The sequence below is a fragment of the Hippocampus guttulatus genome, chromosome 17 (genome assembly GCF_054856545.1).
Source record: "Hippocampus guttulatus isolate MCC_2025c chromosome 17, RoL_Hgut_1.0, whole genome shotgun sequence".
NCBI lineage: Eukaryota > Metazoa > Chordata > Actinopteri > Syngnathiformes > Syngnathidae > Hippocampus > Hippocampus guttulatus.
Window position 1 is genome coordinate 9957976 of NC_141277.1, and position 119525 is coordinate 10077500.

The 119525-nt window shown below is 42.3% G+C and overlaps 3 protein-coding genes across 5 annotated transcripts; 2 read left to right on the forward strand and 1 right to left on the reverse strand.

Moving 5' to 3' along the window:
* The first annotated feature begins 3972 nt into the window (after nt 1-3972).
* Nucleotides 3973-67429, forward strand: epha5 (EPH receptor A5). Its single transcript, XM_086134283.1, has 19 exons — nt 3973-4466; nt 9802-9866; nt 18582-19296; nt 37155-37310; nt 37912-38250; nt 43830-43954; nt 44598-44687; nt 46054-46123; nt 46315-46417; nt 49904-49971; nt 50889-51014; nt 51538-51723; nt 52006-52067; nt 53288-53355; nt 53460-53601; nt 55560-55709; nt 59180-59373; nt 61478-61642; nt 61871-67429. The coding sequence occupies exons 1-19, from the start codon at nt 4376-4378 to the stop codon at nt 61980-61982; spliced, it is 3027 nt and encodes a 1008-aa protein (XP_085990409.1). The 5' UTR covers nt 3973-4375; the 3' UTR covers nt 61983-67429.
* A 15575-nt stretch (nt 67430-83004) lies between these two features.
* LOC147192078 (N-acetyllactosaminide beta-1,3-N-acetylglucosaminyltransferase 2) lies at nt 83005-84967 on the reverse strand. Its single transcript, XM_086135224.1, has 2 exons — nt 84902-84967; nt 83005-84374 (listed from the first exon to the last, which is right to left on the reverse strand). Exon 2 carries the CDS (start codon nt 84346-84348, stop codon nt 83005-83007), a length of 1344 nt encoding a protein of 447 aa, XP_085991350.1. The 5' UTR covers nt 84349-84374; nt 84902-84967.
* A 587-nt stretch (nt 84968-85554) lies between these two features.
* On the forward strand, nt 85555-100130 carry smad2 (SMAD family member 2). Of its 3 annotated transcripts, none has more exons than XM_086134542.1 (11): nt 85555-85700; nt 88405-88931; nt 91421-91510; nt 91777-91970; nt 92172-92306; nt 92758-92832; nt 92911-92964; nt 93261-93473; nt 93696-93833; nt 95266-95410; nt 97031-100130. In XM_086134542.1, exons 2-11 carry the CDS (start codon nt 88675-88677, stop codon nt 97152-97154), a joined length of 1425 nt encoding a protein of 474 aa, XP_085990668.1. In that variant the 5' UTR covers nt 85555-85700; nt 88405-88674; the 3' UTR covers nt 97155-100130. The 3 variants fall into 3 exon arrangements, with proteins under 3 accessions (XP_085990668.1, XP_085990669.1, XP_085990670.1); XM_086134543.1 differs by having other exon boundaries at nt 88628-88931; XM_086134544.1 differs by lacking the exon at nt 91421-91510.
* Nucleotides 100131-119525: the final 19395 nt, after the last annotated feature.

Genomic DNA, 119525 nt, shown 5'->3' on the forward strand with positions numbered 1-119525 from the left:
GGCTGTCTTAAATTCTTGGGCAGCCTGCTACCAAAACAACATCTGCTATCTCGACCTTCCCCTGATGAAAATATGCACGGAAGCTAGTCCCCCACCATCACCCCCTCCCTCATACATTCCCTTGATTCACCGTCTTCATTGTTTATGTCTTGTGACCTGTTGTAACTGTCATATGCTTGTGCAGGAGTTTTTTTGCCTCACTCAAATTATCCTCAAAATGAGGGTAGTTCGAGCGTGGGTTTTTTTCTCCCTCTCTCCCCTGTGGTTTCTTTCTGACCTTCGGGTTGAGTGAACGCTGGCGCGTTTTGGCTGCCGCTGCTCAACCCGTATTGTTTTGTGTTTTTTGTTATTGTAAAGTGTCCTTGGGTGTCTTGAAAGGCGCTTATAAATAAAATGTATTATTATTATTATTATTATAAGGGCAATATAATGGACCAACTTTAAGAATGTGGTGTAAATACGCAATCAAGTTGTGGTTTTGAAGATGAAAGGATTTCGCCCGCGAGCAATGATTATGCTTACACCCATTGGTCTCTATGAATTCTGCTCAAGTGAAAATCTACATTCGCTACGAATATACTGCAGATCAATTGCGTTCATTAACCCTTTCATGCACCCTGTAACCTGATGACATAATAAGCGGTTCACTGTAAAACCGCTGTCCCTAAAACGGTTCATTTAGCATTGTTGTTTAAAACATTGCTTTACAATGAGAAACTGTCCCGATAGCGGAAGCCATACCGCATGTTGTGTTCCATGGACGACATTTCAAACAGAATAGTGTTATTTCACTTACGGTAATAAAATGATCATAAGCTGCATTTAGTTGAAATGAGAACACTTTGTCTTTGAGGGTTTATGCGAAGGCTTGTCATGCATTTCCAGGCTTTTCTTTTTTTTTTCTTCTTCTTTAAGGATTGCACTTAGAATTAAGTTATTCCCGTGGCCCTCTGCACACACCCCTTCTCACATGAAGTATATATTCTGTAAGTACTGAGTTGGGTGATAAAATGTGTGAAAGAAGAGCAGCAGGATTTGGAGCAGTATGCAGAGGGTGTGCAGTCAAAATGGGGCGAGAATATCAGCAGCCATGCCTGCCAGACTCACTGAGCTGCTAAGCAGGGCTTAACGATGCCCAAGGGTGTGTGTGTCGTGTGTGTGTGTGTGTGTGTGTGTGTGTGTGTGTGTGTGTGTGTGTGTGTGTGTGTGTGTGTGTGTGTGCGCGTGTGTGTGCAAGTGTGTATTTTGGGGAGCTTTCCTTCTTGATAAGCCCCAAAAACATGAGTTCCATGTTTCGGGTTCAACTAGAGGCCAAAGAGTCAGAAGAGCAGAACTTTGTTTGAAGGTTGACAACTTTGTTCGTTAAGTGTCGCTATGAGTAACTCGAAGTTCCTAGATGGGCATCTTTTCGCACATGCTAAAATGAAAAACGTGGCACATGAGTGAAAAATGTGACGAAACAGCTCTCATGATGATTTTGTGCTGTTTTGCACCACTAGGCAACCATATTTTTGAATTACCGTATCGTTTTTTTTGCATTGAAATAAGGCCGAAAAAGTGGGGGTCGTCTTATATTCAGGGTCTAGACATTATACCTATTCACGACACTAGATATAATTGAAGCGAATGCTGAACTTGACTCCCCAGGCCAAAGTGAACCCCTGTTACGAAGAATAAAAATAAAAATAGCCGTAGCACGAAGAAAAAAAACTAAAAAATCACGGTAAGAAAGAAAAAGAGAAGAAAATAATAGAAGAGATAACAGAAAATGGAGGAACGTGGGTCGAGTTATGATGTCATTTACATTTCAAAAATCAGAAGCCATTCATTTACGAATGTGATTGCACTTTAGTTTACATATTTAAATGTTCAGATATTAAGATTTGAATGAGGAAAAATAACATACTTTTTCTCTCAAATATATTGTTATAATCATTTGTTTCAGATGTACTGTCATTATTTTCTGTATAAAAATTAATTTGGTGTTCAAAAATACTTTTTTTCAAACTTTCCCAGGAGAGGGGGTCGTCTTTTATTCAGGGCCGTCTTATATTCAGGCCAGTACGGTAATTCGGTTCTGGCTGTGTTAATGAAAATTAAGGCTCATTAAAGGAGGACAGTTTGCTCCTCCTTTTTGGGTCTCCTTACATTTTAAAAGTGGTCATAATGTTGTCCAGTTTCGATTGGGCCTCACGGTTGACCTTCCTGCCTCCTTGGCTGGCACAAAACAACAGTTGATCATTGAGCCCACAAGGGTACCATCACCTCTCATTGCACCCAATCAGCGCGTTTGGAGAATAAAACACTGCCGCCAGTTGCTGCACTCCTTCTGAAAAACTGTGAAAAACGGCTCACATGTTGAAGGGCATGGCCTAGTTCGACACCACGTCGCTGCTTTGCCACTAAATAAAGGCTTTAAAATGGCTTCACGAGACGCTTGAATTACAGCTTCTTTTTTTTTCGATCATTAAAAAAAACAAAAAACATGGGTCTTATGTTTACTTGCTTGCCTGTTTTGTGTTTTCACTTTGTGTGCAATTGTGTGCAATGAGTGCCCTGTAATCGATAGCACGCAAACATATTTTGGGGTGCTTTTTAAAAAGCTTTGTTTAATAATCCCTAACAGTAACAGTCATTTTCCTCAGACTGCAACATTTTGCAATATTCACAAAATTAATCATAATAACCACTTTCAATGATTCTAGATTGATACACTATACACAGAACGCCACAGGGAAATAAAAAGAACAATAAATTACACAATCAAATCGTCACCTTCATCATTGTTAACTGAGAATGTGCTTTTGGAGACTTGAAGTTGTTTTCTGTCTGGCATTCTTCTCCACAAACATTGTGGAGGATTCAGCAACACTTTCAGAAAGCCACACTTTCCTGGCACCACCTCCACACCCGCTGTCAAACACACACACACAACACCCTGATACTACACCTACGATGCTCATCGTTTACATGACGAAGATGCATGAATTGTTTGAGATTCTATTTTTTGCTCCGAAAGGTGAGAATGTTTAGGAGGTTATGCCATAATCTGGAATGTAGCTTCCCACATTTTTCGCAGTAAGTGCACACAAAGTGCAGCAATAGTGAAATACGGTAGCGCACTATTTTTGACACTAACCGGACTAAAATGTCATAAAATATCTGTTGAAAGACTTGAATCGTGATCAATGAAACTTTAAATAAACCGTACAAGAGCTGTGTGAGTGGGGAAAGTGTTCTTAGAGTTGAGAATGCTCAGTTTTGACTGACACTTTCTGCGAGGCTAAAGCATTGTTACATACAATAGATGAAACATTTGAACCATGTGTTTCGCATTGTAGTGTTTGCACTTGTGTAGACCCACATTGCTTGTATATGTACTGTATTAGAAATACAAAATGACATTTACATGATTCTTGTTAAAAAAAAGAAAGAAAGAAAAATAAATAAAAGTGTTTAGTATCTGGTTGTCTTCTGCAGTTAGACTTTGCTACTTAGCTGTTTAATCAATCACCCCATATGTCACCATATGGAAGGCAGGCATAAAAGAAATCACGAAAATGAACAGGCCTACAGTGTAGTTAACAACAGACCTCAGAGTAGGAGTGCAGTAACACTTGCCAGTGAGTCACCATTGCAAAAGTTTACACCACAGATTCGCACCTCAGTTAGCTGTCGCCTGAAGCTGTCTGGGGGGAAAAAATAACACATCGGCTCAATGGAGAAGGCAACAAACTGCAGAAAGTGATCAAATAAAATGAGGAACTCAAGTGTTGTGTTTCTTCAGTCGATCTATCAACTATGGACATGACTCTCATTAAATCCTTATTTAAAATTACCGGTAGTTTTCAGTAGGTTTTGAAACTTTTCTCTTCTCTCTCTCTCTCTCTCTCTCTCTCTCTCTCTCTCTCATTGTCTCCCTGCCCCTGTACTTTTGTATGCAAGCGATGATTGTCGTGAAGAACGTGGAGTTGACTCGAGAGCCCCATCTGGGTGCGTCGCATCCACTTAAATGGTCACACTTGCGCAAGAAACGCATCAAGTGATTACCGCGACGAGGAATTTGGTGCCCTTTGGGCCAAGACAATCCTGCGGTGTGACTTTACCTGCTCGCGCTCCGTGATTGGAGAACTTGGGTTCTTAGCCCCGCCCACCACCGACGGGCCGCCGGTCTCTCCAGCTGGTGAGCTCACAGTCGCTTTCAGCAAGCAGTCCGCCGCACAACATGAGCCCTACCTCGCCCCACTGAACGGACACCCCGCCGTCACGTCACTCATGCTTTCACCACGCCGCTGCTGAGGCAACGTGCGACTCGGAATCGGCTTTTCTCTTCTTTGTTGTTTTTTTTTTTTTTTTTTTAATTTTTGGATGCGCCATGAAAGCGCGTCGGAGGAGTTGCGGCGCGGGGCTGGTGGCGTGGACGTGGGGGCTTTGGAGCGTGGCGTGGTGCATCCCGGCAAATGAAGGTAAGCTGTGAGTCTGTCAGCCTCGCTTTAGGAGCTTGACTTGTCACTGACAAGAGTTTAATCACTTGAGTGGACCACCTCGCGCGTGGCTCTCCGCCTCCTTCTGACATGTCAGGCGGAAAAAAAAAGACCATTTGTACAGAACATGCACCTTGACAGATAACCCGTCACTTGAAGACTAGCGTGGACTGACACGCACTGCGCGATGTCAACACTTGGGAGAAAACACACGAAGGTGGTCATATTAATGTGTTCGTTTCCTCTTTTTGTTGTTCGACTACCGTTGCCTTTCCTTGTCAGAAGTTGAAGTCATCAGCTTTGTTGATCGCATGGCTTGAGTCAAGATAAATAAAAGGCGATGACTTGTTCCGATCGTTTCATCAGCTCGTGCAAACATGACATAAGTCACTTCACATGAACTGCTTCGCTACAGTCGACATCTACTCGGGTTGATGTCACGACATCATGGAACGGAGTGGCAGGTTGTGTTCCCACGCTATTGTCTGCACACTGTGCAGAATTCTAATCGTGTGAGATGAAAGCTATTGTCGAGGCTGTTAGTTGGCATTATCCCGGGGAAAAGAGCACATTCTTCAACCTGCTTATTCTTCACATGATAGATTTATTTGGGGAAAAAAAAGTTTAGGCTGCGCAAAAGTGTTTGTTCATTGTGTGGCCGCAGAGTGGATCACTCCTGTTGTTTGTTGTGCACGGCAGCCTTCATTTAAGAAGTTGGAATCCACCTGATACATCATGCTGGGTTGATATCCCGTCCAACACACTGCCAAAGACTCAAACAATGGGATTTGACGAATCTGCGCAAATGTTCTGAATTGAAAGCAGCACATGGCTCCATCTTTGCTGTTATGCGTATTTTAATTGGAGGATCGCAGTCTTTATAATTTGTCAAACGCATGTTGGTACGATTGATGAGGAAGGAAAAAGTGATGATGACTGAAAGGGACCAATGACTGACAGGCTGTTTGAGATAATGAAACATTCATTTTAAGTGCTGGGGTCCAAAGCCCACCCCCCCCCCCCACGGGACCCCAAATACTTGGCGTCAAAAGACCCCCTACAGAAGAACATTTACTTCCTGTTTTGATTTCATCTGCAGCCTGCTTAGGCAACAAACTAGTTGAGTCTCAGTTTACATGCGAGCACGGCTCAGTGCTGCCCAAGAGTGAAATCCTCAAATTTCTCGATTATTATTTTGATGGCTACAAAATACAGTATATTGATATAAATATGAAATTTATATGATTGACCAAAAGTATAATGATCAATAATGAACAGAATTCTGCCATATAAACAATTCTGTCTTATTTTCATGAACGTATATATATCTTTTTCTATCCTATCATGCTCTTCAGTATAATTGGTTATTTCCATCAGTCGAACAGCGATAGACAAATGCAATTTTCTTTCTCTTGTTTGCGAGGCACCTGATTAATTGGAGGAGGAAACTGCGAATGCCAACGACCTTAATGGCTGCTTTAATATTTAAATATCAGCTCCAGGAGTGACAAAACTTCTCATTGAGTCTAATAACATCGCCGACGAGCCACTTCGGAGGGAAAACAGTTCCAATTTGATTAGTGTCCTCTTTTGGAGCGAGTCCACGCTCATTTTAATTGATGGCTTTCTCCAAACATTGTCCATTCACCGCAAGATGCTCACGCATCTGTTTTTGAGATGAACACCGGGGCCCTATTAAGAATAATAATATCTGACTAATGAGGATGGTAACCGGTATACGAGGGTGCACGTTAGCGAGGGCCAAACTCATCACACTTAACAGTGTCGATAGGAAGGGGGTGGATTTGCTACGTTTGGCAAAATGACATGAAATGAATTAATGAAAGTGGCTGCGAGCCTAATTCCATGAGTGAAGTTAAGCCATTCACCCTTTGAGGGACAGCGGTTACTACAGTGGACAGCTTATCATGTTATCAGGTTACAGGGGGCATGAAAGGGTTCAAATCAAACCGGAACGATTTAAGCTAACATCACCGACCTTGCATGAAGGCAATTCTGCAGAGAAAAGAGTCGATATCTGTACGATAGCATGAGGTCACAAAAGTGTTAAGCACCTCTCAGTGCAGCTGCTTTGGCCTTTTTATTTTAACAGGACTCCCCAAACTAAAAAAATAAAAAAAGCCTATGCGCTCCTCAGAGAATATCTTTCAATTAATAGCAGCGCAACACTGAAAGGCCCCTCCGTCACTGAGTAGTGACGAGTCTTCCGAATGCCTCCAGTAGATCATTGTCACGAGTTAGGTGGTTGAAGGTAGAGTGAAAGCAGACACGTATCCCATATGATCTAGTTCAGCATCACTTATCTCTTCTTTATGGCCTAATTAGTTGTCTAATCGGTGCCAAAGGACATCTTTTATTATTCCAGGCAGAGCGGGTGGAGACTTTAAGACGAGCGGATTGTGTAGGGGAAGGGTTGGAGAAGGGAGCGAGTCTTAGACACAGAACATGGTTTGCCCCAGACATACTCTGCCCACAGACAAAAACCTTTTCGATGGTTTTGGATGAACATCATGCCTTTTTTTTTTTAAATTTAAATATTGCGTCATTGCATTCCCCTCACCGATTATTCTCTCTCAGAATGAAATAAAGTGCATAACTGCACATAAACAAACATGACCAGAAAAACAAAGGATCCTTCATTTTGGACTTTCACTTTTATTACGTGAGTGCACACGGTGTACCATGGAACAAGTTCAACATTATCACCGATGAGATAAAGTCAAGTGAACGTTGCCCACGTGACTCTTCTGCTTTTGTCGTAATAGTGATGCATCAGCTCAATCTCCGTTTTCAATCATGTTAACTCATTCAGTACCAGCCAATTCTGGACCAAGTCTGAAAAGACGTTTAAAAACGTCTTTGGGAGTGAATGAGTTAATTACTGTTCCCGATGTTGAATGCAATGTGGAAATTCCCTTTGTGCACCGTTTTCATTTCTCACGAACCAACATTCCACCCGCTCAAAAGCAAAATATTTAGAACTCAATAGGAAATGACACAAAACATTGCATTTTGGTCAAACTGAAAAGTGTTTTTTCAGCAATGCGAGTGCCGCCGACAACAGCAGTGCCAGGTTTAACATTTATGGGCTAGAATGACCGCTTTAAATGTAAAAGTGACATATGTTGCCACAAAAAAACCCATTTATTTTGTCATAATCTTGAAAGTTGTTACGTTAATTAAATTATGCAGATTTAAAGTAACAAAAAAAAAAAGACAAGAAAAAAATGGAAATGTAATCCAGGGTCAAATTGGGATTGCCATTGTAAAACGGGCAATGAAGCCCAGCGACCTGGCTCAATTTGGAGTATGAAAAGCTGAATGTAGTTTGAAATTCCTCATTCCTATTCGTAATAGTGAAAAATCTAAATCAAAAATCATGAAAGTGAAAAATCCATATTGTTTTTATTTTTATTTTTATTTTTTAAATAACAAATGTGTGGAGCACTCCATGGTCATGATACAACTTTCTACTGTTCTGGAATAAATCTGAAACAGCTCCTGACAACCGTAGAAAACGAATTAAACAAATTAAAAAACTGGTTCGACAGAAATAAATTGTCACTTAACCTGAAAAAATCGAAGTTAATTGTTTTTGGCACAAGACCAACCAAACACCAAGCTAAAATTATGGTAAACTCAATTGATATAGAAAGAGCGTATGAAACCAAGTTTCTCGGATTAGTAATAGACTCAAAACTATGTTGGAAGCCACATATCGATAACGTAAAAAGAAAAATAGCCAAAACCGTAGGGATCCTCTACAAAACCAAGGAAGTGCTAAATAAGAGATCTTTGTACACATTATACACTTCATTATTATTACCATATATGACCTACTGTGTGGAAATATGGGGAAATGCCTGCAAAACAAACACACTCCCTATTCTCAACCTACAAAAAAAAGCAATTCGAATTATTAATAGATCAAAATATACGGAACCCACAAATCCACTATTTATCAAATTAAATACGATGAAATTTTATGACCTGGTTGACTTTAAAATCGCCCAATTAATGTACAAAGCACACAATAACCTGCTCTGCCAAAACATTCAGAAGTTTTTCGAAATTCGAGAAAGCAGCTATGATTTAAGAGGTACCAACTTATTCAAAAAACTCAAAACAAGAACAAACATCAAGCAAAGAAGTGTATCTATCAAAGGTGTTAATCTGTGGAATAATCTCGAAACGGACCTGAAAATGAGTAAATCGCTTGCTGAGTTCAAAAACTAATTCAAAAAAATAGTACAAACAACCTACATCAATCAGAGTTAAAATGATAAATTCAAAACATTAAATATAATGATAAATCAGAACTAAGTTGATAAATAGAGAAAGGTATATAAATATCCATTATGAATACAAGAGAAAATTGACACAAGAGTGTCAGGGTGTGGAAGTATATAATCCCGATACAAACCAAAAGTTGTAAAAATATCACGGTTAAGGGTAAAGTATGAGCCTTAATGGAGACTTCTTTCTTCTTACTTTTTTCTTTTCTGATTGATATAAAAATGATTCATTAGATACAATCACATAACGGGGTAGGACTAGATAAGTTTTTTACTTCTTCCTACTCCCTTGAACATAACTGTGTTGAATGAAGATTGATTTCTTTCTTTTTACTTTTTTTTATCTACCTTATTTTCTGTCAAATTATAACTGTATATATGTTTTATGTTCAATAAACAAACAAACAAACAAATGTCATGCATGTAAGCAATGTCAACGCTTGAGTTTGTGTGCAAACCTGGAAGCGTAATTTTCTGAAAATGTTGCTGAGATTCAAAAGTCTCCACCGCTGGGGATTTCTTTTCCTTTTAATCGCAAATTGTTATAGCCAAACTACGTATAATATGGAAGCGACCATGTGCCACCATCCCACCTTGCTAATTGTCAGCATTTTCTGTAGATATGCAAGAGAGAGTCACCACATCAAGTAAAAATGTGATTCCAGATGTGCTCACAACTCCCGTTGCCACTGTTATTGGAATTATTATTTATCGGCAGAAAAATTTAATGGGAATTCTGAGTAATGTGGACTGTGCTATAGGGAGGGAGGGGGAGGCGGGATTGGAGGTCTGCTACCGATAGAGAAAGATTTTGACTAGGTCTGCGTGAGCCGAGTCATCGCCAGCCGCCTTAATGTATGTAAATTGATAGGTCATGTTAACGCGATCACGGTAGCATTTTGAACACCATGTGATGCCCAAAATCTCGGTCACCTCCTGTATATTTGATACCTTTCACGGTATGTCTTTCATTTTGACTGACTGCTATTTTCATTTCACAGTTAACCTGCTGGACTCTCGCTCTGTGATGGGAGACCTCGGATGGGTGTCATACCCGAAAAATGGGGTGAGTGAGCCTGAAATTGATCCATTCAGCATAAAGAAGCACACTACGAGTGACTGACGTATGTTAAAATGGCCAGCCAGATTTGTTTTAGGAATGGTAAAGGTCATTCAAGTTTCCAAGAACTCCAAGTTAATTATAAGTCAAGTCAAGTCAACCGTATTTAGGCTCGTTTGAATTCATGAATGAAACTATTGCAAGTCGTCATGGCCTATTTCATTCTCAGGCCAAGAATTGGATTTCCATAGCTCAGTCGAAGGGCAAGTTGAAGAAATACTGAGGGAATATTGAAAAATAGCCATTGAAAAATCAAATGGGCGCGTTTAAAATGTATTCCGGACTTTCAAGAACACCTCAGCACGTGATCAACGAGTGATCACAGCCAAACTCTTTCACCGCCCGCTCTTAAGTTAATGTGGACGGGCAATCTTCCTGCCCAATAAGGTGATGGTTTTCTCATGGAAAATCATCCATATTTAATGCTACTGTATATCAGCATATAAATATGCCCTAAGTATATCCAGCATGCTACTGCAAATGAGCAGAATAAATGACGGAATTAACCAATCATTTCAAAGAAGTTACATTGTGTGTAACTGGTAGTTATTTTAACTAATACAGCACATATGAAGAGATTTATTAATTAATATTCTTTAGTTAGCTACTTCTGTGGGCGTCGATTCACGACTTGATCGATCACAAATCCATCCTCAACTATTTTGATCATCATTCTGAGCCATTGTTTCACTTAAAATTGTCCAAATCCTCCGATTTCCGCCTTTAATGCTCTCCGACTTCTGTCGTGCTTTGCGAAAGCAGAGTGTCTTATCTTTTGTGTTTCTTCAAAATAAGACATCTGCTTTCACTTTGGGGGGGGGGGGGGGGGGGGCAGCTCAAAGTCTCCGGGTTGTAAATATTCAGGTATACCTGTCATGCTGACCAGAGCGATATGGCACTTTTTTTTTTTTTTTTGCCAGCCACATCTCCTCCAAGGCTGTTTTGTCGCTAGTTGGAAGAGATATGCTGAAATTGCAGACATAATCATATTCATCGAGTGTGATTATGCCTCATGGTTTGTTTTATCCAAGTCCGTATGGAACCATATTCATGGAAAATAGAGGTAAGTAAATAACTCCCTAACATTTTCACATAGTGTTTTTTTTTCATCCAGTGCAAGCTGGTATTTATTTTTTTTATTCCATTTGACATATTGCCTTGTGTGAAAATGATTTGTGGGAGGAACAAGAATGACTGTTGTTGGCTATTAGAATTCCTATTGTGGAAGCTGATTACAATGGAATCCAATCTGGAGCGCCTCGACTAGCTTGCTGTGCGCAAGTTGGCAGCGGCAGTCTACTACGGCTAAATAAGATGTTAAGCAGGGGGGGCTTTTTTGGGGGGGGGCTCATATTCCAGATGGTTTGTTTCATTCTCCTCCTCCACCATCCGCACTGATATCTTTTACATTGGCTTCTTCTATCTGTCGTGTTCGCCTCCCGTCTCTCCTCGTGTCCTTGATGCCATCTGCTTGTCTTTTTATCTCACCATCCTTCCTATTCTCCATTCTGTGCTCCCCACCAAATGCTTCTCTTTTGCTTTTGAACTAAAAGCTCATGGGAAGTGTGTTTAAGGACAGGCGTACTCTGTCCCATTATCTTTTTATTTTTTTTCAAGGAGCAATAAAAAAAAAAGCTTTAAACCAACATTCCATAAACTGTTTTGTTTGGACATTGACAATATGCTGTACATACAGAACAATACATATTAGGGATATTTTTTTTACAATATACGTATTCTAAAGCCCCCCACCCCCCATGCGGGCAAGGAGAGCCACAGTCACCAATGCCATTTCTTCAGACATTTATGGAAAGTGGGGAGAAGTGTGAAGCACATAAATTACAATTAACCCACTCATACAGAGACTTGGATTAATTTAAGTATGTTTAAAGCATGTGGGAGGGGTTAAACAATCAGTCTCAAAGTCAAGGCCCGGGGGCCAGATCTGGCCCTCCACACCATTTTATATGGCCCGCGAAAGCCAATCAAACATGGCAACTTCCATGAGGCTTGCTAAAATATGTATCAAATTTTCAAATTCTCATCTGAAATAAATAAGAGAGATATTGTAAAAATGTTCTTGCTGCCAAACACCCCATTGCAGTAACTTAAACAATACAGGGTGTCCATAGAGTCTCTTTACCATTTCAAAATGTTAAAAGTTTTTTTTATTACCTTTTAGGATTACTGATGCCATTGCCACAATTGATGAGGCTGTGCTACAGCGAACATGGCAAGAAATCGAGTACCGTCTTGATGTGCTTCGTGCAACTAATGGTGCCCATGTAGAAGTGTATTAAAAGAGGTAAAAAATAAAAAACCTTTAATAAACGCTGAATACAATAGAACAAATCTGAATAAAATATCTCATCAATTGCCTTTTTAATACATTTTTGAAATGGTAAAGAGACTTTATGGACACCCTGTAGTTCAATAAACCATTCTTCGTGACTTCTTTATATGATTTCAGTCATCATGGCCCTCCAGCAGAAATGGTTACTAAAATGTGGCCCGCGACGAAAATTGGTTTGATACCCCTGGGTTAAACTATGAAATAAAAATACTCTCCGATGGTCTCCCTATATTGCAGATGGACACAGATTGTGGATAGCTCTGGAATGTATCCCTCACATTAAACGGGGTTTAATGTACTCTCAATGCTCCATATGCTTCCAAAAATCATCCGAATCTGGAATTTTAAGCGTTTCATGTGGTTACCAACAGACTGATTGCCCCTACCATTGTCAAGGGAAGACAAAATGAACACAAAGTGGATATTTGGTGTTTCTGGATGGAAGTCAACCATGAAATATTTGCAAGTTACGGCCAGACTGCAAAGCAAGTCCTGGCAAGAACACTTAACTTTGGTCTTTGTTCCGTTGGGACCCTGCCTCCTCCATTTCGTCTCCCATATTGTGTCGGAGAGTGATGGCAGATTAGCTGAGCCGCTGCAGCTCGCATGCCATTTCGTACGGGCTTTTATCGACTGCATCTTCAAGTGAAAAAAAATAAAAAAGAAGGCACTATAAAAGGGATGGTTGTCACCATTAGGATTATTTTTCCATCAGCTCCATCCATGTCACCTGTCTCCATTGTACGCTGTTAATCTAACCAATTCCAGGCCCATTTTGATCTGTTATCTGGACCACATCTACTGGACTCTTCAAGAGCGTTGACAAAGGCTGACTGATGAAAACATTGGAGCTTTCAAAATTGAAGCTGAAAACACACACGACAACTGATTTGCCGGCTGCCAGCTGGCGTGAGATTGGAGGCAACCAAACAACTCTCAAACCGGACTCCAGCGACGACTCACTCTTTTCACACTTCAAAATCTGATTGGGCCTGGTGCACGCTTGTAATATGAACTGCCTTTCTGTGCATGCCTCACGGATGGATGATTTCAAATCAAATTCTTGCAAAAAAACAAAAACAAAAAAAAGGACGGAAAATGTTGTAGTGGTGGGGATATGATCAAGACACACACATTAAAGTGAAAATCTCCAATCTAGGGAAACCGCGGAAAATCACACCAACACTCTAAACACATTTCAATTGATCGAAACACACATTTCGATTGTTTTGTTTTGACATAAACAAATAAAAAATGGAAAAGCAAGTACAGGACATGAAGAAACTAGAATAGGTTTGTCGTGGTTATGTACATGCATGCGCCTTCAAAAGGGAACTAAACTCCCCATTTTTTTCAGCAACAAAATGTTTTATAAATTAGCCGAAACGCGTTATTCTGACGAATATCGGGTTTATGATATAAGAATTGAACGGATTTATTCATCCATCTCAGGAGGCGGCCGCGTTGGGCAGTATCGCCCTCTGCTGTCAACTGAAATTAATGTCACCACTGACATTGTGAACTTCACGTCACTAAACCTGGAAAACATCTTAATGGCGTATACTGCAAGAAGTCGAGATGGAACCTTTTCGGCATTTCTTGAAAACCCCCCCCCCCAAAAAAACACTTTGAGATTTATGATCTCCTCATACTAGTTTTCAGTTAAAAGCTTGACGACTGCACTTTCTGTTGACCAGAGAGACTTTTGCCCCTTGCACCACTCATGCTTGTTTTATATGAAATCTTAAGGGCTCAGTTTTCATCCTTGGACAAAGAGCACATCTATCTGGCAGTCTGACAGCGTGTTCTACTTCACTTTTCTGAGGTCTTGATTCAAACCATTTGTACCTAAGCTTACGTGTGATCGCTATTCAGCTGAAGTTGAAGACTGGATCAACCGGCTGCCTATCCGCCACAATCAAATTCTCCCCTAAGAGCTCATCTATGGAAGCGCATTGGAGCAGTGACTGATTCACCCGCCTGAGCGAATAGTCCGGCATGCATGGACTGTCTTGCTGATTCAGCACGAGAAGCCCGGGATAAGGGCAGACGAGTGACAAAAGTGCTGAGCACACACGTACGCATTCACAAAAATGGCTGATGGTTAGGCATCAATGCTCAATGGCAGCCGACCAGCGAGAATCTGGAGCAGTTCTCAAAAATAAGGACAATGGAGGAGTAAAGTGAAAGGGGTTAAAGAATAATCACCCTCACTTACGATCCATTATTGTCGATTTTTCTTTGGAATGAGTCAATTTTGCATGCCCGTGTGGACAAAATTGTTGGCGCCCTTTCGTGAAGGAAATGAATAATGTAAGACGCAATGGTGAATGAGATCCAATTACGGGCTTTGTGGAAAGACAACTTGCAGAAATTGGAAAGCAGAACGCAGAGCGTGTGGCCCGAAAGTGTCGCTATGTATTTGACCGTGTGGTGAAAGCAATAATAGAGGACACGCAGTAGGAAAATGATTATAGTGATGGACGGAGCCATGCCAGCTGGGTGCAAAAGTCGAAAAAAAAAGTGGGAGGGTGTTACCGGTGTTGGTGATCATGCTGGTGTTTCTTTCATGGATAAAGAGCGGGGACCGCTGTTCTTATTACAGTGTCGTGGCGGTCAGCTGTAATAGGCGGCAATAATAAGTTGGAGACAGCTTTGCAGTGCCGGGAGGCCACTCAACAGAGCGGCGGGGGGTCCGCTGACTGATGTGACAAACACAGACACAAACAGGCGTGCACATAACTGTCAGCAAAACAAACACACACCCTAATGAGGAGCTGGAGGGGGATGCCGACAGGGACTCTCGAGTGTTTGCATGCGAGTGATAAGGATGGCTAGTGGAGCAACACGCAGAGGTGAAATAGAGGCTGAACGGATCAACCTGCAGTGATCAAACCTTGGCGTTATTTTCCCACCGCTTCAGAACAATGCTGCAATTCATGTGGATTATTTTGCCGCATTTCTCCAACAGAGAAGATAAATCTTTTCTCTTGATGTCTTGAGGGAGTTCATTGAACCACATCCGAGGGGAAGTTGGGACAGTGAGGTTAAGTTTATTTTATTCCAGATATTATATTTATTTTTTTATTGTACTTGAAGTATATTTTTCTGCAACCTACTTCGTGCTGCGTGTATTTTTATTTTTTTTTGGTGGACACCACACAGAGATCCAGCTCACACACATGGCAGGCATTCAAAAAGAGAGTACGAGGGAGGTTTGATGCCTTGCTCCAGGGCACCTCAACAGTCGTCAGGGAGAAGATTACCATCTCTCAAATGAATAAATATTGGTTTCCCTGCAACAACCGTGAGCCTTCAAAAATGGAATGAAATAAGCCATTGATGCTCAGTCATTTATTTTTTTCTGTCCGCAAAAGTTGAAAACACACTCATGATCACACAACTTAAAACACAACCCTATCATCAGTGCCTTTCATCCAAGTGCGCTGAGGAGGTGCGGCACAGTTTGAAAGGCTACAGTGGCTGCGCAGCATTTCTGGGTGGGGGCTGCTACATTTTGCCCTCTCCTGATGCCCCCTCCCCTCCCAAATCTCTTATTCCTGTGGCTGTTGCAGAGGTTCTTTCCAAGCCCACACTGTGCCCTCCCCTTATTGGAGCACAGTTTGAGACTTGTTCCTCCCACTTCCCATGTTTTTCTTTTTTCATCAGTCGGTGCTCACTGGTCACCATACCTTAATGCCTAACGCTCATTCACTTTGTCTGTGTGTGTGTGTGTGTGTGTATGTCCTCGCTTTGTAGGCCTTTTTTAGCTTGGTCCTCACTGTGCCACAAGTACAGGAATGTGTGTGTGCTCGGTTTTTTGTGTGTGTGTGTGTGTGTGTTTGTGTGTGTGCCTGCTCAGCTGTGAGAAGCTCAGTGAAGGCAACAGAATCTGTGTGATCTAACCAGTAAGAAGCTTAATGTCTCAGAGTATGCTGCAGTCTAAGACATAACTGTAGCGGTACATGCACCCAACACATGCACGTGCGTGTACTGTATGTTGCTGCACTCATAAAGTGATGTATGCATAGAAGCATCATGTCTGGAAATAGCCCCAGTTTATAATCGCCTTGCAATCCCATGAAACTCAACCCCCGCCTCCCCATCAACAAAAATGCGAATAAATTTAACCACGCTGTGAACGATGCTGAAATGGCTCCGTAACGTAGATGAGTACAGTACAACCTAAAAAAACCCCAGAAAGGTGGGGAGGAATGAAAAGAAGAAGACTAAAGTAGAGGGGCACATGGTTGTGTACAGCAACTGTGGAAAGGATGATTAATATGGGCTATTAAGCTATAACACCAGATCATAGTCTGGTCCCTCTGGCCATATTACGCTGACATGATAAAGCACCTGTTTTAACCAGGGGAGGGTGCTAGCGATGCAGATAATAGCCATGTCCCAGGAAAGTTGAAGAAGGAATTAATACTGCTGTCTGACACACACACACACACACACACACACACACACTGCCAATCATTTAAACTCTCTGAACACACACGTCAGGGAGGACTAGACTAACTTTTGTGCAGGTATGGCTCTACAAGACTCATAGATGAGCTAGCTCATCTACAAGTACACACTCAGTCTTTTTTTTTTTTTTTTTTTTGCTGACAAGAACTCCGCCCCTCATTTATGATAAATACCTCCACTCAGAACCCGCTCAAATCTTTTGGACCGAGGGGAAATGAGGTGGAAAGGATGAGGATTAGTTTGCCATCCGCATGAGCCACTCATAGCTCTTTATACATGTTGCCTGTTAAGCCTCACATAGGGCTTTGCTGTGCCTCATTTTGACTCGATTTTTCATGGTTCTTACTCTCTCCACCTGTGCATGGTGTGAAATCATTTAACTACATAAGTACCGCAAAGCACAGATGAACACTTGAATGGTTTCCAAACTAGCTGATCAGGGTATGGCATCTCTGTAAAGGTATCAATGATGAATTGTAATCTGAGGAGCTCTGGTGTCTCGGGCTTCTTATAAAATAGATATGATATGATTTAAAATCAATAAAGTGCTTGACACAGCCATTTTGAAGAAGATTGACTTCGAATGTTGACTGGGAGGGACAAAAAACAAGAAGATAGTAGATCACTCAAATGATGGGGGCTTCAGTTATACTAAATGATGTTTCTAGAAAGTACATTCTTATATTTGTGGAGTGTATTGGTTATTAGTTATTGTTTGATTTTCTTCTAGGTTAGAAACATTCGGCCAGCATTGGTACACCAAGTTTCACCATAACACGACCCCAAGAGACAAGATTGTGTTTGCAGTGTGGTGCGCGTAGGTGGGATGGCGATGGTTGTGACAGCTATGTTTTACGTAGTTACGTGCCTTTGAATTAAGCAGAGAAGATAAGTGTGACACATTTATTGTTTTTCATCATGTTCCAAGACGTTCCACTGTGTCCAATCAACAAACACCCGCATGTTAAGCATGTATTACTGTGACCAGAAAAACCGCAGGAATTGATTGGAGTGGGACAGTTCACATTTTTCACATGTTTATTATCTTTTACAACATTGATGACATCCTGGCCATTTTAGAAAGTGTAGTCAAGCTACACCTTGGAAGGGCAACTGATAGCAAGCGGCATGCATTTTTTATATATTTGCAATTGTAAAAAAAAAAAAAAAAGATAAACATTCAAAATACATTTTCCACAAAAAATAAAAAAATCTGCAAATATGCAGGGGTTGACTGTAGTTTTTAGTTGTAATATATGCAATCACCACTAGATGGCACACATTTCTGAGTAACGCTTTTACTGTGTCATACATGCTGAGTAGACTGAATTTTATTTATTTTTTTGTGGATTTGGAATAATATACAGGACAAGCAAAGTAACTCAATAATATAACAATTTTTAATTAAATTAAAAAAAATTGACATAATGTACAAAATTTTGCATTTAATTTTTTTTTTTTGCTCAGCAGGTTTGTGCAATACTTGAATTGGAGTTATTTATATATTTATTCATTCATTTATTTTTATGTAAGAGTGTCCTTTTGCACTGGGCAAAGCGATCACAGTATGTGGCTAGTTTGTTTTTTGCTTCAAATCCTTTTCCCATGCATTAAAAATATATATTATCAAACATGCAATACACAAAGTATGAAGAGCGCTTATTTTGCACATACGTTGTCCATACGGTAGTTAAAATAGCATTTTTGTCATGCATCTGGTTAGGAAGTGTGTTGTTCAGACTGCTCAAATTGAATTGTAGCTTCATAGAAACTGTGTTCATGGAGTCTGACGTGAGTTGTTTTTTTTTCTTTATCTCCTTTTCCTGCACCAGTGGGAAGAAATCGGGGAAGTAGATGAAGACTATGCCCCCATCCACACCTACCAAGTGTGTCGGGTCATGGAGCAGAACCAGAACAACTGGCTTCACACCAACTGGATATTGACAGAGGGAGCCCAGCGAGTTTACATAGAGCTCAAGTTCACCCTGAGAGACTGCAACAGCCTCCCCGGTGGTGTCGGAACTTGCAAGGAGACGTTCAATATGTACTACTATGAAACGGATGGGGGCGAATTGGAGGATGGAGAAATGGAGGACGGCGAGAGGATAACGGAAGAGGAAGACAGGGCCTTGAAGGAGAGCCAGTACATCAAAATCGACACCATAGCGGCTGACGAGAGCTTCACTGAGCTTGACCTCGGGGACCGGGTTATGAAGCTCAACACCGAAGTCCGCGATTTAGGCCCTTTGACCCGGAAGGGCTTCTACTTGGCTTTTCAGGATTTGGGAGCCTGCATCGCTCTGGTTTCGGTGCGAGTTTTCTACAAACGTTGCCCGCTTCTTGTGAAAAGCCTGGCCGAGTTCGCGGATACCATCCCGGGATCAGAGGCCTCGCAGTTGGTGGAGGTCGTGGGTCGCTGCGTCAACAATTCGCTGCCTTTATACGAGCCTCCCAGGATGCATTGCAGCTCTGAGGGAGAATGGCTGGTTCCCATCGGGAAGTGCGTGTGCAAGCCAGGATTTGAAGAAATCCTTGGATCCTGTCAAGGTGAGCACAAAAACTTTGCCTCACTTGTGATCGCATAGCCTGCGTTTGTTCATCTGGTGTCTTTATTTATCTGAGAGTGTTTTTTTTTTCTTCACTGAGTGCCTGTGCTGTTCCTTGGCTTAGTGGAGCCTCTCCCCCCCCCCGAGACTTGAAGCACTTTGCTGCTCTCGTACGGTCGCCTTTCTGCTAAGCCTAGAGCCCAAATATTCCCACCTCCGACGTCAACTGACATTCCCATGTGCGCGCTGTCCCCTCATGTTTTCTCTGCTGTTTATTTTCACAAGACCGTCTCTGCGCTGTCATAGCAATTGTGTGGCTGGCATTGTCATTCTCTCCATCTTAAGCAAAAGGTTTGACCATTCAAGCAAACGGAGAAAAAAAAAACTACACGAACCAGCAGCACCTTCAGATACTACCTGCAAAATTCTATGCTTATGTTCTTCAAACAGTACATCACATTTTAACTTGACCTTATGGTTGAAAATTATACCAGACTGAGCAATTTAATTGTTTTGAACACATAGAAAACTTTAAAGTGGAAAAGGAATCATCCCCCCTCCTTCCCAATTCCTTGTTTTGTTTTAGACATTGGCCCTCATTTAGTAACCATGCGTACGCACCAATCTGACAGCTGTTCTGTTGTTTTTTAATCTTTTGCAACTTTAGACCTCCATGCATTGGCTGAGATGTGTCAAATGAATCCCTTTTTTTTTTTGCGGGAAATGTGGGAAGGGCTTATGCAAATTCGTGCACCACGGGCACGCGACTGCCAGCTCGGATGAATTCTGATTCATCAAATTACGCACACAAACGCGAACAAAATGGGGTGGCACTCACAAGTCGTCAATCCTACAGGGATTTTGCGTCTACTTGTGTGCAGAGTACGAACATTCCTACAATGATACCCAACGTTGTTGTATTTGCTGAGTAAACTTAATTTGTGCATGCAATAACAATTTTATTTATTTATTTTGCTCATATAGTACTACCGGTAACTTTTGATGTATATTTTTCCATAAAATTGGGGTTGAAAGTGTACAACTTAATGTGCATCAAAGGTTGTCTAAATGTTCTTCAACTAGTCTCAGGTTAAGGATAAGTCTGCTTGAATAGTGGTAATATATACAGTGTGCAAAAACCCCCCCCAAAAACGCTAAATCCCTGCTGACAAGTTTCAAGATATGATTGATTGTGGGAGATTAAGAAAAAAAATGAGGCAAATTAGACGACCGAGATAGCAACAAGGGCATTTGGCCAATTTGACTCAAGGACCTTTTCCACCAAATGGTTCAACTTGTATCGGACTCCAACCGAGCAAATTTTCAGTAACCCTTCATCATGGTACCTTTTGAATTAATTGGCATTGGTACTCTTGCTGTGGGTGAAACAGCTACCAAGCTAATTGGCCAACAGTCAATTGTTCTTTCAAGTTACCAATAAAATAAATTGAATAGGAGCAAAACACAAATTGACGTTGTCAAGCTCAAGCTAGGTACTTCACCGCTGACAACATAAGGCAAAACGTTCATCCAATCACTTTTCAAGTATCTATCCTTTCCCAAACTGGTACTGGTCCTATGTGGCTCCAAGTAAGGAGATGAGTTTGCTCATTGACTCCCTACCAAAAATCGGTCATAAACACCTTTTGGTTGTCTCACAATTCCGGACCCTTTGCCGTATTTCACACACACATGTTCCTGCTCCATCGCACGCTTCAGTCATTTGGGGTTCAGTGTTGCTCAAGGACACGCAATAATATGAGCGATGGCCCTCAGCCAGGCTAGTGACCTTCTGATTACAAGACAGCCCATTCTACCCCCGCCACCACCACCAGCCCGTGCCCTGCCGGTCCACTTTGTTGTTTCATTGTCCCCAAGCAATGTGGAGTTAGCCGTGCACAAGGCGGCTTTATCAAGGACCATTTAGCACGTCTAGTTTTCCATTGTGCCATGGCCCCGGAAAGTCACAGGAATAAATATCATGTACGGTACCTTACTTCCCCCTGCTTTCTCTTCATCTTGTGATTAATTGCCACAGCCTCAGCCTAACTACCTTTAAAGCACATCTGAGGATAGGTACGTCGTCATAGGACCAAAAGGAGTTACTTGAGGAGACTTGTAGATTCAACATCTCCTAAAGCCGGTGTGAATATCAGTGTTTTAGATCTGACAGCAAGTGTCGACTCGGTTCTGTCTGAGCCTCAAGGAGAAGTTCTCCTTCTGGCATGAAAAGCACAAAATGAATTTGACTGTCAAAGTAAAATACAATGTGAGCATGTCTTTTAAAATCCAGTCCTTTGTCTTTGCTGCCTTTTGGGGGGGGGGGGGCGGGGGGTATATGAAGGTTACTTAATATAAGGTGCTGTTCATTTGAAGTCGTGTTAGTGTTTTTTGCTCCAAGCTCACATCTATCCATCTTCTAATCCGCTTTTTCTCACGAGGGTTGCAGGCGTCCTGCAGCCTATTGCAGGTGTCTCTGGGCAGTAGGCTGGGGACACCCTGAACTGGTTGCCAGCCAATCACAGGGCGCACATAGACAAACAACAATTCGCACTCACAATTCCACCTAGCGACAATTTCGAGTGTTCCATTAACCTGTCATGCATGTTTTTGGAATGTGGGGAAAAAAAACGCAGTACCCGGAGAAAACCCACACAGGCACAAGGAGAACATGCAAACTCCACACAGGAAGGTCAAAGCCAGAATCGAACCCTGCACTTCTGCACTGTGAGGCCAATTAGCGAACCAGTCATCCACCGTGCCACCCTCCAAGCAAAACGCTAATTATTACTTCTTGTTCACCATTCCTTTCCGGATAAAATGTCTCACTGCTCACCAGTAAACATGGCTCACATTGCCAATGGAGCAAAAAAAAAAAAAAAAACCGAATAAATGTGACTCCTCTCGTAATTAATGAAGCTACAGTCGTTTTTACACTCCTGCATGCAAATGAGGTTGTCACTCTGCCAGTCCTCTGAAAAGTTCGAATGACAAAACATATTTTCTCCCTTTTCAGCTTGGTGCTTTCGTAAACAATCTTGTGAGGACTTGAGAAAAATTTTAGGGACAGCGGGCTTAATGTAGATTTGATGTATTTGAGTTATATAAAGTACTTTGCTGTGTTTAAGAACCCATTGTATAGTTCTGTATTCACTTCATTGAGTCCTTCTTTGCTCTTGAAAAAGAGAAGCGCTGCTCTGAAAATAATACAATTGCACATTATTGCCACATTGGGACCATTCAGCACCTGTTTCAAGCACGCATGCCTCGCCGAGTGGGAATCGTTGCAGGTCAAAGTGCAACACAATCCGAGACAATGTTGCACGGCGCCTAGCCGAGCGTGATTTAACGCACTCTTTGTAAAATCTGGGACAGAACTGGTGGTGGGCAGCTCGTTCGCACCTCCTTTGTCTCCCCTTTTGTTTTTATTACCATACCTCATTCGCACGTCGTTATTTCACGGTCTCGTTTTTATCTTTATTTGACTTCCTCCAATCTCCCTCATGCTTGCATGTCTTTTCCATTCCATTTGCCTTTCTCTCTCGGTTTATCTCCATGTCACTGTCAATCATTTATTGTCTCCCAATTCCTCACCTCCTCCCTCTGCTTTTTCTTTCATGCAACCACCTACATTAGCACTCCGACGGCATAAGCAGCAGGATCCTGTTCCCTACATGATGTCTCTGTTTGTGCAAAACAATCACTTGAATTACAGAACGGTATAGCCGCTCGGCCTAAAGTGGTTTTTCACAGGGAGCATAGTAAAGTTTGCAACGAAGGCCATTGTCACGACACAGTACACACACATTTGCACGGAAATGCATAATTGCAAACATATGAATTTGCTGTATTCGTCCTCCCCCGAAAGTTGAAATTATTTCATTTTACCCAGCATACTTAGCAGGATAGACTGGTCACTTTAACTCATTCACTCCCAAAGACGTTTTTAAACGTCTTTTCAGACTTGGTTTAGAATTGGCTGGTACTGAATGAGTTAATATGGACAAATAGTGCCAACGTGATGTTTTACCAGTTGCCACTGAATCTTTATTTGTATGTTTTAATGTTTTGAGAGAACGCATGCCTCTCAATGAAGAACGCATTTCATTTTGAGGCCTGAGTCATAGGTTCCTTACTTACAATAACGCTGGGGAAGAATTTGTAAAAGAAAAAAAAATCTGTTTGAATTCGATTATCGTGTAGATCAAAACTAAGATTGAATCCAAAATGGCAGTCTATTTCTTTCTCGTGTGTCAAGATGATTTTTTTTTTCCCCTCTAGAGTTTAACCACCCAAAATTCCACTGATTAGCTGTTGTAAGGTTTGCCATCTTATGATGATTGGACTGATTGGATGATTGGATTTCTATAGCTACGGGGCAACTTGTTTGTGCAGTCAGAATTGACAAAGTGCGGTGAGAGGTTTGTGCAGCTCCCAATCGGTCAGGACTCTCAATATCTGCAAACAGAAAGCTAGCATAGTAGCATTTAAGAGGATTGCGACTGGCTTTTCTCTTAACCTTGTAACTCTGAGCATACCGTTCGACTTCATTTCATGCTGTTTTTTTTTTTTTTTTTTTTCAAAGATGGTAACTATTCCATCTTAGTGTTTTATTTACATCCATACACATTTATTACGTGTTTTTAAAGAAAACGGCAATGCTGCAGCTTAAAAACTTGTCATTCTAGCGAAAAACAGGCAGGACGGCGCCTGCGAGGACCGGAGCTAGACATACCTGATCTAAGATGTCCTCAGTTGGTTAATGTGACCAATTTATTTGAACTGCATCCATGCATCATTATTGCCATTAAATCAAGACTTTTGATTACTCATCAATTCAACAAGTTCAAACATCCCGAGGGGTGCTAACGCCTGATTTATGAAAGCCCCTGTAAAGATTTTTTTTAATTTGATACACCATCGACCAAGTTTTCTATTTTCTTTTCCAACACCAAAGTCTCTTCGCGCTTCCACAACCAAAGTGAATGATATTTGTTTGAAACAAATGGAATCAAATGTTGTTGTTTTTTTCCGTGAAGTCATTGAGTGCTGTGAAGACAATGGAATATTACATGTTGAATTTAAAAAAAAAAAAAAAGTGGTCGGCCCACAAAAGAAAAACAAAACAAAACTGAAAGATGTCGATCAAATTTCCAAGTTCCAAAAATAATCCATTTCAGCTCTTGCCATTGTAAAACCTTTATTCGCTGTCTTTTTTTATGGAACATTTAATCCTCTAAACAGCCATACCATTTGCGACTCTCTTCTCTCCATTCTCATTTTTTTTTCTCTTCACTTTAATGACAAATGTAGGGGGTCTCGTAAATGTTGCAGCTGTGCTTTTCATTCCAATTTTTTTTAAACCAAAATTGTCACACAAAAGTTGAAATTAAAGCAACGACTGTAAAAGATTCGGAATGATTTAATGTAACGCTTTGAAAACAAGTCTTGTCTGGCGCTGACATTAAAGCTGGAGTCTTCTTTACATTACTGCACAGGAAAAGAGGACAAGGAAGTCAATATATGTACATTTCAAACATGTTTTGATACTTCCTTGTTGTTGCACTGCCGTCACGTGGGGTAACAGCAGACGATACCGCACGTGCACATTTTGAAATGTATCATGTTGGCACAACTTTATCCAAGATAATTGGTCAGAGCCAGCGGCACTGTCAGCACAGCGAGACAAGTATGGGTGGGGGGTTGGGGCGGTTAGACTGCAAACAAGGGGTGGGATGGGGGGGTGCTATAGATGGACAGACAGATCCAAAAAAATGAGAGAAGTGATAGGACAGCAAATGGATGGAGGAAAAATGGAAGATTTCTCACCACAGGGTGTGAGCCCAAATAGACAAAGAGATGGATGAGCGTTATTTCTGGGGCGACGGCCACTGAGGACGGATAACTGAGGACAGAAGTGGGCAGATGGATGAAGAGAGAGATGAAGTATGGAGGCGTGGGTAGGACTTGGAGATTGAGTTTGCTCTCCCGGACTCAAGCAATGAATTTTGGCTGGAAGATGAGAGTAAAAACATGATTGAATTGAATTGAGGGAGCTCGTGGAGAAAGGGGAGAAACTTCAGTAAGACTTCAACAGTGTGTTGTATTGATTGCGGAGAAACTCGTTCTCATCTGGCACTTTCAGACCGCATGGTACCGCACTGCATGGTACCGCTATATTGAGACGTTTCCATTCGGAAAATCAGGTTTTACCGAGTGCTATTTTAGTACAGAGTCAGCCTGTATTCCAAGAATGCCAGAGCTGATACTATATGAGCAATAGTTGAGGCTCAAAATCCTGCGAGTGACTGGCCGTCAGTCCAAGGTGTACACTGCCACTCACCAAAAGCCAGTTGGGTTACGCTTCAGTTTAGCTGTGACCCTACTGAGGACCAACAATGACTGATGAGCAATCACTTTGCGGGGGGCCTACACACTGGCTCCTTTCAGGCTGCCGGCATTTATGATTCCAATCAGACTATTCCTCAAATTTGATTTTTAGGGCTGACTGTCCACACTGTGTCGGAATGGGATCTGGACCTGTTCAGACTGGACCACATTTATTGACCCATCTGACAGGTGGCTATAGCAACGAAGTCGGAACAGAGGCGTCATCCAGCACGCGCAGTGTTTAACTTGTCAGCTACGCATTTCGATTGGCAGTCTCTGGTACGGCGCATCGGGTCTCGCGAGTGACGTCACGGACAGTCGACACCGAGCTGGAGCTGTTCAGACCAAGACGCTGCCTGTTAAAATACGACATGAAACTACCTCCTGATTGTGTTTACAAATCGGTCTTGCAAAAATTTGATTTCTTGTGTTGAAAATTTCACTGGATCGCGATAACGGCCACGGTTATTGCTGAACAAAACTAGACTGTAAAATATATTTTACAACGGAGCCATGAACGTTAAAAATGTCAGCTAATGGCTGAGAGAACACATTTGACTCAACGGTTTTAGAGCTAAGACAACGAGTAAAGCTTATATGAATTTTATCATCAGTGAAAGAAAAGTCCAATTGGCATATTAAATGCACATACAGTAAGCTAAGGGCAATGTTGCAAATATTGATCTTAAGGGAGACCTGTTGTTAAGAATTAGGGAGCGCTCCATTTGAATACCGGAACACATTTGAAGGACTCAATTGAATTTGGAAATTAAGGTGGAATCCAGCGATTGACAGCTTTGCGCCCTTCACATTCGAACCAGGCTGACGAGAGATGAGATGCTTGAAGTTGTAAGATGGCCAGTGAAATTGAGCACAAGGATGATGGCGGGGGTGTCGAGGGGGGAAGTGAGAGTAAGCAAGAAAGATGAAACGGGAACCCAGTGGATAAAAAATACAAATGAAAATGAGGAAGACGCTTGGTATCATCAACGTCAAGAAATTCCTGGAATGAGAAAGCGCCGCAGAGAATTTTCCTTCTATTTATGTCATCTTAAGTGTGTCGTGGGAAATGCTGGATGTCCCTTTGCGATACTTTGCTCGAGAGGCCGGTCTCCCTTGATGTTCTTTTGTGTTTGCGCGCCTGTCAAATGTCACTGCGGCATATGTCAAACTTCATCCTGTCAACCGGTAGCGCTGCCGTCACAATCCGCCACTCTGGGATCATAAGTGGAGGAAGACTTCTTCAGTCTCCCTCTTGGGAACAATGCGATTGGCAACGAGGAATGGTTGATGTCGTGGTGTCGGGTATTACAGTCAAGAGGAAACCATTTAAAATGGAGTCGAGTCTAGAATGCTGAATGTAAAATACAAGCGAGTAGAAGTAAAAATGGGCTTTTGACAGAATCATTGTTTGAAGATATAATTGGTTGCTCGGTCTAGTATCACTTGTACAAAACATGTTTTGGTAAAAGAACACAAGGACATTGTCCTTTTACAGAATAGTCTCTGTTTTGAGTATGGCCTAAAAAAAACGATTTGCATCATCACTTTTAACAGAAAGCTGTGGCATTGATGTTTTTCAAAATAACAGCATTACACAAAAAATGTGTAATTGCTTGCTTGATTGATTTTAGTGTGTGTGTCATAAATTTAAAAAAAAGTCACTTTTTTTTTCAAACTGTCCCTATCGTCCATCTATTGTGGACAACCCTCGTTTAAAGACACAAACAGCAGAAAAAAAAGACAATTCCGTGAAAAACCTGAGCTCAGTTTTTCACAAAATGATCTTTTTCCGACCTATTACACATGTCTGGATCATCAAACCAATCATTTGTATTCTTTTTCCTATTTTGGACTGTTTCGTGTCATTGATGAAAATGCCATACAAATGTTGCTTGAACCTTCAGTTTCCCTTTCCCTCATGTCCCCTTTGACTAAAACACCTAGAAGTGAGCTTGAACAAAAATGGACAAGCCGTCATGCGGCACTAACAGAGACGCCTGGTGAATGATAGCATAGAAATCTGCAAGGGGCGGATGGAAGCCCTTTCCATCATCTCCTCAAGTATGAATTGAGTCAATTTGCTGCAAAAGAAAAAGAGCAGGCATTTATCATAATTTTAGATCCCTGCTCTTTTGGAAACAGACTGGCTGCTTCCATTGCATGCTCTCCCTCGGTCCCTTCCTCTATTTTCTATCCTTCCCTCCCTTTATCGCCTCATCATCCAAACATGGCGATGCTGTCATGACAACTAAAGTACTTCCTGAGTGCTTGTTGGGTAAACCAACTTCCCCACTAGGGCATCCTCTCGTTTAGCCTCCCTTGCTGCAAGCATCCACACACTTGCGCACGTTTCACTGCACATGTGAGACCAGTCACTAAGCTACAAATAGTCCCAGATCAAATTTAAATATGAGCCGTTTTATTTTTTAATTTTTAATTTTTCAAGGTTGGAATCACTTTCGAACAAGGTGCGCTTTTCGAAGTCTGTTTACGTGGATTTTATTTAGTTGGTGAAACATTGATTGAGCCGCACTTGCCGTCTCCGTCGGCCCAGCTGGTGGCGGCTCTTGCATATCTTTTTGTGTCTCTGACAACTCTTTGTATTTATGTATGACTTATCCAATTGTTTTTAAATAACTCAGGTTTGAAGTAAGAAGAACCGATTTTATTTTAGTTTGGTTCAAAATAAAGTGGCAGATCCAATCTGGGTTCTTTTTTTTTTTTTTCTCAATATTGCAAAGAGGGTATTGTTTGTTTAATTCCGCCGTGAGTCATGCATGTGATTAAATGACAACATTTAGGTAGCAGGTGTATACCTATTAAAGTTTTCAATTTGAAAGTTATCCAAATGGTGATTGTTCAGCTTTTGCTGCTCGACTGAGCACCATTTATAATGCACTCACCGATTCTGCTTTTCTCAGATTGTTCTTCAAACTGGACTAACATTCTAGCCCCATGATGATCCTCATCTTTTTTTTTTTTTTTTTTTGGAATATGTTGACAGCTGGTTGGCATAAATGGTCACCTCACGCGGGCCTTTTCACATGGGCTCGTTGTTTTGCTTGTACAATACTCTCCTAATAACACGTTTGCTTTGGGGGGGAAAAAAAATACGTCCATAAAAGCTTCCTCATTATCTCATTGTCCTCTCCGTGAGCCGTCACCTTACCGTGGTGGAGGGGTTTGTGTGTCCCAATGATCCTAGGAGCTAAGTTGTCTGGGGCTTTATGCCCCTGGCAGGGTCACCCATGGCAAACAGGTTCTAGGTGAGGGACCAGACAAAGCACGGCTCCAAGACCCCTTATGATAAAAAAAATTAAAGGATCTCAGTTTCCCTTGCCCGGACGCGGGTCACCGGGGCCCCCCTCTGGAGCCAGGCCTGGAGGTGGGGCTCGTTGGCGAGCGCCTGGTGGCCGGGCCTACACCCATGGGGCCCGGCCGGGCTCAGCCCGAAGAGGCAACGTGGGTCCCCCTTCTCATGGTCTCACCACCCGTGGGAGGGGTCAAAGGGGTCGGGTGCAATGCGAGCTGGGCGGCAGCCAAAGGCGGGGACCCTGGCGGTCCGATCCTCGGCTGCAGAAGCTAGCTCTTGGGACATGGAATGTCACCTCTCTGGCAGGGAAGGAGCCCGAGCTGGTGTGTGAGGTAGAGAAGTTCCGACTGGATATAGTCGGACTTGCCTCCACACACAGCCTGGGTTCTGGTACTAGTTCTCTCGAGAGGGGTTGGACTCTCTTCCACTCTGGAGTTGCTCATGGTGAGAGGCGCAGAGCAGGTGTGGGAATACTCATTGCCCCCCGGCTCAGTGCCTGTACATTGGGGTTCACACCGGTAGACGAGAGGGTTGCTTCCCTCCGCCTTCGGGTGGGGGGACGGGTCCTGACTGTTGTTTGTGCATATGCACCAAACGGCAGCTCAGCATACCCACCCTTTTTGGAGTCCTTGGAGGGTGTGCTGGAGAGTACTCCTGCTGGGGACTCCCTTGTTCTGCTGGGGGACTTCAATGCTCACGTGGGCAATGACAGTGAGACCTGGAGGGGCGTGATTGGGAGGAACGGCCCCCCCGATCAGAACTCGAGTGGTGTTTTATTATTGGACTTCTGTGCTCGCCACGGATTGTCCATAACGAACACCTTGTTCAAACATAAGGGTGTCCATATGTGCACTTGGCACCAGGACACCCTAGGCCGTAGTTCGATGATCGACCTTGTGGTTGTATCATCGGATTTGCGGCCGCATGTTTTGGACACTCGGGTGAAGAGAGGGGCGGAGCTGTCAACTGATCACCACCTGGTGGTGAGTAGGCTCCGATGGTGGGGGAAGATGCCGGTCCGTCCTGGCAGACCCAAACGTATTGTGAGGGTTTGTTGGGAGCGTCTGGCAGAATCCCCTGTCAGAAGGAGTTTCAACTCCCACCTCCGACAGAGCTTTTCCCATGTTCCGGGGGAGACGGGGGACATTGAGTCCGAGTGGACCATGTTCCGTGCCTCTATTGTTGAGGCGGCCAATCTGAGTTGTGGCCGTAAGGTGGTTGGTGCCTGTCGTGGCGGCAACCCTCGTACTCGCTGGTGGACACCAGCAGTAAGGGATGCCGTCAAGCTGAAGAAGGAGTCCTATCGAGCCTTTATGGCCTGTGGGACCCCAGAGGCAGCTGACGGGTATCGACTGGCCAAGCGGAACGCAGCTTCGGTGGTCGCCGAGGCAAAAACCCGAGCGTGGGAAGAGTTCGGTGAGGCCATGGAAGCCGACTTCCGGACGGCTTCGAGGAAATTCTGGTCCACCATCCGACGTCTCAGGAGGGGGAAGCAGTGCACCACTAACACTGTGTACAGTGGGGATGGGGCGCTGCTGACTTCGACTCGGGACGTTGTGAACCGGTGGGCAGAGTACTTCGAAGACCTCCTCAACTCCACCAACACGTCTTCCTTGGAGGAAGCAGAGTCTGAGGACCCTGAGGTGGGCTCTCCTATCTCTGTGGTTGAAGTCACCGATGTGGTTAAAAAGCTCCTCGGTGGCAGGGCCCCAGGGGTGGATGAGATCCGCCCGGAGTTCCTCAAGGCTCTGGATGTTGTGGGGCTGTCCTGGTTGACACGCCTCTGCAACATCGCGTGGTCAACGGGGAGAGTGCCTCTGGATTGGCAGACCGGGGTGGTAGTCCCTCTTTTTAAAAGGGGGGACCGGAGGGTGTGTTCCAACTACAGAGGGATCACACTCCTCAGCCTCCCTGGTAAGGTCTATTCAGGGGTGCTGGAGAGGAGGGTCCGTCAGGAAGTCGAGCCTCAGATTGAGGAGGAGCAGTGTGGTTTTCGTCCCGGCCGTGGAACAGTGGACCAGCTCTACACCCTTAGCAGGGTCCTCGAGGGTATGTGGGAATTCGCCCAACCAGTCTACATGTGTTTTGTGGACTTGGAGAAGGCGTTTGACCGTGTCCCTCGGGGAGTTCTGTGGGGGGTGCTTCGTGGGTATGGGGTACCGAACCCCCTGATACGGGCTATTCGGTCACTATACCACCGATGTCAGAGTTTGGTTCGCATTGCCGGCAGTAAGTCGGAATCGTTTCCAGTGAGGGTAGGACTCCGCCAAGGCTGCCCTTTGTCGCCGATTCTGTTCATAATCTTTATGGACAGAATTTCTAGGCGCAGCCGAAGCGTTGAGGGCGTCCGTTTTGGTGGCCTCAGTATTGCATCCCTGCTTTTTGCAGATGATGTGGTGCTGTTGGCTCCTTCAAACGGGGCTCTCCAACTCTCACTGGAGCGTTTCGCAGCTGAGTGTGAAGCGGTTGGGATGAAAATCAGCACCTCCAAATCTGAAACCATGGTCCTCAGTCGGAAAAGGGTGGAGTGCCCCCTCCGGGTCGGGGGAGAGATCTTGCCCCAAGTGGAGGAGTTTAAGTATCTTGGGGTCTTGTTCACGAGTGAGGGCAGGAGGGAGCGAGAGATCGACAGGCGGATCGGTGCAGCGTCTGCTGTGATGCGGACGTTGTATCGGTCTGTCGTGGTGAAGAAGGAGCTGAGCCAAAGGGCGAAGCTCTCAATTTACCGGTCGATCTACGTTCCAACCCTCATCTATGGTCACGAGCTATGGGTCGTGACCGAAAGAACGAGATCCCGGATACAAGCGGCCGAAATGAGTTTTCTCCGCAGGGTGTCCGGGCTCTCCCTTAGAGATAAGGTGAGAAGCTCGGTCATCCGGGAGGGGCTCAGAGTCGAGCCGCTTCTCCTCCACATCGAGAGGAGCCAGATGAGGTGGCTTGGGCATCTGATTCGGATGCCTCCTGAACGCCTCCCTGGTGAGGTGTTCCGGGCATGTCCCACCGGGAGGAGACCCCGGGGAAGACCCAGGACACGCTGGAGTGACTATGTCACCCAGCTGGCCTGGGAACGCCTCGGGATCCCCCGGGGAGAGCTGGAAGAAGTAGCTAGGGAGAGGGAAGTCTGGGCTTCCCTGCTAAAGCTGTTGCCCCCGCGACCCGGCCCCGGATAAGCGGTAGAAGATGGATGGATGGATGGATTATCTCATTGTATACCGAGTCAGAGTGCGTAATATATCAGCGTGCATGTTGTTAATGAGTTCCAGCTGTACGTGCAGCTGCAACACACCGACTGCATACTGACACAGGCGTGCTTTGGATGCACATTGTTGATTGTGAACAGTCCACATGTGAGGTGCCGAGGTGACGGCGTTGTTTTGTTTTTCCCTCTGTGAGATGATTTCTCTAGAGTACTGCGATAGCACCGAGGTCCTGACCCGAGTCCACCTCATTCCTGCTTTGCATTTAGTGGTCCTTTGAGAGCCATTATGTTTAGGGTTTTTTTTTTTTTTGCCCCCCTCCGGCTAAATGCTAGTAGGCATCCTATACATATTTTATCCAATGCCTATTTATATTTGCTTGATTTATTTTGTCCTTATACTTGGTCAGCCAGGAGCAGCGAGCTCGCTGATTTATGGACGCGATGTACTGCTAATGTCCAACCTTCCCCAGCAGAGCTTCACTGGTCCACTAAATTGGTTTTGCTTCAGAAGCAATTGTGACCTTTTTGCTTGGCCTTTGTAGTTTTTCTTGCTTGTTCACTGATTGTTGGGATCACAGAGAGGACCATTGCCCAGCATGAAAAGAAAGCCCCATTGACTCCACTGTATGTTACTACATTATCATCTGCCGTTGTTTGTGTTCACACGCTGCTCTTCGCAAATACGGACGCGCACCGGCACAAAGACACGCAATGTACACAAACAATAAATGAACAATCATACACAAAGCTACTCGATACATGCCCCATACACGCATATAAACATCCAAATGTGTTCATGTATTCTTTGTTGGTGTTTTTTTGGCTAGTATCTCGCTGTGGGACAAATACAGGAAGAGGATATTTACTTTGTTTCCTGATGTGGTTTATGGGTCCACAATCCTATCTGGTAACACACCAGCGTTGTATTAGGGATCAGCCGAATCAATTTTGCATCCGAGTTTACTTTGGTGCCCGTATGTCTACACAACATTTGGTAAACCCACAGAAATTCAATGAGTTCAAATAGAAACACTGGATGAGAAAAAAAAGGGGGGGCGGGGGGTTTGTCCCTCCCACGTTGTCCAATATTCTCACCAAAATATTCGCAACACCTCCTTGTCCCACCTCCAAGACATTTTGCGTACTTAAAAGTGATGTCTTCAAGTGAAGAGGATGCTCATTAAACGCCGTCATAGGACGCCAACGGATCCTTAATTGCCAGGGATGCCGTTGTGTGTGATGCATATTAATTGCATATTAGGCACACACATATACACACAAATGGCGCATTAGCGTGTATTGCATATTAATTACCTATTAGCCTTTGTTCGGTGCATTAAAAAGCTGTGTGGCATCAAAAAGGCATCTTGGCCAAGGCCAACGCACGCCCTCACACGCATGTGCTTGCCAAATGCACACACACACACACACACGCACGCACACACATGCAGGATACATTTTAGTCAACCCGCCATGACCATAAAAAGACTCACCATAGAAAACAGGTCGGTATGTGTGCGTGTGAGCTTCGGTATGAAAATCCATGCGTGAGGCTTTGTCCTTTAGTGTCAATGAGCAATTCAATTGTAGCGATCTATATGCTGATTGATTGGATCAAGGCGAGAAAAATCGTGAAATGACGATCACGTTATTATGTCACGCATGACATCGGCGTAGGGTCATCAGCATATGTTCTGCCGCATTTGACAAATCCTGCTTGTCGGTAATTATCCACTCATGATTGGCGTTCACTTTTCATGTGGCGCATGTGTGATAAATTGAACAGAAATGGAAATGAGCACGTAATGAATACCTCAACGTCAATAATGTTGGTTCCTGTGGGAGTTGCTCAACTTCATTAAAGCAACATGCAGGGGTTTTGTTCTTTTTTTTCTCTCTCTCTCATCTTCTGTCATTTGCAAGTTTTCTGGAGATAGTACTTGAGTATTTAGTATAATTGACTGTAGTCTTTTATGTCATGACATATGTCAAAATGGAATGAGATGGTAGTACTTGAGTATTTAGTATAATTGACTGTAGTCTTTTATGTCATGACATATGTCAAAATGGAATGAGATGGACTGACATTGACACGTTTAGAATTTTGTGTCATTTAATTTCCTTAGTTTGGATGATTTAAAAAAAATCATTCAAACATTTTAAATCTTCACTTGTCGTTGTGCTTTTTTTTTTGCTTCAATTTCGCATACGTCCATTACGATTTTCATGGGTTTTTTTCCGCCTTCAGATCGTGCTAGTGTGTGTCCTATGATGTTCTATTAATGCATGAAAAAATTTAACCACTTCCATTTTTGTCCAGAAATGTGCTATTATTGTTGGATTGGTTTGTGAGCCAAAGAACCAGGTCTCCTGGCTTGGCTTTGTACTACAAATGAACAGTTACTCCATTCTCTGTAATTTGTCTGTGGGGGAGGTGGAGGTGGAAGTCGAGGGGAGCTACCGGAGATGATGGTGGTGATAAATCTAGTGTGTGTGTGTGTGTGTGTTTTGAGGGGAGTATGTGTATCAGGAACAGATCAGGTGTCCAATTGTCCCTCCCACATCCTGGGATATGCACACAGAATGGAGTAGAACTTTACTGTGGTATTTCTAAAGTCTCAAGATGCAGTTTAGCAGCTCACTGGTTTGGACCGCAACTTCAGCTCCTCAGTGGAGTGTAGACGGTGACCACCGCCAAGGTCGTTAGCTGTTTACAAAAGAGTTTTCTTTGAATGTCGCAAACCCCCTTTGTGGAGGATGCCAGAAACTGACTGGAGTTCATCCATACCGTACACAAAGGGGAATGTGAGCCAAGTCGGGAAAACTGCCTATTATCACCTAAATCACATGTGACAAAGTCAAGGCCCAGGGGCCAGATCAGGCCCGTCACATCATTTTATGTGGCCCGCGAAAGCAAATCAAGCATGTCAAGTTCCTTGATGCTTGCTAAAGTCTTAACCAAAATTTATAATTGTCATATGTAATCCACAATACAATTCATTATTCTTGACTTCAGATTTTAAAACTAGTTTTTCATCAATTTGTTGTGCACTGTGTATGTAATATGCGGAGGTGATTAAACATTTATATGGTTTCCCAAAATTCATAACGGCCCTCCAAGGCAAACCGTACCTACAATGTGGCCCGTGACAAAAAATGAGTTTGACACCCCTGACCTAAATGAAATGAAAAAGAATGGATCTCAAATTAAACAAGTGAAAAAAAACATTTTTTTTAGTGATCAGGTCACTTTGCTTTCAACGATGGAGTCAAAGTTCCATTGTGGCTCAAAACAAAGGAACACACACTTTTTATCCAAAGCAAAAAACGCGATGGGTTCCACTGTACATGGTACTTGTGCGAGACCTCTACAAAGTTTTATGGAAAGGACCCAAGTCTGTATAAACTACTTTCAATCCGATTGTTGGGTTGCACTTAAGGATGGAGAATTGTTTTGTTTTGTTTTGTTTTTTTGTTTTTTTTGTGGAGTAATGGTGCCAAGGTGGAATTGGCAAAGCTGGGCGAGCTCATGTTCTTCATTAGACTAACAAACAAACTGAATCAACAGACCCGCTGCTGGTTGTAGACAAACAGTGCCCTCCCATTTGGCATCAGTTTGTGAAAGACACGATTAATAAACAATCAGTGACATTACGACGATGTTGTGGTCATTTAAATATTGCAATGTCGCGATATTGCCGTCATTGTTACATCCCTACATCCTCTCTGCTAAACGTGTGTGTGTGTGTGGAGGAAGGGGAGGGGGGGGGGGGGTGGGGGGATTGCCTGTCAGACGGCAAGGTCAGAGAGAGAATTTTTCAGGCCTAACGTTCCATGACAACTGGCCAAGGTTCCATCAAGGTGACTCACTGCCGCCCGGGACACACACACACAAATCTTGCCCATCTCTTTTGTCCCGCTTTTCGCTCTTTTCTATCCTCCTCCTTTATCTCCGTCCTTTCCCTTTTTTTTTTATACCTCTTCGGTTTTATCTGCGCTTAATGTAGTTATTAATCACAGTTGTGGTCTGAACGGACCACCAAAGCGCTCCAATAAGAAACAAAGGAGCGATGAAGCACAGATCCTTTAAGAGGACAAGGCTCCGCCTGTGGAAGCTCCATTATTCCACGCGCTATTTGTATCTGTCTGCGAACACCGGCAACACGAGGGAGAGGATGTTGCGGCGATAAGTCAGCGACTGGATAGCTGCGGGGACAGAAGTCGATGATGCATTCTCGCGTGTTAACATTCTGCGTGTGTCAACCCTCCCTGACACCCGTTTGTGTTTGGGAGATGACATCTGTTTTCTTGCATTCTGTCGTGTGACGTGTTGCCCGTATGAGATGCCGGTGAATACAAGTCGTGCAAAATCATAATTGCCGACAAATCAGCGCGAGCTGGAGACTGGCAGGCTGAGTAGCAGCGGCACCAGCAGTCGTTTGTACATAATCCATTCAAGTTGTGTGACAGTCACATTGTGACAGCTCACAGCCCCTTGCACAATCAATATATTGTGCAAAACCACAAAAGACTAATTGACTCGCTTAAAGGATGCTTGAATGTCAACATCTGAAGGGCCTTCTGTGTCCAGCACTTACAAAAAAGAAAGAAGGAAAGTCCCCAAATTGTACCTCGGTTGAAACATGAGGAGATCACAGTGATCCCTTGAGGGATGCTGACAGAACAGCAAATGTGTTTTTTTTTCTCTTTTATTGCTGCAACTGGTATCTGTGATCACATCAAATCTCTCCGGGAAAGCGTGATTGCCGCTGTGACCTCCTTTTTTTGTCAAAGCAGCAAACGGCATTGTCCTGTTTTCTCTTCTTCTCCCACTTCATTTAACCCCCCCCCCCCTACGACTCCCCTTTTCCACCTGTACATCTGCCATTATCATCTCATTTTTTTCACCTCCCCCCCCACCCCCTGTGACATCCACTCCCTTCCTGTCTTTCAGCCTGCAAAGTGGGGTTTTACCGCTCGCTGTTGGATTCCCTGCTCTGCAGTAAATGTCCACCCCACAGTGTGGCCCGGCACACTGGAGCGACTTTATGCAGCTGTGAAGAAGGATATTACAAGATTGACTCTGATCCTCCCAATATGGCCTGCACACGTAAGATTGAACTTCTGTGTTTGCATACATTTGGCACAGATTGACATTTGATTTGTCCCATTTAGAGAGACATTCAGGAAAAAAACATCAAGCATGCGTACGCTATTCAAAATGCTGAAAACTGTTTTTTTTTCTTTTTCACTAACAAATGGCCAAAAAGCGGACCATGGCACTTTTCGCCATCAATGAAAAAGAAAGGGAAAAAAATGTGTCTGGAAAAGCGTACCAGAACAACTGAGCTTTATTTGGGGTCAATCAGAAGCATTAAAAATGGTAGCAGGTATGTGCTGACTCACATTTAATATGTTTTAATGTGATGGGTTAATTTGGAACACATCTCCTTCCCAGTTCCAAGAATGTTTTCAGTGATTTATATTTAATCAGAAACATGGGAAAAAAAATCATTCAGTTTGGTTTCCAGTCCTCTTTGCAAGCACTGTGAAGAAGAACAAATAAGATGTCAAATTATGAATGAATGGACTAGCTCTTCATTGGTGCAGCTTTTTAAGTCCAACACACAATGCTTATTTCTAAAATTGTCATGACTGTAATTAAGTCAACAACAGTCATCAAACTTGCAACTTGCCCTTGTGACTCTTAGGGCCACCGTCCGCTCCGCGCAACGCCATCTCCAACGTCAACGAGACCAGTGTCTTCCTGGAGTGGTCTGTTCCCATGGAGTCCGGAGGCAGGAAGGATATCCGTTACAACGTCCTTTGCCAACAAGTCTTGCCGGGCGGAAGAGGCTTGGAAGAGTGCGGCCCAAACGTGCGCTTTCTGCCGCGTCAGGCGGGCCTATCCAACACCTCGGTGATGGTGGCCGACCTGCAATCGCACACCAACTACAGTTTCCTACTGGAGGCCGTCAATGGCGTGTCAGAGTTTGCCAAAGACCGCACGAAGCAGTATGTGTCACTCAACGTGACCACCAATCAAGCTGGTACATAATGGCTTTCTATTCCAAAGTTCACAAAGTCCTTTTGAATCTCTGTGCGTCCACTGGGACTGTTCTGGTAAATGGAACAAACGCCAGATGATCATGTTATCACAGTGTAGCTAAACCAGTCTGTCACTGTGCTTACTTGTACTTGTGCCCGAGTCTCCATTGAAATTCTTTCATTGAAACGACCATAAGGCGGCCCGGTGGTCCAGTGGTTAGTGCGTCGACCTCACAGAGGTCGTGGGTTCGATCCCAGCTGCGGCCTTCCTGTTTGGGGTTTGCATGTTCTCCCCGGGCCTGCGTGGGTTTTCTACGGGTACTCTGGTTTCCTTCCACATTCCAAAAACATGCGTGGTGGGCTGATTGAACACTCCAAATTGTCCCGAGGTGTGAGTGTGAGCACGGTCTGTTGTTCGTCTCCGTGTGCCCTGCGATTAGCTGGCAACCAGTTCAGGGTGTCCCCCGCCTATTGCCCGAAGACGGCTGGGATAGGCTCCAGCACCCCCCGCGACCCTTGTGAGGATAAAGCAGATCGGAAGACGGATGGATGGATGGATGGATGGATGGATAAACGACCACAATTCCTGGAAGCTGACACTCCGAGCAACATCATATGTATTACTGTTTGTGTAGAGATGGTCGTGTGTGGGCGGAGCAAACTCATTGAGACCAATTACGCTGATGACATGAATGTTGAGATGATGGTTGTTTTTGCTGTATTTTGTGTTGGAGTTGTGACATCTTGTTTGCGACAGCAATGACCGAGTAGACCATGACAGGTAACCCTTTCGGGGACAGCGGGTACTACAGTGGACAGTATACCATGTTATCAGGTTACAGGGTGCGTGAAAGGGTTAATACATTGAGACATTGAACCTCACCATAGTTGTCAATACCAAAACCTTTCTTGGATCCCCTTCAAATGGAGATTCAAATTCCGACAGCATCTTCTTAAATGGAATGAGATGAAAAAAATGTGTGTGTTCTTCTCTGAAATGCTTCCATTCAGGAGATAAATTGAAAAAGAAGCCTTTTAAAGAAATTTTGTAGTCCGGGTTATTGACAGACGCTCTGCATGCTTAAGTGGAAATAGCAGCGGACGGGTGTGGACGGCAGGGACGGTCACTCGGTCAGGGAGGGAAGAGACAGATGGTTGTCTGACAGTCAAGAGAACCGACAGACCTCTGACCCCGTTGTCACCGTGACTGTCAGCAGTCTGAGGGGATTACACCGGACTGCAGAGCTCACTTTGAGTTCATCGGAGTTGTAGCGGGATTAGAGTTAACCAATTGGAGATTAGGGATTACACGAGATTACATATGATAGGCAAAATCGCCGCTCCTCGACAATGGGTGCAATTGCATTGCTTAAATTACACTTGATCATTAACTTCGTAGCGTTGGAGGCAAGTACACATTAGCAAACAGTGAGTAAAAACTGTTTTGTGCCATAGACAGATTGGCTTTTGGATTTTGTTTTTCTCTCGCTAATGGCCGTCATCTATCATCATGCGTTGATCCATTTGGTTTAAAGTAAACCCCCTTTTTACCAAAACATCTACAATTTGGCGCAGGATTTGGGCATAATAATGGATTTTTGGATCATTACAATTATGCATCATTGTGTCAAATAGATCGGTGATTAATTGCCTCTTGAGGGGAATATGTGGTGCCCCTCTTTGGTTGCACCAGCAGTCATAGTTTAGTCTTAACTAGTTGCAAAATACAGAACGGCTACACAATGCCAGCGATGTTGGGTTACATTCATGGAAGCATCCATGATGGCACGAGGCCTCTGCAATGCCACATGAGAGCACATTAAAAGGACAAGTTGTCCATCCCTTTAAATAATTCAGAATTACTAAATCACATCATTGTTCATTCTATCCATGGCCATCTTGAATATTGTCATCTGGAAAGGGGTAATGGCCAAGCGGTTAATTGAGATTTAAAAATAAACACGTGCGCGCACACACACACACACGCACACACACACACACACAGTTTACGAATAATTCCTTTACTGCATACAGCAGATGGAGAGGAAGATTACTCCAAAGGTATGATCCTGTTATTTCGTGACAGCAGGTTGCTTACGGTCAATGAGGAAAGATACTAACTAGTATGCCCCCGCAGCACACAAAAATGTAGTCATTGCCATTCAATACAGTGCAATAATTTCCTGACAGAGTTGTGTTCAATGGCTTGATTAAGGCTGACAGCTCTGTTACTTACCAGAGCTGCAAAGCAGCTGCCACCTTTCCCAGATGTTCCCTCACAACACCCACCGGAACGAATGTTTCCTCCGCCGAGCCGAGCAGCATGGTTTCGATCCTATTTTCTGCCTCACCTTAAATCCTCAGTCCATTTTGTTCATTGCTACGCGCACCCCTTGTGATGGAATTGCTCCGCGATGACTGTGATCAGTGTCGCGCGGACGTGTGTTTTGATCCAGCAAAAGAAGGCAAGAGAGAAGGCCAACGGGAGCCGACCCCGACAGGCAGAGGAAGAGTAGATCTGCCGTGTGAAGTGTGGGAGGTGTCACACTTGATAAAGGGGGTCAGATAAATAGGTGGTTTCACGGTGTCCCTGTAAAGCCCTGCTGAATAACAAAAGTGTCGGCACGAGTGTGGAAGAGGCTGCTGGCAGTGAAGGGCAGGTGGGACACAGGAGATGCGGAAGGAGCATGGAGATCAGCCCAACGGGCAGATTAGACGCGATGGAGGAAAGTTATAGGCAGAGAAGGGACAAAACAAAGACAGCGACAGGAGGGAACAGAAGCAACAAAATGGAGCAAGCGAATGCAAGTTGCCAGTCATTTCATTTTGATCTTGATTCAATTGAAAATGAACTTTTGCAGAGCGTGTCACTTGCTGCATTCCATTCTCTGGCTTTGCTCATTCGTAACACTTACCGGTATATTTTTCATTGCTTTTATGAATATACCCTTGCGAATAGAGATGTTCGAGTGTCTTGTTTGTCTGGGAGGATTGCATCGCAGATGTTATCAAACACGAGATTGGTATGAAAGAGAGCAAGTTAACTTGCGAGAAAACAAGATGAAATCGGCTCTTGTGAAAGGTTAGCTCTCTTTCTCACACTTTTGTTCTACTCATCATGTTGATGACATTTCTCTCCGTGTACGTATAAACCGTAGTTAAATGTTCCGGGGTCTGAATAGATTTTTTTTTCTTTTCAAAAGCTGCAGAGCGAAAGTGGTTCTCTCTGTTTTATTTTCAGCGCCCATCACGCTGTAAGACGGAGGTACTTAAACGTGTCAAGTAGGCAGCTGTCGCCGTGTCTTTAGGCTTTTGGTAGCGGGTGGCTTGCAACTTGAGGAGAAGTTGAATTCCAAGAAATAGCCATCTTTAATCAGTCTATTCGAAACTACCAGATTTAAAATACCTGTTTGATTGGGTCCAAATTCCCCAATATGTGAGGTTGCTAGTTTGTCGCTTCGAATCAGAATCATCTTTATTGGCCAAAAATGTCCAAAATGTCAAAAGGAATGTTGTCTTGGGTACTATGAGCCACTCAAGTATTGCAGAACAAGCATTAATCAAACAATAAGAGCATTCAGTACGTGACGCATAAATAAAGAGGGTCTTTATGCTATTATACAAAGTCAGTGTGCCGTTAGCGCCGAACAACGACAGTGATGCGGAGAGTCATCAAGCAAAACCACAGTGAAAATAAATCAGCACTAGTGCAATAGTTATCGTCAGCTGCGCAGGGGAGAACCGGCGCACAGTTTGAGGTGATCAGTGGCGCAGTTATTATGATAAAATGACAAATGTGCAATGAAGTCCTTGAGCACGTAGTGTGTCCAGGCGCGTGGAATAGTGTATTAGTCAAAAACAGTTTTACAAATAAGTAGAGAGCTGAAGCTACAATAAACAATATTCCATTACTGTCACAAAAGAATGTGCAAAATCACCAAACCAGCACAACTAGAATTAGCGACTAAGGACTGTTTAGAAAGGCAAAAGGCTATTGTAATGTCTGCTGGGTTTTGTGTGCATACTTTGATAGTACCTACCTGAGGGAAGGAGCCGAAAGAGGTGGTGACCAGGATTTGGAGGGTCTGAGAGAATTTTCTCTCTCATTGTCATTATAATGTTTTAATTTTTTTGCGTGCAAGTCCCGAAGAGTGGTATGATATGCATATGCAATGCCTCCATTTTTGTCTTGTATGGATTTTTGTTGCATTATTCCCGGTTAATCTGCAGGATAAAATAAAGCCACTCTGTCATCATGACAGCCAAGCCTTCACTGTATTTAAAAACAAGAGCGTGTGCATGTGTGTTGGTTTTGGGTTTCAGGCTTTTAAGATGTTGCCGATAAGGACTTTTGTGAAGCCATCTACTCAGGATACAGTTACTGTGTTTGCAGCAATGGTTTATTCCCTGGAGAAGTGGACCGAGAATATTGAAACCTAAACGTTGTTTGGTGTCACAGACACACTCACACAGGCACACGGTCGCGCGCACACACACATGCACATGTTGCCAAAGGGAGCATTTTGCCCAGTTAAAAGCCTCTTGTGTCGTAGATTCTCCAACTGTCCCTTTGAGAGATGGGCCAGCAGTTCAGGTTACAACAGGATGGCTCAATGAGGGATGCAGACACATGCAAGCCAGCTCACTTGATTTGTGAATAAATTTCCTCATAGCCCGTGTGGAAATGGAAATTATTGCAAATCCACATGCAACTTGAGGCTATTCAAAGCATGTGCATGCATTCTTTTAGAATTTGTTGTAGGGATCTTTCTCACAGTTGGGTAGTGAGTTAAACTTGATATTGTGGATTCTCTGACATCGAACACAAACGGCATCCTTTAATTCACAACAAATGCATAACTGACGTTGTTCATGACAGCGGTTCAACTTCCAGTTTTGTGCAATTTCGCAGGCAAACGTTTCTCCTCATTTTTTGGCGTCAAATTCTCAACCGCTCAACTTTCGAAGTTCTTCCATCTCCCTACATAAACCAGGAAGTAGCCTGCTAGCGTTGCTCATAATATTTTGCAGTGTTGCGGTTCCCTCAGCTCTGCGACAGATTGACTGAGTCGCAGTTCAACTCGCCTTCTCCACTGCCAGCGCGTACTGAATTGCTGAAGATTTAACTGGATAGTTTAATTAGGCTCTCACGCATCTCAATGCCAAAATTGTAGCTGAGCTGCCTTGGACTAGAAATCCTCTCATTGGCTGGATGGGATGAAAACAATCAAGCATCCCCAAAGGAGTTTGAATACGAAAAGTGAGCGTGGGGGGGACACATGATGGATAAAATGAGTCAAATAGACATATACTCATAGTAATGCGGTACAAATGGTTGGAATGATCTTCACAGTCTTGAAATGATCTCAGCGTAGCCATGTTGGCCCTTTGCGGTATTTTCTACACCTAACATTAACGAAGGATGAGGTGCCATGACACATGGTTGCCAGATGTCAGCTCTGTGTTTGCCGGGTTTTAATTAACAGTGTGTGTGTGTGTGTGTGTGTGTGTGTGTGTGTGTGTGTGTGTGTGTGTGTGTGTGTGTGTGTGTGTGTGTGTGTGTGTGTATGTGTGCACGCAGCACCTTCCCCGGTGAGTATGGTGAGAAAAGGTCACGCTGGCAAGAGCAGCATCACACTTTCCTGGGCCGAACCGGACCGACCGAACGGCATCATCCTGGAATATGAAATCAAGTATTTTGAGAAGGTATTGCTAGCAAGCTAATGCTGTACGCATTTCTGTCCGCAATTTTGTCCAACGGTGGAGGCCTACCGATCATTTTGGGTGTATGTTTGTCATGCAACATGCTCTCACTGGCCACACGATAGCTGTCGACATATGGACACATAATTACATCCAGTTTTCTACAAAATGTCTTTTTCGTCCTTTGATATTTAGTCTATGCGCTGCCATTTGTACAGAACATAAACTGAAATGGCACCTTGTGAAAATAACGTTCACTTTCTCAAAGCTGTTTTTAAAGGTGGACATTGCTAAAGAGAGCAATTTGACGCCTCAGCTCAGTTCAGGGATCTTGCGCCCTTCCCCGTCTCTTCCTTTCATCCCTGTATGCATTCTTTTCTGGTAAGGTCATAATAAAAGTATACCAAAGAGAAAGAGAGAGAGGCAAGGTTTGTGGTCGTCGGTCAGCTAATGGTTTCTGGCTAATGGAGTGGGCATTTAGCCTTGTTTAAACCTGATGAGGTTACACTTGGGAAACTGATCCTTACACATGGGTGTAACACACACTCTAACAAAGCTTATGGAGTGCTCCAAAAAAAGGAAAGAAAAAAAAGTCATACAAGATAGATGTCTGAAATGTGCACAGTAACTCTTTCTCTCCCAACAGGAGCAGGACTCTAGCTACACGATAATAAAATCCCGGGAGACGGAGATGGCGGTGGAAAGTCTCAAACCCTCTTCAGTCTACATCTTCCAGGTTGGACACAGGCTTCGAAAATCCATAAAGACATCGATTAATGATAATGAGATGACACGAAAAAGAAACATGAGGGGAAAATACGCAAGGCGAATAAGCGCGAGCAAAGATTTAGCTTATTCGAAGTGACGTATAACTCAAACAAATCGTCCCTCAGAAATAATAATGTGCTGGACGAATAATATGAGCCAAAGATATTTGGAAAAGGGTTCAAGTCAGCATGTTCTCAGTAGAACTCAATAAAAGAAGCTGAAGTAGACAATCTGTTCCAGGAGGCTGATCAATTGGGTCACACTTCATATTAATCTTCCCCATGAGAAATAATTGAAAAAAAAAATCCCTTCTCAGGCTTTTTTTCTTTGTTGTAAAACTTTTAAATAAAGTTCAGGTAACATATCAGTATAATTATAGCACAATTAAATGATGTTATGTAAGGGCTAAAAGTGAGTGTTGATAGTGAAAATACACCGAAACACAGAATGTCCGATTTCTTTGAAGCTACTGTACGTTTCAAACAGGGTCCCCCTTTTTTTTTTTTTTTTTTTTTTTTTTTAAAGCTCATCTGCCTCACAATCCCAAAGTTCGCGGTTAAAATCTCTGATGTGTGTGGAATTCACATACTGTACGCTCTCCATGCTTCTGTTGGTTTTCTTTGGATACAGTCACAGTTGTATTTGGATTAAGTTCGGATCATCTCTGCTCTTTGTCGTGTCAAACTTCACTGCATCATACTTGAGAGATGTTTCTGTTTCCGTATCGTTACCTGATTTAGCTTCATGACAGGGTTAAGATATTAAAAAGCATTCTCCGGTGCAAATCAGCGTCATTTAACAACTTGAATATGATATTAATTTCACACTAAAATCAGCCACCAAAAAGCAGTCGGATTAAGAATGTCTTGATGTTTTGTCTTGGACGTTATTTTAGATGTGGACTCCACGTTCACCAGAAACCACCAAATAATAATTTTCCGTTCTTAGTTCCACTGGACAACCACAAAAAAAAGAATAAAAAAAAAAAAAAATTGGCACCGCATTAACTGCACTTTTTTTGAACCACAACTGACATGGCATGATCGGTTAACCAAGAAGCGGCTTGCCCTGGCCACTTGAGCTCTGAGAATACAAAGATAAGAAAAAAAAAGATAGGCAAGTGTTTATATTTCAGAGTCTATTGGCTCCGTTTGTTGACGGTGTGGTTGGATTTTGTTGGATTTCTCCACTGTTCGCGTTCTCGTACGCATGTACATGTTATGCTATGAATGTCAAAAAGTATTACATAAATCCTAATATCTACAGTTTGGTTTTGTGTCATGTATATTGCTTGAGAGAATCCAACATTGAGACCTGTGCCTTGTTTATTCCAGGTGCGAGCCAGGACGTCTGCAGGTTACGGTGCTTTTAGCCGGCGTTTTGAATTCCAGACGAGCCCTTACTGTGAGTTCACAGAGAACTGTTGGATGAGGGAGTGAGAGTGGAAGCTTGAGTGGGCAAGTGTGGCAATACAAAAAAAACTCACACCTGTACTTGACTGCACTCTGTTTTTGAAAGCGCTATCAGTAACGCGGTACAAGTGAATATGTTTGTATATCTAGTCCTGTTTTTTTTTTATCTCTTTCCATTGGCAGTGACAGCAACCAGCGAACGTGCCCAGGCTTCCATAGTAGCAGTGGCCATCACTTTGGCGCTTGTCCTGCTGGCAGCCGTGGCTGGATTTCTACTTAGCGGACGGTAAGGCAGCCAAAATGAAGTTGTAGTCTGAATACACACGGTTGGGACTGTTTGAATTTCCTATTACAGAGAAAAGGGAACAACAGTCCGTCGCCCGATCAATTTACTTTGACGGATAATCCGTTCACAAGCGACATATAAAGTTCTCTTTATTTTGTTTGAGCTGTTATAACGAAATGCAATCCTTGATTTTAAAACAGCCAAAGTATTGTTGTTACTTACTTGTACTTACGCAAAAAAAAAAAGTTGGAACTTTAAAATAATGATTTACCACAATGATGTGAGTTAGCATGACAAAGCAAGTAGGCTGTCTTTTCCAAAACAATTTGCCGAGTTGTTACATTTATCAGTCTGTACAAAGGGCAACAGTTCTGGAAGCTCTACTTTACTGTGAAATGCAGGAAAGACAATTTTGACAACAGCAAAACTTCAAATATTTACCGTATTTTCCCCACTATAAGGTGCATTCACTGTTCTCAAAAGCGGACAGTGCACCTTATATCGTACTGTAATGTATTGTATTGTCTTTTCTTTAGCGTAGCTCCATCTAGCTGATGTATAATACAACCACAGCCACTAATGTAGCTTCTATTTAATATGCCTTATGATGTGGTGCGCCCTATATATGAAAACAGTTTTACAATAGGCCATTCATTGACGGTGCACCTTATACTCCCAAGGAAAATACAGTCGTTGAATTGTGAAATTTAAAATTCGGTCATTTTGAGTTCACCCAACTTGGATTATTTAGTATTCTTTTGATGTTGTTGTTTCATTGCATAAAAACATTGCAGAAAGGATGAAACATTACCGCACTGTAACAAAAAAAAAATCTCAAAATTTCAAGGCAACACGTTTTGGAAATATTTTAAGTTGGGCAATTTTCAAAATATTTGGCGTTTTGCTCATGCAAAAAAATAGACTTTCCCGCATTTTTAACAAAGAAATAAGACAGAACCTTATCGTCCCTTGTATTGGTCCCCCAACTTGAATATATAAGTAACAATAACTCCGCACATTATTTTGGAGCAAAATACTTGTTTTCTTGTGTGAAGTAAAATATTTGCCATAAATGTCAATAATATATATTTTCAAGCTGTTCCAACTTTTTTTATGTTTAAGCCCACAAAAAAAATACAAGTTGTGTAGTGCACAGTGCGTTGTGACTATTACTCTCTCTCTTCATGTTATCTGCATAGGGTCCTTAAAATGGATTATTTGATTGAAGTCCTACTCCAGCAGGTAGTTAAAGGGTTAATCAAAGTAAAGCTTCCCCAGGGATTTGCCTGTCTTGTTGAGAGCTCAACTTCATGTGCTTGGATGGAAATCACTGATCTATGTTACGATTACAGTGAGGTCATTGTAGTCAGGCCCATTTGCGGCCCGAAGTTGTTATGACAACCTGTGTTTGTTGTTCTTTGACAAGTACGACAGTAGACCGAGGTTGCACATGTGCAGCACACGGACACTGCTGAGGCAGTCTTCATCTCAGTCGCTCTGAATTGGGGATTCGGATAGGAGTGGTAAACGTATGTTGTTTATTTAAAAAAAAGGGTCAGTGAAGAACAGCCGACACATCTATCAGTATCACGGCTACAACCTGCAGCCCTCAGCCGCATCCACCGTGGAGGTCAAGTCGAGCAGATGCTGTGGTCACAATGCTTTACTGTCACTGGACTCGTGAATATCATTGATTCTTGTTCTACAATATGCTGAGGTACACTCTCTTCTGCCACTGTGTTGTGTATCTGACAGCGTGGCTACCATACAGTACCTACCGGGGATGGGCATCGAAAAAAAAAAGACATTTTGGACCCATTCATGCCTTTATTTTGTAGATGTTGATCAATCACAGCATAATTAAGGCGTGTCAGGGATGTATTTTTGCTTACTTTTGTGAACACTGCCCACAGACTTCTTTACGTGAAATTTGTAGGTTGTTCATTTTGTGTGAATCTACGCATAGCCATATCGAATATGCGTCACTGCACATGGAAATAGACAGTCAAAAGAAATCAAACACAGGCATTAACTTCGAATTGGGTGCTTGAACCCACAGCATAAATTAAGCCTAGCCTTTTTTTACATGTTCACGTGCTTGCATTTGTCAACAGTTATCCAAAATTTAGGCTTTGCTAGAGTTTTAGGTCACGTATTCTTTCTCGTCCAACAATCCTGTATTAGAAATATTCATCTAAAAAAAATTCAGAACACCAGCTAATTCGCATATTTCTTTTCAAATGTCTATCCCAAGCATCAACACATTTAAACCCGTTTGTGTGGGCATGAAGACGTCCACCGTCCCACACAAAGTTATATTCAAAAACGTAATTTCCACTGAACCTGCATTATTTTACCAAAATATGCGTGAACTGTGCATGGAGCGGTGATCTGTAAGAAATAAAATCAAACGTGTTCAAGGATGGTGCATATGTGGCAAAGCGGAAAAGACGGAGACCGGATAAAATGTTCACTGTTGAATTTGGGCCACACATCCCCCATTCTACTGTAAGCCCCAGGCCATCCCTTCCCCATTTTAACTGTCCAGACTGCGAACTCACATCCGTTGACATAGAAACGGGACATATATGTGTAGACACACTTATACGCAGTGATGCATGTCCACAAGAGTTAACATGCATACACATACACCCGGACATCCCCATTCAGGAAGTCTGAAGGCCGAGTGGCCACTGGGCAGTGGGCATGCTCAAATCCCTTGACTCAACAGATCCGGAAAACTAGACACCCCCAGGCAGATACGAAACACACACGCATGCATGCACGCACGCACGCATGCACGCACGCACAAAATAGAAGTTTGAATGTTAATGGCAATCCAGTCTGTCTGCTAGTCAGTAGGCACCTTGGCTTGAATATGAACACATTAGCATACCAAAAGTGTCCATTTCTCTGGTTGCAATTTCAAAAGGACATTTGTGCTGATCACGTTTCTTAGCTGGAAACAAAATATCAGCTAACTCTTAGCTAACAACATAAACATTGACCCATGGTTAAATGTTTGTCTCTATGTGTGCCCTGTGACTGGCTGGCGATCAGTTCAGGGGTGAGGTCAGCTTTTCGCCCATAGTCAGCTGGGATAGGCTCCAGAACCCCCTATGCGACCCTGTTCAGGATGAGCGGTGTTGAAAATGGATGAATGGATGTTTGTATCTGATGGCTCGGATGTGTCACTATTGACACAGAGAAATTGTTTGGACTGGCACAAATGCGGACATATGGGGAGATTTTGGGATACACGGGAAAAATGAAGATGAGAGTAAATTGTTCATACATCCCATTTGCAATGAAAGCATTTGGTTACAACATCCAAACAAGACAATCCCAAAACCACCGCGCATCCCTTCAACCGACTGTATATTCAACCATTGAATGCACACCTTTAATAAATATTGAACTACACTTCGTTTCAGAAATGACAATATAAAGCAGAGTACGACAATTACGATGGCTTTTCTTTCCTAGGCGGTGTGGCTACAGCAAAGCAAAGCAAGATCCTGACGAGGAGAAAATGCACTTCCATAATGGACACAGTAAGGCCACCTTGCGTTTTGTCACTGTTCAAGAAAAAAAATATGTATCTCTGCAATTGAGACTTTTGAATTTCAATTAGTCATTGTTGGTTTTTGGTAAATAGAGATGAATAGGTTTCACTGGACACCAATTATTTTTGTATGTGTTTTCTGGATTTAGGGGTGAGATTATATGTCATCAACAGTTTACAGTGCAGGGTTGAAAGAGTGGCCATGTCAGTACGGTTTCATGAAGCCCTCAAGCCCTGCTCATGTGTTGTCTGTCTGACAGTCCACTCAAAGAACCCGAGGGCTTTTCATTGTTGGCATACTGGCCGAGTGCAAACATGGCGATGATCATTTGTCCGTCTTGACAGCTTCATATATTTGGCAACATGTTGGCGTTGTGTTCTGCAGCCCATCTGTTGCAATTAGGGATGACCGAGACTGCCGTGTCGGCTCGTAAGAAGCTCCATGATGCCAGTGTGTGTTGCTGTCACACTGAAAAACAAAAGTTTCATGATAGACCGACAGCATGCCAACCCTCGCTGTTGAAAGAAAAAAATCTCGATCGTAGACATCCTTCTAAAGTTCTTGTATAAGTGGTTTAAGACCATAAATTGACCCAAACTATGATCTAAAAACTTGGTCATATCATTTCAAATGCATCTTATGAAATTACCCTTAAAAATAAAAAGCTTACAGATGATTGGATTTCAAAATAAGTTCCAGAGATGCAAGGATGCCAATTATTACTACTTTCCTATTAGCTATCTGATGACATTCTTGACTTAGTGATACAAGCTTTACAGGATACCGGTTGATATTTTGATGTTAGAAACATATATATATATATATATATATATATATTCCGACCGACAGTTATCTTTGTTTCGGTTAAGCGTCATTTCGGTGTGTGTCTCAATGTGTGTCGACAGTTAAGTTCCCTGGAGTGCGTACCTACATTGACCCCCTCACCTATGAAGACCCGAACCAGGCAGTACATGAATTTGCCCAAGAGATTGACGTGTCATTCATCTCCATTGAAAGGATCATTGGCGCTGGTGAGTTGTATTTTTTATTTTATTTTTTATATGTCCAGACACTATTTTCGTGACGTGCAATACCCCATTGGGTATCCAATGAATAGCTTCATTTACTTTTGATCTCATAGTTTAAGGAATTACATTCTGCTTCTACTTCATTAAAACGACCAAACTCTTAAAAGGTTAGCAGCTTCTTCTTTTGACGGCCTGCAAATGTACTGTTATTTAGATTGATATGTCGGATAATGATAAAAAAAGTAATGGTGAAGTCATTTATAATCACTCCACACATATTCTGCATTTCAACCTATGGTGATTTGATGATGAAGTCATTATTTTCTGTTGGAAAGGTCATCATTCATGACAATGCGGCAGATGAGATTGAGGCATGTGTCGGTGGCTGCTTATTTTAGTTGCAAAAAAGATGTAAGAAAATGATTTTAAAAAATGGCAACTTTTTTAGCTTCTTGTATCTTTGAATACGACGTTTGCAGGTCAAGGTGGTCTGCCAATTTAAAGAAGCTCTGTCTGTGTGCTTCAGGGGAGTTTGGTGAGGTGTGCAGTGGACCACTGAGGTTGCCGGGGAAAAGGGAGATGCAAGTCGCCATCAAGACATTGAAAGCGGGATACACGGAGCATCAGAGACGTGACTTCCTGTGGGAGGCATCAATCATGGGGCAGTTTAACCACCCCAACATCATTCACCTGGAGGGCGTGGTCACCAAGAGTAAGTTTCTTCATATTCCCTAAAACATTTTTTTAATTATTTATGGTACCGATGGCACTAACAATTGATGAGTGATGGATTTGATAAATGCCTTAGGATTGACTTTTAATGAATTGTGTCGTGAAACCATCATTAAAATATTGTGCATTACTTCCACCAACCAGCAGAGGCACTGTTGATTCAGTCTCAAGTCATTTGCCGTCTCAAAAAATATAACACGACATCAGCTACAAGAAGTTACTGTAAGTAATTTGTTTTGTTGGTTTTTATTTTCCTTTCTAGGCAAACCGGTGATGATCATCACTGAATACATGGAAAATGGATCCCTGGACACATTCCTTAAGGTAAGAAAAAGACATTTGTGGGGAAAAAAAGGAAGAGATATGAACACAGAATAAAAAAATTAGCCAGGGGTAAATATGTCGCTAAATATAGGCAACGGGGAATTAATAATAAAAAGCGGACCAGGAATATTGCTACAACTGACTGAAAGTGTGAAGTAATCAGGAAATGGATCATGGTTGGCAAAGTGGGAAAGTGTTTACTCCTCTGGATGTAAAAAAATAAATAAATAATGGCCATATGAGTGGGATTTTGTTGAATGTTGCGCCACAGTTCTTGGCAAAGCGGATCAACCCGCAACGACAATACACCCAATTAGCTTATATTATTCCAGCTAAATGCCTCGTTAACTTCAGGCATTGAAACCGAAATGTACCCACTTGGTGCACACATGCTTCACATAATTGGCATGACTGTGAACTGGAATTATGTCCAATCTGTCTGCACATTCAGATGGGAATGTTCTCGATGCATGGTAGCTTTTTCATAGATACCAGTGGCACCTTGTTCAGTCAAGACCGTTCAGTTTTGAGCCCTATATACAGTATATATATATATTTTATTTTTTTTCCCCACGGTATATATATATAGATATATAGATATAGATAGATAGATATAGATATAGATATAGATATATAGATAGATAGATTTATATATACAGAATATATATCAGTGGAAAGTTGGAAAGTGCTTGCAGGATGGTCCTGAGTGCCAAAGTGCGGTGGAGTAGTAGGCAGACTCGTCAAAGCCCGTCAAGTACGTTATTACATGATTACATGGATGGCTGCCGTACTGGGGACAGTATTAATGACACCGCCGGATTCGTTGTTGCACCATTTTGACAATGCGGGACGTGATGCTCATACTCATATATCAGGCTTCACATCGAACTTATTTTGGAAGTCGGATGTTATTCTGATGATGTTTTTGTGGGAAAGTAGCCATAAATAAGCGATGGAAAATTAGACTGACACACTACATAGGAGCTATGGGTGGATGGATGGACAGATAGATACATAGATGGATAGATATGCACACACAGTTTCCCTCCTGTTGTTGGAAGGGGAGTTTGGTCGCGTAAATAGTCATGTAAGGAAGACACAAAATTTTGGTCATGAAGTAAAAAGATCACTGCAAGGTGTAGCAACACAAGTATGCTTAGTGTCACCATGATGATCATTTTACGCCCATACTAACATTCATTTTCCTGTGCCGACTCCAGAAAAATGATGGTCAGTTCACTGTTATCCAGCTGGTTGGTATGCTGCGTGGCATTGCATCTGGCATGAGGTGCCCGTGCACACACACACACATACACACCATCTTATATCGATAAGAAATTCCCATGGCTTCGTTCTAAAAGCCAGTGCTCTCCTTTTCACTGATGAATGCAGGTACTTGGCTGACATGGGCTATGTCCACCGCGATCTGGCAGCTCGCAACATCCTGGTCAACAGTAACCTTGTGTGCAAAGTGTCTGATTTTGGCCTCTCCCGCGTTCTGGAGGACGACCCTGAGGCTGCTTACACCACACGGGTGAGGCTGTGCATTTTGATTTGGAAAGCGAGTTTGCGTCTGGTAGTTTGTTTTCATTTTCACATAAAAGAAATTGCTTGTCCCAGAGCTCAAGGTGACATTTAAAAGTTGACCAGCTCCTCCGTTCACAATAAATAAAACAAAACACATATAAATCATAGCAATGAAATGCTGAGAGACGGACATTGTCTGCAGTTGAACGAGGAAGTGAAAAGGAGGGATATATTGATGATACAGCGGAATAAAGGTGAAACTCTGAAGTTGGAAATGGGCAAACATTTTAGGGAAAAACATGCCACAAAGCCCAGGAGCTCGATTGTCCATCATCACATACTAAGTCGCAAGAACTTAATTCGTCAAGTAGCAAAGAGTTAACCATGCACATTTGTTGACACTTATTCCGAGGACCAGCTTCAAAAAGAGGTGTTACAAAAAAGATGTAGAACATACCCCATTTGCCTCAGAACGGAAACTGCAACGCTCGAAGACCATGTCCATGTATCGATGACTTATTGTCAAATTTGTTCAAAATCTTAACTTTTATTGGGTGTTTGTTGTTGTTGTTGTTTTGTTTTGTTTTTATATTCATACTAGACACCAGTAGCAGTTCTGAATGTTAAAAATGTGATGCAAAACAACACATCTCATTTGTTTTCATTCTTGAAATGTTGCATCAAGCTGCCAAGGGACCGCAGATGGAAACTAGCCGATAGCTGTTCTTGCTCAGATTTACATTTTCATCTTCATTCATGCACTGCCCATCTCTAAATAAACACAAATTGCCTTCACTTTAAAATGAAGACTATTGTATTGTTTTTTTTCGGGTTTTATGGATTAACAGTGGTTTAATTTATTGTGACACTTATGACCGTTACAAAAGCTTAAATGTTGCCATTTTGTCAATCAAAAATGTAAACGGTACCCCAGTGTTTTATAACAAATCTGTGACACCACCCCACATCATTAGACGAGAATATTTTTATGTGGTTGTTCAATTCCGCACTTGTCACTTGGTGGGGAGGCTCTCCAATATGCAAGCCATTAAAAAGCCAATTTACCCAAATACAGGATGTCCACTTTAAAACAGTACCTGTTCAGTTCTCATCATGGAAACATCACAATGGGAAAAATAGTTCCGACGTACAGATGGTGTTTCGCCATATAGGTCGTGTGTTCATGATACTAAAGACTGTGTGATGTCAAAAACACACGAAGGGCCACGCAGCACTGACATCTTTTTTTTTTTTTTTTTAATGAACTCTGTGTCACAGACTGAGTGGCATCCTTTCGGGGGGGAATCTCCAACTTCCTGCAGACAGAGGGCCAATTAAGCACTCGCGCCGGCCTCTCCAACACTCAATTAGCACTGAACCTTGCTGCTATAGCACCAAATATTGCACATCTTGCTCTCCCCTCATTCGCGTTCACTCTCGCTTCCTCGGCTGAACTGAAAGAGTAACATCATCCACCACCCTTCAGATAATCACACCCGGAGATATCCTGCTGCTGTGTTCATCAATGCTGCATCAAGCTAATTTCACTTCTCATTGACTGAAAGCGCATTTGCCTCAGCAGTCATCACGGGAAATGTTCTATCTTTGCAATGAAAGCTCGATAATGAAGTCACCCGGGTTCGCGCGCACACACACACACACACACACAGACACACACAAACACAGCATATGGCTATCTGGAAAAGAATATCAACTTTGTTATCTGTGTTCCTAAATTAGTATTCACTCGTATTTGAGTGTGTTGTCAAGTCAGTTCTGAATAAGGGGTCCAAATATATGAGGTTTCGAGGTTATGAACGGACGCACATCAGCTGTTTCGGTTTGTTTTTTGGAGTATATTTTAAAGCTTTTGACCATAGAAATATAGAAAAAAATGCACTGGTGGATGAATCCTGCTAAAATGTGTGTGTATGTCGCATTTAATATTTTTTCATGGTGTCACAGGGCGGGAAAATTCCAATTCGCTGGACAGCTCCCGAGGCGATCGCCTACAGGAAGTTCACCTCGGCCAGTGACGTTTGGAGTTACGGCATCGTCATGTGGGAAGTGATGTCGTATGGGGAGCGTCCCTACTGGGAAATGTCCAATCAAGATGTAAGTAACTGAAATAAAATTCAAAAAAACATTTTCATTAATGAAATAAAATAAAAATTAAAACTATATTTTACCTTTACAAAAACAAAAACAAAATAATTATCGCAAAAATGTCCTTCGTTTTCCTCTTTTTTTGTTGAATTTAATACACGAACCTTTGGGGTTTATTTTAAATCTATTTATATTGATATTATTGCAAGGAATGTTGAAGTGTCGTCTGGGGGTTGTGGTCATTTTACTCCTTTTCGCCAAGAAGCAATGTAATACAGCGGCAGCCAATAAAAAAAAGCACCACCAGGTGACGTTGCTCCTCGAGGAGATTAAGTGTTTGTAATGGCTCCCATGATTTTGTCACATGAAAAAAACTAGGAGTACACAGTATCTATCGACCTAGCTAGCTATGAAGCAAGCTAGCTATATAGCTATGTAGCGAACTAGCTATGTAGATATCGCGCTGTTTTGCTATCATCCATCCATTCAATTTGACTATGGCTCAAAAAAAATCCAATAGCTTGTAGTGTTACATGCAGAATTCTCAACAGGAATTCAAGCCACAAATCCACTTCTGAAGTTGGCAACTGGGCAAAAAATAATAATAAAAAAACACTTTCGAAACAGCATCACACTTTTTAAAATGTTTAAATAAAGGTATACATGTTGTAAAAACTTTCATGAGAATTCCATTTTCTATTATATTGTAAAATGCTGTGTGTTTTTATCAAACAAACATACAGACTGTACACAAAAGAATCTATTTTATTAGAATTTTTTTCATCTTATTTCAGGGCTTTATCTCATCATTTTCAAGTAGAGTTAAAAAGTTGAAATCAATTCTTTTAAAACCTGCACTATGAGTATAATTATGCTCAGATCTTTACCCGTGCGTTGAAGATCAAGTATGACCGAAACCACACATAGATTTGTCGTCCTCTGTAGTCTGCATGAGATATTTGCTGACAATTCAGGTGGCCAATAGGACAGCGCTGAATGCATTGTTCGCATGTGTAAATTCTGCATAGCAAAGGTGCAAGGTGAAGGAGAAAACCAGACGTGTCAGTGAAATTTCTGAATTTTCTTCCCAGTGGCTGAATGAGGGTTGCTCTATGGGAGGGCTATGTCAGAAGCAATTGTTGTCAATCTATTACTGCAAAGTGTCGACAATGAGAAAGAATAGCTCTCATGGAAACGCAAGATGAGATTTTGTGGCACGTGTGGAAAAAGAGAGCGAAGCGCGTGAACGAACACGGACTTGCAGAGCTCAGCAGAACCTTGTGGGAGGAAATATCACACACTTTTTTTATTTTTTTTAAACACTTACTTGCTCCGTAGAGCTTCCATTTTACTGTAGCCGTGAACACCGTGTCGGAGCAAATTACATGACATTTTTAAGTGGCCGGCGACCTAAATCACTTGCGAGTGAGAAGAAGAGCTACAGCGTGTCGGAGAAGCCGGAGCTTAAACGTAGCGTGCGACCCAGAAGTCATCCTAATGGGAGGAACTTTAATGGCGTGGCGCGTGTTGACAAGTTAGTGGGAGGCAGACACCCCACTCGTGCACTCCCACCGCACACAGGCAGCCACACGCATCGTGCACACGCAGCCCTGCAATGACCTCCTCACCCCCCTGCTTCAGGCTCCCCTCATCCCTTTTTGCTTATGAAGCTGTCTGTCTCCGAGAAAATGGAGAGAGGGGGAGTAAGGGAGGATGAGAGGAGGGAAGTAGAGGAGAAGATGTTTGATGTTTAATTGAAAGCGTTATGCTGGATTTTCTCAGATCTGCACGAGAAATTGCAGCTTCTTCCACCCTCTTTCTGTAAGCCCTCCTTCTGTTTCCTAGTTCTCACCCTCTCTCTCTTTCTCTCATCCTGTCTTTTGTCTCTCAAACCCGCCATCTCTGTCTGGGTCCTTTCTTGCCTTTTTTTTTTTTCCTTTCGCTCCATCCCTGCCAGTCAGCTTTCTATAGTTTGCCTCTTGGCATGCATGCTGGCCTTCTCACTTGCTCACGAGCATGCATGTGTGTTTGAGTGCAGTCATGGTTTTTTTTCTTGGGTGTTTTTTTTTTTTTTTTTTTAACAAGAAGAAGCTGTCATGAACTCAACAGCCCAGTTCCCTCCAGTGTCTGTAGACTAGCAGAGGTAGCCTGAGATCTCCTGCCTGCATGTGCTCCACTACCGAGTTAAAGTGGGCGGAGCCAAGATTTATTCCTTTGATTCACAGCTGCATCTTGCACAATTGATAAACCGGGCGATGTAGGGTAGACGATAGATGATGCGTTTATGGGGTGTTGAAGCCCGCCAACGCTTACTTTTATTTGAACTTCACTAGTCTGTTCTCACAGGGATTTAGTTTTAGTTTATGCAGACTGAATGGTCATGATTGATAGAAAACTGACATTTTGCATTACTGGATAAACTTTTCAAAGGCAGCCAAGTGCCCTAGGGGTGAGCATGTCTGCATCACAGATCTAATGTTTGAATCTCAGTCCTGGCCTTTCTATGTTGTCCCCGTTTTTCTTTTCTCTGGGTACTCCGGCTTCCTTCCAAGTTCCATAAACAGGCATGCTGCGCTCAATGAAAAACTCTAAATTGTCTCTAGCTGCGAATGGGTCTGTGAATTCTTGTTTCTTTATGAGCACGGATGATTTGCTTCAAATAAAAAAAAAGACGAGTACCACAAAAAGCGATTTTTGTAGCTTTTTGTGGTACTCGTCTTTTTTCAAGGTGGTATAATCCAACTGGTTTATCAATAATGTGCGTACAGTGTGTGTGTATTATTACACTGTATGCACACATGCACATCTCTTTCTCTCTCTCACTCTCTCTCTCTCTCTCTCTATCTACACAGTCCAACCTCGTTACAAGGTACCTCGAGGGACATAACGAATCTGTACGTTACAACGGTAGTTCGTTGGAACCATTTCCAATAAAATGGCCGCCAACTACGATTGTATAATACAGTATAAATATTTATGGATGTATTAACATGAACACATAATACCATATACACATGTCAATTACAAATACGTGTATACAGGAAGACATGAAACAAACATCTGTCACGTCCGAATTCATCTCTGAAAGCATTCAGTCAGAAAAGTGCCTTCTCCAGTTCAGGATGTGCCGTGCGCCAAAGCCGTTTACGATCATCTTTCAATCTGTTGGCCTCGAACTCTGCCATGATTTTTTTGTTTGTTTTTTTTTTTGCCATTACGGTTGATTTTCAAAACATTGATGTTGCCAATTCATAGTCTTGGCAGATCTTCGTTTGGGAGACTTCCTTTTGAAAGTGAATGAATCCATTTTACTTTATAAAGGTGTTAATGGGATAGAACATTACATTCAGCTATCTATTTCCCATTTCAAGTCATCACACAGCTGTCCTTTATTTGAAAATAAAGAAATTGCCCTGCAGTGTAGGCCATCCTATACTTGTCACCAACTAACATCCCCCAACTCAATTGCAATTCTGCAGGTCATAAAGGCAGTCGAAGAGAGCTATAGGTTACCAGGTCCGATGGATTGCCCCGAGGCTCTCTACCACCTCATGATGGACTGCTGGCAGCGAGAACGCAGCAACCGACCCAAGTTTGATGAGATTGTATGTCTACTAGACAAACTCATTCGCAACCCCTGCTCGCTGAAAAATCTGGTCAACTCCTCACACAGGTGAGAAATAGCATACACACATACCGCAAAACTACGTACACACAAGTACCGCTTTATACAATTTAGCAATGCTAATACACTTGATGTATCCGTGCTCACTATGCACAAACCTTGTGTATACACACACACACACACACACACACACACACACACCTGCATGTGAATGCTGCTAACACTGTTAGCTAGTGCTAACATGTGCTAACATTGCATTTCTACTTCCTTGCCTTGGACTGGCAACTGCTCCAAAGTGGGTTTTATTTTACTATTTATTTATTTATTTATTTTTTTTGCTTTGCAACTTCAGCTCGCCTCACTGCCAAGTCATTGGTGGAGATACCTGGCAAGTGGGTACGTTGCTATGTTCCTTTGCGCGCTGCTATGTAGCAGTGTGGCACAAAAGGCTCACTCAGACTCATTTCCAGAAATATGCTGCGTAGCAAAGATTTATTTGGCTATTTAATTTCACACTCGATGGGTGGGCAGGCACTTCTGACGTACAACTATTTGTATACAAACAATTAAAACATACATTTTCCAGTAGTCGGCTGCAATGTGCTGATCAAGGAAGTAATCATCACGAGCGAAAACGACACATTTAAGACAATGGAATTGAAATGGTATTAAATTGCCTTTCCTTTAACTCGGTCTCGAAGACAAGGCACCTACGGCGCAGGGAAACACTGCTAAATTACACTTTCTTCACCTTCCTCTCATTGCTTTCCATATTCCTTCTCTAGTGAATTAAACTCTGCGCTAAACTCATCATCATTCAGATTAAATGTAAATAGAGTCTCTTGAATTCTTGTGTGGCTGCATAATTAAATCACTTTGGACAAAGACCGCAAACGCTTTTCATGTTGAGGGGTGGTGGGGGTTGGTGGACAAAAGCATAAATTGAAAAAAAAAAAGATTTTCTTTAAGAATAAACAATAGTTTCAACTGTTTCCTGTGGGGTGTCTTGGTTTTCAAAGCATTCCTGCATCCAATTAGTTTGCTTTACATTAGTGTGTAATGATATTAATGACTTGTAATGGAGGCATTTAGTCCTCATTTCCTTTGTAGAGGCAATAAAATAAGCGTTGACCGTTCCGCTGCCATTTCTACAAAGGGAAGCATTGAAAATAAGTAAATTTCCCAATGTAACAACCAATGCAATAGCGTCTGACAGTTCAAAGGAGCTCGAGCAAGGCCAGACCGTCTGCATAATGATGTTTCTATTAGCGAGCTGCAGCATGGAAAACGCTGGTTACGGTCTTCAACGTTTGGATTTCAAAGCTTGGCACTCTGTCTTTGTCAGCACGGCGAAGAACCTGAATAATTTAACGTATTCTTAGAAATGAGTGGACCGTATTTTCAGCTTTGCATCATAGTGCATTCATAGACTAATGAAGGTGAGATGATGTGTCGCGTCAAAGCGCAGAAAATATGCTTATGTGCAAATGTTGATGTTTCTGTAATGGTTAATACATCAGTCTGTAGTAGCTGTTTCACCAAAAATATATCTAATGCAAAAGGTACACAGAGCACGCTACCCGACACCTACTGATGGGCTCAACTAATGTTCTATAGAAAGAAGAAATAGTTATGACAAATGCATTTCAGAGATATGTCAGAAGACGTATAATTAATCTAAGCAGACTATATAAACATATGCTTTGCTGTGTATGCGATAAACTACAGAAAACTGAGAATTTTCATTTCATTGTTGACACACCGTTTTAGAACCAGTTTAACTTGTTGGCTGAATGTAGACTTTAAACATACCGTATTTTCCGCACTATTAGGCGCTCCGGAGTATAAGGCCCACCTTTTATTTTCAAACTGTTTTAATACTGGGGCACACAGCATTATAAGGCGCATAGAAGCTAAAGTCGTAGCTGCGGTTACGTTATGCATCCACTAGATGGAGCTACGCTAAAGAGAATATAATACAATACAGTACAGCTTGATTTATAGAGCGCTTTCACAACCGCTGCAGCCATAACAAAGCGCTTTACAGAACTTGTTCGTTCGTGTTCGGAAAAGGCAAATCTCGAGTCTATATCACAGTATGCATTAATACAATTCACTTAATTACGGTCTTTGTCTCGGTTGGTGTCCTCAGGGTGTCCAACCTGCTCGTGGAGCATGCCAGTGTAGACGCGGACTGCAACATCTGGAGTAGAACAGTCGGCGAGTGGCTGGATTCAATCAAGATGGGCCGTTATACGGAACTCTTCATGGAAGGAGGATACTCGTCACTGACCACGGTCACTCAGATGACATCTGAGTACGGGCACTTACAACAATATTCCCAAACATCCTCAAATTATAAGCAGGAAAAAGTTCAAACTTAAAAAGCAACATTTTGCCATTTTGTTTGCCTTTGTGTGCCACCTCATAGTTTATCACATGCACTGATTGGCTAGCTAACAGTTCTACCACCATTTGACTCTTCATGGTGCACTGAAGGTGCGTTGTTGATGTGAAATAAACTGATTTGTGTGCTGTTTTGTAGGGACTTGCGGAGAGTTGGGGTGAACCTTGCAGGGCATCAGAAGAAAATCATCACGAGCATTCAGGAAATGAGAGTTCTTATGAACAACTCCAATAGCAGCATCAACATCTGATGCGGAATGCATGTGCAGGTGCGTGCACACACGCACAACATAGGTGGACCTAGTATGAAGAAGACAGCAGTTGGACCTAGAGCGGCTTCGCACTTTCTCATGTCAAGGAACATACTTTCTATGGACCAGTGAATGGTGTTACGGACCAAACTGAAGGGAACGGAGTGGTTTTACAACAAAGGGAACACGGCGGACTAATTCAACTGAAGACTTTCCATCCAGAGGATTCTGTTTGAGTCAATCTCTGGGATTGCTCACATCCCAGCACCGCTTAGACTCTCACAGTCTAACATGAACGTAGACTCCCAGAGCTACCAGCACTTTTTTGGCTATATCACAAATATGTCTCGTTTCCCCTTTTCAGCCCGTCTCAGGTTAACTGAGTCCAGTGGACCTGTATAATCTGCTTCTTGTCTTCTGGAAACTGCAGTGAGCTCCGTTCTCCCGTGGGGTATTAGTGCACCAACGGCTGCCATGTAGATCTGCTCCGGTTTTTGTTTGGCGGCCATAATCGGGTTGTCAGACTCATTTAAGATCCACAGTCACATCCGACCACAATTTAGTTATTAACTCAAAAGGAATGGCTAGCATGTATACAGACCGAAATCTGAAATACAAAGTTATGACCCCATGTTTCTGGGTCAGATTTTCTCCAGGAGAGTATGGACTTGGTTCTTAACCGGATGAATGTAAGGCTCTTCGGATGCCCACCCTGAATGGCTACATGATGTTCTGATAAGCAAATGGAGATTTGACAAACCCGCTCGCACTCTTCTGAAGTTGGTTCGCAGATTGCATGAACACGTCCTCTCGCTTTATGTTGTCTTTCTCGGGACTCAACCAATGGAACCTGACTGATCATCTGATCTTGCAAAGGAAACAGTCAGCACTCACTCAACCATTCACGCTCGCAACCGTCGGATTCTTCACAAGGACCATGATGAGTCTTTCAAGTGGTTCGGTGGATATTCAAACTGAAATGTTGCATTGGCGAGAGCCGAAATGTCGAAAACTCCTCAAAGTTTATTCCCGGAAGAAGAGATGTCAAGACCTCATAAGCGTGATTATGCTTGATTAAGCAGATGTTTGTGCATTAATAGAACTCCTGCATGAAGACATTAGTGGAATCGCTAATGGATCCTTCTCTGAAATTCAAATGGTATCCACCAGGATTCCTTCCAGTGCAACTTTCATGGCCACTTTCAGCTACTGCAGAAAACCGTCGTCTACTCTTCCGAAGCAGAATCTTTCTCCACTTCCAGTGTGCCACACCACAGCGCACCTCGTTCAAACGGAACCACTGGCAAACAAAGGCAATATTGACTACATCGATAATCACTTATTATTTATTGCTATTTATAGAAAATACAAAAAAAAAAAAAAGGTTAGTGTTTGCGTTGAATCTGTGAGCTCTGCCTACATGTATTTCATGTATATAATGTATTATATCTATTTAAAGCAGGGAGCATAATTCTTCCGTGTACCATCATGTGGTCAAGTTGGTATTGATCAAGCGTCTCCGAGTAGAATTTCAAAATCAGCATTCTTCAACGTTAGACCTGTTCCACTGTAAATTAGGGACAGGGAGCACACCTGACCTTTGTCAAGGTGAACCCCAAGAAATTTCCAGACAAATCCAAATGTGAAATACTTTTGCAGGTTGGTTGTCAGTTTACAGTTTCGATTCAACATCAATATTTCCAGCACCCTCGATAAAAAAGTGGGGAATATTTTTACATTTACAGAGTATTTCATGTCCCCAAGTTGAAAGAAATGTGCAGATAACTTTTAAAGATGAAGATGATGTCAATGCTCATCGAATCACTGATGAAAATCGAATAGTCATTTCATGTCATTTTAGAAGGAAATAAATATAACAAAAAAATTATTTCAACTCCTACGGAAGCATAAATAGTTTGAGACAATATGCCTCATCTTACAGTAAGGCGGTATATATAGGATCATCAGCAAAATCATTTTTAAAATATTATTGGATTTTATTGCAGGTTCATTTCAAAATTCCATTTCGTCCTTTGTAGTTTTTCTCTCTTCACCGCGGCCCCGGTACTCGTTCATGGCGTGTGTATGGGAGGTGGGACTGAAGTGAGATTGTAAACGACACTCAAATGGACTGTTTGAAAAGCACACAAGAAGAATGTAAATTTTTCATAGACTCTTCCACTTTTTTTAAGAACCCGTTTTGATTTTTAAATAAGACAACGCGAAGGGCTCTACCGTGGTCGGGAGGAATTGTGTTGTTAAAATTATTTTACCATTTTAACATCCCGTTTTATGTAACAGGGCGGCGGAATCATCCTAGAAAACACATGGGGGTGAGGGGGGGACAGCTGTAAGTGAGTGTGCCCTCTTGTGCTTCGTAATTTCAAAAACAAAAAAAAAAATCATTATTTTTGTTTCATTAAGTGGACCGGCCCTGTTCACAAATAAATTTGTTTACGAACGAAAACTTTCGACCAGTTCGTGAACAGTACCAACATATACACACGCACTCTGTGTGTCATCTCATTTGTTTCTTTTTTTTGGGGGGGGGTTGTTTTTGTTTTGCTCTAAATTACTCATGAAGAATGTGAAAAATGCAGGTGAATATGCCCCTTGGAAGCTGTGGAAATTGTGACCAAGTTTGTGAATTCAGGTTCCACTCTATTTGTTGATTGAAGTATAAATGTAGATGATTGGGACGAAAAAGATGATTTGAAGGGATGCACATTTGGCACGGGGGAAATTATCAGTAGACTGACAAATTGTTGTTTCACTTTTTTTTTTTAAAAGATGAGATGGGAGACTCTCGTGAGTGTCATATTGAGCGGAATAACGCTTCCCCCCCCCCCCCCCCCCCCCCGTGGAGTTGCCGTAGTGCGTTTGTAGCTCAGGTAACGGAAACTGACTGACAGCACCCCCGGAGGATGCAGCCAAAACAGTGCACTCAATTTCACCTCACTCTCTTCAAAACACAGTTGCTCAATAATCAACTCCATCTGATTGGCTGATTCGTTAACATCATTTACGGTTGAAAATATACACTATATTGGTGGTGTAAGCAATTATGCTGGATGTATCTGATTTACTGCCTCTTAACCCTTTCACGCACCCTGTAACCCAATAACATGATAATCTGTCCACTGTAGTACCGTAACCGCTGTCCCTGAAAGAGTTAAATTAGCTTCATAAATCATTCTTTAATTTTTGAATAATGTGTCCGATTTTTGGGGACGATGCACAAATGGAATGGTTAACCACCAACCTAATTTCGACGAAAAACGTATGTCTTGGAGCATGAACAGTTGGACAATTGTACACCCTTCTAAGTGCCTCATATCTTTTTAGCACCATCATTCTAGCACCTCCTCTGCCAAAAGGCTTGGCCCCAATGGTGCCCCATATTTTATTTACGTTTGCCAACGTTATCTGCAGGTAATAAGAAGAATGTCAGACAATGTCCACGTTGGAACTAATTTGATTTGCACTTTATGATGAATCTGTTGCTCTTCTTTATTTAATTCCCCACCGCAAAGTTGTTTTAAGGCTTTGGTTATGTCCGTTCATGTGTGGTGTGAATCAATTCCACTTGATCACAAGGATTTGGTCGTCATTTTAAGAAGCAGACGCAAGGGATGAAGAGCATCATTTTCTTGTGAACGGCACAATTGTCGACTTTTGAAGCGTGATCATGGCTTGAAGAAATGTATGATGGTGACTTGATGTTCGCTCAACGTACATGTTGTGAATCGTGTCTACAAAGTGAAGGCGCATGTTATCCGAGGCTGTTTTTTGGCATTTCAGCACTTCCACTTCGAAGTGGCCTTGTGTTAACAGCTATTAATTTGGATAGCTTTTAAAAATCGATAATAAACACACCGGGTGGTTGGTAATTGTCCCGTAAAATACTTTCAATTTGCGAGCGAGCATTACTGATTTCTCTGCCACGCCGCTAAACTGCAATGACATCAGTCACGTGTCACATTCAAAACAGTTCTCTGAATGTTTTTCTTCTTGGACTTGAGAAACATGTTGAAGTTTCAAACCCAGTCATTTTCTTTGCTGTTTGAAACCATTAAAAAAAAATACTGCCAAAATATGCGAACCACTTTGTAGTAATAGAATATAAAAGGTGACAGCAATAATGTTAATCATTCTTCTGATGGAATGCTAGCTTTTAAGCTAGCAGCGAAGAAGCTTTACTGAACGGAGTCAACTTTTGAGCATGATTAGCAACAATTGTCAAAAACAATTAATCTACTGTCTATTAAAATTTAAAAACAAATACAACCGTACAATTATCGTCAACGTGCAGAATACAACATCATTCTTCGATTACTATTGATGTCAACTTGCTGCCGCTTCAGCCATATTGTACGAAAAGAGTCCAGGACAGAAATGTGTCTACTGCAATAAGTTCCACTTTTATGGTCGTCATCATATTTCTCCTTTTTCAATCCGTGGTGGCACCCATTAGAAACACAAAAAGAACAGATACAAAAACCAAACACCCTCACTGAGTCATGCCTTTAAATGTCTAAAAGTCTAAACAAATTGGCACCTGGTTCAACCTCTACAATTTTATCCGACGTTTCCGTCATATTCTGATTCCGAATCAAATGACTATAAAGGTTTTTGACTTTTTCACTGTGTCCAAACAGTGAATTAATGAGTCCCCATGTCTTATTCGCTGATGTAAAGAGGTTTTGATTGAACTGGACCAAAAGCACTTACACGAGTGGCAAACATAAAAAGTGACTGTTTTCACACCTTAAAATGAACAGTTTTTGTTGGCAGGCAACATTTGTAGAGATGTTTTTTTTTCTTCTCGATTAACTGACTACTCAGTTGAATCTTTTCACTCAAAATATAAGCAATGTGCTCTTGAACATGTTGGAAAATTTTGCAATCTTTATCAAGACTTTGTTGCTTGGGACTGAGGTGGATATTATTATGACATGTTTTCAAACCTTATTATCCATGGACCAATCCTGAAAATCATCTGCACAATGGCTGGTTCTTTCCTGAATAAACACTTCATTGAATTTTCTTGATTGTTTGCCTCATCAGTCACACAGGGTGCCATGAATCAAAAGTCCCAGAGCCTGTTGTGTGGTTTTCCTACAGATTAAACATGGAGTGTTAGCATGGAACTTGGCATACGGGTCTCTCTGAAATCTTTGTGTTGATGAAATGTCTCCTACTATTTATGCACATTTGGTGGGCAGGTTCAATGCTGAAAACAATAATTGTACTGGTAAGCGCGCGCATTTTCCAACAACCGAATGACAGCTTTGGGTTCATTGAAAGCACAGTGAAACATACTTAGTAACTGTTGTGCTATTAGTTTGTCTTTGAGACTGTCATGTATTATGTTTGTGTTGTTGGGTTTTTTTTTGTAGTGTGTTCTCAAATGCTCTATTTTTCCAATAAAATGATAGAAAAGTAAATGTCTTTTGTTTCTTGATCAAATGGCACGGTGAAGTAGTGGTCAGCACATCTGACCGTTTTGATGCAGGGTCCAAGTTTTAAATCTCGGCCCGGGCCCTCTTGTGTGGACCTTGTATGTTCTCCCTGTGCTTGTGTGGGTTTTCTCCGGGTAGTCCGACTCTCTACTCAATTTCCCAACATGCATATAAACGCTCTTAATTGTCCATAGGTGTGAGTGTGAATGTGAATGCTTGTCTGTATGTGCCTTGTGATTGACTGGCAGCCAGTCCAAATACTTCTTTTGTGAAGTCAGATCGGCACATGGAGACTGATTCTCCCTTTCGCATTTAAGACCTTTTAAGGTCTTTTTTTAGGAGTCAAACTTAAGCGATGCTCCCATCCAGACTTCTGATCGACCCAACACATGTAAATTGTGAAAGAATGTGGCTTTGTCAAAGAAGCTTGATTCATTGACAATGGAACCAGACTTTGCCATGATCTCATTTGATTTGCCCGTCTTCTTTTTGTTTTTTTGTTTTTTTGCTTTTAACAATGTTTTCATAATGTGCGATTTGGAACCGCATCCAGACATCAAGTGCAGTGTGATTTTTCACACTCCCAAGTTACTTAACTTACTGCAGCGCCACAGCCCAAACGAGGATGAGCACTATATAAAATGGATCCAGTTCCTTGAAAACTAAACTTGACTTCAGAGATTCAGGAATTGTCATTTCCGTACTTTTATCTCTCCAAACGGTAATTTGACGAATATTATAACACTTTCAGCTGCTGTGTTACAACGGCACTTCATCTTGCAGGGGGAAAGATTTTGTGCAGAAAATAGCTGGCTCGCAGGCTGCATAATAAAGGTAATGACCGGGGAAAGCATCCGCTGAAGCCTCGGGGCTTGTCGAGGCAATCAGAGAGAGAATTGGGTAGATGATATATCACGCACAATGATATTGTGGTTCGACGGCACCTGATGAAGGATTTACAGAAAAGCAGTGCGGCCAATTTTGTGTTCATTTCCACAGTCGTCTGCGGGTCGGGGGTGAAATTTGTCAAAGGTTAACTACGATTCAGTGAGAATTACAACTGCGTACACATAGACTTCTGGACTAATTTCATGCTTAAATATAATTTTCTATAACTGTAGTGCTACACCAGAAAATTCTAATTTGAACACCGCTGAATCTTTCGACTTAACCAACATTTTCCCCAAAATATAATATCCTAAAAATTAGCAAACATTCCAGCGTTTGAACTGTCATCATGTGTGACATCTCATGAGGTCCCAAAGCATTTGTTTGCATGTTTTGCTTGTGATGAAGATGAGAAAAACAAGCAACAGGAAAAGGCTTTGAAGCGAAAGGAGTAAGACTCCAGCGTGTCCCAATACTTTTGCTGACAGAAGAATTGCGATTGTTGTCCATTTTCAATATATCAGAGCCACGCCAGACAGATGACGCAGCATTGAGCCACATGGACGAGCATAGTGAAGATAATTGAAGCCCAAGCAGCAGTGGTGGGAAGTAACGTCAAGGACAAATATTTTGTTCCTGTACTTGAGTTTGTGTTGGGGGGTTTTTGTGTTGTTGTTGTTTTTTTTTTAATTTATCTAGGGCGGCCCGGTGGTCCAGCTGTTAGCGCGTCGACCTCACAGTGCAGAGGTACCGGGTTCAATTCCAGCTCCGGCCTCCCTGTGTGGAGTTTGCATGTTCTCCCTGGGCCAGCGTGGGTTTTCTCCGGGTGCTCCGGTTTCCTCCCACATTCCAAAAACATGCATAGCAGGCTGATTGAACATTCCAAATTGTCCCCTGGTGTGAGTGTGTGCATGGATGGTTGTCAATACTGCGATTGGCTGGCAACCGGTTCAGGGTGTCCCCCGCCTACTGCCTGAAGACGGCTGGAATGGGCTCCAGCACCCCCCGCGACCCTTATGAGGAGAGGATTAAGCAGATCAGAAAATGAATTAATTAATTCATCTAGAGCCTACTTTTTATTTGTCCTCCCTGCATTCGTAAAAAGATCCCAATGTTCTACACCCTGCTTTGTCAAAATAGGCTCGTTATCGTTTTCAATTGCCGCGCATGACCGATTGTGATTGACTTGAAAGGTTCTGCTGTGTGAGGCCCGCAGTTGTTCCATTAAATTAAATGCCTTTCGATAACTTCTGTTGTGATTTGGTGCTGCATAAATACAAATGACTTGCCTCGACGGTGCATTAGCGGCTAAGAGTAATCCTATGTAATAAAACGGAAGAGGTTTTTATGTCGTCGTTCCAAAGGCGATGATGCAAGTCCAAGTAACAAGAGTGACATACACTGTTGATGTCAGCAGCTCCCATCTGCCTCTCGGTATGTGTGAAAGCCTCGCAAACAGCAACAATTTTAATGCGTAAAGGATTTCAAATAATATGGCGGAGTTTCTGCATGAATCGATTAGACTCCTGCTAAGGCCCTCCCAGTGATGACTACAAATACTGCAGCACCGACGTTGAGTATGATCTACATTGACAAAACCGTTAAGCCGAAAGGTAGTCAGCATTATTGTAGCCTTTCTTTATTTCCCCTCTGCCGCTTTTGTCAGAATTTCACCTTAAATCGCGCGTGAAGGTCAGACTCATAACCCTGCTTGTTTACATATCGTAGATATCAAAAGTACGCGCGTGTGTGTGGTATGATGTCAAAGCCAACGTGGGTGAGCTGATCTCTGGGGGAATCTCCTGCTTTCGTAGCTCAAGGCGATTATAGCAGCCGCACGCACACAAAGTGTATGAAGGTGAAATTGGCCGTCACACCATCAGTGCCGCTACGACTAAAACCTCTGTATCGGTGCCTGAAAGAAAAAAAAATAGTGTGTCGTTGTGTGTGTGTGTGTGTGTGTGTGTGTGTTGGGCGTGTGTGCTGTGATTGCACTGTGCCCGTATTCTCGCTGGGGCTGAGTGGATGAACCAGATTCTGGCATTGAGCTAGCATGCGATCGCTAGATGCGTGCTGCTTGACAACATGCCTCGATGTTATGCGATCATCTTCATGGCAGCGTCATTCCTCTTCATCTCCATATTGGACTCTGTCAAGTCTTTCCGTGTGGCCTATTGTTTGCCATCTGTATTCCTGCTCACATCCCTCCAAACTGTCCCACTGTCTACAAGACGGCCACCGTCAGTCTAAAATCAGGTGTCCCAGGGCACAATAAAGTAATTTTCTCTTGAAGACGTGTCGTTGGTCGAGCTATCCCGAGGGTCATTTGAAAATCATTGCCGAGAGTCCTCTTTAATCATGATGAATGACCTTCAGAAGAACCTTAGCTGTCACTGCAGATGCACTTGTGAGGCTATGGAGGAATTTATGATCGCCTTTCTTTGTTCTGCCAAATGCATTGTCATGTACAAACATCAACCTGGATATTTTAATGCGCCATTTCTCATTTCAACTGACTTGTAAAGTAAAAGTGCATTTTCTGGGGTGAAATAATGCAGTGGAGTTGATGCATAATGAATAGAGGGACCTCTCTATTGTGAGGTGGACGTGCTAAAACCTGATTGAAAAAAAAATCATCCTAAACATTTTTACTTGCATTTGAAGTAAAACATTTGTTTACCAGTGAATATCAGGGCATGATCTGAATATTTCAAATCAAAGACTTCCCTTAACTCATTCACTCCCAAAGACATTTTTAAACGTCTTTTCAGACTTGGTCCAGAATTGGCTGGTAGTGAATGAGTTAATGATGCACACTTCATTGACTTTTGTTGCTCTTCCTGATTATCCAAACGCAATTTGTGTCGATGTTAGCGCAAGGTGAACGCGAGCAGATAAAGATGATCCCGTTGTCACGGCAGTCCTTCGACGTGAAACTGACCCCCGTCAAAAAAGCCGCTGGTAAATAGCCTTATCCATTCTGCTAGTGATCCGACAAGCCCGCCATGAGAGGGCCGTGTGATGTCAAGTGGCTGGCTGGCTGGCAAGGACACACACACACACACACAGACGTGTCACTGGCAGGTCTGTGTGCGGCATTGGAGATAAGTCAATGCACATGCGCGCGCACACACACACACACATACACACGACACACACAGTGTCGCCAGCTACCCATGTTGCCCGTCGCCTTCATCCAAAGGTAGCCGGAGGGAGGTATTTGTCACTTGCCCAGATGTTTTTCCAAGGTCCTTTATCCCAAGCAGTCAATCATACACGCACTGAATTGTCCCTAATGTGATGTCCTTTTTGGACCAATGGGCTCTGTTTGTGTGCGACCGTGTTTGAGGTACGAGCGATTGCACGCGTGTGTGCGTGTTGAAGGTCGGTCAAGGTGAGATGGGAAAAATGGAGACACAAGGAGGAGCTAAATATATATTAATAACCGCAATATCGCGTGCACACGTAGAGTGTCATCGCTCTTGGGTAATGTGGTCTGATGCACACGAGCGCACACGTGCACAGTTTTTCCCCCGGTTGGACATTCTTTGTTCTTCTACAATGCTGCATCTTAATTAGGTTTATTGTGGAATCAAAACCGCGGTCAGATCAGGTGATGAAATCTCGTGTAATGGCTTCATAATAATGTGCAGTACGTGCTAGCATGCATGGTGTGTAGCTTGACACAATTGGTCCATGGTAGCATCAAGCAGACAGAACAATTAATTTATGCCAGTACGTTTTTATCTTCGTGATAAAAAGCTGAAGCAAAAAAATAAATAAAAAGTGAACATGTACTTTTCGGGAACAAATTATTACTCTAGATATTTTACCACCATATATTTCTTTCTCCACAGAATTACATTTGTGAGTCGATCTTTGAAACACTCAATAATACCTCACAGAACTCAATTAGCCAAGAGACAAAGAACCATGACATGACTCAAGACGCGAGCAAAAGCTACGTCTGAAGGTGTTTTGAGACTTTCTCGACAGTTCTAGATGCGGACCTTTTGACCGCGTTTTGGCTGTCTGTGCACTGATCTTGTCTCTTATCAGAAATGTTTTGGTAGGCCCTACAGTGAGCTATAAACTCATGCAATGTGTTCTCACAAGATGTGTGTGGCTATAGGTACATAGATTTGAAGTGGTGGAGATAAAACCTTCATCATAAACGTAAATCATAAAGATGCTCATAAAGATTTTCGAAAGGGCAATACACTGTTGAGCTCATACTAGACTTTGATTGCCCATGCTTCATTTTTGGACCTCGCTTCGCCTGGTCCATCTCGGGTCCAGCTCCCTAGTGAGCCTCAACAGGAGACAAATAAGTGGTTTATAAAATGGATGGATGGATGGAGTTTGACAAACTCCACTTATGTGGGTCTACCCATTGTAAAAGCGAAAAATACCCCAACTGGCCTTCCTAATGCCACCCCTTCCTCTATTCCAGGCTTAGGACCAGTGTTACTTATCAGCCCTCTTTAGAGAAGCGGTCGTTCACATTTTAAGAAACGGCGAAGATGTTAAAATTGGTACGTCTGGCACTTAAGCCATCAGGACTACATCATATCCAAATTGCTGAGATGAGATCCTCACGACACTGAAGTGGACACTCTCCACACTTTGGTTTGCTTCATAGGTTTCTGTGAATTAAGAAGAAATCACACGCTTTTCTCCAGTGCTGTGGAATAGCTCAGGAATGTGATCACCCTGCAGCTGGGGCACACTTCTAATGTTCCTTCATGAAAAAGGGAACGCCAGCACATCTTCCCGGATGCTGAGGTGCTGTCGCTGAAGGTTATGGGAGTTTAGGGGGAAATTCAAGACAGTAATTGTCTTCACAAAAATATGTTCGATGATATACAGTATATACAGTGATCCCTCACTTATCGCAGTTAATGGGGACAGAGACTACCAGCGAAAGAGGGAAATCCACGAAGTAGGTACCCCCCCGTACAGGTATATGTACATGTGTTTGAGTACCTTATTGGCCCGAATATAAGACGGTGTTTTTTGCATTGAAATAAGACTGAAAAAGTGGGGGTTTTCTTATATTCGGGCTCTAGACATTATACCCATTCACAATGCTAGATAGCGCCAGATATCATTGAAGCAAATGCTGAACTTGACTCCCCAGGCCAAAGCGAACCCCTATGACGAAGAATAAAAATAAAAATAGCGGTAGCACGAAGAAGAAAAATAAAAAATAGCAGTAGGAAAGAAAAGAGAAAAAATAATAGTTTACATATTTAAATGTTCAGATATTAAGATTTGAATGAGGCAAAATAACATGCTTTTTTTCTCAAATATATTGTTATAATCATTTTTTTCAGATGTACTCTAATTATTTTCTGTATAAAGATTAATTTGGTGTTCAAAAAGTCTTTTTTCAAGCTTGAGTCTTGAAAAAGAGGGGGTCGTCTTATAATCAGGGCCGTCTTATATTCGGGCCAATAGGGTATATAAAATATTTATAAGGCCAAATTTAATGGTATACATGCATGTAGAAATAAATGTTTGTAGTAATTAATATTACTAAATGCTATATACTAATATATATATATATATATATATATATATGCATATACAGTATAAGATGGTTAGGGTTAGGTTAGTGTATAAATAACAAAATACAGTAAACATATACATGTAGTACTGTATATGTTGCTCTATATGTTATTATATATATATATATATATATATATATATATATATATATATATATATATACAGTATATATATATGTTGCGTCAATGGACGCTACAGCTTCGTGTTTGCTTTCAAAACTTAGCTTGTAGCAGACGTGTGCACATTTTCAGCATGACGTCTCTGATCCACTGGTGAAAGGACACTTGATCCTCTCCTCTTTCATCTAGAACTGCTTCAGACACCACAAGTGTATGCAGAAAAGTGGTGAAGATTGCACAACTGTCTGTGTCCTATGTGTTGTCTTGTGTTATTTTTGTTATTTTGACTTCAAAATGGCGCCGCGAGAGTGGCTGCCTTTCCAGCAGCTCCTATATTTTGTTGTTCTACTTCTTCCTTTCATAACTTTGCTGCTGTGAATTGGGAATTTCTCCATTGCGAGATGCGAGAATAAAGGTTTTCTTATCTTATCTTATCTATGTGACTCACTGTTCTTATGCTGACTTTCGCTGCCTTTTGCGGACCTCTTGTGGCATTTTCGCTATTTTGTTTTAGACACACACACACACGCACACACACACACACTTTATTTTTGGCCCAGCATATGAGTATATCTCCCGACCAGTGTAACTCATTCCACCACTGCTCATGCTATGCTGTGTGTAATGAGTCATTATTAAGTCATGTTTTGAAAATGACTATTGATTTTGTCCCACGGCAAGATCAAGCTGCTCAGGGACACAAAATATGTTAATGTGTACCTCCAGGGACTCTCCCTGCAAACAATCAAATCTCATGCATTCACACTTTTTTGATGAATCACTCTATTGCGCTGTGATCACCTGGTGCTTTGCCTGAGTGAACTCGCCAAGAGTTTTCTTTTCTTATACTTGTACATCTTCTCAGTAGAAATATCATTACTTCTCTGGAATGACTTGGATGGACTTTTCTGAATGGATGAGGAATGGATGACGTACAGTATAAGAGTAGTACATCTGTACTGTCTGAAAGAGGGGAAGAAACTCTTCACTGCTTGACCCTCCTTTGTGCCAGAAACTGATTAAAATGAGTGGTGTCGCATCTTATAGTTTGTAAACTACAACCCCATTCTTAAATGCAAGTAAGTACACATTGTATGAAGCTATGTAGCCCAATTCAACCCCTTAATGAATGTATATGCACTCATGTAAGTCCGTTAATTCTGTGAAATGAGGACATGCAAGCACACACACGCACACACACACACACACACAACACACACGCACACACACAGACACGTGCAGACACAGCACTGTATGTCTCTGATCGTTTCTATTATCTAGGTCTCCCTCCTGGCTGCGCATCAAACATGGATGAGCTCCGACCATAAAAGGCTCCATTTTCCTTTGATTTATACAAGGAATAAAAATCAGAAAGGTGAAAAGTCCAAATCATGCATATTTGATGAGCTTGCTGACACCAAAGGCAAAACTGAGCACACTTTAACATGGTGAAGATCTTAAAATAGACCATGATGTGACCAAACGCAATGCAGCAAGCCCATTGTCCTTCTTTAAATTCCTTTTTAAATTCTATAGTGCGTTGCTTGCAAAAAAATTGACATCCAAGTTTGAACTTTTTGTTTTTATGGTCGCTAGAAAAAAAACCTACAAACTATTTTACAAGCCTTTTTTTTTTTTTTGCAGACCACCGATTGAGAAACTTTTAAAAATTGGGTTGACCTCAAATTTTATCGGTTTGTTGCCTTGAAATTTTGGGTTGACCCAACTTTTTTTTTTTTTTTTACACTGCATCTAACAAACCTACATTTGTAGCCTTTTTTTTGAGACATCTTGCAATCGCGAAGCCCAATGCTCACTCACACCTTTGATTACACAACAGTGAATGTGACCTGTGCACCAAGACCGTCTTATTATTATTCTGTTGCTGGTCCCTCTCTCTGGAATGACCTCTCACTGAACATTCGGCAAGCCTCCTCGCTGCCCATCTTCAAAACCCTCCTCAAAACTCACTTGTATTCTTTGGCATTCGACTCAGCATGACTTCGATTTGTTCTTGGTTTTACTGTTTGGTGCTTTCTACCGCCTTTATTACCGATTTGTCTTACTGTTTATTGTGCATGTTAAATTGCTCCATGTACAGCACTTTGTATGCAGCGATGGCTGTTTGAAAGTGCTCTATAAATACTGTTGACTTGACTTGACTTGACTTATTATATGCACATCACACAACATTTACTTCGCCAAGACATTTTCCTTACACAACATGACAGAATCTTCTGTGTCGTGCGCCTTTTATTCGTCTATGCATGGAGACTAAAGAATTTATCAGTCGCCTTCACAAAACGTGGTGACTGAATATCAATGAAGCCTGTTCAAAAACAGTGTTCCAAGATCGCCGCCGATGTTAAGAATTTGTCAATTTCAGTGAAAATCATTATTCATTCATTCATTCATCTTCCGAACCGCTTCATCCTCATTAGGGTCGCGGGGGGTGCTGGAGCCTATCCCGGCTGTCTTCGGGCAGTAGGCGGGGGACACCCCGAATTGGTTGCCAGCCAATCACAGGGCACACAGAGACAAACAACCATGCACGCCCGCACTCACACCTAGGGACAATTTAGAGTGTTCAATCAGCCTGCCATGCATGTTTTTGGAATGTGGGAAGAAACCGGAGCACCCGGAGAAAACCCACGCATTATCATTATTGCTGCTTCAAAAGGCGTTTTGATAGCTGATATTCGGACATTCTCTCAAAGAGACCAGAGGGCCGCAGTATTGTATTTTATTGTGTGTGTGTGTGTGTGTGTGTGTGTGTGTGTGTGTGTGTGTGTGTGTGTGTGTGTGCGTGCGTGAGTGTCTGCACTGCATCAATTAAATATCGATTTAATTGCAATGAGAACAGGTTGGTTTCCAGTTCCGATTTAATCATCCTCCATCAAACAAACATGGCACGAACTTGAGATCACTTAGGCTAGACGCTTGAGCCTTTCATTCATTGACGCACATTCATAACTGTACGGACACACACAGACTGCGAAATAATGCATGGCTTTCTTTACTCTCATGCCATTTGGAAGATATAATCACAACTCGACATTGGTGTAAAGTTGGTCAGATTTGGGCATTGTCCACGTGTGACCCGTGACCTTTTCTACTCCTTAAATCTGGCTCATCCAAACTAATAATTAAGAGCAGCTTGTTTTGAAAAAAAGAAAAACACCAGACCAAAAATAAGTTGTCAAGATACTGAAGCAGACAAATCAGCTGGCTGGCTGTGATGGAAGTCACAGACAGACATCTGTAAGATGTGTCTGCCAATGTCTGTGTCGAATTAGGCTGCAGATTGGAAGCTCTCACTTGTTCCCTCTCTGGTGTGATTACATAACGACCACTGCGGTGAAATATCCGAGTGTCGTGTGGGTACTCATACACCCAGTGTGGATACGAAAGTGAGAGCAAGTTTGTAAAATGCAGTAAGGCAGTGCATGACCTGGAATCATTAAACAGTCTCTCACGGCTTCATTATATTACCCAGTTTCCTTCCCCCTTGTGTTTATTCTTCTCCCTTATTGCTCATTCCTTCTCATCAATTTTCTTGTCACAGATTCACCCTAACGTCACCTCCTTGTCGCTCGGAAAGTGCTAGTCATCCACTCGAATAATCTAAGGCCCACTCTGGATTCAACTTTCATAACTGATAGATGCTTAGTCTTTTAATTAATTCATCTTATTACCCCCAGCCCCTTATTGTCTTTGAGATACTGTACTTCTTTCAATTTGTTCCGAAGGATCAGGCTGAGCACCATGAAGGGTGTTCGATGAAACCCTCATCCGGAGCATAATAGCTTTGCATCATTTAACGCGGGCGGCATACACCATACACATTCGAGTGAATTCCAGGTGGCCTAGGCTGCCATATACGCTGCTCGGGCCACTGTTGCAGCCCACATGTTCATTTCCTTTGGTCCGTGGATCTCTTTTGAAATCAAATAAGGTGTGCTTGCAGTATTTAAATGTATTAATCATCCAATTAATACATATTAGCAGGCCATTATATTATACATAGGGCGACCCAGTGTTCGAGTGGTGAGCGTGTCGACCTCACAGTGCAGAGGTACTGAGTTCGATTCCAGCTCCGGCCTTCCTGTGTGGAGTTTGCATGCATTCCTCCTACATTCCAAAAACATGCATGAAAGGCTGATTGAACACTCTAAGTGCGAGTGTGAGCGCGGATGATTGTTCGTCTCGGTGTGCCCTGCGATTGGCTGGCAACCGGTTCAGGGTGTCCCCCGCCTATTGCCCGAAGACAGCTGGGATAGGCTCCAGCACGCCCCGCGACCCTTGTTAGAATAAAGGGGATCAGAAATGGATGGATGGATGAATGGATATTATACATAGTACTGACTGCACTACATTTGAAAGGGAGTCCCAAGTCGCAATCATTTAATACCAAAACTAGGAACATTTCAATACATGGCCAGAAACAACAACTCACTAAATATTTGACATTCTGTCTGTGTAGATTAAGACATTAAAGAGACATAACACCGTCACAAGGATGACTTGAACCGTCAACAAAGCATAGTGGGAAACCCTCCATGCAATCTTAGTTCGCTTCAGCCTGCTAAGTAGTACACCTGAAGTGGCATGAATACATTTCAAATAAGAGCGCTAACAGGAAGTGTCATGTTACCGCACTCTACCCAACTAAAGTGGAACGAAAAGTAATGATTTCTAGCAACGGATTTGTATAATTCTACACCCAGTGGCACAGTTGTATTTGGCGAGCAATGGTATGGTTTGCCTGCTTGATTCTGCCTCGCACCAAGAGTCAGATGGTCTCAGATGGTCTCCAGCTCACCTGTGACCCTGCCAACTTGCGATACCTTTTCGGATCAGAAGTGCTCTCCAAGTGCTGGATGCACCAGTGTAGCCACCAACCAACACGGAGGGGGACTTTTCGTCCACATCCACGAAATAGTTCCACTTACTTCTGAACTATATAATACAGATAAGGATGGCAGCACAGGAGAATTATCACTTTCTGCACAACAGACCCACTGCAGCATTTTGCTACCTCCTGCTCCCTCACTTTTTTCCCGCCTCATCAACTCTCATCCACCCCCCCCCCCCCCCGGCCTCCTCCAGCGTTCTCTCATCTCCCCCACTGCATCCTTTCCACTGAGCCCCCTCTCTGCCTCACAACCCCCCCCCCCCCCGCCCCCCTCCACCCTCCTCCCCACATGTCTGTCTGTTCGAAACTGGAGCAACATCTTAATCGAGGCTCACAGACGTGACGGGAATTTCTTTGCAGCCCCGGCTCTGCAGCAGAGAAACACACACGTGCACGCACACACACACACACACACACACACACACACGTTCTGCTTGGCGGCCAATTAGCAGCCCACGATCCAATGCCAACCGAATGACTGCATGTTGATGAGTTGGCGACACTGTGGGTTTGTGTGTGTGTGTGTGTGTGTGTGTGTGTGTGTGTGTGTGTGTGTGTGTGTGTGTGTGTGTGTGTGAGAGATGAGCTTATGCCCATCACAAGCACGAAGGTATACTGTGGATAGAGGAATATCTCTTTTATGTGTTTGAGGAAAAGAGGGTGATTAGGTTGCATTAAAAAAACAGCTCCATTAGGGACAGAATGAGACAAGAACAAGGAAGTGTGAGTTTGCGTCCTGAGATTTTCTTTTTGTGCATGTGTGTGTGTGTGTGTGTGTGTTCCCAGTTCCCTCAGTGTATGCGCATTTGTTTGCCCACAAGCAGCATTATGAGAACAATGGAGATGATTTACGTGGACCAGATCCTTTGCTTTCTCCTCCTCTTCCTCCTCATCCGTCTTCTATTCTTGCTTCCTATCATTCTGCCCCCACTTTTTTTTCTATCCTGCCTCCACTTTGGGGAGTTCATCCAAGGGTGAAACCACCTTTAAAAAAAACAACTCAGATATTCTCTTTCTATCTCAAAAATATTGACACCAGCCTTGATACAGTATCCCCCAGCAGTGATGTGTTGTTTGCCAGTTGAGGTTTCATCATCTGTTCTTTCTTTGCAGAGAAGGAATATGTCGAAACACCGAAACTAAAATCTGCCTTCTCAGTTGTTGTTGCCCTACTTCTCTATATGGTTCTTCATACTGGCTCCAAACACATGTCTGAAATAAATACACATACTGGTGGATGAGAGGTTGAAAAGGACTTGTAGGTGAAGTAAAAAGCCCAAAGTCATACAATATCTCAATTTCAGCAAAAGTGCATCTATTACAGCTAGATGTCACTCAAAGAATTCTGAAAATACTTTGTTTTTAACCAAATATTTCCAATAAATAGACAAATACAGAAATGCACACTTCAAAATGTTTGTCCTTAAATAAAATAAAGATAATGCTCTCATTTGATTGATGCTGTCAGAGAAATACAGTGCCAGTCTGTTAGTAAATGAATGAATGTGTCTTTTCAATTTTGTGCACCAAACAACTGGAACAACAAATAATAAACCTCACCTCATCCCAATGTCATCCTTTAAAAAGCTGGTTACTGACACTGTACAGTGTACCTGGATAACCTAAATAAATAAATACATGAATATGTATCTTCTCAATGATTGCAATGAGTTAAAGTTATCCAGTTTTCTTCTCTTCATGTTGATTTATAAATTAGCTTGACATCTGGAGGCTACCTGGCGGATGCAAGCGCAGCGGAATCCTATCATGATAAATCATTGTGTGAGACTGCCGCCTAGTGGGCAACTTTATATGACGACCTTTAACATTTGGACCAAGCTTTCGGTTTGTCTGAGAATGAAGATAAATGAATCGTCTTGAATTTGATTTTTATGTGTTTGTGATTTGTTTATGTTTATTGGATAATCGTTTTTTATGACTTTGGTTTCGTTGTAAAAAGGTTATACCGGTACTTAAAAAAAAGCAACTTCACAGCTCAAGCATGTTCAAAATAAAAGTAGTTTTAACTAAATTTGGACAAAGAATATTCAACAAAATAGTCGAGCGTCATGCAAGTGATCACAAGGTAATGGAATAAACGTGCAATGGATGCAGCACTGGAAAACACCCATGTGATTACTACTAAGCAGGCAATACATCCAAAATGGGAGAAGTGTATTTATTCCACATACACTATTAATGAAAACAAACGACCATGCATTGACACCATTGTTTCAGATCATAACATAATAACTTAAGAAATGATTAATCGTACCCCGCCTACTGCACGAAGACAGCTGGGATAGGCTCCAGCACGCCCGCGACCCTTGTGAGGAAAAGCGGATTCAAAAATGGATTGTGACGGATTGGCTAATTGTGAACCATAAGATTATATATAACAAAATATTTTAAAATATAAAAGAAAATGCGGGAGGGGTTTAACTGCAGCTCCACCAAATTTCTGACCCCTAGCCCAGTGTAGCAAAGTACCTGTCTGGCTTCTTCCTCCATTCCAAAATGTATGAATGATTGTTTGTCTTTGAGTATATTCACTCAAATTGAGAGGCAACCAGTGTCGGGTGGACTCTGTGTCTTGCCCAATGTCGGCTACGGTAGGCCTCAGTCCACCTGAGACCCCAATGAGTACAAGCACTATCAAAAATGGATTAATAATTATTTTCCCCAGTTTTCTAAAAGGTCTTAATTTTTCCAAAAAGAGTTATAGAGGTATGTAAGCAGGCTCCAGGTGGCTCAAATGTCTTCCAGGTGGAACCGCACATGCTTGTGCTTATTTCACTACTGGTTTGCTGGCTGGTGGTTCCTCCTGGGACATGCTTGGAGTGTCCAAGTCATGTGACACTCCGACTCCTCTGAGATCTTGTGTGGAAATGTGCTCGGCAATGCGAGACGGCTCCAAGTTGATTCCCGGACAAACCCCTCATAGATAATTCCTACAGATCTGCAGGCTTTGAAGTCAGTCGACTAAAAACAGACTGAAATTCATCTGTCTGCACATTTTCTCCACGACTTATCTTGTTAAAGTGTCACAGTGAAGATGGAGTTGAGCCCATCTGATTTCGGGTGAGAGGCGGTTTACACCCTGGACTGATCACACCTGTCAGTCACGGGGCTGACATGTAAAGATAGTTAGCCATTCACACTTGCGTTCACAAGTCTGAGACTTCAATGAACCTAATATATGTTTAGGACCGTGGGTGGATGGATTGAAACCTAAAACCTTGCCGTGAGGGCGGCTGTGTGAACAACTATTCAACTGAGCTTAACAACACACTTTGTGTCAGGCCGATTGTAAGATCAACCACTTTGTTTTATTGTGAGTGCCAGAGTGAGAGAATTTCTGTTCAGTTAGTTGTTTTCAGTAGCTGTGATGCTCGAATTGAACACTAGATGTCCCTCAATCCCAAAACAACATTTTAGTCAAATGAGCTTTGGAAACGTCTACTGTATATTTATTGAATGTTCAGGGCTGAACAAAAATGAACAAAGTCAGCACACATCTGTGGTGACACACTTGACCAGTATGGAGTGAGGATGCACAAGAAATGTCAAGTATCGTTCAGATAAATTACTAAAGTAAAACACTTTTTACCGTGTTACTATCACAAGTTAAGACATTTAAACCACACGCAGCGTTACATCGCACAAATACATTGTGAAGTGATCATTCTTACTATCATGTATTTTACGATCATAGAAGTTAAAGTCAATCTTGAAAGGGTCCAAATATACTATTGAATCATAAGTCTGTAAAAAAGATTTAATAACTATTATGTTGTCCTTTTAAGACTGTTTAAACTAGATCAGATTTCATTTTCATAATTATGGGCGGAACAATCCACTCAACCGATTAGCCTGTTGAGGATCACAGGGGGCTTTCGTCTCCCCGAGCTGACGTCCAGTAAATTATTGCAAACCACTGGACAACTACGCTGCTGGCATACAAACTATTTGAGAGGATATTGTCCATTTCAAAGAACCGCACAGGCGCCTGAAGGTCATATTTCAAATCTTCATGGCCGTGTTCATCCTAATGAATCCAAATAGAGTCAACATTGAGTGTGCAGATTCTGCAACTTGTGCCATAACGTCAACATTTCTTTCGGACTGCGCCTGTGAACGAGCAGCACGGATTTATAAGCGCAGGGATTTTCCCTGTCTGTCTCTGGGAGATCAAATGTTAAAAAACCTGGGTGGTGACTTGGAGAGAGCCCGAGTCTTAGCAGGCACATTCCCAGGTAAACATCGTCGATTGGGAAGAGACAAACCCTCTGGGATACTTCTTTTAGTCGAAATGCAAGTGAGCGAGAGTACACCACCCCTCCTCCTCCAGCATATGTTGGGTAGGCACCTTTGTAGAAACTTTCTGGTATGTAGTATTTAGTAGATGGATCCCGGTTGGGCACTGCATTATTAATGACATCTCCCACGAACAAATCCATGTGAGGTTCATCTGGAATGGCCCGCCGCAGTTTGTGTTCTTCCCACCGCTTGTTTAAGTAAGTGAGAAGAGCACCAGTTCGGACAAAGACATCATCGTCCCCCTTAAAGATAAATACAGCCGTGGGGCAGTATTGCTGGAGCCAATGCCAGAACAGCAAGTCCTTCAGGGTCAGGTTAAAGAAAGAGTCCCGAAAATCCCACTGGAGGATGTCCCCGTATTTTTGGTTCTCGAGGTCCAGAAAGTTTTTCAGGTCCGGGTGAGGTCCTGTACTGGAGTCCTGCCTTCCAAGCAGAAACACAGTACGCACAAATCCGCCTTTCTTCTCGAACTCCCCTGTCACAAACCCACTGCGCCCCCATGTTTCACGGATGGCTTGCCTGTTTTCAAAGTTCCCCACTTGAGATTTGATGGCTATGAGGAGCATTGGATAGTCAAGACTTGATTTCGTCCCCTTCTTTTTGCACATAGTGGGCTGATTGATAAGGATTGGGTAACTCCTGCAATGCATTGATCTGACAAATGTTTTCATCTCTTCTGGAATACTGTTGACATCATACAGATGAGGGTCTGAACACGTGCGTGACACACAAGCATTGAGACATCCATTCCTAATATGACTTGAACTTTTTGCTTTGGGCTGCCTCAATGTCCCAGTCGCATTTCCTCGTAATATTGGATTGTAGTGACGGTCCAAGGAGTGCTGCAACTGGTTCCACAGCGCATTGTGCTCCAGATGAAGGTTCCAGAAGGGGCTAAGGGGATGAGAGGCCAAGGCACTGGAATTTGCTGAAATCCCTGGAGCAATGTAGTGAATGGTCATTTTCGGGGGAGCGTAGGAGATGGTGACGAATATGGTCACCATGATATAAATCAGAAGATGGCCAGTCATCATGCAAGGCAGCAAGCACATGCAAAGCAGCCTCCCGTTGCACTTGCAGCATTTGCCCATTGCGTGTGGTGAAATCAGGCACACACCTGTACACAAAACAAATATCAATATTTATATACGTTATGTAAAAAATGAACAAAGATGCCTCAAATAACCCTACTCTCTGAATGAAAGGATACCACTGCAGTAGCATGTTTATAACGAGCACTGCAGTCAACCCCCAGGAGTTTTTGTCACTCCGGTGATGGCCCAGTGAGATTTATTAACTCAGTGCATCAGTCTTTACCTGCCTGAAGCGACATGAAAATGAACATTGCAGCTCACACAATATCGAACTATGTTCTACATTCGTTTCAAATATTTTGTCTCTGTCTAACACTTACTTCAATTAAATGTGACCTGACCTCTGTTTACAATCAGTAAAATGGCTTCTTTGCTCAGCTATTTTGAAGTAAGATAGCACAGCAATAACCAACATCATGACCTGTTGTAAAAATGAGAATTGACTGCATCAAATCTCAAAGACAAAAGACATTTCATACCTCATTGACATGAATAAAGTACATGGAAATTAAAAGGAGAAAGACGGAAGATAAATCATGCAAATACTTACAAAAACCCCCAAGACAAAAGGAAATTCTAAAATAGGTAATGTCGACAGAGAGTCAGTGAGGTAAAGAGTCCATCTTGTGATGCACCATTATTCCCGTCTGGTAAAGCATTCCTGATGTCGATGATGATGTAAAATTATGAAAGGGGGAAAAAAACCCTCTAAAATCAACCGGTCGTTGGCATCTCCGCTTCTGAGCAACAAAGTCTCAGGTGAAACAGAGAAAGTACTGCGCATGCGCGTATTTTCGCCCCCAACACGCAAGCCTATATTAAGGTTAATTTCCATGCTTAGGTTAAAACCAGGAAGCAGCTCAGCTGAACTGTGAATTCCTTGAGGAATTGATTTGCATGCAGGTGCTGCCGGTGTAATATTGTTCTGCATTTGCATTATGCTACCAAATTATCTATGAAAAGTTTCACTGACATCAAACTTCCGTTTTAAAGTAAACAGAATAAGAATAAAAGAATAGCAGGGCAATTAAGGTGAACTCGAAACGTCACAATAGTATAGAACTGACATTGGCTTCCACCAATAGAAATATGTCTGGCAACGAAGTCCTTGCCTGAACCAATAAATTCAGCCAATGAAAAGAGAGAAAAGGCGGAGTAGCTGTGGTTCAGTTTATGTGGGTACTAGCTGTTAGTTCAGTTTGGTTGAGCTTTGAATGAGGAGCTCGTTTCGGTTGTTCGGTGGTCGCATACCGACTTGAAAGACTCGCTGGACCAATTTAAAATGAAAAAGCTGGATATATTGACGGGTACTTAAGTGACCACCCGGCACTCTTTCGCCTCGTCAGTCGGTAAGCATGCCTTAAATACTTACTAACATTTGCAAGGGACAAAAACATGCAGCAGACCTGATTATGTCTGTCGGACAAAGTAGCAAGCTTGCTAGCAATTTTTTTTCGCACTCGCTTTTGAAGCCGATGGGAGGAGGAGGAGAAGAAGAAGGACACATTCTAAGACAAAGAACCTCGAATTCATGCAACGTATTGGGACTTTAAAATCATGCCAGAATTGGCCTCGCTTTTTTTTTTTCTCTTTCTCAAAGTCGAGACCGAGCTGTTTGCGGTGGAGCTTATTAGCTTATTCTTCCGACCGCGTGAGTGCTTGTGTGTGTTTTTGTGCATGCGTGTTTATATTGTGGGCAGTTGTAGAGAAGAAGTGGTATAAACAGACCGTTTCTCACAGTGAGATTTGATTTTACAGACAAAATAAAGGCCGCTTATCTTGTCCACAAGGCCCTGCTGGTCGCGATTAGCATTTCATTCTGACATTTTAGCCGTATCAACACGGTTTGAGCTTTTTGTTGTGCCGTTCACAAAAACACTCCGTATGTCATTTGGAAGGTTCGTCTTTCTCACAACACAAGATTTTGTTCCAGCATTGTTGCTTGCCCTTGGTGGTTTTTAAACCGATTCCTGCGTAAGATGTTGATAAATTCCGTAATTAATAGGAAAATAAGTTTCGATATGTTCATTCTGCAGCTGCTGCTTGGCGGTTTTTCGCTCTCCTTTTGTCTGGCATTAAATAAGTCCCCCAAGGAGCAATTATTGATGTAAATCCCGAGCTTTAAATGTTTGTAAAGTGTCGTTAATTTCTGTCACTCTCCCTATTTGTCAGCACTAAACCATTCAAGCAGATTCTTCGAAAGAGCTCTGACTTTCAGAGGAAGACTCCGAAGTGATGATCCCTTCTTTCCTGTTGACAACGTGCCGTTCTCTTTAGGATTTTAAACCCCAATGATCCAGGATGTTCTTCTGTAAATTTGACATTGGTATCGTCTCGTCCGATGGCCAATTTACTCTCACTGCCATGCAGCGGAATTGATCTTGCTGTTTGAATGAGCGATATAATCGGATGAGGTTACACGTGAAGGTCACAGAGCACGACGATACTTGGGGGGAGGAGGGGGGACACATTTCGACTATTTTCAGTGATGTCTTTCTCATGGATGCCACAAGTAAACAACCCGGCACTGCTGACAGAGGTTTGAGAAGAAACCATCGGAGCATGCATGCGCACGTTGACAACATTGTTGATGCCCCTTCTTTAAATGGGGACATATTATGGAAAAATGTACTTTTTCATTGCCAAAATGCAATTAAAGTGAGCCCCCTGCGGTATTGACAGGTGATAGGAAACAAGCCCGACAGGAAATTTGTAATAATTGCTATAAGATTGAACACCAGATGAGGTCAGCTGCCTCAGTGAAGAAAAAAAAAACATGTGCAGATCTGTACAAATTAAAACAGTTGTTACATTCAGTGCTACAAGGGGTTGTTGTCATTATATTTTCTTTTTTAATTTGTCCCTGACATAAAAAAAAAATAGTGAACTGATTGATGTACTGTGCTGAAAAAATATCAATGACGTCAAGGCTTAATTGACTTTGATTGAACTTTCACGTTATAGTCAGTTAACTACAAAAAAAGTTGTTTTTCAGCCCCTAATGATTAATGTTTGAGTGATGGACTCGGGCACATTCTGGGTTATATCGTTGCTGGAGGAATGGAACTGTTTTCTTTCTTATTGTGGGCGTGTTGATGTTGGGGGTGGTTTGGTGTTTGGCTGGATGCACGGAGCCGCTCATTAATTGGCAAGTGTAATTCAGCAGCTTTGTGATGAAGTGCTGACCTCACAACGGGGAAATTGATGCATGCTGTTTTCATCCGAGCTTCTTTTTTTTTTTTTTGACTCGGGTTGCGACTCAACCCCCGCACAGCCAATTTGCACCCACCCTGGTTGTCGTGGGTTCAAAATCTGAACTTGCCACTGTGCAAGAGACACAAACCTGGAAGTCTGGAGATTTCATTGCACCCTGCACAGATTCAAGATGCCCTGAGCATGATGTAGCAAAGCGACCCCAAAACGTACCCGTGCTTCTTATGTTTCACAGTAGATAATAGGTAGCAGCGTGCTTTTATGTGCTTTATTTTCGCATCCGTAAACGGAGCTGAGCACCAGCTTTGTCTCATCTGTTCAAAGGACATTCTCCCAGAAGCTTTGTGGCTTGTCAATATTCATCTTGACAAATTCCAGTCTCATTGTGGTAGAATTGTTTTAGACGCCACTGTTATTATTTTTTTCTTTAATCGAACAATAAGAGTGCATTTTCTCCACACGTGCAAAAAGTTAACCGTGGCACCACGTTTGACCCTGCAGCCGGCCCAGGTTTAATACGGTCTGACACTGCTCAGCTTTAGCAAGAGAAGGTTAACTCTGGTTTTGATAATGGGATCGGTACCTTTGTATGAGATTAGTGTTTGATTAGTATCAGCATCAGCGCAGAAGATTTGTCACCTCTGTTAAGATGGATTAGGTTTTAGAGGCTGACCTAGTAACCGAAAGCTACCCTGTATTGACACAATTAATTTTATCGTAACAAACCAACCGGCCTGTGCACAAATCGTGACAGTTGCCGGTATACGTTCATGAGTCTCTTCATCACTGTAATTTTTTTTTTTTAACATTTCTGTATCTTTGTCCCCTTCTGTGTTTTAGGTTTAGGTGGATGCTCCGTTTTCTGCTCCACCACATTTGCACATTCCATCTAATATTTTCTAATCGTTATATTTTCCGGCCTTTTTCACAAACCCTAATGACTTAGATTGGACTATTAGACAAAATAGATTCGGTCGTTGTCCTTTTATTTCCAGAAGGATTTTAGAAATACAGGCTAACGGTTTTAAATCCCTCTCCCCCTCCCTTGTTCCCTTTACATCAGATTAAGAGGCTAACTCAAAACACTCACGTACACAACGTACATACAACATGTCCTCCATACTACCCTTCACTCCCCCGGTGGTGAAGCGGCTGCTGGGGTGGAAGAAGACTCCGGCAGGAGGCGGAGGAGCAGGAGGTGGCATCGGAGGAGTCGGGGAGCAAAATGGAGGCGGACAGGAGGAGAAATGGTGTGAAAAAGCTGTCAAGAGCCTGGTGAAGAAGCTGAAGAAGACGGGGCAGCTGGATGAGCTGGAAAAAGCCATCAGCACGCAGAACAGCAACACAAAGTGTGTCACCATACCCAGGTGAGATGGGAACACACACATATAACACACACATGCAAACGCTGTTATAGTTGTACTCAAAACATGGCCAAGTGTCACTGAGGAGAAGTCGAAACAGTTCCTGATAAAGTCAAACACCCGTAAATTGATCACGCTTGAATCGGAGTGCAACCAAATTACATCTAGCTTTTTTTTTTAAAAAGGAAGGCTGAAGCATTAGCTGACAGAATCACTGTGCACACACCGACTTTTTCCCTTCCATTCTAGTAAGATGGAACTCATCAATGAACCGACTGGCCACACAGCATTCATAACGTGTCGTCAAACTCATGTCACAACACCACAGACTTGCAAGAAAAACGAAAAGTTGTGCAACCAAAGTCCACTTCTTCATTCAGGTCACACAGGTTAACCTTCAAGGAGAAGTGAAACCGGGGGTGCAGGAAACCAAAAATCTCAGACGTGAAACCATCATGCTTCCATTGTTGACATTGTTTGATTTAATAGTGCACATTTGCTGAAGGTGAAGAGATAGTTTTTGTCTTTCCAGCTGGTAATATTTCGACCAAGCATACAGATTGGAACCACTCGAGTCAAAAAGTCAAATTCCTCCAGGTCACACAAATTGGAATTCAACCACATTTCCCCCCCCCCATCCCCCCCGCGTGGCCCTAATAACATCACTCAAGACGAGGGGTGTAACAATTTATGTATGTCTCGGTTCAGAGATCTTAGTTTGGTTCATATAGGCATACCACGAATGCGCCTGAGTTCCGTGCAGTACCTGCACTTCAAAAAAAAAAAAAAAAGTAGTTAGCGAACCGTGACTTTTATAAATCATTTCCTTGATGTCATTTCTTATTTGTAAAGTGCTCGCATTGCTTCAGAGCTGCAATGGTATATTTCATTTTTACCTTCCAGTGTTTCTCGAACCTGCCTTGTGAAACCTTATCATAATTGCGCCTGAACAGTGTCAGGCAAGCTGGACTCGGAACAGCCGATTATGAACGTCTATCACTGCTGAGTGCCGAGTCTCAGTAAAGGGGGGTAATTGGGCTGCTCGCAGTGACATTTCATGTTTGTTAATTGCACTTTAATGGTAGCGCAACCCTTCGCCTTCACTCTTTGAATTATTTGCGTCTCGCTTATGAAGTGATTTAGACGGTAGGTAAAGACTTCAACAGCAGCAAGGTGAATGGACAGAAGAGATTATTTTTATTTGGGCAAAGATACTCAAGGGCCAAACCCCTTATGGTTCTTCACCAGAGGAATGTGAGAGTGATAACTGAAGTGTTGCTGATAAGGTGTCGGTGCTTTTCAGATTCCTGGTGTCTTCTTAGATGTAGATTCAAAAAAATATTGTTTTTTTGATCGCCTATTATGCTTCACGGCATGATGTTTGATCCAAATGCTGTCACTGTTATCACAACTCAGTTGGTATTGTAGGCCGCATTTTGTTCCCATTATTGCACAGCTACTTTTACGATACTTGAGCACCGTATGCGCTTCTGCTAAGTATTGTTTTTTTGTTTTTTGTTTTTTTAAAGTTGTGATTCATCTCGCCACAGAGAACTTTCAGATGTGGGTGCGTGTGGCGTAACGCCGGCAACAAACGAGTGCAGATTTCTGTCAACAAAAAAAAGCCGTGCAGCGAGTGTGTAAAAGATCACAAGAATGGGCGGGATCCTTAACTATTGGTAGTCCAAGTTTCACTGGTTTGCATGCAAAAAAAAAACGAAAACAAAAAGGATGGTGGTTAGTCGTGTCTGCATGCATGTGTTGCAGCATCAGTCATAAGCCATACACAGTACTTTTCCACCAATTGTCTGATGTTTTATTTATTTTTTTATGTGGGTGGTCTCGTCTTCCTCTTGACATTTTGAACAGTCATTTGCATTTCTTTTTCTTTTTTCATGTCTTTTTTTTAAGGGTGGAGTGATTGTTGTGTGTGCAACAAAATAAAGTTGCCCACATGTCAATCACAACAAAAACAAGATACATGCATTTTAAATTATGTATGTGATCTTGTGTTAACAGACTTTGCAGGAGCTGTACATGAGAACAAGTAATTTTAGCTTTGAGATGATGACATTTGACAATCGTTCAAAACGGTTTGCTCACTAGATTTCTGAACAGAAAGATAATTGTGCTTTTGTTGAAGCAGACAAAACGAAACAATTGATTTATTCTGTAATTTTTCTAAAAGAAAATTGACTCTGCTATACTTTCTGTCAAAGTCGGATTTGTTTCTTAATTGCTACAGTTAGTCTCTGATAGTTATAATTTAGGGGGTATTTTATTTTCTGATTCGATTTTGAACAAGAGACCAACTGTTTACGCATCTGTAATTTCATCCCACGTATTTGGAATGGAACATCACACATTTATTGTCTGTTTGCTTTTATTTTTGTCATTTTTTGGCTCATTTCCTGTGTGTGTGTGTGTTTGTGTCCGTGTGTGTGTGTGCGTGCGCCTGTCTTGTGTGTATGCACGCATGTGTGTATCTATAGCAATTGCTCAGATCTATGGGGTCTAGGGTCAGGCCACATGATAGAGCAGTGGGACTCTTCAGGCATGTACGGATACTCTGACCACAACAGGTGAATACACTCGCACAAATTCTGCATTATTGGGGGGAAACGTGCTTTAAAACCAACCATGCCATAGTGTTATGGCCTTTCAATTAGAAAGACCTCAGTCTGTATTAACGTTTTATGTATAAGTATATAAGTACCGGTAATAGCTACCCATTGAACTAGTGGAACTCATTTGGTTCGGCTTACGTAGGTTCATCCTTGTTTTTGTACATTAGAATTTTTAAAAAAATGACATCTGTTAAAGACATCGGCTCTCCAAATGCTCTCAGGTCGCTGGATGGCCGTCTTCAGGTGTCTCATCGTAAAGGCTTGCCGCACGTCATCTATTGTCGCCTATGGAGATGGCCCGACCTCCACAGCCACCATGAGCTGCGTGCCATTGACAACTGTCAGTTTGCCTTCAACCTCAAGAAGGATGAAGTGTGTGTCAACCCTTATCATTACCAGAGGGTGGAGACGCCGGGTAATGATCTCTTTGGAATCCATTTTAAATACAGGGACGGTATACACTGCTCGCGCTCATCATCAGGCTGCCATCTGCATAATTCATTAAAGGCAGATGAAAAGTTATGGATTTTATTGGTGCTGCGTAAGACTGACAGTTGCATGAAAAAAAAAACCCCCAGAATAGTTGCAGTTTTTGTCTTGTTTTTTTTTTTCACAGTGCTGCCACCAGTTTTGGTGCCCCGCCATACAGAGATCCTGACGGAGCTTCCACCTCTAGATGACTTTACAAACTCCATCCCTGAAAACACCAATTTCCCAGCCGGCATAGATCCTCCTAATAACTACATACCAGGTCTGTAAGCAGGTTAACCCTTTCTGTATCAAATATGGTTCTTGCTCAAGGTATTCATTTTATAATAGCGATGTGGATCAAAATCAAACTGGCAATACCACCAAAGCGCTTGACTTTTGAGTCCCACTCTGACTGAACGATAGCTTTGTACTGAACTTTCAGCCTAACTTTTTAAGTGTCCAAAAATCCCCCCAAAAGGTTTTTCAGTTTCAAAACGATTTGTTGCTGAAAAATCGTCAGACATAGGCACACCAACAGTTGTTACAAAAGAAAAGAGGTGAAAAGAATGAAAGACCGCTACTGCGGTCTTTCACTTCATCTGTTTGTATTTTAAAGTTAATCGCCCAACCTACCCCTGAAAAACTTAGCAGCAAGATGTTTATCTGTCGCGTATGTTAGCGTCCAGTCATGAATGGATTTACATATTTCTTTATGCATCATGCTTTGACAGAGACTCCCCCACCTGGCTACATTAGTGAAGATGGCGAGGCTAGCGACCAGCAGATGAATCAAAGTATGGAATCAGGTAAGCTCGTTTTGTCTTTTTTTCAAAATTGTACCGACCTATTATTGTATTAACAAGCGTGTGCGTGTGTTGTGCTAGGCTCACCAGCAGAATTGTCACCCAACACCTTGTCACCTGTCAGTCATGGCCTGGGTAAATGTCTTTATCTTTATTTATTGATTTCCTTCTGTTGTGTTGGGAGTTTGAAGCAAAAGCTAAATTGAATTTCCCCTCTGGGGATCAATAAAAGATTATCCTATTTGTTGAAGCTGAAAATATTAAGTCATAATGGCAAAAATAACCCCCTTTTTTTTTTAGCTTGTTCCATTTCAAGGGGTAGAGAAAAGCTTTTTAGAATATATTCAGTTTTATTGTAGTTCCACGTAGTCGGAATGAGAAACACCAATTCCCAAATGAAATCTATTTTTATGACGCGCTTTTCCCAACAGACCTTCAGCCAGTAACCTACAGTGAACCAGCTTTCTGGTGCTCGATAGCCTACTATGAGCTCAACCAGCGCGTTGGAGAAACATTCCATGCTTCGCAGCCTTCTCTGACTGTGGATGGCTTCACCGACCCCTCCAACTCTGAACGCTTTTGCCTTGGGCTTCTCAGCAACGTCAACAGGAACGCGACAGTTGAAATGACACGGAGGCATATAGGTAGGCATGCTTCGGTTCTGATGACCAAAGCTGGGGAAATACCGTTACTTGGAATTCTATACCAGAAATAGGGTGAAGTCTTCTAAAGTTCTAAACACAATACATATGGGTCCATACCCACAAAAGTACAGAGTTCGGTTCTCATTCCTAATTAGCAAGCACAATGACCAATTCGAATGTCTCAAACGATCTAGCTTACACGATCTACCGTTTTCCCTGCAGGTCGTGGAGTGAGGTTGTATTACATTGGAGGAGAGGTGTTTGCCGAGTGCCTCAGTGACAGTGCCATTTTTGTCCAGAGCCCTAACTGCAACCAGCGATACGGGTGGCACCCTGCCACCGTCTGCAAGATACCTCCAGGTTTTTACTCCTTTTTTTTTCCCCTACGATATGAGGCCAAACCTGTCTTAACTTTGCCATTCCAGTGCTTCTGTAACTTTTCACACCAACTCCCAGTTCAAAAAATGCATAGCGCTACTCACACCAGCAATAATGACTGACATTAAAATACAGCAAGGGGAGGGGCTAACTTAGCAGTCAACGTGTTTTCACTGGCCCTTGCAAACATCGCTGAACAGAACCAACACATTGGCTCAGTTATGTACATGGCTACCGCTTGTACATAACTGACAAAAATCTCAACTTAATAGATTTTTGTCACTTGTTCAATAATTCTCATAAAACTGTTATCCTCTCCGAAGAAAAAAAGCAAAACACATACACAGACAGAAATCTTTTTATACGAGCTGAATTGTACGCTGACGGTTCCCGTAATGTTCTGCAATGTGACAGTGTAATGGTGAGATAAGGCAGCTTTATTTGTCTGGCGCATTTCATAACCAAGGTAACTTAATGTAAAAGTACAACCTTTAAATACGAAACAACTAGACATTTAAAAACAAAGTTCTCAACTAAAAAGCTCGCTTGCTAAAAGAACATACAGCGTAAGGGCGAAAAATAACTTTTGAAGAGCTTAATAGTAGCCTTAAGAAGAAAAAAAAGCGTTATTTCACTTCACTTCTTGGCATCCAAAATATATCTGAAATTCAAAGCGTATTTTCTCTCACTAACTTTCCCCCCTTGTACTGAATTGCTGCCATAAACCACAACAAATGTGTATCCTGTCAATATCTCAAAATGACATTGAGATAATTACAAAAAGCAAAAGACAGTCTAAGTAGCAAGTTGGAGCAGAATCTGAAAAAAAAACAACCCATGATGTATTGTAATTACAGTTCCTTTTGAAAAAAGGAAGCCCTCAAGGAAGAGCAACTGATGTTCCCCACAACATGACTTGTTTTTCCGCAGACTCTCACCCACACAGGCTGACTAATGTGTATCCGTGCAATTTTGAACATTTCATTCTTGGCAAGAGCGGCAGCGTGCAACGGTGTCATTCGGCGCCGCACGTTTGTGTCGAAGGCAAAAGCAAGCGTCACATGACGGAGATGTCAGGGTCTGCGCTGTCAGTCTGTGTGAACCACCTCCATCATGCAGCCCCCCCCCCCCCCCCCGACGTTTCACAGCACAGCAGCTTGTCATGTCCACATTTGTTTTTGATAAAACCATGTTGCCAAATGAACTCATTTCTTCCTTTCATTGTTTTTTTTTTGTTTGTTTTGGCGATATCCCTTTGTATTTCCATCAGAATAATGTGGGGGTTTTTTAAGGCAAAAATATAGCCACGGGTTATGTGAGGGGGGCGGGGGGGATGGTGTGCCGTACATATGCAGAAACATGTTCCGAGCAGTGCAAACCAGATGAAATCTAATCTTCAATCTTTCACTTCTAGGCTGTAATCTGAAGATTTTTAACAACCAGGAGTTTGCCGCTCTGCTGGCGCAGTCCGTCAATCAGGGATTCGAGGCGGTCTACCAACTGACCAGGATGTGTACCATTAGGATGAGCTTCGTCAAAGGATGGGGCGCCGAGTACAGGTGTGTGCGTCTCTTAACACATCCTCTAACAAGAAGGATTGACCTCAAACGGTTGGGAGAAATTCATTACTTGAAGCTGTAAGAATATATCTTTCTAATCACTTATCAAAGTTACCGTGGTGTTATGTTTGCCTTTCACTATTTACAGTGGTTGGCCATTTCTAATTTAGTGGTTTGCATAGCCGACATGCCGCCAGCGTCATTTCACGCCCAATTTCATCCACTTGAATGGCAAGCATTGGGCAAATGGTTGACTACAACCTATTTGCCCAATGCTGGGACGGGTTCCCGACCCCCAAGAGAATGAAATGGGACAGAATCAGCATACAGTAACTTTTCAACTCAACTTTATTTTAAAAACAACTCCAGTTGCATCAAGTACAAATCACGTATATGAAAACAAAGATGGTTAAAACACGACAGTAACAACGTACAAATAGCCATAAAACAATGCTGAGACAGAAGCCAAAGAATAAAAATGTGTTTTAAAATGAGTTTGAATGATGGGGAGCTTGCCTAGCTTTAAATGGAAGGTCATCCTCAAAAAGCGACCGGCAACGGAAAAAGCTCGATCCCTCCTCGATACCTCCAGTTCGTGACTTGGTCCGCTGACCTGACCTCAGGAACCGGGCAGGTGCGGACAGGTGGAAGAACTCGGGACAGGTAAGATGGGCGAGACCATTTCAAGATTAAAAGACAAGTAAAATAATCCTAAAGTGTACAGTCAGTCGTTTAACTTCTGCTGGAGTGAAACCTTTTATTATTATTATTTTTAAAAATTGTGCCCACATCTTTTGTGGGCTCATGTGAGAGTCCGGCCTGTACGGCGACTCTCGTCCAAAACCACCTGGGATAGGCTTCAGCTCTTCTGCCACCTCACGAGATGGAGAAGACGGATGAATGCTATGTATCAATTCCTTCAGGAGAGACTGCACAGCACATCATGCCAGTATACTGTAACTCGCACCTTCAACATAAGCCATCTGTGGTTGGTCTGTTGTACTCAGCTTGATTTGAAGAGTAATGCTTTGTACCGTAAACAAGGATTAAGCTGTCGCTTGCTTCTACTCCAGTGTTCCCGTGCACCTGTACAATCCCTATTATATGCTGCTTTTGTTGTCAAATGCGCACGATCACAGCACATTTGTCCATCCGTCTGGCCGTCTAACCATCCATCCAGCAAACATCTGCTCTCTCCCCGGCCCGGTTATTATGTTGTAACCTCCCCAGCCGCCAGACAGCACAGTCAGTGGGGGTGTTTTGCTTTGTCGTCATTGGTGGGCCTTAAGCTGCTGTGGAGCCTGCCTGGTTAGCCGTCGGTGGCCCCGCCGCTCAGGCCGACGGCGGTCGGCTCTGTTTAATCATGTGATCTTACTTTGCCAATGAATTACCGCCCACATATTTTGAAATTGTCATATGAACTGCGTTCGATTTAATTCTGTGATCGCTAAAAAGATCACTCTGTCAGAATGCTCCAAATTGGCTGTCACTCAAGAGGTTCTCTTTTTAGGAAGTTTGGATCATGTCCGAGCGGTAATTATCAAAGCGTTTGCTTTTTGTCGTTGTTGACAAGCACCCCATTTCATGTTCTTATCCTTAAGCGGTGTTTTATCCCTTCAGACGTCAGACGGTCACCAGCACTCCCTGTTGGATCGAGCTGCATCTCAATGGCCCCCTCCAGTGGTTGGACAAGGTGCTGACCCAGATGGGCTCGCCCTCTGTGCGCTGCTCCAGCATGTCCTAAACAACCTCTGGCTGCCGCAGAAGACATTTTGACATTTCAAACTTTCGACCAGCATCTTAAAGGCTGTACGCCATGATGGACAAAACATCATTAAGATGAGAAGAAACGCATCCAAAGGACCGCAAGGATGAGAGAATGAGCGTGCAGTCGTGGAATGTAAACTTCACAGTGAGCCTGATTTTATTCCTTTTTTTCGTCTGTTGGATCAACCTCAGGCTGACATTCCAATCACCATGGACCTAATAACTGAAGTCGCTCCGCATATCCAAAATGACAAAGAGTGGCGCCTGTTCACGTTTCAGGTATTTGACTTGAGGTGCTGAACCCAACTCAAGACAACAAGACGGGCTTGTTGGGGGGGGGGGGTGGACTCTCTCGCCCACCAAGGACACCTTGCCTCCTCATTGCCTCGCGACCACGCCACAAGCTGGATTCAGTGTTAAGAGTTTTCGTTTACACACGTTCGACTCACAAGTCCGACTGCTACTCTCTGGATTCAATGTTCAAAATCACGTTTCTCCGTTTTCAGTGACCAATCGTTTTATTGAAGCGAGCGTTCCCCGTCAGCATTGACGACGGCAAGAGCAGCCGGTCGGCACACTCTTTCTCTCGCTTCCTCACTCTGTTCTATGCCATTCCATCAACTTCGTTGTATCAAAAGGAGCTGTGGTAGGATATTCACACGTAAATAAACTTGCAGGAAGAGAACATAGTCTGTGTCGCCTCCCCCCAGCTGTCACAGTCCAAAAATACTGCATTCCGTTAGTCTCGATTATGCTTGAACTGATGCATGGGTGTAATGTATTGATAAGAATAAAGAAGAGTCCTAAATTGTGGGATGGTGGGGGCGATACATTGCCTCAACGTTATAATTGCACTGCCCCAAATTATGCACCCCTTATTCTTACTACAAAAAAAAGTTGCCTTTAATGTAAAATACGTCAAGAAATACTTTAAAATTGTACAGATAGGAATGTTGAAAACCCCAACAGCCTATTTTTTGAAATAGTCACTATGAAATCATTTATGTCCATCTTAATTGGCTTATGGGATAAGCACTCATATGATTTCCCGCTGAGTTCTTGTCCTCGCCGAAAAATAGCTGGTTACAACATTTTAAGAGTCCCAGCGTTTTACTCAAATCTATTCAAGCTTTAAGCATTAAACCGAGCAATTATACCGCACAGTTATTTGTGGTTTTATTCTTTGTGTTTGTATCTTAATTAAATACCTACAGGTATATGCAAATAAATGTTTAAATTTGTCACCGCTTTGCCCAATGAAATGATTAACTTACCAAGTATGCAGTATAGGATACAAAAGTGTCGCTTGGCCACCCACTGAAAACTCATGAGAAATGATCGTTGTCCTGACTATCAACTTTGTATATTTCTTCACTTTCCCGTAAAAAAAAAAGGGATTAGTTTGAAATGACTTTTTGTTACAAATTTGGAATCTATGAATAAAGACCCCTCGAAAAAAAGGTGGTTACTTGGATCAAAACTGCAAATTTCTTATGCTGTTCCAAAGACAAATTGCAAGTTTGTACAAAAAAAAAAAGATCTATATTTATATTGCTGACAAAAACCTAATGCTACAATTTGTTCCACTCGGTGACATATGTGATATTTATTTGGATCGGAAATACTCAAAGCACACCAGAATTTTGCCACCATCCCAAAAGATAAAGAAGAGATGTTACATGTTTATTTTTTATTTTTTGTCTTAAGGTGCCGTAGTTTTAAAACCAGCAGTTGAGCAATACAGAATCACAATTTCATTCCCTGTTCTTTTTGTGAGCGTACATATGGTGGATTCAAATTCTAGTGTTGTCTTATTGAAAACATTTGAGCAACATTCATTCCGGTTTGCAGTGTTTTAAAAAAACCCTTTAGGTTGTGCACGTTTACGATGGTTTCTCATCTGCTCTTCGGGGTCAGTGTCGCTCGCGCGTGCCCCAACCATGAGGGCGTAAGCACAACGTCAAGATCAGTGGGACACGTAGCTGTGGCGTTTGTCTCGCCACATCTTTGGGTGTTACATTCCAGATTTATTGTTTATGTCGAACGCCAAACTGACAAGATTCGTAAATGGTGCGTGTCAACCCAAAACGGCGACGTATACTGTATGACCTTGCTGACCAAGTTGAATGAACGATTTGACTTTTTCCTTTAGGGCGGCCTTTTTTCCCCGATGTTTTGATCCAGTTGAATTGTTTCCATTTGTATGGATCAATTGAAATCATACTCACTAGTACATAAACTGAACTAGCCCATGGCAGTTATGTTTATCGATATTTCATGTTGGGTTTATTTTTTTTAACCTTTTTTCGGCAATACTTTGCTGGATTTCTCAATGCCAAGGTCAGGACATGATAAAAAGAAAATGTAGTTTCCTTCAAGTTGTCGTATCAGTGACACGTAGTGTTTTGTTCTATGCATTGACATCAGATTGTATTTTCAATACATACAGTACAGTAGGTGTTTCCCCAGTTGATTAGCTTATTACTACCACTGTGTACATATATTGCAAGGTTCCAGCGAGCCTCTTTTTTTTTCTCCCCCCCTTCTTTAAATGAGCATCGCCTTGTTCTGCAGTTGGCTTTTTCACTCCGGAGAACGAGCTGAGGCTTTCTGAAGGGCACATCTACACACATTCTTATTAACTGTTTTTCTCTGTGAAGGACAAGTGTGGATTCCCAAATGAGCCTCTTTTTTTTTTTTCTTTGGAAAACAACTCTGCAGGGGAAAATTGCGTCATGCCACATGTGTTGTTATTGTATAGTTGTTCCTTTTGTTTTTCATTATGTGCTATTTCTTTTTGATTTTTCTCCCTCTGCTTTCCACTAAAGCCTATACAGTTTGGCAAATAAGCTGTGAGGGTATCTGTCTTCTTCAAACACTGAACTTCATACATGTTCCAATTATGAATGAGCAACTTCTGACTATGTACACTAATAAAACTGTTATGATCCAAGTCAGAATGTGTGTTCCATGTGTTGAGTGACAGTAAGAGGACCATTCATTTTACTCTTAGTTGGGCACTGAATTTATTTGTGTACACACTGGACTCGTTGCCATCCAATCACACAGCCAATCGTTCACACACCCATTCACATGTATGACCAATTTAGTCTTTAATTAGCTTGTTTTTGGAATGTGGGAGGAAGTCCTTGCAAGCAACATGCAAGCCCCGCCCATTTAATAATATAAGCTATTTATAATAATGCTGTCTAAATTGTCCCTAGGTGCGAGTGTGAGCGCGGATGGTTGTGTGTGTCTGTGTGCCCTGTGATTGGCTGGCAACCGGTTCAGGGTGTCCCTTGCCTTCTGCCCGAGGACAGCTGGGTTAGGTCCAGCCCACCATGCAACCCTTGTGAGGATAAGCGATCACCTGCTGTAGACTGTAAATTTCCCCAGTGTGGGACAAATCAAGGATATCTTATCTTGTCTTATAAAAGACCGCTATTGCGCTATCTTGCCTGTAGGTGGCAATGATTTCACATTTTTGCCTGAGTGAAGAGATCAAACGTTTTGAAGAAAAAAATATCAACGTTCTCCCATTGGTACAAAAGTAAAATGACCTCGGATTTCTCACCTGTTTCACACTTTAGCCTACCCCAGGTTTCAAATGAGACCATCATGAAAAGATTGATTGGCAAAAATTGGAATAAGTTCAAAGTGTGCCACATTTGTATTTTCAACGTCAAGATCGCATCTTGTTTTGATCAAATCTGGAAATTAGATGGATTCCCACAATCACAAAAACAAAATGGTGTTGGGTTTGTCACCTACAGTTACAGAATTTCAAAATCAACAATTCTCCAGCTTACAAATGATACGTTTTATCAAATCCAATTGGCAGTTTTTTTCCTAGAGCCATTACTGCAATTAATAACCACCGAAAATAATCAAAGCTACTGCATTTTAAACCTATACTCACTACCTCACTTTTGCAGTAATGAATATCTGAGCCATTTCATTTCATGTGCAATATGTGTCCTGTGTGCAATATAAGCCTCAGTCCACACTACCACGACTGCTGCTGTTGTTGTGTGTTGTTGAGTTCTGTATTTATTTTATTTTATTCTATTTTATTTATTTTCGAAATGCACTAAGGAGTGGCACCCAAATTTCGTTGTATGCTATAATACAATGACAATAAAGGCGATTCAGAAATTGAAATAAATTCGGTTTGAAATGTCCTACATAGTCATTTTGACTATAGAGGCTAAATTGGTGATTTTTGTGGCCTCCCATCACCGCAAACAAAATGTTCCGTTTCTCACCTGTTTCATATTTTGCACTTTGTGATCCATTGTCAAAAAATGCAAGAAAAATGACCAAAACTTTGTCTTGAAGTCAAGTTAATTTTATTTTTTTAATTAATTCACGAAACCATTTTTTTAGTTTGTGCGCTTTGTGCTGAAATGTATTTTTAAAAAATGCTTTATGGTCTTAAATGCACTGCGCATTAATCACCGACAGGGGGAAGTAAAAGTACGCTCACGAAACAGGCCTCACCCGAGGGAAGGAAAAAAAACTATAATAGAAGTCTAATTAAGAAAAGGCATTGTACTGAATTATTATAGTTTTCTTTAAAACGCTTTACATGATTGATTCACAATTACTGACTTCACGGGACTATAAGTAACATGAAAGTAAAGATTGGAATAAAATGAATTGAGGAAAGTGTTCCAATTCTTTCTTTTTTAGATTTCACAGTATTCTCCCGGGCCCACCATATTCCTCTCTTTTACTCAGGGGGCAACTATATGTGTATTATTATTAACATAAACAATTATGTGCGTTGTGTTTTGATAACATAATTTGGTAATGGTCAAGTCACTTAATAGATTTACTCAAATCTAAGAAACAATTTCGGCAGCATGCCTTGCCCGGTTTTCAGATATGGGGTAAGCTCACCAATGATTTGACAATGTAATTTCCTAGGAAGTAATGTACAAGTGATCATTTGAGAATGTAAGCATTGGCAAAGAAAAAAAAAAACATATTTACTCCACACTGTTATTTATTCGGATTTTGTGCATTGTTTTTAATTATTGTAAGAAATCACTAACACGATAAGTCTCTTCACATATATTGATATCATTCATTTGTAATCCCAGCATATTACTAAAGTTAACCTACTGAGCAAGTTTGTTATTTCAGAAGTGTGTATCAATTTGCTCGTCTTTCACTTTCATTAGAGCTAGTTGTTAAAAGTAGCTTGGTAGTAGGTTGGTCTAAAATTGTCCATAGATGTCAAAGGTGATTGTGAATAATTATTTACACTTTATATGTGCCCTGAGACTGACTGGCAACCAGTCCGTGATGCACCCTACCGCTCGCTGGCTCAGCTCTAAGATGTCTATTTTCAAGAGTGAGTACATTGTGTTTGAGATCTGTCTGCACGCACTGCACGGCATTATGAAGCTTCCTTTGTTGCTGCTCATTTCTCCATGCCCATCATTAGTCCCCCGGTGTCCTCTTACAGTACAATAAATTGCTGCACAGTAAACATTTCCCAAACAAATGAATCCCATATCCTGAACGTACAGGAACTTTCTGGAATTGTGATATGGATCGGTAATACAGTTCCAGTCGCGGTCGTCAAGTCTCTCTCTCGCGGTTGCAGAATGAATTTTGGTTCATTGTAGACACTCACGTTAACTCTTGGAGGCTGTGGCGTCAGGATATTGATCGGGTGTGTTGTAACCGTATCGTCTGATGTTGTGCAAATGTAAAATGCTTTCCAATAATTACGGGCACTTTAAGTTGGTAAATTACAGTCAGACATTGATAAAGCGAGACGAGGCACACTTGTTTATTGTAGACTGTATTTCATTGGGATTTGTACTTTTACTTCATTCAGTGATGCCTTTGTGACAATGACATTTGACGACAGACGACTGACAATTAAACATTATTCAGAATAAGTTGTACGTTTAGGATTGTGTGGGACCGCTGAGAAATATGGCTAAGGCAATGGAAGCCGTGATTGGATTTTTTTATGTGCAGTAAAGTAATTACCATACCGCTTAGCAATATTGATGCTAACTAATGATCTAAGTTTGACAAGAAGCAATTTCTGAGTGTGCGTGTGTTATTTTATTTATTTTTTTTGTTCCCCTCAAAGGGACACTGAATATGTACATGGAGAAACCCTCCTCTTGACTTTAAGTCTAGAGCAGACACTGGGTGCGTGTTTTTGAGAGGGCGGAGGATCCGAGGAGAGGTAATCATGTATAAGTTATGACAACTAATTAAGACTGGCTTCTAACCTATGGCTGACCCCGAGAAAATAACAATGCAGCCTTCTCAAGCCGTTGTTGCATGTTATGGCTGGCCGGTAGTGCAAGACTACCATGATCTGGTAACAGGAGCGTTATGAGCAAAGAAATGAGAATGAAAAGAGAAAAGGAGAGATGGAGAAAAGGGAACGGGTAAATGAATGAAAGAAAGAGAGACGCCGGAGCTGAACCATGTCATTAGTCCTCAATGAGTTTTCCACTGACTTAGTAGGTCGTTGCGATGCAGCGCTGGGACAAAGACAAGACAGTGAGACGGGCCCTTGTTTGGTCAAGTGATGCAACGGAGTGCGCTTGGGGGACCTCTGAAACTCGGACACCGCTGCCTTCCTGGTCTCTTCTTAGATGACATCACACACACACACACATATAGGACCTCCACGAACATCAGTTAGCAAGCTATCTGTTCAGTTTAACAAGTTTATTTGGAATTTCTCAGTTTATTTGACATCATGACCGTCAGGTGCAGGATCCTGCGGCTAATACCATTTCTCGAAAACTTAAAAAAATGGTTTGAAAGCCATTCATACTGACTATAGGTCCTTCTGTAACAGGAATAGATAATTAGCACTTTTGTTTACTGAACGGAATGCAAAAGGAAGAAAAAAAATTCCATGGACATTGTACTAAAACAAGTCTAGTGGTCTCTTCTTGCAAAACATGCACTGGAGACTCATTTCAAAATATTGTGGGTTATACTTAATGTTTTAAGCCTGCAAGTTTGGACTCTAAAAGCCATTAAAATACACACACACACACGCACGCACACATACATGCGTACTTGACTGACTCCTGTCAAATGTGAGGTAATGGCACCATTGTTGGCTTTTTGGTCCCCTTTTTAAAAGGCATATGCAGTCTCGATGGCCACAAATCAATTCACGCCGCAAAGTTGTGCGAATGGTTTCAAATTCATATTTAATTCCTACTGGTCACCTGTGAGTGTGACGTTAGACTAACTAACCAGGGGCCGTTAAGGGCAAACGCAGCAGGATGAGTGGTTGCGATTGCATCACTGTCACCCGCTGGTGACCTGCGCACGAATTGGCTTCAGTGGGTCACCACATGAGAGCAATTCTTCTTTCTTATGTGTTGCGCAGATGATGGCTCAATGGAAGGAACTATTCGGATCAATTGTGAGATCAATGTTTGCTTTCATTGTTAATGACATTTTTTGTTTGTTTTGAATGTCACAAATCAAATGATGGGACAAAAAAAGTAAGGCACACAAATCAGATGTAAAATTTTTAAAAAGCTTTAAAATTGAGTCAAGAACTAATCAGAAACTTTTTTTTAAACAAAACCAACATTTAACTCAATAATTTTAAGTCAATTAAAACAACCCTAAAGTGTATTTTGGAAAAACAAGCACTGTATTACTTTTTATTTGTCCACGACACCTTTTTAAAACTCATTCAGTACCAGCAAATTCTAGACCAAGTCTGAAAAGACGTTTAAAAACGTCTTTGGGAGTGAATGAGTTAAAACATATATTTATTTTTTACACATGAATGTAGCCCCATGCATCGACTATTACTATTTATCTATATGTCAACAGTCGAACCTATAATGGTCCACGATTAGCAGGGTTGAAGTCGATCAGGTCTCGTAATTTAGTAGTTTCGCCGAAGAAATCTGGACTGTATTTGTAGCTGATGATTGGACGACAACGATGCACGATTAAAAAACATTGCTATCAAATGTCAAATTATTGACTTTGAATGTATTTTATATTGATATTCTCTATTTTTACTTTTTTCTCTGCAAATAACTGACACAAATAACCAAATGCGCAGCTCGTTCTCAGTTCTATACAAAGCAGAGACGTGACTATTCAAGAGAAAATCTGAAATAATCCAGGAAAAATTTTGGTCAAGCGGTTGATGCAAAATAGAGTGCAGTACTGAATTGCAACCAGCAGAGGTGCTGTTGATTCAGTCTCAACGTGTTTGTGATCAAAAGAATCTCATGACCGTGCATGAATTGCACATGTGATATGGCTCTGTGTGTCCATGCACACACTTCATTTTTTCGTTGTCTCATGAAGACACAGACACACACACACACACACACGCATACACACATTTTACGTGGAAGGATGTGTGTAGGGTTATGAAAACAGTTAAACTTAATAATTGATGTTCTGCATTTCAATCAATTTCACCACAGTGCTAGGCTAATTAAGGTTAGCTCCATCCTCCCAGGGCGTCTGTGCGTGTCTGTATGTGTGCCTGCGTCTCAGCACAAATGTATATTTGTGTGTGTGTGCGCACGTGTGTTTTCCTGCTCCATTTTATATCTAAGAATACATGGGAATTGTCTATTTTGGGAGCAAGAGATGTAAGATCATCTCCACCCCTCTCTTTCACCTCCTTCTCCCTCTCTCCCCAGGCAGGATCCTAAATGCAATTAACACAGTCGCTTTACTGCCTGCTAATTATTAAAATACACACACATACGCGCGCGCATGCACGCACAGCAGTAGAATAAATTGTTTTGATTAATTAAATAAGGAAATGTACACACTTGAGAAAATCCATCAGGCCACCCGGAAGTACCACAGGCGCATAAAGGTAATAATTATCGGGTACGTCCGTGTGCATGTGCGTTACTGCCAGTATTCGGACCAATCACACCGTGAAACGTATTTACCAGGTTTTTAAAAATTCTAATCATTCGGAGAACACGATGAATCGTAATACATTGTGAAATATTGTTCCTTTTTTGCAAATAAACCTTAATAATAAATAATCCTAAATTTAGGGATTGGTAAGGGTTAAATAATACTACTAATAATACAGGTAACACCAATACATTTGATTCCTACGCACACACACACACACACACACACACACACACTTCTTTTCCCTCATATTAGCTGTCACTAAAAACAGGGGCCAAGACGATGGGAGGGAGAGGGGGAGGGGAGGGGGTGGGGATTGCGAGCAGCCTGAGGCCCGAAGGCACACAGCCATCTTGTGTGCGCGTGCACGCATGCATCTGAATGGCGACGTGAATATGGGAGCGTCAGAATCGAGTGTATTCGTGCAAATGTTCCGTGCATTTGTGTGTGCACGTGCACGCCTGCCTGCGAGTGTGTGTGTAAACGGAGGCCCCTGGCCAGGCCGTCCGTCCGTTATTGATGCTCCTGCCTGGGGGTACGTCGGGGGGAAATGGATGTGTGCGCACGTGGGTACGAGGGTCACGTCGTGTCGTCAAACAGCGGGCCGGTGAAAGATGGCCAGCGCTGATATGATCAGTCATCTGTTGATCAAGATGTAGTGCCGCCGCCAAGTTGTACTTTTCTCTCACAATTTCACTGGTAACTTGCTGTCTTTTTCTCTCTCTCCCGCTGGGCGTTCATTTGCTTTGGACTTTAACTTACTCGCTTGTTTCCTCTTCTTCTCCGAGTGTATTTCTATGGTATGCTTTTATCATCTGTGCTGTATGTTACACATACGTTCAGCACATTTGACAATAAAGTTGTATTCAATTCAATTCAATTATTGGTTTTGACCAAGGATTTTTGCGTTAGCACCTTCAAAGAAACATAGTGTGCATTTTTCCTTATAATTTAACTCTTTCGGGGACAGCGGTCATGACAGTGGACAGCTCATCATGTTATCGGGTTACAGGGTGCATGAAAGGGTGAAAACAGTTTTTTTAAAGTTGACTATATGACGACTGAAAAAAAAAAAAATGTAACGACTTGACAGAATAAAATCGCAGAAGCATCAAGTTGAGGTATAGTTTCCTCAATCCTCTGACCCGACTCTTGTCGATATTGATATCGTAGCGTGTTGTGTGTCTTTGTTTTTCTTCAGTCATTCTTTTATATGAGGCTCAATATGGTTCTCCTGTGTCATCTCTCCTCTGCCATCATCTCTGTCTCTTCCTGCTTCTTGCATTAAAGTGTCACATTACATGTTTGCTTATGAAGACCCACAGCATGCCAGCAGTAACACACACACGCACACATACACAGTGCGGTCAGGAGGTACGGTAATGCATTTTAGAAACAGTGGTTAACAGTAAAACACCAGTCCAAAGTGCTCAGCTCTGCGGTGAATAGCTAATGGACGACAGAGAGTTTGTTTCTTTAAACTGAAGGTGCTGTTATTTTGTGTGGTTAAAAGATAATGGGGGCTCACCGTGTGGTTAAGTGCCGCATTCGTGTGTGTGTGTGTGTGTGTGTGTGCGTGTGTGTTTATTAATTAATTAATTGGGCATATTAGTTGAGTTCTATTGAAGAATTCTTTCCGTGTAGGTTTGAGTGAGGATTCATTGAATAATTTGATGAATGGCAGCACTGGCGACTGCTGAAATCAGCAGAGGTGCCCATGATTCAGTTCATAGGTGGTGAACTTCTCCTCAAGGGAAGTTTTGAATAACCAAGGGGTTGCGCGAGCAACTCCAACTGTTTCCGCTGTCAGATAAGCAGGAGTTGAGAACATTTGGGAAGAGAGTGGTCGACTCCGCCCCTTTAAAGGTAAAAATAAAAAGCATTAATTTAATCACTGGTTGGGCGGCCCGGTGAACGAGTGGTTAGCACATTGACCTCACAGTACAGAGGTCGTGGGTTCAATCCCGGCTCCGGCCTTGCTGTGTGGAGTTTGTGTGTTCTCCCCGTGCCTGCGTGGATTTTCTCCGGGTACGCCAGTTCCCTCCCACATTCCAAAAAATTGCATGGCAGGTTAATGGAACACTCTAAATTGTCCCTAGGTGTTCAGGGTGTACCCCACCTACTGCCCAAAGACGGCTGGAATAGGCTCCAGCACGCCCCGCGAACCCATGACCTCTGCACTGGACCACCGGGCCGCTACTAAATTAATTAATTACATTATTTATTAATTTCCATGGAGTATTATTTTTCTCTTCTTCAATTCATTTTCTCTTAACACCCTTTGTTGAAAGTGGTTCTTTTTTTGGGAACAAGTACAGCAGGGGGAAAAAAAAAAGAATCATAAAAATACAGGAGCCCAAGAAACTCTTAATTCACCGTAAATCCTTTGATACTGGACTGTGAAAAGGGACTCATCTGTGAAGATTGGTTCATCAATAAATAGTTACCACCTCTTCTGTGTATATATGAATATGTTGCAGATGCACCCTTGCATAAATCTTAACGTTTATTGTGTGTGTGTGTGTTTGTAGATCAGAGCGTGCAGTATGTAATCATTGCATAGACTTTGTTTTCAGTGGGAAACGGATACGTATCATCTCTGCGATGTGTGGTTAGAGTTTAGACCGACACAGTTCAGTGCGCCCTGACCCCGGCTGATGCATAATGCAGCTGTTCTGACCACACTTATGCTTATAGTGGACTTTAAATGGTCGGCACTTTCCAAGCACTAAAAGGTCTGAATGATGCTTGAATGAAGGCATGCAAATGGGATTGGTTACGATGGTGTAAGTGTGTCGGCATCCTGCAATCTGTGAGGACTTTGCATGATGCCAGGGAAATGCCCATTTTGAAGTGAAACCCTTGTGGAGTAGATCGTAGTCCAATAATTAATCAAGTGACAGGTAATTTCGACCATCATTATTTGGAATTAATACATTTGACAAGTCGGCACCATGCTGTTATCCGGTTTTGTTTATCAGACAAATTATTGATTTCTGGACCTAGTGTAATTTTTTTTCGTGTTATACACACTATGTATCTTAAAGTATGTTTCCATAACTCGCTTATTGTGAACAGTAATTAGCTTCTATGTTGTTGAGCTTTGAAGCTTTAAGCATCGGATTGAATACAAACGGTGCGGCAACAACATGTAGAACGACAATATAACAGTACTCAGTCATATATTCTTTCTCCTCTGCTTAGAATGACTGATGAGTGCCACAATGATGGGCTGAGGGATGCGTTGACACGTTTCCATGAAGCCTTATTATAATTCACGCTTGAGTTATAGGCATGAAATTCCCCCACTGTCATATTATTGGGTGTTGCATCCAGGCAGATCTGCCTCGTAATCCAGTGGGATTCATAATAACGCCTCAATCAACAGCAGTATGTCCGTCCTTATGTTTAATACTGCCCGCTGGTACCCGAGGCGGGCACACCAAAGGGAGCAGTTCAATGATGCAGTGTGAGTTCCATTCTTTTTAATTGCACTTCATGATGTCATTACTATGCGTGTTCATATCATAAAATATTACATTTTTGAGTGACATTTTTCCTGATTACAATAAACATTTAAACAATTGTTGTTGTTTGTAGATGGGTGGGGGGGGGGCTTTCATTTGAATGGGGAAAAGAGGATTTGATGTTTGAATCAAACTCGTGTATCTCAAGGCACCACCACTACACGTGTGTGTTTGCATCGTGTATGTCTGCTCCCCTCATGACATCGTTGTTCTACATCTGTCCCCTCAGACAAGTAACACCATCCACAATTGTCATCTTTTATCCGCCCCCGCGTTTCCTTACTCACCAAATGCATTTGGACGGTGCCACTTTGTTCTGTCGCAAAGAGAACCCTCATGGTTCTTTGTTCATCCACCTCCTTAGTTTGAAAGTGTTTTGTCTGGAGTTGTAAACAACTCTCAGATATAGCCTGCTTAAACACACACACACACACACACACGCACACACTCGTGCGTGGACGCACACGTGCACAAAATATCTCATCAATGTTTCAGAGGCCGGGCTAAGTATCATCTCGCTATGCACCATAGCTCGTCCTCACTTATTTACATCCGGCTGCCCTCTGCCCTCCCCCCAACCCGCCTCCCACCCGCGCCACTGAAACCCCAACAGCAACATCAATGATTCATAAGTCAATGCAAAATGCATTCTTGCTCTGTCAATACAGGAGAGAAGCAGGAGGGATGGAGCTGGGGAGAGAATTGACAAAAAGGCAGGAAGGAGAGAAGGAAGGAGGCCAAATTAAAAGAAAGGATGACCTCCAATCAAATTCAGTGAATGTAATTTGTTAACTGACGAGAATATTTTTAAATAATAACTAGATATGTAGGAGTGTAGTTCAAGAGGTGGGCCGGAAAGAAATGAAAATAAATTTGGAATCAAGTTGGTCGGAAAAGGTCGTTTTCATTTGGTGTTTGAACATTTTCCATGGCAGTGGTTGGTTTCATTTCCTGACATACTTGCAGTCAGATTTGTTTTCAAAATGGTTTCAATCATTTTAAATCTTTGTTTTGTTTTGTTTTATTCAACCGATTCTGTTAAATCTTTCAGCTTCTGCGTTGCCAACCTGGAGACGGTACGTTGTAGAAAGATGAAAACCAACCCCTCAGCCTCTTGCGCCTCCTCCCCTTTTCTTTCTTGCCAGCGTCATCACTTCAACACTTGATCCTTCTTTTACGGATGAAGTGTTCTTTTTATGTTGTCTTTTTGTGAAATCGATGACCGTGCATGCAGACGCATGCAGCCGCAAGAGTCCGATATGTCTCTTACTCTTTAGGTTTCAGTAGAATATGACCCACCTTCCCCCCTCGGGATTTCGATTCAATTTAGACGTTTAAATATTGATTTTTAAACATGCACCTGCCTTCGAATTGTGCGTTTTATCCTGCGCGCCATGTGCTTTTGTGGTCTACAATTACAGTCGACGGCAAGAAAAGAGCCTGATGAATTGAGTTTTATGGATATAACAAGAAATTGTCTTCCGATCACCCTTTCGGGGACAGCGGTGACTGCAGTGGACAGTTTACCATGATATCAGGTTACAGGGTGCATGGAAGGGTTAATCTGTCGAAAAAGGCTTTGGGTTCGTGTTCGTTGAATGCTGATGCATGACGATAGATTTGATCATGATAAATGCCAGTCAATCGCAGAAAAAAAGTAGGCGGGAGCAGAAGGAGGCAGAAGGGCGAGCGGGCCTTGACATTGAGCAAGTCTCAAAGCAGCAAGGACGACGCACGGCTGCCGCTGTGTTGCTCTCTCGCTCTCGTTTGCTGTCTCTTTTTCCGTCATTTGGCGCCCAGGGTGAAATTATGATAATAAGAGAAAGGAAAAGCTATTACTCTGGCTGCTCTCTCATTATGTAAATGATATTAAACAGGTCCTCTTTGCGCGCACATGCACGCGTTTCCTGGTGTTGCATATCTGTGAAGAGCCATATGAGCACAGGTTTTCCATCCGTGTTGGTCATGTTGAACTATCTGTGTGCGTGCGTGTGCGCGCGCGCGTGTGCGTGTGTGCGTGCGTGCATGCGCACCCAGGGGCTAGGAGTGCTAATCTCCCCATAGTGATTACAAGGTGTCAAACGCCCCCATATTGATTATGACGTATTAATTAGTATCCACCTGCGCTCATGACACAACACATACAGTATGAAACGAATGCCGCTCTTTGCACAAGATCGTCATGGAAGCCAGCCTGCGAGTCTTAATGTGTTTGTAAGGTTTGAAAATTTCCCCCAAAAAATAATCCGGCTCTTTTAAACAAATATGACAAATATATATTTGTTTGTTTTTTACATTGTAAATACAACCATATTGGATGAAGCAACACAAGAACGTTATCTTAATCGAAGTTACAAGAGGAAGACAAATGCAGTACAAACAGCTTCTAAAAAGGTTAATTTCAGGTTTGAGTTGTTATAAAGAATAGTTGTGGTTTCATTCATTCATTCATTCATTTTCCAATTCGCTTTATCGTCAGAAGAGTCACGGGGGTTGCTGGAGCCTATCCCAGCCATCTTCGGGCAGTAGGCGGGGGACACCCCGAACCGGTTGCCAGCCAATCACATGGCACACATCAACGAACAACCATCCGCGCTCACACTCACACCTAGGGACAATTTAGGGTGTTCAATCAGCCTGCCATGCATGTTTTTGGAATGTGGGAGGGAACCGGAATACCCGGAGAAAACCCACGCAGGCCCGGGGAGAACATGCAAACTCCACACAGGGAGGCTGGAGCGGGGATTGAACCCAAGACCTCTGCACTGTGAGGTCGATGCGCTAACCACTGGATCACCGGGCCGCCTTTCTGATTTCAATTGCCGGAGTAGTAACTCGCTCTGGGGCTCGCTTATAAACTGATTACAAGATTCATATCATTATGACATTTTTTTGGACTAATTCTCCATCTGACTGCCCTGTCTTCAGGCTTTTTTATTCATTTGTCAAAGTGATCTTGATTGCATGCGCACGTGTTGCTGCTCCTGGGCGAGGGTGTAAGTGCGCTCGGTGGTCTATCCGCACTCTACTCCAGTGCTTGTTTATAGCTTCATACCGCAGGTCCTTTGGGATTTATAAAAATTGATTGTTTCAAAGGATAGATAGATGCTTGATAGTCTGTCTGGGTCCTGGGAATACACACACGCACACACCGGAGGTGTGTTGATGTGTTTATCTGTGACACAGAAGCCAATAAAATGGAGCTTGTTCCTTAAAAAAAAAGCAAAAAATTGCCTTTGTGATTAAAAATGTTTTCAAACCGGTGACAGAAATCAGGGCTCAAGTTGTGTCGATGTTGATTCATGAGAGGGCCTTAAATCATTGATTTTAAAGATTCATTCAGAGTCAAGGAGATCGATTGGCAATGCAGTCGGAAAGCGTACTCGACGAGGCTCTTCCATCATTGTTAACTAATTAAGTTTCAATTACTTGACACAACGAAAGGCAGGTCAGATTTTATTTACAAAATCCACATTGGCTCCTCAGAGTTTAGCGGGAAATTATCAAAATACATTTATCGAAGCACATTTACAACCCCAAATCATGTTTTCGAGCATTGACCATTTGTTAGGGTAAATTTATCATTTTTCTTATGGTTTTTTGGGGGGGGGGCGGGATTTGGATCATTGTTTTATTTATTTTGTTTGTGCGTGTATTTTGGGTTGTCCCTTGGCCAAACACAAAATGTATGTTATGTAACCTTGAGAAATCTTAAATATAACGGAGCAAAGAATTTGCTAGATGTCATTCTTTTTTTTCTTTTTTTTGAGCATGTCGGTGCACACGTCGAGGGGTGCCGCACACGTTCAAAGCCTCGGCATAACAGGATGGCCTCTCAGAGCGCACAATAGACTGCCCGTGATTGAATTGAGCCGTGGCTAAAAGTGCAGCGGGACCACTTGAGGAGGCCGAGTGCATGAACCTGAATAATAAGATGGCAAGATCAGACGCCGTGTTGTCGCGATCCCATCTGCGCTGCCGCACACTTGTGCACAGCGAGACATACTTCTTACGCACTTTCTCAAAGGTCCTCTGCATGTGGAAATAATGTCAGGAGAAACGAGTTGTGTTCCTTGGTTGTACTTAGACTTTATTTTTGACTTACAGCTGAAAGCGGCACCGGCTAGACTGGCATAATTCACAAGTACATTTTAGCATTTTACAACTCGGGTAGTAAGCGGTTCTGTTTGCTCTATGCTGCCAGTTGTCAAACACATTATAATCGCGGGCCAATTTGGATTTGCGTCTTCTCTCAGAGGGCCGTTATGACAGTGAAACCACAAAATTACACAACAAATGAATAGATGACTAGTTTTGAAATCAGTTAAGTCAATTCTAATAGTTTGTTCAATTATTGTTAAACTGAGTGTCAACAGGGTGACAAAATGATTGCAAAATCTCAACGTTATTTATTACACATGACAATTTTACATTTCGGTACAGATTTTAGCAAGTTGACACACGTGATTTGCTTTCACGGGCCACATAAAATGATCTGGTGGGCCGGGTATGGCCCCCAGGCCTTGAGTTTGACACATGTGCTCTATGGCATTGAGTCTCAACTTGTGGATCCTCACTAAACATGTAAAAAAAAAATGTAAATAAAGACAAAATAGAAGTAATGTACTTACGATGTTGCACTTTTTTAAAGTTGAAAATTTCTTTTTGTCCAAAAGGCACACGTCTGATACGTGCAGCCGCACCACGTTCAGCTGTCAAGCAAATACTGCTACGATCCGGTAAAACGGCTGCTACTACATCGAGCATCTTATTCGTCTGAGTTGCCAAAATATATCCGCCTAATGCCTTCCCGGGTTGTTGGTGGGATTTTCCATGTCACAACAACGAGGCACTCTAACGTTCTCCACATCAGCAACAGGCCCTGTCTACACCCCGGCTATCATGACATAGCTTTTAAAAATACGAATGCTGGAGAGTGAGATATTTATGTCCATGTCCACACGATGGCCGTGACATTGGACTGGAAAGGCTGTTCTTTCTGTTTCGGGCCTACTGTAGGGCTCTTGAGCCCATCTTCATCCAAAATGTGACTTTGATTTTTACAGCAACCAACTTGTTGATGTCCAACCTAACAAATTCTTTGTGACTTCACTGGAACGCAGCTGGAAGCTGTCCTAACTCTTACAATAATACTTTGGAGGAGACGTTCTCACTAACGGATGGAAGGTCCAGGTGTCTGTACGCGTGCCTGTATTTTGTGTTCATATGGGAGGGAGAGAATGGGAATAGGTGTGTTTGTGCGTGTGTGTGCGTTTGTGTGTGTGTGCGCGTGTTCCAGCTCATTTCTCACGGTATGTGTTAGCGTCTAATTCCCCGTGACAGATAAGTGGTCCAAGCAGAACTGTGTCAGTTCTGTTTAGCCAGGACACGGCCCCTGGAAATAAGACTTAAGTCATAACCACAGACACCAATTGTCCTCCGCCATCGACTCTACATACACGATCCGAAAGAACAAAAAAAAAAAAAAAAACGTGCGGACACATCCATGCGGGAGAAGAGAAGGTGTGTGGAGAAAATAAGTCGCGCACACAACACAGGCTCCATCCTTAGACTTGTGCTGGAAAACAACTTATTCAGTACTTGTCACCTCCACTTAATAAATAAGAATCGCGTCGGGCGTGTGTTGGAGAATAACTTGAAAGTGTGGATATACATTTGTTGATTTGTGCGTAGGTGTGGGTGAAATTGAGGGTAAAAAAAAAAGAGCTTTGGGGAGGGAGGGCGAGAGCGGACAAGCGTCGCTATCTGGATTAACCGTCTAGTCGGGTGGTCAGGCGCCCTAATGAAAACCAATTCAGATTCACTTGGCTTTAATGAACAACACACGCACCTCACAGCTTCAATTTACACCAGCAATGAGGCCCTGTCACTCACTGTATGTGTGTGTGTGTGTGTATGTGCGTCATTTTCTTTCTTATAACCTTTTTGTATACATACTAGAGAGAGAGAGAGAAAAGTAATTCCTTTCACTGCGTTACCTCCAAGAGTAAACTTGTAAATCTAAAAATGTTCCTTTTAACATCTGTGGCAGATCATTGTGACCTACCTTGTACGCAGCTAATGCCATTAAGGTCTAATTAAGAGCCATCACTGACTACGCCGCGGGCGCCATCCGTCATGTTCCGTGTTGATACTGTCTTCTGGCTTCATACACGCTTGTAATCATGCTCTGTCTCCAGCGCTATTTGTCATCCTCCACGGGTGGCTGCCTTTGCACTAATCACTCTTGCTCCAGCCGCTAAGCAGCGCCTAATGGACTAATCCTGGAGAGTTTATTATCAAAGGTTCCCGTTACTTGCTTACCGTATTTTTGATATTTTTATTTTTTTCAGGGCAATGAACGTGTTTTCAAAATGTAAGTCGAGCTGTATGTTGTTTGTTTTTTATCCCTGACTCACTGCGAAACATTTCACATCATTTTTTTGAGTGACGCTACCAACTCCGATTAAATATAAATAATCCGTTTTTGCATAAAAGGAATGGAGGGCATGTTTTACAAAGTACTCGCCCTATTTCAACCCTTATTCTATTGTCCACTTTGTTTTCCCTTCCCAGCCATCCTTTCTTATTCCTTTCATTGTTCCCAGGTGCCTCAGGCTCGTCCGACGGTCTGATGGCTCCCAGCAGGAGGGAAGACTTAGGATGCATGGATATGGGGTACACATATAATGCTAAATAATATACTCCTTTAGTGGGTTTGGGAGTGTTGTTAAAAACAAAAGTGTCTTCATGTTGGTGCAATATCGAAGCTGATGATTAGTTGATGGAAGCTCAGATTTTCTATATATTTGCATTCAATAGCTATGAGACCATTGATTAAGTCTTTCCTGCTTAACAGTAGAATAAAATCACCGTGCTATCACAAAGACTAACCGCCATCTATTACCAGGACATCGGTCGAAACTTTGATTTTGTTCCACCTCGTCTCTTAATTGTGAAATGTTTATTCGTTGTGTGCGGATGGTATCCTCCCAGCGGGTCCAAGCTCCCTGTTTCCCCTGGGACATGGCCTTGATGAAGGTAGTCGACCCGCATCACTTGCGAGGCCTCTTTCACGACCATGGTGTTCCTCTGCTCCCTTGTGGCTTTGGACCACAACAGGACTGTCAAATGCTTGTTACATCGTAGGGTATTGCAATACATGCCGTAACCAGCGGAGGCACTGTTGACTCACTCGTAACTAGTTTGCCATTGATTTTTAATGTATTTATTTTTTCTTTTTGAATCAAAGAACTTCGTATTTTGTTTTCTTTAACATTATCACAGTCAGACCAATTAATTTGGGGGCTCATCACGTAGCACAGATAAATCAACAGCGGCCACGATGTCCCCGTTTTTTGCTGCGTGAACGTTCTGTTGTGCTACTCCTGTGTGTCTGAGCTGCACTCTTCCCAGGTACCTTGCTGCGCCTCCTCAACACACAACCACACAGAGCAGCAAAGGGCAGCACACTCCTCACTCACACTCACTCAGGTGAGAAAAACAGAGAGAGAAACTTTTTTGGTTCAAATATATATTTATATATATGCAATTCATAATTACTGTCCATACTTATCTGATGTAAGACTATTATATTGTACTGTGTATTATTATATTGTCTTTCTGCATATGCTGCTTCACCATTTGTGTTCAAGTATACACAGAATGTTACATAATTTTGTCTGCAAGCCAGGTTGGCAGTGCAAATGAGAATGTCTTTTCCATTGGCTATACTAGATAAATAAAGCTTCACATGAATAAATCAATGGAAATGTTACAGCTTAGGGCGGCCCGGTAGTCCAGTGGTTAGCACGTCGGCTTCACAGTGCAGAGGTACCGGGTTCAATTCCAGCTCCGGCCTCCCTGTGTGGAGTTTGCATGTTCTCCCCGGGCCTGGGTGGGTTTTCTCCGGGTGCTCCGGTTTCCTCCCACATTCCAAAAACATGCATGGCAGGCTGATTGGACGCTCTAAATTGTCCCTAGGTGTGAGTGTGGGCGTGAATGGTTGTTCATCTCTGTGTGCCCTGCGATTGGCTGGCAACTGGTTCAGGGTGTCCCCGCCTACTGCCCGAAGACGGCTGGGATAGGCTCCAGCACCCCCCGCGACCCTAGTGAGGATCAAGTGTTTCGGAAAATGGATGGATGGATCAGCTTACTGATCCAGGGAGCAATTCACAAGAGGTCCTTAATTTTCCCTTGTCTGTCAATGAAGTGCAATCAAATGGTTGACGTGCTGTCTCCAAATTGCTTGACTTTGCCACCAATGTGCACTATTTTAATATCAGTGAATGGACTCCAGTTGGTTTATTGTTTTCATCAAATTTGCCATCTGAAAGGCTTCCTCCCTACTAACAACGACAAAGCCAACACAGCATAACTACAGTGTATCGTATTTGCGATCACATCCAATGCGTGAATTTTATTCCACTATATGTAGAACATTGGCTTCAAAATCACGCCGCTGCTCTTCTCACTTAAGCTCTGCGAGCATCACTTGCAGTAAACGACTCCTCTAAAGTGATTGTGTACGCACAAAGACGAGTTTGTGTGTTTATCTCATTTCGTGAGCTTTGCTTGCACTGCATTGCAAAGTAATAAAGAAGAGCGTCGTTTTCACACCGAGCTAGTAATTACGGGAGCGTTGTGATGAGAAGGTTTTCTCTAGATAGACTAGATTGGCCATTCATTACCAGCCCCCCCCCCCCACACACACACATAAACATTAACACACACACCAGCTGAGGAGAGACAATGGAGGGCAGGCTGATTCAATCTGGGCTTGTATTTACAGAAAACAATGAGATAATCAAGTCGAGCATTACTCTGCACAGTGCGGGGCTAAGAGACGGCAAAAGAGAGAGAGAGAGAGAAAGCATGTGTGCGTGCAAAGATTCCAAGTGGAAGGCGGAATAAAAAGAGAACACAATTTTAACAGGTGACAAAATGGCTGTGTAATGTGTTGTTGTTACAGGAGCACACTCCTGCATCTTTTTTTCGGCAGCAGCAGGCCTCTAAATTGATATGCGCTTGATTCCCACAACCCCCTCCGGCACCCGCTGGGGAGCCTTTTTAGATTTTACGCTTGGATATATCTGTTTAACTCCGCATTTACTCCTCAGACAACACAATGACACGCATGCTCGTATGCACGCGCGCTTAACACGGGGGATGCTGCTCTTCGGTCTCCCGAGAATTGGACAATGCAATAAAAGACAAAAGGCCCACGTGGAGGGGAGATGCTTTCATTGCAATGTAAGCAATTCTGTGCTGATTTCTAAGAGCAAGCGAAATGTGTCGAAGATAGCATACTGTGTTTGACAATCAAACTATAAAGTGCGTTGTCCAGATAAGAAGACAACTTTTCAAAATTACAATTAAAAAAATAAACAAACAAGCACTCCTGATTTACGAATGGGAAACAACATAAATAAAATGTTGAAGTGTCATCAAGTTATTCTTTTGTTTGTTTATTTTGTGTTGAACAGTTAGACGCTTTTCTATGTCGCGCTTCATTCCATATCCCGTTTTATGGTCGTGATCACATTTTTCTTCTGTGTCGTCACCGGTACCCTTCTGTGGTGATGTCACGGAAATAAAAAGTGACACTATACAAAAATCCCTTCGATGCTCAGTGAGTTGAGGTTCAATTTTTGGTATAATATTGTAATATGTGTATATTTTTGTTCAATTACTGAAGAATTGCACGTATGAAAGATGTGACATAAGTGAATTTTAATTTTGCTCAACCTGTGGAGTGGAATTTTGGTAAAAGGTGACAAATACTCTCAAGCAAACGGCTAAAACAGATGTCAAACCTAATTGATCTATAATGCCTTTCATTCTCATCAAGCAGGCGTGACCGGCAGCACATATCGATTGATCCCCGCCATCAACCCCGTCCTCACCCCTCT

What these genes read in the sequence shown, in the direction of transcription:
- epha5 (XM_086134283.1), top strand. Translation starts at nt 4,376, where the DNA reads ATGAAAGCGCGTCGGAGGAGTTGCGGCGCGGGGCTGGTGGCGTGGACG. An exon ending in TGTCATACCCGAAAAATGGG is followed by an intron (nt 9,867 to 18,581) that starts GTGAGTGAGCCT and finishes TTCCTGCACCAG; the next exon opens with TGGGAAGAAATCGGGGAAGT. An exon ending in GGAGGGCGTGGTCACCAAGA is followed by an intron (nt 51,724 to 52,005) that starts GTAAGTTTCTTC and finishes TTTCCTTTCTAG; the next exon opens with GCAAACCGGTGATGATCATC.
- LOC147192078 (XM_086135224.1), bottom strand. Translation starts at nt 84,348, where the DNA reads ATGGGCAAATGCTGCAAGTGCAACGGGAGGCTGCTTTGCATGTGCTTG.
- smad2 (XM_086134542.1), top strand. Translation starts at nt 88,675, where the DNA reads ATGTCCTCCATACTACCCTTCACTCCCCCGGTGGTGAAGCGGCTGCTG. An exon ending in ACCTGTCAGTCATGGCCTGG is followed by an intron (nt 92,965 to 93,260) that starts GTAAATGTCTTT and finishes TTTTCCCAACAG; the next exon opens with ACCTTCAGCCAGTAACCTAC. An exon ending in CGTCTGCAAGATACCTCCAG is followed by an intron (nt 93,834 to 95,265) that starts GTTTTTACTCCT and finishes TTTCACTTCTAG; the next exon opens with GCTGTAATCTGAAGATTTTT.